At 40.7% G+C, this 144,179-nt stretch overlaps 3 protein-coding genes across 6 annotated transcripts; 2 read left to right on the forward strand and 1 right to left on the reverse strand.

Annotated features, from left to right (window-relative positions):
• Positions 1-10,104: 10,104 nt before the first annotated feature.
• Positions 10,105-44,872, forward strand: C3H8orf88 (chromosome 3 C8orf88 homolog). Of its 2 annotated transcripts, XM_055798276.1 has the most exons (6): positions 10,105-10,219; positions 12,539-12,631; positions 13,459-13,535; positions 16,811-16,895; positions 21,420-21,526; positions 26,152-26,503. In XM_055798276.1, the coding sequence occupies exons 2-6, from the start codon at positions 12,553-12,555 to the stop codon at positions 26,188-26,190; spliced, it is 387 nt and encodes a 128-aa protein (XP_055654251.1). In that variant the 5' UTR covers positions 10,105-10,219; positions 12,539-12,552; the 3' UTR covers positions 26,191-26,503. The 2 variants fall into 2 exon arrangements, with proteins under 2 accessions (XP_055654251.1, XP_027633554.1); XM_027777753.2 differs by lacking the exons at positions 10,105-10,219; positions 26,152-26,503 and adding an exon at positions 44,678-44,872 and having other exon boundaries at positions 12,453-12,631.
• NECAB1 (N-terminal EF-hand calcium binding protein 1) lies at positions 29,125-98,260 on the reverse strand. Of its 3 annotated transcripts, XM_055798268.1 has the most exons (13): positions 98,151-98,260; positions 93,593-93,617; positions 81,351-81,459; positions 65,275-65,300; positions 62,824-62,921; positions 50,073-50,209; positions 47,500-47,612; positions 44,398-44,474; positions 37,520-37,573; positions 35,779-35,891; positions 33,611-33,688; positions 32,516-32,607; positions 29,134-29,562 (listed from the first exon to the last, which is right to left on the reverse strand). In XM_055798268.1, the coding sequence occupies exons 1-13, from the start codon at positions 98,190-98,192 to the stop codon at positions 29,534-29,536; spliced, it is 993 nt and encodes a 330-aa protein (XP_055654243.1). In that variant the 5' UTR covers positions 98,193-98,260; the 3' UTR covers positions 29,134-29,533. The 3 variants fall into 3 exon arrangements, with proteins under 3 accessions (XP_027633553.1, XP_055654244.1, XP_055654243.1); XM_027777752.2 differs by lacking the exons at positions 93,593-93,617; positions 98,151-98,260 and adding an exon at positions 66,311-67,355 and having other exon boundaries at positions 29,125-29,562; positions 81,351-81,453; XM_055798269.1 differs by lacking the exon at positions 37,520-37,573 and having other exon boundaries at positions 29,127-29,562.
• A 30,828-nt stretch (positions 98,261-129,088) lies between these two features.
• On the forward strand, positions 129,089-141,687 carry TMEM64 (transmembrane protein 64). The gene is made up of 3 exons (XM_055798267.1): positions 129,089-129,992; positions 135,591-135,746; positions 139,113-141,687. Exons 1-3 carry the CDS (start codon positions 129,126-129,128, stop codon positions 139,305-139,307), a joined length of 1,218 nt encoding a protein of 405 aa, XP_055654242.1. The 5' UTR covers positions 129,089-129,125; the 3' UTR covers positions 139,308-141,687.
• The last annotated feature ends 2,492 nt before the right edge of the window (positions 141,688-144,179 follow it).

Consider the following 144,179-nt stretch of genomic DNA (forward strand, 5'->3'; position numbering starts at 1 on the left):
AGACTGATTTGAGTTAAACTGTGAGAAAGAAGTTGCTAGCAGGCTTATGGGTCCAGGCCAGATGACATACAGCATATTACTTTTACAGACTGAATTTCCAGAATTTCCAAAGGAACATCTTTAAGCTTTCACTGTTATTTAATTTCACCGTTTAAGTGTCTTGCCCATGTATAGTACAGCTTTCTTGTTATTTTGTATATGATATAAATTTATATATAAATTTAAATATAAATAAATTCATAAATATAAAAATAAAAAAATATATGTTATAAAATATAAATTCATTTTGTTTAAAAAATTAGCATAGTTACCTAGATTGGAAAAATTGGGAGAAAAATTTATTTATTATTATTTGCTTCCAGAATTTTGCCCATGTAATATTACTGGAGTATTTGGGGTCCTCTTTATCTTTGTAATGTAATTATCATATTTTTCTTAGGATACTTTTAATTTTATATCTGTAAGTGATACTGGTGCATGTAGTATCTGCCAGTTTCTCAAGTCAAACATCTGAAATACTTCAAATTCTTGCACATTTAAGGGATGCCTTTACGACATGCTGAACATAATTTCTAACCGTTTCAGAGAGAGAAAACATAAAGCACCTTGAAGAGATGAATCTTTAATACAGAATTTTTATTGAACACCAATTTGAAAGGTATAACACACCTCCCAGAAAGCTGTTCAGGCTTGGAGCCTCTCACCCTGAGCAGGCTGCATGGCAAGGAACCCCAAACATCCACCAGATGAGTTTTCACAAGAGTTCTCTGGCAATATTTCATTGAAAATGAAATCGCCCTACTAGTCTTCCCTTCAGAATGAGTTTGACAAACTGGCACTCTGATTATATTTTTTCCCTACCAAAAATTATTCGGCTAGCTCCAATTAGTGCTGAAGGATGCTGAGCCTAAAGTCTTATTTATAGTTTGTGTACCTTTCTTATTTAGGAGTAAGAAAACGGTACTTTACACTCATTTTAATATAAATGCACACTATTGTTCTTTTGATGGAAAGGTCAATGAACTAGAAAGCATGCTTAGAAAAATATTTTTGCCTAATTTTTCCATCTTCTGAGCTTTAATTGTCTCTCTATTTCTGTTTTCATGCTTATAATGTTAAACATTAACCTTTTAGATCAAAATTTTCCATCCTAGCTGTCTGGCATATTTTTTGTGCGGTTTCAGTTTAAGTAGTACTAGTTTTCCAGGAATGATTGCAGGGGAAAAACTGTTTATTTGTTTATGCTTAAATAAAACCACATAGCCAGAAAATTCCAGTTATCCCTGCCCCATGCTTTGGAGCAGTTCGGCAGGATCAGTTTGCATGACGTCAGACGTGTTTTCAACTCTCCTGCAAAAGTGAGCTGAAATACAGCTGAGTTATGAGACTTAAGAAAAAAATCACCTGTGTGCTCTCTGTAGAGGTTCGTTAGAAGTAGTCAGCTAGAACTCTCAGAACAGCTGTTTTGTACTGGGTATCTGTTTCCTCTGAACTGGTCAAACGGGCACCTTCATTCTGGAGATGCAGGAAACACACAGGGCTTTCCCGTAACTACTCCTTCTACCATACCTGAAAGAAGAAAAGGACTGCCTCCTCCAGTACTAACACTGGACAACACAGAGGAAGAAAAAAAAGTGACATGGAGAGTCAAGATGAAGAAGGAGCCTGGAAGGGGATAGTGATACAAAACAGAGGCAGAAAACACAATCTGTTTACAGAGGGAAGTCACGCTACAGAAAATGAGAAACACCTAATAATTTCTCAACAAAATTAAATTCCACTTAAACCAACCTTTATACAGACTGCGACTTTTTTTGTGTGTGGTGTAACGACTGTCATAATATAATATCCAACCCACAAAGTATTGCAGCATTTCTGAGAAGATGCTTTTAGTACTCCTGATCTTCATACACCTGACTTTCCAGCAAAAGGATGAGGATGGAGACAACCTGGGCTACAAGCTGGTCTTCTGAGATTTCTCTCTGATCCTGCCACAGTTGCATCAGTCAACCCTATCAGGTAACAGGAGCTGGAAAACCTGTAGAAGCAAGACATTCCCTTGCTTCTTAATTAAGAGATTAAGAGCACACTTCTGATCCTCACAGGTTCCCTTCATCAACACTCTCCTATGTGACCATGGGACCTCAAAGCTACTGACAGAAATGCTCTCAGCTTGACAGCATCCAGGGACATCCTGCATGTCCCAGGAAAACGGGGAGGCAATATAAAATTTAGAGTTAAATCCACCCTCAAGGGCCAAAACAACTAAGAAACAAGAAATCCCAGGGCAATCTTCATTTCTGCATTTTTTAAATTTTAAATGAGTACATGTCACTTACAAAGCTGTTGTATTTAACATTCTATCTAGATTGTCTAATAGGGATGTTAGGAAGCTAATGGAGTTAAGCAAAATGGTTAAAAATGCACGCACAGTACAAAGCAAAAAAAAAATCTCAGACTTATGAAACAGATTTTCCTCAGAGATCTGGCTCTCACACACACACAGAAAAGTTGCTCATCTTGTTATGCATTAATCCCTTTCTAAGTTGGTTTGCAGTCAGCCTGCGTTACTGGCCCCGACAAGGTTGATGAAATTTTTCCAATTTTGTTTAAAATGGCCTGTCACCAGTATCCGAGGTGATACCAACAGACCTCACCGACTGCTAAGCTCACAGCAAGTTTAACACCTTTTGCGACTGTTAACAGTGAAGAGACAACCTTAAAAAAGGGGTTCTCTTTCCAAATTTGAAAAACACAACGTAGCAACTATTATTGTTAATAAACCTTAGATGTACAGAAATACAGTAATTTACTTTGCGGAGGCAGAAATGGTGTAGTCATTAGACACTGTGTAGTTCTGGTATTACATTTGTGGCAGGAAGGTTAATAAGAATACTTTCCAGATTAACAAAGTAAAAATCAGTGAGAATAAACCTTTTTTCTTCATCTTTGTTTTAAAGTAAAAAGAAGAAAACATGATCTGTTAAATACAGTGACTTTAAACCAATGTCATTGAACCATAAGAAAAACACTCCATGTCCCTTGTTTCAATTTAGTTTAAACCAAAAATTTAGTGCAATTGGCTTAAATAAAAAAAAAAATAGTTATTTTTAGAAATCCCAACTGAAACCTTGGGATCTATCTCGTTTTGGGAGACAGTAAATGAAAGCTTTCTATAGTTTCCTACATTATGAATTATAGAAGGAATATTACTGTCTCCTCTAATTCAGGCTTTGTCAAACAAACTTGGATTTTCCTATGCTTTTAGCATTAAGACGACAGAGCAGGTCATGAGTGTGGAGAAAATGTCATGTTTCACTGCATGTGGGAAAAGCAATTGTTTCTGTCACGGACAGACAGTGTGGCACTGCACTGTCTGTGACACTGCCCTTCTCTACACCAGAGACGTAGCCTGGCTGTAGCTGGCCATTAGTACAGGCACAGGAGCAAAAACCTCCAGCACTGATGGAAAAGATGGTATTACCAAAGCACAATTTACAACTTTGTTATGCCCAAAACAGCTCATGTATTTTTAATATAGCATTAAGTGTATTGGACTGTTGCTAATACCGATTTGATTTCTGAGAGGAAGAAGAAAATGATAAAATTTACAATTTAAATGTTTATATTTGTGAAATTTAATTTACTTCCCTACCAGGATTATCTGCTTTTAGTTTCACACTTGTAAGCACCCAGGCCGGCTGAGCTAGAAAGCTTGAATGGAATTTTCAAGTAACAGCAGATCCTAATCTTGGCTTGAAGGAAAGCCTTGGTGTGAGCTGATTTAATGAGATATTTAAGTGAGCTGACTGAACCCTACGTTTCCTATTCCATTATTATTTGTGGAATTTCTGTCATTCTTCTAAGTCTATAATCTTTTCTAAATTGATGAGGAATATATGCTTTAATGAATAGAACCATTTCTTTCTCTATGATACTTTGACTAGAATGATACAGCATTTTCTGTTCAGTACAACTATCTGCAATATCGTTTCAATGATGGCTGTATTGCTAATTTTGCTTGGATTCAAAGACATCAAAAGTTAGGATTTACTTCTGCAAAAAATGGCATTGCTGATAAGAGACTGATACCACTAGAGTCCTTGGAAGTTGCTTTCCAAGAGAGCAGATCAGACTGAACAACAGATCCCTGACCAAGGGCAGCACGTGCTTTATGTTCAGAATGGGATACTGACATCCGTGTTTAACGTTCAAAACATGTATCTACCCCGGTTGTGGTGGGAGGGACAAAGAGAGGGTCACAGCAGCTCACATACAGATTTCCCATTGAAACGGATATCCTAGTGATACACCTGTGAAGAATGGCTGAGAAGACTCCCTTCAAAATCTCAGCTTCCTAAATGCTTTTGTGCTTGATTAAAAACTTCGGATTAAAAACTGGTATACTACTATATAAACTAAATAAATATGAAAACAGGTTATATTTGTTGATTAAACTGCAGTTAATAATTAAAAAGACTATTCCAGAAAAGTTCAGGTCTCTCATAAACCTTGGATATAGGTGGCAGTGGCAGTTAAAAACATGAAAGTTGAAATACTTGCTTAAAAATATTTTAAATTTACAATCTTTGAGGAAAAATGTCATTTTTTTGCTACATTTACTATAAACAGAGAAGCGCTTTTTTTCAGATTTCTTTCACTACACTTCCATGATAAACATTGAATCTAGATTAAAGCTCTTTGTAAAAATATTTATCCCAAAATATGTTTTTAAAAACTTGTAATATAAGATGTGGTAGAATAATATAAAATAGAGAGATACAATGCACTGATATAAACTTGTTCCAGACCAAGACAAGTTATTACTGTAATACTTCTAAAGCCCTAGAAAATAACATTTATAAATTTAAACAATGGAGTACTTGTAATTACCTTGTTGGACCAAACGTCTCTGCGAGCATATGCTCAGAGAATAGATAAGAACCTGAACTGATTTTTTTCTTGGTGTTTCCTTTCTGTTTTTAGTAAGAAGAACTGAAAACCCTTTAGATTTTGCTAGTTAGGGGGCCACATTTTGTGCTTATTCTCAGTAATATCAAAGACTTCAACTGTTCATTTTGCAGGCAGTGAACATCTTTTTCTAATTCATATACTGAAAAAGAGACTTTTGTGTATTCAGAAATTCAACTTAATATTGATTCCTGGGGTGCTTGTAGGACTTCAGTTCCAGAACAAGGTTTCTAGGTAGTATTTTTGCTTTTTTGTTTTTTGTAATTAATCCTATATTTGGTTAATAACAACAATTCTTTCGTTCTGGCCTGCTCTTGTTCCTTATTCTCATTTGCTGTTTGATGACCTTTGCTTTTTCCCTACCTTTGTCAGTGTTTGAGAGGCACAGTAAATTACAGGATAAAATCCAGACTATTCGGGTGAGAAAAACCACCTCCACCAGAAGAACCTGCCGTCCCGACTTAACAAAAACAGCTGAAATTTGATGGGTCCATTGCTACAATGAAGTGGCAAGCTTAGATAACTGAGAGTAAGTAAATGATGAGTGTATTGGAGCAGAAACAGTACAGTTTCTGGCTTCTTTTAGCAGGGTAATCTCCAGTAGGCAATTCCAAGCCAAGACCCACAATGCGTTAATTTTCCCCTAGTGCACCCCAGCGCAAGTCTTCATTTGCCAGAGCCTGCCTTCCTGCTCCGGGCAGTTAAGTTCCTATTGCAAGGAGTCCCTGCCCGGGCAGGAGTTATTCACTAACTCTATCAAACTGCTCTTTCTGGCAGAGAAAAGGCAGCTGCTATGTGGACATACAAAACTTCCAGTGCTAGGCTTCCTTCTGCAATCCCCTTAACTGCTATTTCTCAGATCAGTTCAATGCAATTCTCTCATGCTGGTTTGCATGGCAAGAGATTGCAATTCCCACAGTGAAGCACACAATTACATTCTTTCTTACATTTTTACTGTCTTCAACAACACACACAGCAGTCAAATTATCTCTGTACTGTAGGTAGGTGTATGCTCCAGATTGTTTCATGGCAAGACCGGCTCGTCCCCTGTCTCTTCCTTGTCCTGCTTCCAGAGGGAACGGGGAGTGTGAACCACAAAGAAGTGACAGCAGTTCTCCCTGTCCTTCTCCACAAGTTTAACATCTGCCGGATACTACATGAAGCATTTATCTGTCCTGCAGTATACATACAGGTGCAAAGACAGAAAGGGCTGGAAAGCAGATTTGTTGGACAGAGTTGTTAAAATCCTGATACACATGTACACAGAAGGACACAAACGGAGACGATGCACTACATCATGCAGAAAGATTAGTATGTGCTAAAGTTATACTGACTGCTCTCTTGATAGTTCTTTTTTAAAACCTATTAGATATACACTACCACCTAGAAGAACAGTGAACTAAGATAGTTACTTAAAAGCCATAGAAGCATTAATCTCTTACTCTTTTAAGTAAATTAAAATATAAATGGTAATAAGAAACTTTATTCTGATTCCTTATAGATCAGCCATACCTCACATCTAGAAAAAGCGAAAAGAGGTCAGAATTATTCCATTCCAATATTTGGTAATTTGCATTTAGTAATTTTACAATAATGTATTTCAAGGGGACAAAGCAAATCTGATTTCTCAGGGTACATGCCCATGGATTAATTTACAAAGGCTTAACTTTCACTTAGGTCATTCTTACCCTTATATGTATATACACACATCTGAACACATAAGAGTTTTCTTCTCTTGAATAACTATATTTATAAAATTTGTTTGATTTGCATTTAGGGAGTTTTTGGTCTTTGTGTGGTGCCTTTGATCCATGTTGTCAAGATCATTCTCCCCATTCACAGAAATCAGAAGTTTTGTAGAAAAATGTTGAGAATCTGTTGTAATTAATGATCCCAGGAAATTAATTATAAGGAAAAATACAAAATCCTAATCCAGGAGAAGCATGACAGTTGACATAAGTGAAAGAAGTTTTTTAGGTAAATAAAATCTTTTTGCATATATTAATGTACATAGTAGTATAAGCTGATCACAAACATTCAAACCTCTTTTTAGTTACACATGGTAAGCACTAAATAGAGCAATACTTCCCACTTCTAACTCAACTGTTTTTCTAGTCAAAACAAACAAGATTAATATTACTAATACTCTGAATGATCAAATCAATTGAAAAAATGGCATCAATATAGTAAATAGTTCAGGAACATGCAGGGGGTGAAAAAGCTTTTACACTCTTTCCCTCTGCAGCTGCTACAGAACAAGTCACTAGTTTAGCTGAAGTAGGTGCTTCACAAGCATATGACTAAAATACACTGTGTGCACACATACGCATTTACATGTCACTCTTGTCTCTCAGTGTTTGTTCTGTTGACTGAGTAATAAAGCATGTAACATTGGAAATAATTCTTTTTTAGCTTTGTGATTACTTTGAAAGTAGCTTTAGAAAAAAAAGTCTCCCCCCAAAAGTACTGCTAAATAAATCACAATATGCAAATAGGCTGATTACATTTGGCTGCACAACTGAATAACAAATTACACTAAAAACAGCTTTTCAAACTTGTAGCTACAAGTATGCCCCCAGGCTGACCCAAGGGTCCTTTCATTTCAGCACAAAGCCATTACTTTGCTATTAAGTGCCATCCCTTACAAAACTATTCATGTGCAATTACAATTACATGCTCATTTAGATGTGCAACTGCTCATTTTCACACGTGCTGTATTGATATTGTCTTTCATACATGCTTTACACTTTCCCAAACCATATCTAGTAAAGGGAGTAAGTGTGACTCTATGGCTTTCTGCAATCTACAGCCTTTAGGAGCAGAAGCAGCAAAAGCCAGTTGGTTTTGGCGTGGGTTTTCACTACATATATGCATTTTGTTCACACAGCAATAAAACCTTTAATAGCTATATTTTGCTCTATATAATAAATCTTTCTTGGCTAGGCCTGTCATTGGCTCTTTAAATTAATTATTGTATATATCAGGTATTTGAGAGAACACTAGATTATCATCATGAATTTCCAGTAGGGTAATCACCAGCATCAGGCAAACCGGCAGACAATTGATAAAGTGGAAATAACGTTAGCTTATGTTTTTGTTTGCTACAGTCAGAAGCAGGATTCTCTCTAGGCACAGAGAAAGTTGCTCAGGACGGCAGGTTGCTGGGATCTGTGAAATGGCTGCGGTCCAGTGCTCCCTCCACCTATGCCAGGCTGCTGGAAAGCTGGCTTCTGTGCTACTGCTAGTATTGCCAATTCATGGGTGGCAGTGTGTGAGGTGATAACTATTCCTGCTGGGATCGTCAGTGCCTCAGAAAACAGCCATTACCAGCCCTAATATTCCCATTTTCCCAGCAGGCCCAGGAGCAACAAGCTTTCAAAATATCTGGCACACTCCCTTTCTTTCCTCTTACCTAATTTCTGCTCCTGCTCCTTCTCCTTCCCTTATATATTAAAAGCAGCAGCCCAGTCTACAGCTTCTATGAAATACACAAGTGAGGTTTTTTACTAATTCATCCTTAGCATATTTAAATCTGCAAAAATATGAAGGATATGTAATTCTACATCACTGTATTTGATGCCGTTTAGGTATGCCAAACACAAAAAGGATTGTGTTGATCTTGTGCAAATCTGGTTTGTAGCACCCGACACACTTCTTGCAAAAACCACAACAGCCCAGGTAAAAAACGTACCTTTATCTCAGTTGCCCCATTGACTTTCCTGTCAGTAATGGTTCTGGAGTAGCAGCAGCCATTTAATGTTGATGTGCACTTACATATTAATAGTTGATAATTAGTTCTGATTTTGCTAAGGAAAATGGTTGACATGAGTAGTGGAGTAACTTTTACATGATGATCTTGTAAGAACAGACAATGGGTCAGAAGAAACATGTTACGTCTGAGTATAAACTAATTCACTTGGGAAAAATTACTTCAAACCAGACTTTGAACAGCAGCAAGTGGGTTAGCAAGCAGGCAGTCGTATTGCATCAATGTCTGCAAAAGCAATGTGATGATGCACCATGCACAAACAGCTCAGGAAACTAACTGGAAGATGATGTGTTATGAGAAAAGGCTATAGAAGCGTGACATCTGCAATAACCACGCTTTCAGGGACAGTATTCAACCCTGTGTACCTAACTTAAGAAAAATAAATTCAAGAGTCCACAGCAAAGAAGAACCAAAATGCTTGGTGGAACAAAATAAGTTTTTATTATGTAACAAACCAGGATTGTAAATTTTAACATTGGATATTAATAATTAAATACCTATTATTTTACTTGCTATTTATATAATGAAGTCACATAGTTGACGTTACCTACTTATGTTGAACCTCTGCAGTCAGGTAGTAGATGCTATGAAATATTAAACCAAAACCAAAACATTTTACAAAGAAGTTAAGCGCTTTTCATGAATACTTAAGTAATAAAGGAGACTATCTGGAACCTAACAAATTAACATCACGAATATCAGTCTGGCCCTTTGGGAGTTTGCAGGGTGTTTCCATTGTTATTGTTGATGTTTTTGAACAATTGATACTGTTGATTCCATGTTGATTGCATGTTCTAAGAAAAAAATAATCATTTCCAAAACATGCAGAATGCCCTTACTTACAGAAATGAAAAACCAGGGGCCATTCTCTGGTCCCTCATACCCGTGTCACCAGTTGGTGCAACTGGGCAGGTTGGCAAGGGCCATTTGCAGATTCTCAAATCACACCTAAGGGCTCCCCCAGGCCTGGGGACTTTCCTTTTTGTTGTGGATGAGCTTAGTTGCGGAGGGAGGCCTCACACTTGTGTTCCAAAGTCACTTATTTTGTTCTGTTTTCCACGTTAAGGCCCTGGTGAAACATGACTACACTGTGTGGGCCCGCAAGTGCCACCACCTTTATTTCCAGTCTCAGCCGTGGCACAAGAGGGAGGTGGCAGCAGCACCTCAGCTTGCCTCTCCTCCGCCTGGGCGGGCCGGCACCACGACCTCAAACCACAACGGAGAGTGGCAAGAAGTCACGACGGCCCCGCTACGGGACGCTACCGACCGCCATTCGGCTGCGACCGCCACCCCCTCAGAGGCGCGACCGTTAGGCGGCCCGAGCGCCCGCCCCCGCCCCGCACGCGGCTGCGGCTGGAGCCGCGCCAAGGCCGGTCCCGCCCGCCGCTGAGGGAGAGCGGCGCCCCCCTGCCCGGCGGGGGTCCCGCGGCGGAGGCGCTGCCCGCGGCTGGGGAAGGCTGCCCGGGGAGGCGGTCAGAGGTGGGCCGGGGCAGCCCTTGGCGTCCCACGGCCCGCAGCGGGGCGGGAGGGCTGCCGGCGGTGAGGTGGCCGGCGGGGGGGGGGGAGCTGCCAGGTCCTGCCCCGCGCGGGGAGGGGGCGGCTTCTGTCAGGCTGGGGGGAGCCGGTGTGTTTCCTTGTGGGTTGAGGTGTGCGCTCGGAGCTCCGAGTGCTGTGCCTCCTTTGGTAAGGGGAGGTGGTCAGTTTCGGGTTGCTCATGGGGAGATCTTTCACAAAATTTGTGTTACGTTCTCGGGGGGAAAAAATCTTCCAAAGAACGTTTCAGATGGGCCCTCATAAGCTGCTGCAAATGTCCAGTTTGTTAAGATGCCAGAAAAACCCCAAAAAGTCATAGAGAAATCCTGCTAGGCCTGTGAGCTACTGTGGAAGGCTCCTTTCTGGTGGGCAGGTCATCAGCTGGGGTAACTCCTGAGAAGCAATATGGCCTTTGTAGGGGGATGTCTTGGGGAGCAGGAGGTGCCCCTGCCGCTGTAATCTCTCATGGAAGCAGTGTATTTCTCAGCTGTTTAATCATTATCCGCTTTTCTTGATTCTAGTCAGATAGAACACTTAATTTAGAAGGTTGTGCTAGATAACTTGAGGCCTTTTCTAGGCTCTTCTGCTTAAAAGAGGAAATAGAGCTGTTACAGCGCTGTACTAGATTTCACCCCTGCTCAGACTCCCCCTCTCTCTCATACTCTTCTGTTTTGTTTGCTTTGGGAGTAAGTGGTTGCTTAGGCATCCTCCTAATGGAAATTCAGGGGGCAGCAGAAGGGAAAAAATATGTTGTTTTGCTGTCACCACAGGTCATTTTGTTTTCATTAGCAGGAGAATACCTTAAAGAAATACAGGTGTGCTACGTTCTAGAAAATAGCCAGCTGCTTAAAACACTTTTTCCTGGTTTTAAAAAGTGTGCATGTCATTTGCAATCAGGATATGGAGGAAAACACTTTTTTTAACCTTCTGATGCAAATGTTACTGCATTGCTTTATGCAGAAATCTAGTATCTAGTATAAATATGGTTTGAAGAAGCATTCCTAATCTGGATAAAATTAAGTATATTTTGCATGTCGGTAGTCTCAATGCATTCAGCTACAGGACTTTTCACAGTTGTTTTTGGCTACAGCTTTCAAGTCATTCTTTTTTAAGATGAGAAGGTAGGAAAACTAGGGAATCAAAACAGAAATTTATTCTGCCTTTATCTCAAGTGTTCTAATTCAGACTGTAACAATTTAATAGTTGGTTTCTAGACCTGCCTGAATGGGTCCAAACTGGCTATGTTGGAAAATTCTACTTGAGTATATTAAAAGTTCAGTGTTCAAGTTCAAAAGATTATAACATAGTAAATGGTCAGATGATTTTTTTTTTGTTTGCTATAATGCAAAGACCAGTTAAAGTGGGGAGTGATACTGGATCATATTTTAAATAGCTCAACCTCTCTTTTCCTGTTCCATAATGAGATCAGATAATAATCTCTATAGTTTCATCTCTAGAAGTCATGATAGTTTCCTTGGAATCTTTTTTGATGTAACAATTATTCCCTTGTCCTGTAAAGTGTCTTAGAGAAAACAGAATTTCAGTACCATTATTACTGTGTGGATTGTGGGTTTTGCTATTCTTTTTCTCTAAAAGAAGCTGAAGTTCCTTGAAATAATGAAATCTCCCAATTGGCAAAGGAGATAGGGCTGGGAAGGAGAATAATTAAGAAATGGATACTACAAATTAAGGTTTTACAAATGATGGTTTATTTATAGGAGGAGACTTGTTAGCCCAGCACCACTTTAGCAGTTTTTGGTGCTTCTATAGCAGCTAAATTGAGTGGGAAGATGCAAAACAATATAAATTTAATCAGATATTAAAAAAAATTATGCAAGTTTACGTGGATATATATAAAAGGAACCCCTGTGCAGCAAGCAGACTGTTAAGGGTACACTGATGTTAACTACCCCATGGAATTAAATGGTTAGAAAATATTCCATTATGTGTCCCCATCTCCTTTCTCCAAGCATACAGACATACATACAGGACAAAACCAACTTTTTGAGAAGAAGCTAGAGTAGCTAAATTGGAAGGAAAAATGAGATGTCTGATTCTGTCTTTATGCAGATTTTGTCCAGCATATTCTATCATCTAAGAAAATTTCTGTGTTAGGCCTTTCTTCTTTTTCATGCCCAGATACTAAAATACAGTATATCCTCTTGTTAAATGCAGCTAACGAGCGATAGATAGACTGCTCTCCTCACTTAACATCTGTATGTGAAACTGAATGCTCTGTATTGATTTCTGCTGCTTTTTTTAAAGTGCGATGCTTCAAAATGTTAGCAGAAACTAAAACGTTTATTGGTAAATCCCTTCAGCCAGCACGACCTGTGCGTCATCTGCCTTCTAAACAAGGTGAGTAGCATGGCTAAGATACAGTTCACTTTGCAAAGTTTCAGTTGCTTTTAAGAAGATAGCAAGGACGTGTAAGGTGACTTGGATTTTTTTTTTTTGGCAATGATTGTTCAAGCTACAGTGGTGTATATCTTGTTGTGTGTTGATCTTGCTAGGTCATCTCTTGTGATGAAATCTGAATTTAAACTACATTAAGTTTACGCAGAACTGTTTGAGGTGTTCTAGCTTGGCATGTGAAATTCTGGCTTCAGAAAGCTGGATCAGGCTTCTCTATATAATAAATTTGGATTTCTTGGGTTGGTTGACTCTTGCTATTGAAAACAAAATACACATCATTAAACAAATAGATTATTGTTTAGGTTTTATTGCAAGTACAATATACGGCACCATACAGTTCCTGTTTAGTGTTCAGACAAGTTTGAAACAAACAAAAAAATGCCTAAGGAAAAAAATCATGCATTGTTTATGTCAGGTATGTATATTTTGGTTTTGTTTTTAAATCTCTGTATACCTTCTCAATATTGCAATACTACAGCTATTATGACCATTAAGTTAGAAATTTTTGGTGGCCAGAGAAACAGTAGCAACTGTGCTGATGTCACCTAGATGACAGAAGGTGAGATGATAAATTTTTATGGTTTTTTTTTTTTTTAAATTCATGGAGGAAATGGAAAAGTGGTCCTATAGTGATCTAGAGCTTTTAAGTTGTGAGTAAATACCTGTATAATCTCGTTGCAGTTGGATTTCGGTGTTCTTACAGTGTCACAAAATAAAAACATGGAGTCTTTACAGTATTTTTTCTTAATGCTTTTTCTTATCTTCACCAGCATCAGCCATTGCTTTTAACATTCAGACTGAATTACCTAGCAACACTGAAGCATGTTTGCAGAGTAAGGTTGACAGGGTGAGTGTTGAGTAAATAGTAGATGGCAAAGTTGATGGAGTGTGTTCTAGAGTGCTATAAATTGGAGGTCAGCTGATCCCTTCTGTTACCAAATGAAAAGTAAACTGTATTTCCAGCTAGGAGTGTCCTTGAATCCACATGTTATAAACCAGAAGTGTTAAGTAAGAGTTTTGGGAATGCCCTTCCATGATATTACTAGCTGAAAAGTTTTATCTTGTGAGTTACTTAAGAGTCTTATGAAAATCTGTGTGGTGTCTCTTTAGCCTTCACTGAATTTAAAACAGCTATTTTAAACTTAAAATACACATATTCAGTCTTTGCTGATTATGTGTAAAGAATAACATTATAAATAACTATTTTTTTAGTTCTGCTAGCAAATGTCCAAATTCATTTTAGGCAGCAAACGTCACAAAACTAGACAATTAAACAGTTCCGGTGCATCCTGTAGTTCTGTTTCATTGGCTATGCTGGACCAGGCAATAAACAGATGTTAACATTCAGAAAACCAGAAGCACTAGTGCTTTATTGCCAGAAATACTTGGGTTTAGACATGGTACAATGTGTTCTTCAAACCTGAAATTGGTTGTAGCTATTTGATGCAAAATGAAGTTTGTAGTGTTCCAACTGGAATGCTTAATGTTTCATAGTCTGAATTTGATTTTCTGTTGATACTGATTTGAATATTCTTCAGAGCATATTGACAATTTTTGTTTGGGGTTTGTTGTTGTTTTTTTTTTGTTAGACCAAGTGTCTGTTTCTTCATTTTTTTATTTCAGAAGACGTCTACTAATCCTGTAGTCTTTCCTTTATTGTATGAACTGTGTGGGAGCAGCCTTTGAATTTAAAAAAAAATATAAATGTCAAAGGGTTGGTAGCTTATCCTTGATCACACACAGGGAAATTATCAGTTACACTTGTCTCTTGAGTGATACTTATTTAGGAGAGTAAACTATTCCCTTTTTGAATAGGCCTGTGGTCTTTGTAGTACTCTTGTGTCATCAATATGTGGCTACATATAGCTAAATACTGCATTTCTTTGAAGTTAATGTGTCCGTATTATTAATATTTTTAAAAACTTTGGCCGAGGATATTGAAAAGCTTTTTTAATACTTTTGGCTGTTGGCTATTTCATGAGTACCTCCAAATACCAGCTGATTAGTACCCTATGAACCCCTACTTGATGGGCAGCATTGGCCTGGAGGCTGGCATAGTAGCTTCACAGAATATTGTTCCAAGCAGGAACATTCAGTATCTAGTTCTGAAGATACTGGGACCTGAATTTGATAATATAGTGATGTATTATCACCCTTTAATTAATGTTGCTGAACATTCTCTAAGTTTCAGAAGGCATCAGGATTATCTGAGAAACTTGTATGTTGTTATCCATTTGCTCTTTGGCTCCTGATAGGGTGAATTAATGACCCTATTCCTAGAGTAATGGGGTTTTTTTTCCCCTTCAAGGATTTGCTTTTCAAAATTTTAATTGTATTTCAGGTACTTTAAATCTTTCTGCCTCTTCATCAAGACAGTAATAGTGCTTTGTATCTACAGACACAAAACTTATCTTCATTCCCTTTCCTTCCTCCTCCAGTATATTTCCTTTTACAGAAGATAAATGAGCATAACGCTAAACACGCTTTAAGGTGAAAAACAAGAACAACTGTTGGCATACAGTTAATACTGCTAAAGGAAAACCAGCTTGTTACAACTTTTTATACCAGTCATAGTCTTACATACCAGGTGTCTATTAAAGACAGAATAAACATTCAGGTTATATACAAGTTAGGATGCAGGTTACTTTTTGGAAAGTATGGTGAATGGTGAAGATATTAAAAAGTACAACAGATTGGTTTTGCCACTAATTTATAAATAGATTTTAAAAAATAAAGGAGGTTTTAGAAACAAAAGAAAAAAAAAAAGCCAACTGGCAAACTAGGTTCTTAAAGCAGTAAAAGAACTGAAGAAGAATCTGGCAACCTAATTCTCCAAACTGCTTTACTCTGTTATATTTAGTATGCAGGCTTAAAGCTGGTTAGACTTCTGCCAGGAAAAAAGAATCATCATTATGGCACATCAGGAGTGCTGGTCAGTGTTAGATTCAACTGTGAGTGTAAAGAACAGTGAATTACAGAATTAAAACTACTGTCCGATGAACTTGTAGTCTGAAGCTTGTAGTCTTAAGCCTTAGGGGAGGTGGAGAAGAGCTACAATAATAATGAGTACAGTGATTGTATTTAAGGTGTCAGCCTTGACTCTAGGGAATTTCCACCAAACTGGTGTTTAGAGTAAAAATGCCTGAATACTCACTGTGCCCTAAACTGGCTAATTTAAAGCAAAGAATAATTTTTATTCCTTCATGGTATGCAAAGACTTTTCAGAAGATCTGCAAAGTGTTGAGTCTACTACCTCAGATCTATTTGAGGTACAGAAAATGAGATTAAAATTCCTCAGTCAAACCTGTGGAGCCTTTTGGGAGCCAAGACAAAATGCTGAGGGTAAACTTATTTCCTGCTTTCCAAAATGCTAACTTCAAGGTTTTAGCAACCGAAAGGAACTTGGTGGTATATTGCGGGTGTTGGGTCTTGATCCTTACGAAACATTTTGCTAAGTTAGAGAATCCAAGTCTCTTTTGTCTTAAGGAACGTCTTTCCAGCTTTCATTACTCGCCAGTGTAGCAGCTTTTGGCTGTGTTCTGGGTGAGATAAAAGGAGGAGGTAATTGTGCTCTTTTTAAAAACTAGCAAAAGCACTGGTTGCTGTCTCAGTTGTGCTTACCTATACTGCTTTGTAGGTCATTGAACTATTCCTTATTGTAGGCAATCAAGAGTAACAAACATTCTACACGTTCAAATTAAGCTTCTCAAGCATTTAACATTATCAATATTCCTATTTGTAGGTGGTTTTGCAATTCTTTTGGAGGACCTTAATCTTTCATATTGGAGGTGCATCAGCTGTTATAAATAGCTAGAGGTCTGACTACAGTTTGGTTTGTGCAAGACTGTTTCTTTTCAGACTGCTCTTACACTATAAAGACAACAGTGATTCAGTTTCAAGGAGTAGAAAAAATGAACGGAATCCAGTTTTCTTCATGCACAGAAAGTATTATTTGTCCAAAATCTAAATTGATTACTGAAACTGTGCTACAGCTGTTATTTTTAACTAAGAAACCCAGAAACATGCATCCTTGTTTTAAAGGATGCTTAAAGAAAATGGACTTCATGACTTGATTTTGTGAAATATATCACAAAATGTTTAATTCTTTCCTCCCTATTTTAGTTATCGGAAATGACTGAAGTGAAGATCTTAACTCAAACTGTGATGCCCCATCAACCAAACCAGCATGAATCAGAAGCAAAGAAAGGTAAAACATTGGATGGAGATCTGTCTCAGAATTGTATTTTCTGGATGGGAGACAGTTGAACTTTGAAGTGATGTGGGGTGCATATTACTTTTCCAATTAGCCATTGCTTTGAGAGTTTGGCTTCCTTCTGTACCACAATTTGAGAGCAGTATGAAACCTTTCTGTTTTTCACATAACACTGTAGTGAAAATGTAAAACTTGGCCATAACTGAGGTGGGAAACCTCCACTGGTGGACTTGCTTACATAAAAGGGTGTACCTGTGTCTTTTGTTTTTTTCTTTGGTTTTGTTTGGTTGATTTAAAAAAAAAACACACCAAAAAACCAACAAACCAAAAACCTGAGCATAAAACTTCTTTTCACACAAAATCCTGGGTTTTGTGTAAATTACTTCTGTGTGTAGAAGTACATGTTTGAGTTGCATCCTTTAGCCTGTTGCAGGGATATGTTGTGGCATACAGACTAGTGTGTGCAACCAGTTGAAGAATTTAGTAGTTTGGCATCTTTTTCCTACTCTTACTACAATGCTTCTGCGATACTTATTTTCTGATGGTTAGAAATCACTTAATTTCTTTAATGTTTAGTCCTGGACAATTTTGTGTGTCAACGCTGGCTGTCCTTAAGATTTGTTCTTTATGCTTTTCTTTCTGTACTGCCTGTCATTCAGTACTCATTAAGCATAACTCTTCTTGTCTTGGTTTGGTAAGTTTAAACAAGCCAAACTTTTATGGTTTTTTTGTTTTTTTGTTTTTTAAATTAATAGATAATCTCAGATTCCAAATATATTCGCACAGTCTTCCTGTGCACTGCTTCCTGTCTAATTCTTCATTCTTAAAGATGTCAGTGGAACTGTGACAGTGATCCAGGGTAGCTCATCAGTTCATTGAGGCAATTTTTTCTGTTCATGTCTTCCTGTAATCAGGCATCTCAAATATCCATCTGTAATCTCCAGTCTTTAAGTAATCTCTGGAGACTTCATTTGTTCTGTTGGTCTTAGTAATCAAGAAATTAATGAATTCTGTTAAATTTTATCGAGCCTTTCCTGGTTTTCCTCAATCTGAGGTTACCGAGACCAAGGTTCTTGAGCAGTAATTCTATACTGTAGTGTGTTACAGACTTGAAAGTGAGTCTAACATGTATCCCCTTTCAAGCTTGAGTTTGTTTATTCTTGATCTTGGTAAACAGAATAATGTTCTGTTCTTTGGATCTAGTTTGGTGTCAGGCTTGTAAAGTTCTGTCTGTTTGGTTGTCACTTTCTGATCCTTTCTCATTTGTTGTACTTGTGGTATGTAGAGATTGTGTTCTACAAGATCTTAAATGGCTTCTCATCAGATCCTGGTCTCTTTTATAAGCCATCACTTTGGAACTTTTTTTAGTGGTTAATTGCTCTCTGATGCCTTCCTAAGTCTGTTGCACATTTGTCCATAATGTCAAACTTCCCAGCATTTTTCAAAGGGCTTTTATTTTTTTGATGGTTGTTGTAACACTTCCCTTCAGATTAACACAATTTTAAAGGTCCTGTTGTTCAGCTAATGCCTACAAAGAAGTCTCCCTGCCCCAGCCCCGCCACACACCCACCTTTTCTTTCTTTTTTTCTCTTCCCTCCTTTCTTCCATCACACTGTGAAATTTCCACTGGAACTCCGTTTTTATTTCCAGCTGTACCTTAAGTTCTATATAATAATTTCCATTTGATACCTGTTCAGTGGTAGTATGCCTTCAGTTATCTGTTGTGGTTTAACCCCAGCCAGCAACTAAGTACCACACAGCTGCTTGGTCACTTCTGCAGCTGCCCCAGCCCCCACTGGTGGGATGGGGAGGAGAATTGGGAAAAGGGGTTGAGATAAGAACAGTTTAATACTTGAAATCAAGTAAAAAAAAAAACCCCAAACAACAACAACCAAAACCTCAAACAAACACCACAACCCCCTCACCCCCCCCAGTAATAATTGTAATTATGAGGAGAGGGAGAGGGACGAATAAAAACCAAGGGGAAAAAAAAACCCCAAGTGATGCACATGACAGTTCTTCACCATTCTCTGACTGATGCCCAGCCAGTCCCAGAGCAAACTCGCCCCTAGTTTATATACTGTTCTTGACATTGTATGGTATGGAATATCCCTTTTGGCTAGTTCCGGTCAGCTGTCCTGGCTATGCTTCCTCCCAGCTTCTTGTGCACTTGTTCACTAGCAGAGCATGAGAAAGTCCCTTGGCCTAGAGTAAGCACTACTTAGTAACAACTGAAACATCAGTGCGTTATCAACATTATTGTCATAGTAAATCCAAATACAGTAAAGCACTGTACCAGCTACTAAGAAGAAAATCAACTCTTATGCCAGCTGAAACCAGGACACTGCCTCTGCAGTTCTTAAAAGCTTTTTACTGCTCTCTCAATCACTATGCTGCTTTCCTTTAGAATCATAGAATGGTATTGGTTGGAGGGGACCTTTAAAAGTCATCTAGTCCAAGCCCCCTTCAGTGATCAACTCGATCAGGTTGCTCAGAGCCCCATCCAACCTGACCTTGAATGTTTCCAGGGATTGGACATCAACCATCTCTCTAGGCAACCTGTTCCAGTGTTCTACCACCCTCACCATAAAAAAAAATTCTTCCATGTATCTAGTGTGAAACTACTCCTTTTTGGTTTAAAACCATTACCCCTTGTCCCATCACTACAGGCTTCACTGAAAAGTCCATCCCAATTTTTCTTATAGACCCCTTTAAGTACTGAAAGGCCACAATAAGGTCTCCCTGGAGACTTGACCTTTCCGTGCTGAGCAAACAACTCCAGCTCTCTTGTCTTTCCTCAAAGGAGAGGTGCTCCATCCCTCCATCATCTTTGCTTCAACAGGTCCATGTCTTTCTTGTGCTGAGGACTATAGAACTGAATGCAGGACTCCAGGTGGGGTCTCACCAGGGTGGAGTAGAGGGGCAGAATCACGTCCCTCAAGCTGCTGGTCGTGCTTCTTCTGATGCAGCCCAGGATGTGGTTGACTTTCTGGGCTGTGAGTGCACATTGCGGCTCATGTCAAGTTTTTCATCCATTAGTCCCCAAAAGTCCTTCCTTTTGTCTCCCAGCCTATATTGATACTGGGGGTTGCCCTGACGCAGGTGAAGGACCTTGCACTTGGCACTGTTGAACCTCATGAGGTTCACATGGGCCCACTTCTTAAGCTTTTTCAGGTCCCTCTGGATGGTATCCCATCCCTCAGGTGTGTCAGCTGCACCACTGAGCCTGGTGTCATCTGTGGAGTTGCTGAGGGTGCACTTGATCCCACTGTCTGTCGTTGATGAAGATGTTGAACAGTACTTGTCCCAGTACAGACCCCTGAGGGACACCACTTGTCACTGATCTCCATCTGAATGTTGAGTTGTTGACCACTACTCTCTGGGTGTAGCCATCCAACCAATTCCTCATCTGCTGAACAGTCTATCCATCAAATCCATATCTCTCCAATTTAGAGAGGAGGATGTTGTGAGGGACTGTGTCAAAGGCCTTACAGAAATCATCATCTTGATACATTTTTAAACAAGGGTCAAAATAGCAAGCCCTAAGTTTTCAGGTTTGCTTGTGTTTATTTTATTATTTTTATAATTATCCTTTTGCCCTCACATAGATTCAGCATTTTTTACAATCATTTGTAGTTGAAGGCAGGAAAAAATCCAATTCATAGTTGACTTTGTGGCATCTCTCTGCAGCGGCCTACAGCCTGAGAAGCAAAAACTGTAGTCAGTGTCTGTGTAACGATATTAAAGGAATAAACTTTGTCACTAAGAACCAGAGATAAATTTTGTTCCTTCTTTGCCTAATTTCTTTCCTCTTATTTCAGCTCTTGTTTAAGAATATCAGTTTAAAATACAGACTTTATTTGGGTATGGGTACTTATATGGGTAGAATTACATCTGAGGCTATGCTAGAGGAGAGATGGTGTTAAAACTTCAGCATGTGTGTTCTAAGCAAAGCCCCTCACTGTTGTTGATTCAGTGTAAAACACCCAAAATTATTTCATTTGTATTAATCCATTTGTATGCAGCAGATCTCATAATTACTTTTAGCTGTTGAAAGTCATCAACCTAATAGCACCACGAAAATAGACACTCAGGATTTGTTCTCTTGTCCCATGGAAACATGTGCCACTTTGGGTGTGAGTTATAAACAGATTTTCTATAGGGTTTCAAGACCAGGTTTTGGTGTTTCTGTTAGGGAGTCTGTCTGTATTGTAAGGCTGGATTTACCCTTTTTTGTTCTTTTGCATTAAAACAACTTGGAATAAAAACAATTAATAGCTTGGAATAGTCCTCCATATTTACTAAGTCAATTTGATAGAGTTAAAGTGTGATGCTCTGTAATTTACTACATATTGTCCTGATGCAAGGTCAGACTTGAATTGCTGCTGGTTTTAATACAGATTTTTATATTCTACATGCAGCATTTCCACCCTTTTATAAGATAAATCACTACTCTGTGTTTCCCACCTTAATGCCTTAAAAGGCAATGTTGAATTTAGTAATTTTGTGTATTTACAGAAAGGATCAAATACAGCAGAGATTTCCTTCTGAAACTTTCAAGTGTTTCTCTCTCACTGAAGAAGCCAAAGTTTCTTCCTGATCATCCAATTGTACTTGAAAAGCCAGTAAGTGCATTTTTTTGTATTAAGTGAAGTTATAAAAACAGTTGTGGAGGTTTTGACTACCCACTTGATGGAAACATTTTTCTTCAGACTAGCCTGCCAAATTGACAAAACCTTCAGAAGACAGTTCAGCTCTGCTACTTTTGTACATAACTTCCCCAGTTTTGGTATTTGGCATCTCACCAGGGCAAGTACCATACAAAGGAAGAGGTTTTGTTGGGTTTTTGTTTGTTTTCAGGAACAAGATCGCATATGTTTCCAAATCTGAAGTCAATATGAAATCATATTAAAGCTTCCTACTGTGAAATTACAGTACATAGCTTTGGTATTATATGTGAATTCCATCTTTTTCTTTTCAAAATGAGAAAACAATCATGGTAGATTCCAGCTTGCTGAAAATCTGATTCCAGTGTTCAAGTTGTCCATACACCAGTGGCCACTACAAAACTATTAATGAGCTTAATGCAGTTGTGTTGTCATTGTCTGTGGTCTGTGTTGTTGGAGAGAAATGAATAGAAATAAATGATGAATGTGAAGGATATCTAAGTGCAACCTTAACCTTTGAGATGAAATAATCCTCAAATACTTTATATGCTAAGAGAAAAAAATCTCATGGTTTGCATTCCATACAGCAATTGTGGGAAAATGTTCTTGGGTATAAACATTATCGTATCAATTTAAGCTATGTACTACGCTGCTTTTGAGGCCGTTGGGGTGTAGTTCTTCTAGAAATAGGATTCCTGTCCTGAAGAAGTGTGTCCAGGTGACTACTGTGTTGGCCACAATTTTAGACAGTTTTAGACTTCTAAGATTTCTATTCTTTGGAAAAATTAGGTTAAACTAATACATTACAGTAATCAGCCTTCTGTGATCTATCTTTTTACATCTCTTATATTTTTCCCAAAGTTGAAAGCTTTACTTGCTGGAAAACCTGCCTACAGATGGGAAAGTTTGAGCTCTTGAATTTCCTTTTTTCCCCACTCTTCTTGTCACTTTTGTCAGATCTCTTGCATTTTCCCCCCTTAGTTTCTAAAGGGGGCAAATTTTGATAATATATACACTTTAACATTGTTATATTCCTGCAGAAATTGAATCAGTGGACAATTGAACTCCAAAATTGCTCATGGTAGCTAAATTGCAAACAGTTTGGGTAGAGGGAAAGAAACACAGTAGAAATGCTATTGCATGTATTTGAAGAAATTGTTTTGGGGCTAGGGGTTCTGTGTCTGTAGGATGATGTTGTAACTGTATCCAATCTATTTGTCTTTAGAAATAGGAGTATATCACTGTTTGTGAGCCCTGCTTTTAAAGTCTTTTCTCTGCTTTGTGTTAAGTCTATGTGTGTAAGCCCCCACCTGCGTATGCTAGTTTGTCATACAGATAAAAAAGCAGTGAGTTTTCCAATTCTGCTCAGCTAAAAAAGGGGATGGGTAAATTACGAACCTTTATTAGTCAGGATGTTGTGTTAGAGTAACGCGCAGTGTATCACAGCCATCATTATCAGTGTCTTAAGCGCAAAGTATGGATGGTTGAATAGGAAGCTAAAGGAAAGAAAACCTGTTATTAAAAGAAAGTAAAAGCTGGTGAATTTGCTGTGTGATCTTGGAGGCAGTGTTGAAGGGGGTATTGCAAGTATACTGATCTCATTAGTACATGAAGGTGATATTACTAGCTTGCCAGTCATACTTCAGAAGGTAGTTCCCCATTGTAAGTATGAAACATGGTTGGTGATAGTCTGTATTTTTTTCTGAATTGACTAGAATAAATGTTTTGCTGTTAATATAGATAAAACTATGCACTGAGGTATTTTAGTGTTGAATTTTAGTGTAGACATTGAATTTTTACTAATTTGGAGCTTGTTTGGAGGCATATTAACACAAATTAAACTAAGTTCCTTGGATGTAGATTGTCTTAAGATGTATTTTGTAAGTCTATGTGGATATATACCTGCTTGCTTTTCACTAAGCAGTTTTCGTATCGGCAAGGAAGAGGAAAAAATTAACATCGTTACTAAGAACATTGTAAGATCTCAGTTAAAATATATGAACCTTGTTAGAAATCCCATTGCCATACACCAGGGGTCCTCAAACTACGGTCCGCGGGCCAGATACGGACCCCAGGGTCCTCAATCTGGCCCCCGGTATTTACAGAACCCCCCACCCCCCCCTGCCAGGGGATGGGGGGGAAAACCAAGCAGCCGCAGATGACTGCCTGCCACTGCATCCGTGCGCTAGCTGCCTGTTTAAAAAGTTTGAGGACCCCTGGTATACACTGAAATAAAAATGCTGTATGTGGCATACATGAACCCTACCCAGCTAGTTATTTTCTATAAAAAGATTGAAGCACTTGGACATGTTAAGTTTTTCTGTATGGGAATCCAAATATAAGAATCTGCAAATAGAATAGAAGCTGAATCTTACCCAAGAATGCCTTAGATTTGACTTGGTCTGTCAGCAAATAGTTCTTACTTTCAGGTCTCATGTATTAGTGTGAAAAGATACGTGATGAATTTCAAGAATGAAGATGATAAAACACATTTCAAAATTAAAAGATAAAACTCCAATAACTATCAACATTTTGTGGGACAAAGACCTGCGTTACTAACTCTTCTGAGATAGCTGCATCTTTTGGAAATCATTACTAGTGAGACTTTCATGAAATACAGGACTGATTAGTCAGCATCAGAATAGGAGAGGCCTCTTGAGAATGCAGGGTTCCTTGGTGTACAGTTCCTCCTAAATCCTCTCCTGGCAAGAAAAAAATTGCTTACTCAGTGACACTGTTTTATCTCAAATGAGAATAGTCTGAGTCCAATATCCCATAAAAGGATTGAGCCTGTTACGGATTTTCCTTAATACTACTTATAATGTGTAGATTGGAGGAAAAGCACTCAATAACTCTTGACCATGTAATCTGAGAAGGCACCTGGAATCAAGGAAAAAGTGAAGATAAATTCAGAACTAATTTATCCAGAAAAGGCAGTGATTTCAAGCTCCTTCTGGTACAGTACAGTGACATCAACCTGTCGTGTTAAATTGCCTGCTTTGTGTGGCACCTTGCTTACTGAGACTGGATGTCAAGCGTTTGAGCATTCCGCACTGAGGTAGAGAACAGGTTGATTAAAATTTGCAATCCTATAGGGCAAGTACAAACAGCTTTAGTTTTGATGCAAACAGTGTTTTCTGGGTGCTGTTTCTTTCTACTCTGTTTAGTGATGAGACAGAGTTATAATCTACAGCTTTGGTTTAGGGTTTTTTTGCTTGTTTGTTTTTCTTTCCTAAGTATGTTTTTGGTAGTGTTTAATGAATTTTTCCAGAATCATTTAGTTTGGAAGGGACCTCTTGAGATCACCTAGTCCAACCCCTCTACTCAAGCAGAGTCACCTAGAGCAGGTTGCTCAGGATTGTGTTTGGTCAGGTTTTGAGTATGTCCACAGGCAGAGACTTCCCAGCCTCTCCGTGAAGAGATTGCATAACCTGTTGCAGTGCTTGGTCACCCTCACAGTGATGAAACAGTTGGTTTGGGGAGGCTATGAAAGCTGTGTGTCTTTCATCAGATCGTACTGGATGTTCCCATTAGTTAAAAAGAAAAAATAAATCTAAAATCTTCCTCATAGCCTTTGTGGCTTCTAGAAGGTGAGAGAGATACAGGCTCACTTTAAGGACATCCTGTGGCAGAGCTGACATGATAGTGAGAAATTACCTGAATACTGCTGTTCTTGAGATCTCTAAGGTAAGTGCTGAGGTGGATTTTTGTGCAGTTTTGCTTGTGGCATACTGGTAACAAGCCACCTAAAGACAGTACTCCTTTGGTAGAGCAGTACCAGATATGACAGTAGAATGTTTGTGTCGTGATGATACTGTTATTCAGGATTTGTTTTCAGCGGAGTGTGCAAACCCACTTGATTTACTGACATTGAACATTGTTTGGTTGTTCCATTATCCGTCATCTTTCCTCTGCACTTCAGTTTCCTTCATGCAGCGGGTTCTACATGGGAAAATTCCAGTGTGTTGACTGATCCCATGTCACCCATTTTTCTACACAGAAATCAGAGGGATCAAAGAAATGCATGTATGAATTGAATGATTCTTAAAAGTGGCAGGAGGCCCTCCAAGTAAATGTCTAATGATGACCAGACAATCCTACAACATGTCAGTATATGTGTATTTTATTAGTGGCAGTTTGCCACTGAACTGAGTATTTGGGCAGTTCTTAAGACTTCCCTAGTTTTTGAAGTCATTACTGAAGTATATACCCATCTATGAGTGAAAGCTGTATTTTCAGATCGGGAAAGCTTCCTAGAGTGACTCGTACAAGGGAGATGCTGTTGTTAGAATTAGTCGGCTGTGGGTTGCATTTGTCCCAAAAGACAGGTTTTTTTGAGATGTGGGAATCAGGCCTACCTATACATAGCGCTTATTTGAACTGAACTGATGTTACTGTGTTGACAAAGTCTTCCAGGAAGATTTCAGGTTAAGTCTTTATGATTAATGAAAGTAAACTGTTTGCCAAAATATCAAATTGTTAAATGTATGTGGAATACAAAAGGGTTATAAGCAAACACATGAAAACTTCATTTAAATGACCTCTTACAACTGAAGTAATTTGAGGGTTTGTTTGTTTTACAGGAAAAAAGCAACCCTTTTACTGACATGTGCAAGAAGTGACAGGTTGTTTGGAAAATGAGAAATCCGTTAGTGAAGGAGCTACATATGCAGATCTTTTAAGATTTTTGAAGGTACTTGGGTGCCTACAGATGAAAGTAGGACCCTATGAAACTTATGGAAATGCCTGTTTCTTCCTGTAATTGCCTGAAAGCTTTAAAAGACAAACTTTTAATTTGTAATGCCTGAGATGGTAATACAATTAAAGTGAAAATAAATAATTTTGCATTTTGCCTGACAGAATTTTGTCCTTGAATTGTCTGTGTTATGTAGCCATATAGTTTCTCTGACCATAAATTCTAAACCAATACTTGACTGGGGCTTTTTGCTTGTTTCTACCTCCCTTCCTTAGCTTTAATAACAGAATAACAAATACTGGCTGTGTCAAATCTCAGATGTCTTAGGGTATGTACTCTTCTAGCTTAATTTCCCCCCCTCCCCCAACAAATTTAATTTGTTTTCTTTCATAATTTGAAATCTCTGTCTTGACACAAGAGATTCCTTAATATTTTGTGGATACATACCTTCTTTCAAGGTACAAAGTTTCTTGTTACTAATAGTTTCACTAAAATGAGAAATCTTCTCTCATCACGGATCAAAATGTGTTGCATTCCATGAAGTTCTTTGTAAATAACTGACCAGTATTTTTGACTTTGAAAAGTGGAAGTAATGAGCAAAACTGAGGAACAAGAGAGATTTTAATCATATGTCTTATATGGGTAAGTAGGTATACCAATGCATAGTTAATTCTGTAATTTTTTTTCTTAATATAATGTAGTATTTTATAGTTAAGTGGAAAACAGTAACATGGATATTTCCTGGAAGTATTCTTCCATTGACACACATCGCTAATAGTTATTTTGTATGAATATAATTACCTTCAGAACCTGTATTCAGACTTACAATAACATCATTTGGGCACTGAAGGCAATTTTTTAACCTCTGTCACAAATGATAATGGAAGCTAAATGATAATGTGTTGAATGGTAATTGCAATATTGCAGAAAACTTTCAAGTTGCATTTGATAGACACTAGGTTTCTTTCCCTGAACTATGCAAATAAACTTGTTTGAAACCAGGTTTTTTTTATGTTTAGCAGCAGTTAGTCAATTAAAACAAGCTTGCAAGTATGTTCTATTTGTATGTTGTTTACAAGTAATGGTACAAAGAACTGAAATATTTTTTTTTATTCGTTTGATTGGTTTTTAATCACTGGAAGTTCTTCAGAGTGAGTTCTGCAGATCTTTTCCCCTGGTGTGTTGAAGGCAATTTCTGTGTGTAGCTCTTAAAACTCTTCAGTGAAACTTCTCAAACTTGTTCTTGTGTATGATTCATCAAAGTGTTTAAGTATACAAAGGAGAACAACTGTTAGAAGGACATAGGACCTACTAGAATGTTCTTTTCCCCCTTCTAGCACCTAGTTGACATGAAGTTCTAAAGCAGGTTATTTTAAGAGTAATTTTAATACTTTTTTCCAGTGAAAAGGAAAAATGTTATAAACCTCAGTGTAGTGTCTCAGCTTCACTTAAGGATTTACCCTGCAGCAGTGTCACATGTCACTATATTTCCTTTGTTGGTAGATCAGTAGTGACAAAAGAGAACATGCCGTACACTAGACCGACATCTTGGCATAGGAGGAAAGCCAGCCAGATCTTCAGGAGTTTGAGTAGCTTTACTCAGCTAAAGACAAGAAATCTTTAAACTTTCACTGATACGTCATTTGTGAACATAATACTGCTGTTCGGGTGCTTTTTTAAGAATGAACGGATCTGTAGTTGGATTATGTCAATATGGGAAAGCTTGGACTTCAGTATTAAAAACATTCACGTTTGCCAAGTTACTGTAAGAATATTTAAAGATGAAACTTGCCTTTAACGTAGGCACCTAAATTTAGGTGTGTAAGTTACCGCTTTCTGACATTGCCTTTTGCGTAGAGAATTTAGGCTCCATTGACTTCATTGACAAGGGGTTTGATTCACTTGCCTAAGGGCAGGCATCTGGCGTCACCTGAGCCATGTAGGATATCTGAAGCAACTGCATGGGGCTGGCATAAATGTCACACAACCTATAGGTAACTCATGTCCTTCTCAGCTGGGAGCTGGAGACCAGTTGGGATACCCTAGAGCATCTCACATGTACTAGATGCTTTTGTTTAGGCAACTAATTTGCTTCAGAACTCCATTGATTCAGTAGGAGCTAAGATGTCTTGGTTACATGCAGGTACCTAAATCTGATGCGTTTCTTAATCTTGAGCTGAATCCTGCTCATGGTTTCTGGAATACGGAACCTTACTGCAATGAAGATTGCTCGTTTGTTATCTAAAGTCCCCACTTTTAATCACATATGTTATGTTTTGGTTGAGTTGAAATAAAAATAGATAAGAAGATATTTTATGAAATATGACTGTTAAGTTACTTTTGGGTACTGTTTGTCCCTGTGGACTGCTAGATGAGCGGAGAGACAGGTCATTAAGCATGTAGAGCTTGTCAGCCTGTTGTGGAGGTGTGAGGTTACAAGCCTTTCATTCTTGGGCTGGAGGACACACCTGCTGCTCATGCAGTGGACAACAGCAAGACTTGTTAGTGTATGAAGTATTTCTGCTTCTAGGTTTATAGCTATTTACACTTTAACAGAAGTTTCTCTAATGAGTTTTTAGTGAGCTACTAACGATCCAATGAAGACATTTTCTGAGCGGTCAGGACATAGGGTTCAAAGCAAACTGGCAGTGAAGTGTTAAGTCTGTGGATCTACATTGGCTTGACGGACAGGCAGATGTGTTTCCTCCTGTGACGGTAGGGGCTAGAAGAGAAAAAGGTACTGCCTGGTTTTGTTATGGGCAGAAAACAGCCTGTATGAGTGAGATTCTCTATTAACACAAAAAGTTGTCCCTATTATTTATTTTCCTAATTAATGCCTTACAGCTTCTCCAAAGTATAAGATGTATGAAAATGTGTGTTGATGTTCATAACCAATTCTTCTGTAAAAGGAGAAAACAGCAGCATTAAGTAACAATTGTTTATTAATGTAAGACTAAAACTTTTCACAAATACTTAAGTCATACCAGTCAAGTTGTGATTTTCTGTGACAGTTCGGACTGAATATACACAATAAACAGTTTAGCATAGTTGTCTGTTTTTCAGCTTTTAGAATGCATCTTTTCACAGAACTAGTCATGAGAAGGTAATAAATATGCAATTTCCCATATTTTAAAATGGAAAAGATCACATCCATAATAACAAACAATACCACATCATAAATTCATAACCTAGCATACCTGTACACTGCTATATGAATGGTACCATAATGAAAAACAATGCAACATTAACGCTACTTGGAACCATAGCTTCTAGTTGTTTTTGAGGACCCACCATGATGCTGAAAGAGAGGAGAATTTATTCATTAACATAAACAGTATTTCTTTTTCCACCTTTTGTAAAAATAAAACACTAAATTTTTAATCCAAATTAAAAGCTATTTTATATATAGAAAAAATATAAAGAAACATGAATTTATATATGCAGCTAATACTACTCTTATTTGAAAGCAGCATACTTTCAAGGACAAAACCTCTCCAGGCAGGGGAAGAATAACTAAAGTATTAGGAGAGCTGAGTATAACTGGTGGGGGGATGGCTTTAGCACAAGATTTTATAGCTCCTTTTGATGACATCCAAAGAAGCATTAACATGTCATAGGTGCAGTTGCACAGAATTAAGTGCCCAGATCCCAGAGAGCAAATCACATAAATTCTTACTCCTGTTCTGCTGCATCTGTCAGCATTTAACCTGAGCACTGTCCCCTGGGTGGTTGTGCTGCCTTTAGTGACTTTCGTTCCTTGTAATATTATTCAAACCCTGGTGTTCTTTTTACACAGTTCCAGGAATTAAGAGCATTTTGCCCCCAAAATAAGGTAATTGATGGACTTGTAAAATGTCATTCCGGTAAAAGAAAATCTGTAATCGCCAGGTTATACAAAGGGCTGGAGTGATACACATTTGTACTTCTGCACAGTTCCTACCTACAAGGTTTATAGAGAGAAACCCAAAAGAAGGAAAGGAATCGTGACTATCTGAGATACCAAGTCCCCTTAGCAGAGTGGTGTTCTAGGCTCACTAGGTTTCGCATTACACAGTTTGGGGATTAAATTCGTTAACACAACTTGTTTCTGTGAATGTGTCCATAAATCCTTCAATTTATGGTATTTTTATGAAAAATGTTATCTTTTAAGAAGAATGTTGAGAATATACTTAAGAATCTTACCTGAATTTGAGCTATGAAAGCCTAGTAGTCTCTGACTCATCAGTGGATTCATGAATTTTGGCAAAAAAAATTTCCAATTTAACGGTTTATTTAATGGATTATAGTGTAAGTGTTCAACAGTTTTCCCCATGCTTTTGGTTTTTTCATCAAAAGGTTCTCTAGTGCCCTTAAATCCAGATCTTATATAAACATTAGGTATTCATTAAAGAGTAACAGTGATTGATGCCACCCTGGTAGATTGGCCTGAAGCAGCTTGGTCGGTTAAGAGGTGTGCAAGTGATTGTAATAGGTTGTGGTTCCTGTTAACTGATGGTAAATGTATTTACTTCAGGATAATATTGGATCTAACAGTCTTGAAAACTCCTGTCTTCCTGAGTCATTCCTGGACACATAATAAGTGTGTCCTTCTCAGTTTTAATTAATTGGCAGAGTAAGGACTCATGGGTTGTAATCTTTGATTGAATCAGATTCAGATTACAATTTAGAATTAAGTTCTTGTGTTACCCAGATGTGTAAAAAAGTGTGAATGTGCCTGAGCTAGGGTAGATTTGTTTTTAAGACAGAGCCTATCTATGTGCTAGTTGCAGGCAGCTTGTTTTTGTTTGGTTGGTTTTTTTCCTGATTTTACAGTGGTGTCTAAAACTTCATAAAGTATACTGGTAGGACTGCAGCCATGATTTTTTTTTTTCAAGAAAATTTTCTGTCTTTCAAATACCAGTATGATTTGTATAGGTCAGACATGGGAAGTACTTCCCTTGAAACAAACGTGCAAATCTCTGCACAGATTTCTAAATTGTAGATAATATATAATATTGTAAAAATAACTGTGAATGCATTATTTCCCATTGCCCCACCACACCACCTCCCCGCAAGGAGAGCACAGTGAGAAATGTCTGCCACAATGGAGTGCTGCAGACTGAAACCCTTGTTAGCAAGCAGAGCTGATGCTTTAACAAGTGTTTTGAATCCAATTTCAGACACTTGTATATTTAGGCATTTTAAAGTTATGATTATATTTTATGTTATGTTAATTGTACATTAGCTGTGAGTAAACCACCCCGGAATGCTCCTGGGGCATACACAGTCTAGCTTTTGGACACAAGCTGGGGAAAAGGCTGCATTGTTTCCTACAGCCAAGTTTATCTTAATTCCAGAAATTTCCCAATAAGAGGCAAGATTTGAGCAGATTCTTGGTTCATTAAGTGCAGTCTCCTGGTACTGCAGGAAACCCTGGCATGTAATTGTGTGTCCAAATCAGGCTCAAGAGGTCTGAAAATGTCTTGGCTGTTTTCTTTTAAATAGAAACCCCAGGTACGGGATTATGTAGGGTTTTTTACTACTAGGTGGGGTTTAATCATTCTAAATTTAGTCTGTACTCAGACATAGGGGAAACCCGGGTTTCATTGCAATAGATCTGTGTTCCCTAAGACAAAAAATTTGCCATCCTGCTGCTGCAGATATGGGACTGATGCTTGCTTTGCTTCATCCTGCACTGTCTCTTTCAACTATCATTTCTAGGAGAAAGATGTTGCATGCTCATTTGTTTGTATTAGAAATAATAATTTGGAATCTTTAAGACCTTGCTTTTTCAAAGTAGGTTGTTTTTTTGTTTTTTTTTTAACATAGCAGGAAGTATGTACAATAAATTGGTTAGTAAATATAATTTATTAATAATTAAGGCTCCCTTTGGTCAATGTAAGTATGATTAAGTTGAAGCCTTCATCAGAAAGCAGGTTTTTTGCCTGAAAATCTTAAATGGGGTCTATTTTTACTAATCACAAGTAGTATTGTTTATTCTAGATATTTTATTAAATAGTATATGCTAGCATAACTTTACACCATATAAAATAAAGTATTGTGAGTCTTACTCTTGCTGATGCATTTTACATTTCTGTGTTTGAAATAAAACCACTTGGAGTTCCTTTCTACTTTCTAGTTTTGGAGATCTACTTTACCAAAGAAGATCTGACTAAGGGTGATATTATGCAGTGGTCTTGCATGTGGAACACACTAATATAGCAGAACTCTTCACATGGACAAACAAAATAATGTGAAAAATAGATATTTACCAGGGACTAGCATTGTTGTGATGAGCTCTGGGGTTTCCAAGAAGTCCACGTTACTTCTTTGGAATGTCTTGCTGTAACTCATTTGGAGGTGGCTAAATAATTGTGAAAAATAAGAACATACCAAGTTTTTTAAAGGGCCTATTTTTTTTCCCATGAGCATTAGAATTTTTAAAATTAATGCTGTAACAAAGATTTTGTGCTTCAAAAATCAGGTGATGATAGTGGGGGAGGGGACCAGATAATCTGTGAAGTGCTTGCATGTTATATTAAACACAGGTTTTCTTCTGTATAGTTAACTGTTACTCTGATGCTCATTTCTTGGTTGTGACCCAGTATAGTGTTGATGTGTGTTACTTCTGTCAGTCTTTGCGAAAGTAACCTTTCAACTGGGGTTTTGTTCAAAAAGAAAGCAACTAAGCTTCAAGGGACTTAATCTTCCTTCAGAATGGTTTCTGTCTTTTCTGTCTACAGATTTGGGATCATAGGGTTGGTTTGTTTTTTTAACAGTAAATGTAGTTAAGGAAAATCTTTTTGTCTCTGCTCAAGTTTTTTAGTCGTCTGCCTGCTGCAGGCTAGAATTCAGCTAGTAGGACTTAATCATTATAACTTCTATTTTGGGCCCAAAAGAGAGATTCTGGAAATCTGTCAGATGGATTTTTGTGATGTGGATTTGGGAAGCTTTGGGAGAGCTACCCATGACTGCTTGCATGCTTAAGCGTGTTGCTCGATGGCACACCTCCTGTCTCACTCGTTGGCTCCTTTTGTTTCTTTCATTATTAAAGTGATATTTCATTATTAAACTGATGAACTAATACCCATCTGATGCCATACCTTTGTCTATCCACTTTCAGACTTACTCTATTCTGTTCAAATTAGCTTTGTCTTTCTGACGTTTTTATTTATATGTTTCAGTATATTTTAGGCTTTAGCAATTGAAGTATTGCTCTGAAGTATTAATTGTGATATATTTAGTAAGAGATTGGTTAGCAGTATTTAAAGTGTTTTGTATTCAGTCTTTCTACTACTGCTTTCTAACCTTCAAAACTTTCTGTATTACAAAGAGAACCCCAAACAAACCAGAACCGCAAAACTTACCTATTCCAGGCATTGCTGTTCTCCCAGAACTCATAAATAATGAACCGGGAATCACTTGGAAGCTTCTGTATGGAAACACTAAGAATTGTAGGATAGAACTAATTTAATAGAAGACGACAATGTTATTGGACATACACATCTTATTCCAAAGTGCTTATGAGTAGGACCAAATGCAGTGATTTTTGAAAAAGAACCAAACTAAAACCAAAAACCAACCCAAGTAATAAATTTAACAAACATGTGATCACATACTGCAAATTATCTGAAGCTGTTTTTTTTAAAAAAAACCAACCTCTTGTATATTTTAATGTTTTTTTTAAAATTTAAATTACTACACTTATGATGGACTCATTTATGAAACTTCCCATTTTTCTCCAATGCTATAGTTTATCTAAATAAATGCTAATCAGTAATACAGAAAATTAATCAAACAACTGTGATTCAGGGAAAATCAGCTAATACAGCATACTGCGCATAGAGAACAGTTCAAGTAAGTTTATAGAGTAACTTGCGCTGTTTCAGTGAAGAATTACACTGAGAATTCATCCTTTTTTATTAGAGATCAATCAAAGTGGCAATTTAGGTGCTTTGAAAGCAAATATATAATGGACTGTAAAGCCAGATAGGCTGATGTGTGCAGGCACACTTTTAAAATAATACTTTCGGGTACGATTTACTTGTTCTTATGATATTCAGGTAATGATTTATCATGGGTGAAAAAAGACCCACAGAATATCTACTGATCTTCTACACTGAGTCATCCTGCTTATTATCCTAAGCATAAAAGCTTTACAGCATGTAGGGTACTTATGCATTTGGGTACTTAAATTGGTGTTTAGATGTACATATAGCACAAAAGGTATATATAGGTCTCTCTCAAGTGCCCAAGTGTGAGACTGCTGATCTTACTACTGATGTGCTCGCAAACTGGTCTCAGATTATGTTTCACACTCGAATAAGCAGTAAGTTATATTATTTATTGGTTTTCTCCTGCTGTATGTGAAAGTACATTGTAAAATTGCAGCAATATCAAGAACTGTTGGAAAAAACATCAATGTCATAAACAGCTACAGTAAAAACCAACCGGTAGGTGGCATTACAGACTTACCAAAGCCCTGTAAACTTGGGAACGAGTAATTTTTTCCCATCATTTGTTAAACTCCATTCCGGTGTCATGTAAGCTCTCCCCCCTGACAAGTTTGCAGCCACTAAAGTGTTCTGCCGGATGTTCCGTTTTGGAAGGGGGCTGGGGGAATTCTTTTTGTTTTTTCCAGCTCTTGGCCCACAATAAGATTTTATTTTCCTCATCAGTCTGCCTCTACAAGTGAACCGCTGCTAAAAGGTCACTTTCATCGTCCAGCTTAACTTACTTTTTCTGGTCGGTGTGAACTGATACCATCCTAAATGTGATGATCTCATAGCAGCAAGGCAAATAAATTAGGGATGCAATAGGCAGCCTTTGAATGTATAGAAGTTCCTTGATTGTGTAGCCACTATAAAAATATCTATTTCATAGTGGTCTGTAGTGTGTGTGGTGGTAGCTGTCTCCAATATGTTAAATTAAGAAATTCAGTACAGTGGTGAGTCACTAAAATTTATTCTTAATTCCATTCTAATATTTTATTTAATTCTAAAAGGAGCAAAGGAGAAATAGAACATTTCATTGAAAATTTCCCATTTTATTATGAAAGAAAATTCTGAAATTACAACCTAAAGGGAAGATTCTGAAAGTAGAGAAGTAGCAAACAAGTTGGTAAGTTTCTCACTTGCCAGGTGAGCACAAATGAAGGATGGCAAATGAGTTTTCCCTAGGAGCTTCTGGAAACTGTGAACTGATGACCTGCAGAGCTGAGAAGCCTTGAAGGATTGTTTAGCATCTTTGGGATGGCCTGTATTGTCATTTTGTGGTACTACTTAGAAGGCTGCATGGATACTTTGACATCTCTTTCTGGTTTTCAAAGAATCAGAGAATGGTTTGGGTTGTGAGGGACCTTAAAGACCATCTAGTTCCAACCCCCAAAGCTCTGTCTTGAACACATGCATAACCAGCCAGGAAAAAAGATATTACAGGTTCTCCCTTCATAAATAATTCAGCTCCACTGAACAGTTGTTCAAGAAATCTGACCATGTTCCTTCCTTCAGCCCAATGACAGTTACATTGTACTTACTGCAAGCAGCCACCCTGAGTAGAAGCAGATTCCACATACTGCTTCAGAGCAAGCTGGAATTCCTCAATTTCTTCTTCTATCACAGACATTTGACGTTGAACAATCATTATGTGCTGATAAAAAACATGACCGTTACTACCGCATTATTCTCTGAATTCCTTGTACTTTAAACTCAGAAAAGTCTATCATAAAAAAATAAGAAACACAGTCATCAAAGAAAACCCACAGAAGTTCCTCTGAAGTTTGCAGTCCCTGGTTTAGTGCTCTGGAGTGGAGAAGTGGAAGTGCTCAAGTGTGGCTTTTATGTTAGGCAGGCTGAGGCACAGAATGAAACACCCAGAGTGAGTGCCCACCCTAAGGTGAGAAAGTGAGAGTTGTCTGAAGCCTGTGTGACAGAGTCTTTTCAGAAGAGTGTGGTCAGATGTTCATCTTTGAAATGTTCAATAATAAAGTCAGTGTGTTTCCTTGGACGGATCTGTATGCAAGCAGGTATGAGGTCTGAGGTAAGATTGCACTGGATGCTCCGTTACTTTTATTGAGGTGCTCTCATAGCTTTGACTTTTCAAAGCTCTGACTTAACACCTGAATGAGATGCCTAAGGTAGCCCATGTTAAATGTTGAACAGAGAGGGGTATTTTTCCTCCACCTTTCTGCAAAAAATGAACAATCTTTATAAGCAGGACTATGGAAACACTCAGAAGTACAGAAGATGTATTATCATCAATTATTATGATTAAAAATTAGCTATTTTAAGTAATTTACATATTGATTCATCTATTGAAGCTTGTCAGTTTACTAATGCAGTATTTAAAGTAACACCATGTGCTTCTTTATTAATACAACTTAATCTCTTATACAGGTTTTTGACTTGTTTCTGCCTTGATTATTGATGCTGTTATCTCATGGATTATCCCTCTTGTCATAAGCAGCCTGTCTAGCAATATTGTATAAACTCATCGAAAACAAGAAGAAATCTAATTCAACTCCTGTGATGAAATAAGGAATTTGATGGATCATCTATTTTGTTTATTTTTTCATGTTTATTTGATTTGCATTTTTGCTAGGTGCAAAGCCCCAAATTTAGGAGTGCTATGGTATTTGAAAAACATAGCTTGATCTTGGGACATAAACTTACTTAACAATTTATTTCTGGTTATGATTTTGGTTTTGTAAGTTGTAATATTGATGATTGCTTAGTACTAGATGCGGGACATAAACTTACTTAACAATTTATTTCTGGTTATGATTTTGGTTTTGTAAGTTGTAATATTGATGATTGCTTAGTACTAGATGCTCTCCCATCTTTCCTGATCAGGTTTCCAGTAGCAGTTTGGGAGGAATGCAGGCAGGCAGGAAGGCTGTACAACTGATTTAAAGCATACACACAGCGTTAGATGATCAGGAGCAAGAAGCTACCACCCCATAAACACTTCTGCCAAATTTGGTAAATCTTATGAATGACACCTTTTCCTCCTTATGTGAGTTGAGGTTTTGGCTCATTGTATCCTTAGAAAACAATGCAAAAATTAATATAAAAGTTTTGCCTACACATTCTAAGTTTTATTTTGTTGCCTCTTGCACAATGTATGCTGCTAACTAAAATGGATTCTTATCACTGGAAAAAGTGAGGATGGTGGTTTTTTAACTAATTTTTTTAACAAAAGAGGCCACGTGAGATTGCTGTCTCAATACTTGGCATTCAGAATCAAATGTCAAAATCATTATCTTGAAAAGCACTTACAGATTTTGCATTTTCTTCCAAAACTTCCTCTTCGAATGGCTCAAGCTTTAGGTCCTTTGAGGCAGTTGAAAAGAAAATAGAAATATAAGAGGCAATACTACAGCTCTTACCTCTTAAAAGAACTATTCCTATAGCTAGATTCCATTTTATCTCCAGAAGTTGTGATTAAATCCCTTCTTTATTAGCTATGTCAAACACAAGCATTGTTTGCAAAATCTTGTATGCTTCAGTGGGTTAAATCCAACCCAGGCTGTTAGATAAAGTTTGATTTAGAATGCTGAGCAGCGTTTTCATTTCTAACACATCTGCTTGTTCTAAAGTGTATATTGGACTTAATTGAGAAAAGACAGATACTTTCTCAAATTGTCACATGGACTATGGACATAAGCAAGAATGGTAATTTGAAATGAACTGTCAGCTACTATTCTGCAATCATAAAACGATGCAGAAGAAACTTCTCTACAGGGGGCGTCGTGTGAGTGGGTATGGTTGCAAGAGTTTTCTAGCATTGCAAAAGATGTGCATCATGCTCTGAGTCAGGTTTCTCAGCTGTTGCACTTTCTTCTGAGGACAGGCTGGGCAGCAGCAAACAGAGGCATCTGTGAGGCAGCAGTATGCTTGTTTGGCACACAGTCTGGATGCGCACTTCGTGAATCAGTGATTCATGCAAGTGCCATCTAGTAATGCACAAGAAACTATCCTTTACATGCTAGGCACATGCAGTACCTTCTAACCCACTGCCATATGGACGTTCTGAAAAATGTCTGTATATTCTGAAAAATACCCATGTGCCTGAAAAAAGGCAGACTGATTCGCAATAAGCAGCTGGAGCAAAATGCACCCTTTGTTAGTGGTGCTTCACTTCTTACTGCATGCAACTCTTGTGTAACAAAGATAAAACATTTTCTTCTGCTTCCAGCTGGGTGAGGATTGATTAACCTCAGGTAGCAGCACAAATACTGTACTTGCTGAAAAGCCAACACAGAGGTGTGCAGGTAGAATTCAAATGAAGGAGGGGACCTCCACCAGCGGCAAGGGGCACAGAAAGGCAGGAGGGAAGCAGCAGTCACACAGTAATGACTGTGTCGCTGTACCTCTCCTGCTGAATGTGCATAGAAAGGCATGAATGTGTGTGTGGAGGGAAAAATGCCCAGCTTTAATAGCTCATTGGTCAGTGCAGGCACTGCAGATAAAAACCCTGAGGGAAAACGTGTGTTCCTGCGATTCTTCTATACTTTCAGTGTAATTTTTTTCTAGGGAAATGAATGGAAAAAAAGAGGAAAGGAATGACTCATGTTGTACTGCAAACTTTCTCTTAAGGTAGCAAGAAAAAAATTCTATTTTCCCCAGTATATATAAATTTAGAACTTGAGAGGAAAAAAAAAAGGATGACTTGGGAGACTGATTTATGGCTAAATTCACCTTTGACAGAAGGTGGCAGACAAGTTAGACAACACTAAATCAACCCTTCAGCGGGTAGTTTTCCAGTAGGAACCACTGGTGGATAACTTGTTGGCCTCCTCCAGAAGTTAAAAATAATCTACAGTAGTTCTTCAGCAATGTTATGTTATTAGACAGGGCATGACTACACAGATGTCGTAAATCTACACAGCCAGCCTGCTATGACCTTGGAGCATGTGACCACTAGCACATAGTTCTTATCAGTGCAGAAAGAGTCTTGTGCATCGGCTGACTCAACGTTGAGCATGAGTGAAGTCCCCAGTGTGGAGAACAGAGGTCCTGCCATCCTGCCAGACAGTTATCGTGAAGCCTGGCAATAACAACCGATGCAGCTCAGAGCTGGGGCTTTAAAATGCCTCTGCAGTCCTGCCTCACTGCAGCTGAGAGTGGTAGCTTCTGAACTTGCCTTTTGGCATGACTGCTTGATCCTTTCTATTCTGTTTCAGGGCAAAGTCAAAAAGAGGAGTTTTAGTAGCTGCCGAAAGACGGCTGATATTTAACAGCTCTTACAGTTAGGCCTGGCCATGAGATAACAAAGTTAAGCAGATGCAAAGATAGGCAAAGGTGGATATAGGCTGTCTACTGGCAAAACTAGGTTTATCTAATTGCTATGTTTTATTAATCAAGTTTTACATCAATAAGGAGATAATTACAGGTCTGTGTCCTGCCACTGTTTCCCTTTGGCACAGCTCTTTTTCACACTGAGGTTCTCCATCTCTCTGTAGCAGATTTGATCATTTTATAAATCCCTGCTGTAAGTTTTATTTACTACAAAATGGTTGGCTACTCTCTGTAACGTTTGTGTTGCATTATTGCTGCATGCCAGGTTCCTTCTTTCAGTAACATTCTTTTAAATATTGTTTCCTTGAACTCCTTTTGGCATCAGTCCATGTCAGGAGGCAACTGTGGCAGGGCAGAGAGCTGCTGTTTCCAGAGCAGAGCTGGGAATAAAGCTGGACCAAAGAGGACAGTTACATTTCTTGATGGACTTTGACATTTCAAAATCCTATTTATATCTATTTGGAAAAAATCAAGTTGCTACTAAAATGTCATTAATGTGGCAACTGCTGTTTAATTGCTTTTCTTATGCAGAAATGACCTCTGGGAGGAAGCTGTTGTGTGCAGGCAGATGGGGTATACCCTGGCCAGAGGCTTAATGGACAGAGCAGACCATAAGGAACTGCTGAGCATAGGAAGGAGCAGAGAAGCTGACAGAAGTTACAGACAGTGCCACAAGAAATGGCCGAATTTCACAGCTGGTTAAGGAGAAGTGATGAAAGAGACAATCAGACCTCAGGGATAACCAAAGGGAGTACTGAGCTTCTTTTGGAGAACAGTCTTGAAGGCCAGCAGTGCTGCAACTAATTGGTAATAAGGCTGAGATAACAGAAATACCAAATTTTGGTTCCAAACTGGGGCCAAAGGGGAAAAGTAATTAAGGGTCGTTTGTTCATTTGGGAGGGAGCAATGGCAAAGAAAGGTCAGTATGCTTGTCATGCTCAGCCCTGTGCTGGGTCACCACCATTTATTCTGTTTTCTTGTTAAATCCCTTACATATTTTCTGTGTGTATAATTTGCTGCTGAACTCAAGTTAAACTAGTGGGCAAGTAGGAGGGGATGCTTGTCTTCCGGGGCCCAAGGTCTAAGACAGAGCCTGGGTAAGGGACATGAGTCCTGCCACAAATACTAGGTAGACCTAAAGCCCATGATAATATTCACAGGGAAGCATCCATCCTCGTCAGCTGGAAAGAAGGAATAGTGTCGGGGCTCTTGCTGTATTGAATGATTATACTGAACTCTGAAGCAAGTGGAAAAATACTGAAGAAATAAGACGAGGTTACGGCCAGAACAGTGGGATGAAGAAAAAGGAGCAAATTGCAGATGTTTGCTCAAAACCAAGGCCAACGGGACGTGATAAGAGGAGCTGGGAAACCGCAGAAAGGAGCCTACATGCCAGAACAAGCAGAAACAGAAATCTTCCCAGTAAACAATTGTTAACCAATCATATTATTATACGCTTGTAAAATAGCCAACCACATTATTGCACGCTTATAGAATGCCTTATAAAAGTCTACCTGGTTTGTACAATAAATGGATCAGATCTTGAACTCTGTGAGTATTTGAATCTGACTCCCGCTCGCCCGAAATGCCCGCAGCATCTGGTGACCCCGACGTGATCCGATGAGGGTCGACAGGATCGGTTAAAAGGTCAGGAGGATTCATTAAGGATCGTGTTACGAGCTGCGGAGCCGGCGAGGATCCTGCTGCCAGCGGAGAGAGAGCTGGGCGCCCGAAGAAAGGCGGAACGTGCACGGCTGACCGGTGAGTCAGGAAATTTAAGCAGGATGGGAATCACTGCATCAGTGGTGGAAAAAGCAACCGTAGACAGTTTGATGAAACTGGCAGAAAAAACTGAAACGCCAGTCTCACGGCAGGCAGTAGTTGATCTGCTATGTTGGAGTCGCCGCCGTGGTTACCTTGCTTCTACGCAAGATGTATATAATAATGAAACATGGAAGAAAGTAGGAGAGGACTTACGGGAATCTGTGCAAGTTGGGACTAAGGGGGTAAAGACTTTGGCTCGCACGTATCGAGCTGTACGGGGTATGGTCGCGCAATTACCACCCTGGTGTCCTGAAAAGGAACAAGCGGCGAGCGGCGGCGTGCGGCCCGGCAGGCCCCGTCCCGGCCGCGGTTTCTCTCCAAGGCGGCACCCCCCCCCTCCGATCGGCGCCATGGCGATGCAAGCGGCCAAGCGAGCTAACATCTGGCTGCCCCCAGAGGTCAATCGGATCCTTTATATTCGGAACCTGCCGTATGAAATCACAGCGGAGGAAATGTATGATATATTTGGGAAATACGGACCTATTCGACAAATCAGAGTTGGAAACTCTCCTGAAACTAGAGGAACAGCTTAAGCTTTTCAAGGAAAAATACGGACTTGATTCCAACCCCCCCCCCCCCCCCCAAAAAAAAAAAAAAAAAAAAAAAAAAAAAAAAAAGAGAGAGAAAAAAAAAAAAAAGAAAGAAAAAAAAAGAAAGGGAAAAAAAAAGGAAAAAAAAAAAAAAGAAAAAAGAAAAAAAAAAGAAAAAAAAAAAAGAAAGAAAAAAAAAAAGAAAGAAAAAAAAAAGAATAAAAAAAAAAAGAAAGAAAAAAAAAAAGAAAAAAAAAAGAAAAAAGAAAAAAGAAAAAAGAAAAAAAAAAAGAAAGAAAAAAAAAGGAAAAAAAAAAGAGAGAGAAAAAAAAAAAAGAAAGAAAAAAAAAAGAAAGAAAAAAAAAGGAAAAAAAAAAAAAAAGAAAAAAGAAAAAAAAAAAGAAAAAAAAAAAGAAAAAAAAAAGAAAAAAAAAAGAAAAAAGAAAAAAAAGAAAAAAGAAAAAAAAAAGAAAGAAAAAAAAAGAAAAAAAAAAAGGAAAAAAAAAAGAAAAAAAAAGGAAAAAAAAAAGAAAAAAGAAAAAAAAAAGAAAGAAAAAAAAAAAAAAGGAAAAAAAGGTGCTTCAGATGTCACCTACAAGAAATGCGTTTCTGCTTTGAACTAGCTTTTGAGCCTTTGGGAGTAAACTATACGGCTATAAATCAATCATATTGGGGTTGGTTAGATAAGAAGTATAATGACACGAATTTTGGCTTTAGTGATAACTGTACCTGGTGGAATACTACACTTGTTAAAAATATGTACAGTTGATTTACCGTTTAAATGTATCAATTTATTTACCTCAACAAGAATTGAGGGTGGTTGAGGGATTTATTGAAACAAGGTCTGTCTATATTGTTGTTTGTTATTCTTTTGTTACTTTTAGTGCCTTGCCTTTTACAATGTTTTCAGAGCTGTGTGGAACGCAGTATTAATGCTGTATTTAAAAAGAAAGGGGGAGGTGTCGGGGCTCTTGCTGTATTGAATGATTATACTGAACTCTGAAGCAAGTGGAAAAATACTGAAGAAATAAGACGAGGTTACGGCCAGAACAGTGGGATGAAGAAAAAGGAGCAAATTGCAGATGTTTGCTCAAAACCAAGGCCAACGGGACGTGATAAGAGGAGCTGGGAAACCGCAGAAAGGAGCCTACATGCCAGAACAAGCAGAAACAGAAATCTTCCCAGTAAACAATTGTTAACCAATCATATTATTATACGCTTGTAAAATAGCCAACCACATTATTGCACGCTTATAGAATGCCTTATAAAAGTCTACCTGGTTTGTACAATAAATGGATCAGATCTTGAACTCTGTGAGTATTTGAATCTGACTCCCGCTCGCCCGAAATGCCCGCAGCAGAATAGGATCAGGTTGTTGTATGTTCATGGTTCTGCAAGTCCTGCCTGTCTGTTTGCAGGTGCTGGTGAAAGCACTTGTGCTGGTGTGTGTGGGCCCATGTCCTTGCAGTATGTGCACAGCCTCAATACTGGTGAGCAGTGACCTGCAGGGAGGAGCAGCATCAGCCGCACTGGGACTGGAGCAACTCCTGGGTCCGAGAGCACTTCAGCCTAAAACCTCACCACTAGTGGACCAGGAGGAAGAAATATCCTGGGTCCCAAAGTCCACTGAATTCAGCCACTGCCTCAGCACCTCTCTGAAATTGTTTGTCTGTCCTTCAATAGGGACACTTTATGTAGAGAGCAACAAAGGAATTTATAACCTTACTTTTTCCTCTGCTATTCTTAAAAAAAAAAAAAAATAAGATAAATCAGACACAGACATAAACCAATTTTTAAAACCTAGGGTAGCAATCAATCTGATTGAAAAAAAAAATATATATTTTCTGTACAGACAGATGTTACTCAGGTTTTTACAAGCCCTGAGAAACCTTGGTATCATTGGATCAGATGAGTCATTGGTCGGACTCCCGGAGGGCTCTGCTTTGGCGTGGGAACTGCAGGCGGTCTCAGGGCTCTGGGAGCTGGTGCAGCTGGCTCCCAGGCAGGATGGTGGGGTTTGCATCAGCTTTTGGTTGAACTGTACTTATTAGGAAAATGTTTTAACCTTTATACATTAGTATTTCCTGATGGCAAAGGAGAAAACAAGACTTTCGGTCAAGCTTTAGTGGGAAAGTTTGGAGGAGAGAAAAAAATTAGATCCTAAAAAGGGAGGCTTGTCCCATGCTTCCCAAAACAAGCATAACTAAATACCGTAACATCCTTCAGTAATTGAGTAATGTGACTTTTCAGATCTTTATGAAAAGTTGGATCTGTGGTGATGGGAAGGGGAAAGGGAAGTGTGGAAAAAACATGATGCTCATGAAATAGGAAAGAAGGTGGAAGGAAACTGTAGGCATTTAATGAGTGTTAGCTGTCTTAGGTGATGCTGAAGTTTCACTCATTACTGTTTGGAAAGACTGTGACTGGACATTGAAAGCATTTGTGATTTAAGGATTGCTTTACTGAAAGTGAGAGAACAAACAGGTGAAAAGATATGCACACCTTCTTTTCCAGCCTGTCAATCAGCTTTTGAAGTCTGTTTATCTGGGTCATCCACTGGCTATCTTCCTCAATCCAACCTTTGGAAAATATAAATAATGAACGTTTATGCAATGTTACTAAATACTGGAAAATGGTGTATTCATTTGTTTTATAAAAATTTTAGCTTAGCTTGTCGTTTATTTTGCTTCTTGAAGATTGTGCTGCAACTAGTTCAATGTTCATTTAGGTGTAACTAAAGGAAAGCTTGATTCTGACTATGATTTTTTTCTTTCCTTTTAAGATTCAATAGAAACCCAATACAGAATGAAAACCACATTCTAGATTAATGCCAGTACTTTTGAAATCATGCTGATACCTGAAGAAAGGAATGCTTTCCTGTGCAGATGGAACTGTCTCATAACCTGAGCACCTTCTGCTCAAAATGCAGAATCATCTTGGGGGCAGGTATGTTAAAGCTTTCCGTGTCTTAGTATTTTTCTTAGTTTGCCCTTTCTTTATCTTCTTTATGTGAACATTTCTATAAGTCAGCTGTTGTACTGCATAGCAAGCCTGTCTTTCAAATTCCTTTCAAATGCATCCCATGGAGGGACCACGTACTGTGTCTTGTCTGCAGTTCCTCTTTCCTCCGAGAGCAAGGTGAAAGAAAGGCAGCCAAGACTGTCTTAAAATCTCCTGGCATGGCCAATACAGCTTAAGTGATAGGATCTTACTTCCTCCTGCAGAGGCAGCAGACCTGCTGTAGGGCCCTGGCTGCAAGGACATTGCTCTGGTCAGCCTGCTGCTGTTCTTTGGGCCCTGACAGGATGCTTCCAGCAGGATTCCAGGGTTATTGAAAGGTTGAGTATGTATGTTCCTTCCCAATAAAAAAAATACATTCTTATGAACAGCAGAAAAGAATTGGATGTATACGCACAGCTAAATGATCTAGGTTTCTGGCATGGCATGTTGAGAAATCCCAATATTGAGGGATTCCTGAAGGAGTCTCCTAGCATAATCATAGAATGTCTCATATGCATTGGGAATAAGGGGCCTTCTCTTCCTCCAGAAAAGGTTCATTTAGCTGCAACAACTGTTTTTATACTTGCACTGTGAGGGGTTTTCAGCTTTTTTACAGTCATCTGCAATATGCTGTTTTAGGGGGTTTTATGTGTTCCTCCACTAATTACAGATATAATCTTGCAGTAAACTCTATAGCTGATTTAATAGCAATAACTGGATGTCCCTTGCAGCTAAAGATCCTTCTTTACCTTTCCAACAGAACAGTGTTATTAGGTGCTTGATGAATTGCCGCAATATGATTATTAGGATTGATTCTTCCTACACTAGGTTTTTCTAGAATAAGATTTTCATTTTGAGATGTGTAATTTCTGCCTGTGGTGACTGCAAAATTTTGACCAACTCAAGACTGATTATGTTTCATCATAATACCCTTCCTACGTTTACTTTTCTCCCAAGCTATGCAATCCAGCAGCAGAGGAAAGACTAAAGACACTGTGTCTCATCTCCCTGTATGGATAGGACATGCCCCTTTTCAGAAGACTTCTAGCTCTCTCCATCTCTACTGCAGTCATATTCATGACTGTATAATGACTTGATGTCATATAGCAAAGGTGAAGCTAGAAAATGTTCTACAAAGGCACAAGCATTTCTGAGCCTCTCTGAAGTCTCCTGAAAATTTTGCTTTTCTAAACTCTCAAGAAAATTGTCTATCAATCAGATGGAAAGGACAGTACTCAAGGAAACGAGTACGTACATTATGAGAGTAGTTCCTGGCATCACCCACAGTGTGAATGTAAGTAAGTAACTGCTCTATGGAGAGAGGAAGAAACTGAAGATTTTTCAACACATGCTTTTGATATATGTGTTCATTAATCTGCTCATTTTCCAGCTGAGAGTTCTTGTGACACTTGGACTATGTTGTCACCAAAGAAATCCTAATGCTGGGGATGTACCACAGGTGTCATATGCAGAGGAGGAAGAGTGCGGCTTTACCTGAACAAGTACAAAGGCTAAGGAAACGCGGGCTTGAGTGCTGGGTGTGTATACACACCTACAGTGTCACTGTGCATGTGGGTAGCAGGCAGTAAGGAGGAAGACCATGTGCCGAGAAACACAAATCTTGTCTAGGTAAGTAAGCAGCTCTTAGAATAGCGGTGGAAGAAGATGTTCACTCTTTAGAATTACTTTAATACAATAAATGGATTTGGTACTACTCGCCCATGACTGGGTTCCTTCTGAACTCTGTGCATTAGGAGCGCAGCAACAAGGCTGTGTGACCTTGTTATGAACACTGGCAACTCACAGCAAGGGATAAGGCATTATCCTGCATCATTGCATTGAATGAACGGCATCATCTGGTGAGTCAACAAGTCATGAATGTGTGTGACAGAAGGGTCTTCAAAACAGGGTTAAAAAAGAAGAGCTAAGCACATGGCTGCAAGCAGTGAGATCTGCATGGCTGGTCAAGAAGTGAGATTGACTCATCATGTACTTTGGTGCTTTGGTCATCTTCATGCCTTGGTTCTGGGAGACATCACTAAGCCTGGAGATGTCTTCATTGCGGCCTCATGCTTAATTTTGCTGCCTCAGAGAATCCTATTTACCAAAGTACCCTCTCATGTTTTCCAAAGCAGAAATGCTGTTTCAACTTTTTTTTTGTATCATCTTAAATATTTTTTTCTTTCAGGTTTTATATTTTCCCTCTCTGTTTCTTGTTTATTCCCCTCAGCTGGGCTGTAGGTCATGACAGAGAACTTGGTTCTGTAAAAGTTATAGCCTTCACCTTTTCATGCTTACCTGCAGACTACAAATACTACCTAAGAAATGCTGAATCAACACAGAGCCCCAAGACAATATCACAGCTTGGCCCATAATTATGTATGTATTTTTTATCAGTTCATATCTATGGGTACATGTTTATTTTCCTTATAGTGTGAGATAATAACTTCTATATTAAATTGAAGATTGATTGCTGTCAGTAAAGTATCTGAGTTAGTTACCATGTCTAAATTAAATTTTTGAGAGGAAGATACATGTATTTTTTTCTGTATGTGTGTATGTATGCATGTATTTTAAATACCTTTAAAATGTGAAATACCATACCTGTGCTAAAATGAGGGCTATTTGGCGACAAGCTGTTGTTCCTCTGAAGCCTTCGAGCTGAGCGTTTTCCCGGCCATTGAATTGAGAGCACTTCTGGTTTTGTTGGATCTTGTCTGCAGAGAAACACAGGAGACTTCATAAGGTAAAACATGGGAGGGAGCTCTCCTCTCTGTTCTTAAAAAATGTTCTTCAGTGTTCCCTTTTGAATTAAAAAAGGAGAAATACCTATAGAGACCACTGAATTCTTTTCCACATTTTCACTATTACTAATTAGTTGCGTTTAGGTTGCTAGTTAGTAGAGAAGTAAAAAAAAAAAAATAAATAGGAGGGTTAAACTGGTGTAAATGTATCTTTTAGGGAGACAAAGCTCGAGGTCAGTGTCTGTCTGTGATGTGGTTCAGACCTGACCTAAGGAACCATTCACACCGTTTCTTTATTCACAGGAGTTTCGTAGCACCTCTGCAGAGGAACTGGAGTCACAAGAACAGCTAGAAGTGAGATATGAACCTTAAACATTGGCCCCTTCAGCTTAAAGATTGAAAAGATAAACAGCAACATACATATGTTAATAAAGAAGGAAAACTGATGAGAATTAGTTAATATTGAATGGCAGGCAGGTATGTTTCTGGGACTAGTATTGAAACACAGCAGATACAGAAATGACGAATTTGTACTATGATGACAGTCATTGAAGCTTGATAGTTTGTGTGAGGACCGAAGGCTGTCTCTATATGGTTCTCCTTCATCATCCAGCTGGAGAGCAGTGAAGGACCAGGACTATGGTTACTTTTAAACAGTTAGTTCTATGAGTGGTTGCAAAGAATATTAGACAGTAGCCTAAACAGTTCGGTAAATAATTCCCAGGTCACTGCTTTGGAAAGCTATCAGGTCTCTTGAAGCACAGAATGAAGGGTCACCAAAAGCTCAAACAATATGTTAAGGGGATGTTTTAAGATGGTATTTTCTGCAGCATAAGATCCCTTCACAGTAAGCCAAATCATGGCAGTTCCCCACTGTGAGCACTCTTAAATTACTTTAGGAGTGTCTTGATGGTATTTTGATTCGGACAGTTTGCCCCTGAGTTGTTAAACATAACTGAAGATGATTTTACATAGGAACTGGGGCATCTGCACTAGGAACTATTTTCTCAAAAATAGCTGTAGTTAAAGTACTAAGTTTGCTTGGCTTTTCCATTGCTACCTCAAAAAATGGGGAAGATGGTATTTGGCATAACAGCGTCACAACTCTCTCTCATTTTCTTAGCCATAAACCAGATTCCCATCCAAGAGGATACTTCTGGACAACTGTACTGATATCACCAGAGAAGGAAGTCTCCACAATACCCTACCAGTCAACGCAGACGGGAAAGCTGGCAGCAAAAGGGATGTTCATATTACCCCATTCTATACACCCAACCATGTAGTCTGAGGCATTCAGATGGTCTTTCAAGATTGCATTTCTAGAGTCTGTCCTAAAAGGCAAGTCAGAGAAGAAGTCAGTGATTACTCCAGAGCACGTAAGAGCATCTAAGTTAGGCTCCAGCTCTGAACAGGCCATTCAGTACTTCTTTCTCTCCGATCAGTTGTCTGGTGAGCCTGGAAAGACGTAGGCATGAATGAAGGTAGGGGTGTGCGGGTGTGTGTATAAATAAATAATAGATAGATAGATAGATACTGTGCACACTCAGTGCACACTCAGCCTTTCAAAACCTGCTTGATTCCTGTGGTCAAGCTGCTGGCGCAAACCCCCAGTGTATTATTCATGAACTTCAGAGAGCTCAAAACCAACAGCAAAACAAACAAGAAAATAACATTTCCAAAAGAAAGAATGAAAAAGCAATGCATTTTAAAACATATGAAATGTTAAGATCTTATTTGTTCATGAAACACTAGAGTTTGTATTTCACTTTCCCCATCATCTTTAACGATACCATACTAAGGAAAACAAATCCATAAAGCCAAGTACCTTTCAAAAATGTTTTGATCCTTGATCCTACAAACCCTCACCTATGACATCATGGTATTAAATTCAGCTAAACCCTTGATGGATATAAGTTACCCAGGTGACTGAGAGTGGATAGAGTTAGATGTTAGCCAAGATTATGACCCTGTGTTCTAGGAAGAAGCTGTAACAAGCAAGAGCCTGAGTATTTCTCCTCTTAACATTCAGACAGTTGTGCAACCAGAAATGAAAAAAAAAAAAAAAATAAAGCTGGAAGAAATAGACAAGGAGACAGTCAGTCATCTTAGTAATTTCAGAGCTCTTCACATTGCAGTGGTCTGGGTTTTGCATTTGATATTAGTCAATGGATTTAAAAAGAAGTCAAAGGAGCAAAGCCTAGGATGTGACAAAAAGGTCCTTCTACATGCAGTGACCACAGGATCAGATTGGAACCTGTCTGTATTCAATTTCAGGAAAACTGTTAGTAAGTTCCTATATGGAACAAAAAGTGTATCCTTGTTTCTGCTGTTACTCCCTACAACAGGTTGCTGAGTGAAATGTAGAATGGCCTTGGAGGTTCACAGTGACCTGACTCTTCACCCCCTTCACTGCAGCTGGACAGGTTTTCTCACCTCTCCTGCCGAGACTGCTCCTCCGTGGTTTCCATGGCACACTCCAGGGAGTTCTGGAGGGACTGAAGCTGGTTCAGTGTTTCCTTCAAAAGAAAGCGAGTCACAAACTGCTCCAAATTAGAAGCTTCCTGATAGCCCTGAAAATCACGAGGGGAAAAAAAAACAACCAAACACCAAAAAACAAACGGTAAGGATTTGCCTACTAAGTTAGAAATATGCCAGGAGAGATTTAGACTTAATTCAGAAAGGAAGCAGTTTGGATGTTCTCATGTTTATACATGCAAACTGAGTAAGCAACCTTCATGTTTCTGGACAAAAAGTCCTCTGAATTTCCAGGTGTAGACACTGATCCCACCCAAGCTGAGAGAGGCCCAGGTACACAGTGGCACAGCATAGATTCTACTCAAAAAAACATCTTTTTCTTAGATTTCTTAACTCCAGTTGATGGCAGTACCACATTACTTCTTAAGTGTGGAAAAGCCAGCGCGTATTGACAAATGCAGAAATCAATTTAAAGTTTTTATTCCCATCCACTCTTGTGAAAAGACGTCTGCCCTGTCTCTTGACGGTGATTACGGGAACAGCCTTTGAGCAGAGCACGTGCTTAGTGATACTCCCCCTGGAAAACTCCACCAGCAGTTTGACTGACGGACTGCCTGTGCCACAGAGACTGCCTCCTGAATTTTACAGTCTTTGACTGATGCTTGTTCCTTTAACTTGTTTAATTATTTTTGAAACCATGTATCTGTATATTTCACAATTACATGAAATGCATGTCTAAATGTTCTTTGAGTTGGAGCTTGGTTATTACAAAAGTTTGCACCTATATTTAGCAGTCTGTAATGGTTCTTTGTGTAACAACATTTCCAATATATTTTATGTGTTCGAAAATATTTATGCCTATTTTGTGTAGATAATTTCAGAAAAATTCTTATACCTGCTCTCTCCCTGGCCCAATGATTCATATTTCCATGGATCGAGTCAACTTGTAACTTTTCTGGCAATCCCAGATCTACAAACCCCAGTGACATGCAGGTAATGCTGTATGAGGGGGGTCACCTACACAATAATATAAACTTCCTCTTTGCTTTTTTCTCGTTAATAAATTTAATAAAGAGGATAGAGCAGACCCCTAGAGCCTCTGCTTACTGTGTATAGCTCCCATCAGGAACAGAGAAGGAAAATGCACTTCCGTCTCAAAGTCTGAATTAATTTGTTGCCTCCTACTTGGATGAAAGTATGCTGGTATCCATTTTTCATATGCTCTAGAGTGTTTATGTGTGCAGAAAACCCACTAAGCTGATCTTGGAAGCCTTTGGGTACCATTCCATCTAAAACGGTTTCATAAAATATGAGGTGCATTGAATAAGATTTCTCTGGTCACTGCATCTGAAGATAGATGGTCTGTTATCTCCAAGCTTTAAAGAAAATTTGTCATTTGAATGGTGTTGCTGCCTCCTCTAGCCGAGAACCCATTTGAGTATTTTTGGCAATGCATATGGGTATTTTTAAGCTCTTCCCTGTTCTTCCCAGTGTGAATTACAGCTGAAATGCCTTTTTGACTTAGAATTCTTGCAAGTATGTGTTTGCAATCAGAACATAAATATGGGATGTTTTGAAATCTAAACATAAAATAGAAGATCTAAGATAATAACTTTAAAAGCATTTTGCTCTCTAATAAGAGCAATTTATTCACAATGTATGCATGTTATTGTTAGTTCTTCTTGGAAGACTTCTGCTACAGAAACCTCAGATGTTAAACGACCCATAAATCACCAGAAATTAATTACATAGGAGCTTTATGGTCATCTATATTTACTTCTTCTGTCTTCAGATTAATCAGGTGAGAGCCACTCTCTGACAAATAATTTCTTATTTACACATTTTTAAAATAGGTACTCATGGGAGGTTGGCTGTCTACCTTTTGAGTAGCTCACCTTTTGAGAGACTCACATCAGTCCTATAAATAACATTTATGGCAACCTTTATGATTACTAAATCTTAGTATGCAATAGGAAAGCTGGTTTTTTTCCTTCTAAATTGTCTCCATTGTAACTGATTTGAAACTTTGGTGCACCTAAAAAGATCAATTAATTTCCAAAAATTTTGATTCTCTGTGGCATGTTAGAACAATGTGTGTGAATCTGTGTAGCATGGGCAGCTAAGTAAAACCCTGGAGTAGAAATCCAGGTTATATTTTAATTTTTCAGCTTTTGCCAGTGGTCTTGGAAGTAAGTGAACAAAACGGTACAGAACTGACCATTTCTTGTAAGTTTTTGAATACCAAAGCAACCTCACAAGAGGAAAATAATCAAAGTGTTTTAAAATTCTGGGCATCCAAAAAGTTAATGCTATAGATACCTCCATATAGCTTCCTGCTCATAATCATGGTAAATCTGATACTGGCATGCTGAATTACAACTTAAACAGTACATCAATGCTGTTTCATTTTGCAAACCGTTCAGGTGGGTCCTTGCTAATGGGGGGTATCATATAAACGTTAGCTGTGTAATACTTGCTACTGTCTGAGGCTTGCTGCTTTTTGGCTTCTTCAGAAATGCTTTCCTGCATCTGAAAGTTATTGAGGTGGGGTTTTTTTTCATCAGAGCTACTTCAGGTTTGTGCACTGCACCAGGATTTAGTCTTTTTCTCTTCCCGCCCTGTTCTCCCATAAGTTCTACATTTAAAGGCTTCCCTGTGGAACAGGTCCTTGTGATCTTTAAATATGGCTTGGAGTTACCTTATCAGGTACACAGAGCTTTTTTGTAATGATGGGCTAGGCAGGCAGCATGCTAACAATCTGTGGGAGTCTGGAATTATCAAAGATTTTTTCCTTATGTATATTTTACCCAAATGTTGGTGTTTACAACTCTTCTATGCAGAATTACTTAACCTTCTTAATGCAGCCAGCTGGGCAAATGACTACTCAGTATTTTTCTTTTAGTAATGGCTCTGAGGCCAGCAGTCCTGAGCTTACAGCAATGTTGGGCAACTTTGACTCCTGCCCACTGAAAGATAACTACTCCTACCAGTCCTTCTAAAATTATTCAAAGATCCTAGAGGAAGGTATTCAACATATACAATTGTCAGCATTATTATAATTTAAGTTATGGAGGAAAAAAGATTGTCTGTTACAATTCAACTTAAACCTCAACTCCATCTCTCAGCAATGAGGAATTACAGCCATGCTTTGTTATTGTTTCACCACGCTACTTCCTACAGAAAAGTGCCTTCATTTGCATTTTACTAAAGGCACACTGGTACAAGATCACACTAGAAGAAAGAAAATGTTAATTATGAATTAAAAAAAGTATATAAATTTATTAAATATATACTATGGTAGAATCAGCTTAACTGGCATGCCTAGCATTTGTATTGTCAGTATACTGACACCAATTAATAATGACACCCGCTGATAGCATCTGTGTGTAAACTAGAAAAATGGTCCGTTTCTTTAATTTCATTAGCTGTAAATTACCATTCATTAGCATATACATTATACTGCACAGCAGTTTGGGCAGTCCAGATGAAGTAAGTCTGTGTTAACATATTACGTTTGTTAGTTTTACTGAGTGTGAGTGAACGAGGGTAATTTTCCACATCTTCCTCATCAAGAGATGACTGTGACCTTTGTGAGCAGCTAAGATAGGAGTTTCCATTAATGCAACTGAAAATACACAATTAGCAATTTCCCTGCAGAAAAGGTCACCATGGCCTTTAAAACTGGCTTACGGCTATCTTAAAAGCTGCAGAAGAGGTTCTCCTTTTATAAAGGCTGAGGAGGCAGACCTTAGGTACCTCCTAAGGGAATCCACATTTCAGGGCTACCACAGGTTCAGCAACTCTCTTGACCCTCTCGAGCCCTGGGGCCAGCCCTGATGATCTCCCCTGGGGTGACGGGACACCATGCTGATCCACTGAACAGAAAACTAGCTCCTTCAGATGGGGAAGGAGGGAGATACCTGTGTTTGCTTACTTGGGGCAAGCAAACTAATCTTGGTTGGGACAAAAAATAACTCTGAAATCTCTCAGAATGGGTGGAGCTCGGGCAAGAGCTCCACAGACTTAGTGGGAAAGGATGTCTGGCTGTCATCTAGTCCAGCCTCCTGTTTAGAGCAGGGCCAACTTCAAAACTTGTTCAGGCTGCACGGGGACTGTGCTGAGTTTGGAATAACTCCAAGGATGGAGATTACGCTCTCTCTCTGGTCCACTGTTGCACTCTCTGTGCTCGAAGTTATTTTCCAAATGTCTAGTCAGCATTTTCCCTTCCACAAACTGTACCTGTTGCCTCCTGTGCTTTTGCTATGTGCCCCTGAAAAAGACAGTGTTGTTTTGTCTTCTGTATAACCCTTCTTTAGATAATACATTTACATATTCCCTCACTCAGCCTTTTCTCCAGGTTGAACAAATCTAGTCCCCTTGCCCCCCTCTCTATATTGCTATTTCGCTATCTAGTAGTTTGTTATATAACACTTTATAACTTTATTGTACTTTATTTGTAACATTATAGTAGTTAGTTATTAGTGTTATATTACTCTGCCAATTTCTTTTTCCTGTTTTATATCTCATATGAAAATGATTTTATAAAAATTATTTATGCTTATCCTTACAGAAAATACCCTCAAGACAAATGAAAAGTAGTTATCATCGAGTAAAACTCAGCAAGGAATAATCTATTTAAATTTCCCTTGATTATGGAATGTCTCCTGCCCTGTGTGTTTAGGTCCTACATTAGTGGAACAACACTCTGGTTTACAACTTTAAATTGAGGATAAAAAATAAGTCAGAATAACTACTAAAATGAAAAAGAAATCAAGGCTTTTCAATTTCAATCCGTAAGATCTAATTCTGCAGACTGTAGGACAGAATCAGAACAGGGTCAGAATAAAATCATAATTTCATCAGAAGCCAGATCCAGAGATGCGCACTGTGTTGACTTCACACAAATGCAACTTTTACAGCACCCTCACTGTAAGACTGAGTAAAGGTACTACCTGCTAAGCTATTAAATAGATTCAACTTCAGTTTTAGAGTGTGGCACAAGCTTTACAAGTTTATTGAAGTATTATATTTGGAATAAATTACATGTTTAAATTCCGCCTAGGGAATTGGAACAGCGACAATCCTACTAAACACTTGCAGTGCTGACATAAAGAGCAATGAAATAAAATGGGCACCCATGGGCGATTATAGGAGAATATTGACGCACACTTGTAACAGCGTGTATCAGAACAGAAGAGTCTATCACTTTTCTTTTACTGGCATTATTGAAGGAGTCATAGACTCTTATTGCAGTAATATTATGTACAAAATTCATGCATAGATAAAAAGTAACTCCTATTTAATTGCTATTAAGTGCACCACATAGCTTAGAGACAAGAAACTGTTTTATCTCAGCAGGTAGCAAGGATATGTGTAATGCCATTGCTCCTGGGAGAAGGCTGTAAGGATACAAGGAAAACATCAAAGCTGTTGGTGGGTTTCACAGGTATTTGCAGGAGCATGGCTAGGTTAAATGATTTTATTTTTTCTGCTGTGAAGTTATTTCTACACATTTTTATGTTTAAAGGTATGGATATTAACTTAATTAAGGGTTGGTTGTTTGGTTTTTTAAATTCTATTTAACACATCATCTCTGCTACCAGCAAAATTTTGAACATTGCCTCTTTCTGACCCAGTAGGTACAAGACTTCCACAAAAAAGATCAAAGAAGTTCCCAAGAGTTTTCATTACTCTGATAAGGATCTAGGAAGAGAGGGAAGGGGTGAATCTCTGGAATTGCACAACTGCTCAAAATTCATCACTTGCAGCTTTTTGAATTTATCTGTGTTTGACTTCATTTGCACTAAGTCACAATCTTTAATAAATTTTATAGATAGAAAATCCTATGAAATGAAATTCTAAAACTTCATTTAATAATGTCCCTAGATAAAAATAGCTGTTTATTCATAGTGTCCTCTCTGCCTTGTAGTAGGGTACAACTCATGATACATTTCACACTATCACCAGCATTCCTCTCTTCAGCTGCATTTACAGCAAGGAGCTGCTGAACAGTTGATTACATGGATTTATACAAAAAGGATCCAGACTCCAATTCAAACCACCCGCTGGCCTGTCTCATAAAAAATTAGGGAATTGTAAAAAAAGCCCAAACCCCCAAGGAATTTAGGTCAAGTCATCCATGGCCAAAAGAAAAAATGTACTGAATGGTACCACTGCAGCTCAAGCACTTTATGTGCTCTTCATCCTGAACAGATTTCTATTTCTTTATAATGAATAATAAAATTAGTAACTCTTTACTCTGGCCTTTCATTTCCAATGGAATTTGGATATTTTATCCACTTAAAAACATCAAGATGGGAGATGGCTATGGTATTTTGACGAACCTAATCTTCTATGACAAGATGACCTGCTTCGTGGATGAGGAAGGGGCTTTGGATATTGCCTACCTGGACTTTAGTAAAGACTTTGACAGACTTTCCCACAGCATCTCCTGGAGAAACTGGCTGCTCATGGCTTGGATGAGCGTACTCTTTGCTGAGTGAAAAACTACCTGGACAGCTGAGCCCAAAGGGTGGTGGTGAATGGAGCTATATCCAGTTGGTGACCAGTCACAGTGATGTCCCCCAGGGCTCAGTACTGGGGCCAGTCCTGTTTAATACCTTTATCAGTGATCTGGATGAGGGGATCGAGTGCACCCTCAGTGAGTTGGCAGACAACACCAAGTTGAGGGTGGGGGTTGCTCTGCTGGAGGGCAGGAGGCTCTGCAGAGGGATCTGGGCAGGCTGGACCGATGGGCCGAGCCCAGTTGTAGGAGGTTCAACCAGGCTCAGTGCCGGGCCCTGCCCTTGGGTCACAGCAGCCCCAGGCAGCGCTGCAGGCTGGGGCAGAGCGGCTGGGAAGCTGCCTGGGGGAAAAGGGCCTGGGGGAGCTGGCTGACGGCCGGCTGGGCACGAGCCAGCAGTGTGCCCGGGGGGGCAAGGGGGCCCACAGCATCCTGGCCTGTATCAGAAACTGTGTGGCCAGCAGGACCAGGGCGGTGATCGTCCCCCTGTACTCGGCACTTGTGAGGCCGCACCTCGAATCCTGGGTTCAGGTCTGGGCCCCTCGCTGCAAGAGGGACATTGAGGTGCTGGAGCGTGTCCAGAGAAGGGCAACGGAGCTGGTGAAGGGTCTGGAGCACAGGTCTTGTGAGAAGCAGCTGAGGGAGCTGGGGGTGTTCAGCCTGGACAAGAGGAGGAGTCTCAGGGGGGACCTTATTGGTCTCTGCAACTCACTGAAGGAGGCTGTAGGCAGCCAGGTGATGGTCTCTTTGCCCATGTAACAAGTGACAGGACAAGAGGAAATGGCCTCAAGTTACACCATGGGAGGTTTAAGCTGGATATAAGGAAAGAATTCTTCACTGAGAGCATTGTCAAACATTAGAACAGGCTGCCCAGGGAGTGCTGACACACCATCCCTGGAGGTATTGAAAAAATATGTAGATGTGGCACTTAGGGACATGATTCAGTTGTGGACTTGGGAGTGTTAAGATTTACAGTTGGATTTGATCTTGAGAAGTCTTTTCCAACCTGAATATTTCTGTGATTCTATGATTTTTGTTTGACACTGAACTGAAAAAAACGTAGTGATAAACATAAAGGAACAAATTAAGTAAATTCAAAGCCAATGCATGAAAATTAATAATCAGGATAAACTGAGTAATACCTGCCTTACGTTACTCCTACACACAAGCTACTCATTACGTTCATACTGTGAAAGGTGCATTTGTAAAAATCGCTATTTCAAAGAGAACAAGACTTGATTCTGTGAAAAATGTTAATAAATTCTAATCACATGCAAAAACTGGTGTCAGAAAATTTAACATGGATTTTGTGAAAACAAAAAAAAATCTTGAAACTTCTTTTTTGCTCAAACACATGTTAGTTGTGGAACTCTATTGTTGACATATGCTTATCTAGCTTTTCCCCAGTTATTTTGTTTTGCAATATAATTTGCATAATCGCTGCTGTTACTACTACTCAAATGGGCTATTAAAAAGATCTAGGTATTCTGGTTTATAATGGGTATCTACCTCACAGAGTGCATTAATTTACATAATTATTGTAAATGCACCATCAGTAACTAAATTGCATGTCCCTGTGTTACTCTTTCAGCTCCTATAATCTTTTTAATTTGACCAGCTCCTATTTTTAGACTATTCAAGAGGTTTCCCAGTAATAAGAAGCTGCATTAATTTCACTTAGCTTTGGGTGTTTTTGAGCAAAGCACAGAAATGAATGATTTCATAGGAGCAAAGAACTGACTGACACATGCTGTCCCAGTCACTGAATCCAGCATCTTGCTGTTGCGTGTTACACATTCCCCTTTCTAGGTTTTTGCAAGCAACATGTAAAAAGCAGTTCGCCCCCAAATGCTTGGAAGACTATTCCAGAACTTGATTGCTCTGTTGAGTAAAAACTATCTTTCATTTTCATCCTAAACTTAGGCTTTTCATTTCCATCCTAAGCCTGGCTTTTATCTATGGAAAAAAGGGTTTGCTGTACTTGTGAGGAATAAGAGATGTAAAGAAATGGAATGAGAACAATGAAATAAGGATGATGAGACAGAAAAACACATTGAGGGGAGAATCTTCGAGATTTGTTTAAACAATTTTCTACTGTGCTGACAGTCCTTGGTTATTTTGATGTTCCCTTTACTTTAGATTTTAATATTTCATTTTGCTGTTCATAAATGCTTTCTAGTAGCTGTACAATAGTCCTGCCCGAATCCATCCAGGAGGTTGCTGTTGCTTTATAGTTACAGGATTTCCACGTCAGATATAAAATTATACAGGGTGAAGCTCTAGTCTTACTCACTGGATCAAAATTTTGTCTTATAAGCACTCTTAGCTATAAAAGACAGTTTCAGTTTACTTAAAAAATCTATTATTATTTATATAAAATTAAAATGTACGATCTAATACATATAAACAATATAACCTAAGAAACAGCGTAGATACGAAGCTTTTTGCTGCTGGAGGTTGGATTACTTTTACAACAGGTATAGTGGCCTTAAGTCACTTCTGAGGCAGCTGACAGGGTGGCCTCCATGGGTGCCACACAAACTCTGCATCTGCAGTGAAAAAGAAACCACACTGAGGAAGCATCTCTGCTGGGCTCAGGTGCTCGCTCAGGGATTCCCAGTTCCCACCACTTCATCATTGTGCCAGTGCAGACAGTCTGAACTTTAGCTGTCACTCCAGTGACTGAAGAGCTTGTGCTCTGTATGTCAAGACTATTGTCAGATCCATGACAGACTTAACAGGTCAGGTGAGGCTCAAGCCAGCAGTCACTGAAATCACGGAGCAGGGAGCATGTCCCACCCTGAAATCCCCCTGGCATGGTCGCTTGGCCACCAGCCAGCTGTGGTTAGACTGTCACCAACACTGCAGTATAAACTGCCCTCTGGAGCAGGGGGGGGTTAAAACAATCCAAAATGGTCCCTGCTTCCCTGCAAGCCTCTGCTGCCAGCCTTCACGGTGCAGGTGACAGTGACAGTGGGGACACATGAGGGTACATCCTGGCTGTAAAATGACGCCATGCAGTTGGCAAAAGGGAAGGCAGGAGACAGGAGGAGAGGGGAGTGCTCTTCAGCTGGTGAAAGAAAGAAAATGGAACTTCAAATGGGTGTTATGGCTTTGATAAAAAAGGCACTGTCAGGTCAGGGTAAGCCATCATCAGTTCTTCCTCTGTGAGACAGCTCCTCTGGGAAAAACCCTTCAGAGACCTCAGAGTTATTCAAGTACCTAAACTGGAGTCTGGTGCTCTACAGAAACCCAGCTGGTTTCCAGCTGCTGCCCTAGAAGGAGGTCTCATCCTGCTCCCGGGTCTCCTAAAGGTCCTGCGTGCTATTTGTCAGGCCCGTGCAGACGTCTTGGACATCCTCAAATACCCCAGGTTTTCTAAAATACCACTAGATGCCTGTTTAAACCCCTGAATACTTCTATATTTTCAGCTTTGCTTCACATGAAAATTACATGTTTGGTGATTAAACAACCTTTGCTAGTTTACTGAGTACAGAATAGTTCACCACCAGCAGCAGGTTGTTTTATACCAGAAATAAAAATGATAGAGCAAAACTTTTTCTTACTGAATAGCTGACAAATTGCAGCTTTATGGCCTGATAACTTCAGACGTGTTCTTTAGTCTGTAAGTTTCTGATTTCCAGTATTCACACATCAATAGAATGGAAATGTCAAGCACCTTAAAAAAACTAGTCTATTTTTATCTATGTCATTATTCAATGACAGAATTTATTACTGTGCTCTGGGTTGCAAAGTTTAAATGTATTTATATGTGACTGCAAGCTACTTATAATATAATAAAAATGCAGCTCGCTGAAAATATTGTCTATTTGGGTAATAAAAAAGATTAAATATTTATTTAAATACACTTCTGCGTTTTAATATAAAAAAAAAAGTCAGAAAAAAATAGGCTTAAACAAACAAGCCTTCCAATGCATTTGTAAAGTTTTGCTGTGTCTTTAATTGTTAATGCTTCCTGCATATAAAGATGAAGTAGAAACAAGATAAACAGAACTATCCCAGCTTGTACTTTGATCAGGAAAATATCAGCCTGGCAGGTACAGTAACAACAACTGACGCCAATGATTAATCTGTCCTTACACTACTGTGTAAGTAACTCATGCAGACTCTCTCCATCCCAAGGAGAGAAATGATCAAATATCAAATGCCACAAATCCCTCTAAAAATCTTCAGATATGCGTTCCCCTTCCTTGTTTAAGGTTAAAACACAAAAGGCCAGTAACAAAAGACCAAAACAGAAGGACTGTAGCTCCCCTAGCATCCTCCAGTAAGATGCTTTTTGTATTAAGGTGTTGCTTGCAAATGCAGCTCAGCCTTTTACCTGCTGAAAGATGCTCCTTGCTGTATCTGTCTCTCTGCATTTTTAGCTCAGCACCTTCCCGTAAAGCAACAGGGCATGAACCGCTCCTACACCCTTAAGGGCTTCCTGTCTTTCCAGGTGCTATTTAGTTTGGTTAGGCTGCTGGGATCCGGCCCCAGAATGGTCCAAGGAAGTCTGGTTTCAAAGTTTCTTGAACCTGCTGAGGCACCGGAATGTTTTCTCCCATAGACGTCTCAGTATTTTCACTTTCAGATAGCGCAGGGCTGGCAGACTACAGAAAAGCTTAGTTCAAGAAAGCTGGGGTGGACAGCCCTTTCAGACCACAGAGGGCAACAAAGTACGCAGAAATTATGCTGCAATTACCTCGCAGGAGTCAGTTATCTGCCAGTCTGTTGGGTTAAAAATATCTAGACATGGAGATATTTTGGAGTGATGGGGACAATATGGTTGACCTTCATTTAAGTCTAGGAGTCCATAGCCCAGCCAAACTCTAGTTGCTCTTGGTGGGGAATTGTGTTGGGTTTGCGTGGCAAGGCTTTGGTAGCAGGGGGCTACAGGGGTGGCTTCTGTGAGGCACTACCAGAAGCTCCTCCGATGTCCAACAGAGCCAATGCCAGCCAGCTCCAAGATGGATCCACCACTGGCCAAGGCTGAGCCCATCAGTGATAGCGGTAGTCCCTCTGGGACAATGTATTTAAGAAGGGGGAAAAGTTGCTGTGCAACAGCCCTTGCAGCCAGAGAGAGGAGTGAGATTGAGAGCAACAGCCCTGCAGACACCCAGGTCAGTGCAGGAGGGCAGGGGGTGCTCCAGGAGCCAGAGCAGAGGTTCCCCTGCAGCCCATGGTGAAGCCCACGGTGAGGCAGGCTGTCCCCTGCAGCCCATGAAGGTCCATGGTGGAGCAGATATCCACCTGCAGCCTGTGGAGGACCCCACGCCAGAGCAGGTGGGTGCCCAAAGGAGGCTGTGGCCCCCTGGGCAGCCCACGCTGGAGCAGCTCCTGGCAGGGCCTGTGGCCCCGTGGAGAGGAGCCCAGGCTGGGGCAGGGCTGCTGGCCGGGCTGTGACCCCGCGGGGGACCCACGCTGGAGCCGGCTGTGCCTGAAGGACAGCACCCAGCAGGAGGGACCCCAGGCTGGAGCAGGGCAGTGTGAGGAGCCTCCCCCTGAGGGTGGGAGCAGCAGGGCCAGCGTGTGAGGGACTGACCCCAGCCCCATTCCCTGTCGCCTGCGCTGCTGGAGGGAGGAGGGAGAGAAATCGGGAGTGAAGCTAAGCCTGGGAAGAAGGGAGGGGTGGGGGTTAAGTGCTTTTATGATTTGGCTTTATTTCTTACTATCCTACTTTGATTTGATTGGTAATAAATTAAATTAATTTTCCCCAAGTTGAATCTGTGTTGCCTGTGACTGTAATTGCTGAGTGATCTCCCTGTCCTTATCACAATGTACGAGCCTTTATCATATTTTCTGTCCCCTGTCTGGTGGAGGAGGGGAGTGATCATCCAGCCAGGGTCAACCCACCACAATTATTTTTTCAAATTCAGACTATTTCCACATGTTGATATGCTGATAATACCCACATTTGGCACCACAATACCTCTTGGTACCACAATTGGAAGAACATTTTTCAGATCATTTACTAAGACAATATTGATTATATCCAAACTGTAATACTTTGCAGACAGAGCTTTCCAGCTTTGAGACTGAACCATTCTGGCAAGCCTTGTCCTACTGGACTTTTGATACAAACATGTCTATTTGCAAGAACTTCTACTTAGATACAAAAAATACTGGATACATGTTCAAATAAACAAAATATACAATGTAAAGAAAATTTCAGTTTTTACTTACTTTCTTCGTTTTGTCCATTGCCTTCAGTATGGTTAAGTTTAAGTCTTCCAAGACAGACAGAACATTTTCATACTCTCCCAAGTGCTGGGAAAAATATTCTAAAAGAAGAAGAAAACCCACATCACTTGTTAATGACCTGAAAAACCAGTATTTCATTAAATAATTTTATAAAGTCTGAATTCAGTTATGGTATTAACTATCTAAATATATAAAATGAATGAGAACTAAAATGAAAAGATTTTTTTATTATTTTTGTATTATTTCCCCTGAAAATCATTCCTGGAGTAGTTAAAATATCAAAATCAGTGTTTCAAAACATTTTCTTTCAATAAATGAGTTGCCAAATTGACAAAAATTTAAAATACCAGTTTGAATGCTGAAACAGACTTTTTCCCAAAGTATCTGCAGTTTTATTCTAAACTAGGTTTTCAGTCTAATAGTTTACTTTAGGGTTAGTAGCAGGAGATGAAGTTTTCATGTGTATGTACTAAATCTGATTATATTGCTACAAAAATGAGTAATTCTAGTAAAGCCATTAGAGGAGGTAAGATCAAGTGGGAGCTGTTGTGAGTTGAGGTCAGCTGAGAATAGTTGCTTCTCTCTGAGAAATGGAGACCATGAGCTGCCAGATAAGCTCTAGTCCCAGGTGCTATGATTATATTTTCAACAAATACGGTGCATGCAAAATACTTCTAACAAAAATAATGGAAATAACGTAAGACGCAGGATGTCCTTGCATAGCTGCTCAAAGCAAAGTGTGTTTTAACAGAAAGAGCTGATGTTAAATCTGAGGGCATAACTCAGCCATACAACAGGTGCTGGAGGCAAACTTGGGAAATCATGACCCAAGTTCCCATTCGGTTGATGCAGCAAAATCCAATAGAGGGAGACACAGGAAGAAAAAAGTGTGAAAAAGAAAGAAAATTATGTGGAAAGCCAGACACTGTGTTAGACAATGCATTTAGACACCAGATCACCTGAACAAGGATGAAAAACAACATCTAAATGGCAGACAGGAAGAACAAGATTAGATGGGTGCTTTTTGAAATAATAAATAGCAATACTTTGAGGCTTTTAAGAGATCAGCATGAGCTTCTCAGGGCAGTCATGAAAGCATAAGGCTTCAGGAACACTGCGATATAACTTGATATTGCTGAGAGATTGAATAAACTGATTTAGAATGAAAATGTGTTATGAATTAGTACCCTGGAAGCAAAGCTTCATTTCTGAGGTGCGCTGAGATAGCTTAGCAAGAGCTGCCTCAGCTCAGTACCAGACTCACAGATGAGAAACACCCCAGCAGCAACCTATGAAAGGTTCAAAAGGCCACTGAAGCAAGCCATGCTTAGTCAAAGCAGACAGTAAACAGAGCCAGTGCAGGGCAGACAGCCCCCTCAGCCCTCTCTCTGGCCAGCCTAAGGTGCCTGGTGGGGTCAAGTACCAAGCAAACCTGTGAGCCTCCAGCGCAGCATCAAAGCAGCAAGTCCATTGTGGAACTAAACCATCTGCCTTCCTTGGCCAGTTTGATATAGTTTTGGCCAGATGCTCAATCAGCAGAAATCATCACAGCCCAATTCACTTCAGCTGAGTCTTATATGTTTATAAGCCACAGGCTGAGGTGCTTCTTAGTGGGGTTCTGGTCATAGGTGGAGTTACTCTGTGGGTGGATAAATGAGCTGGTAGTATTTTCAACCTTTGCGGGTCTTCAGAGTTACTGACTATTGGAAAATTTATCAGCCTATTATCTTTCCCTCAGAAATAGGATAGTTCTGACAAGTATAATAGGGTTTCTTTGTCACTTTGTGGGAGGACTTGCAGAAATGTTCTGTGACTTGTTTTTTTGCTGTAAGCAGCACACTTAAATCAGGTGCTGTAAGATCAGCAAACAGGGCTGTGGGGAAATGACTCACAGCCCAGAACAGGGTACAGAAATGGGTAACTGAGCCAAATTCTAGGTCTTACAGGAGTTTTTGTGATGAAGGATAATAGAGCTTTACTGTTTTCACTGACTCAAGTTGGAGGGAAGTAATGAATTTTCTTCCAGTGTACTGGATGAATTTACTCTAGGAGTACTAATGTGACCGTTGCTTTTGAAATTGCCAAAAGCACTCATACCTCTGGAAGTGACAAACTAACTAGAAAAAAAAATATCTTGCATAAAAGAGAAGTCAGGTAAAAGTTATGTCTATTTTTATATCAGAACATATCTTGAAAATCAGAGAACACAAGTATTAGGAAAAATATTTTCTAAGTAATTTCTTAATGGAATCGTTGACAGTCTGAAAAGATTGTAAGTCATCTGTGTTTTCCCGGGATTTCTTTCAATTGAAGTTATTTTCTGTTGGAGCTACAAAGATTAAACAGAAAAAAAAAAATCTTATCACATGATATGTTTACTTGCACAAGTCTGCCACAGGCATAGATACTGTTCTTGCCCAAGAAGGAACTTACCGCAGAGCTCTTCTGTGTCCAGATTGCTGGGAAGATAAGAGTAAGAAGGTTAGTGAGCTTAGTAATAGTTTTTTGTTGGATTGGTACATAGCAGGACTCAAAGATTAGCCTGATTGTGGTATGAAGCCTCCCCACCTGGGCTGTAGCAGGAGATGTGAGTGCCTGGCACTTGCTGGCCTTGCTCTGCTGCCTTAGGGAGGCTTGTCCGAAGCTGAAGGCTGTAGCTGTGCTGCAGCCTCTCTTCCCAATCACATTCCCACTGGCACCATCCTACTCACCAACAACCCTCTTTGAAGTTCCTCACCCAACCTTTGTGCATCGTGGTGCAGAGTTGCTGCTCAGGCTTTACACATTTGGTCCCAGTCCTGGCAGAAATCCATCTAAGCACTAGAAATTGTTCCCCACCACCACCACCTTTTCTGCTGGTGCTCCTCTTTTGTGGCTGTCATGCTGGGCAGTGTGGCTCAGAGAGCTCAGCCCTCCATGCTAAATGAAGGAAAACCCAGTAACCTCTTTGTAATCCTCACTGTGCAATAGTGTTCCATGGGAGGGATAACCAGTAGAATAAAACCAGACATAGCTCATCAGCACACATAGTTTCTAAGACTTTCTGGCCATACAAAACCATCTCACCAGTACTAACTTCAGAAAATCAGTGATGTGAAAAGTATAGCTGTATTGCTATATTCCCATGCCAGTATTACATAAATATAGAAATGTATGCAAGTATTCTATACAATTCAAAACTGTTCACTTGAAACAGATTTCCTCTTGATCAACTCTTAAGTGATATTTTCCCTCTTCATTAGCAATATTTCCTCTCTGAGGCTTTAACAGTCAAAAAAAACCACTTTTGACCTACAGCTCAATTCTGAGTTAGCATATTGACTTTCTTCCAAGGAGGAGAAGAAACTGATTATTAAAGAAACTTAAAAGCATGAATATCCTTTTTAATCTTGCTGAGGGGTGAATATTGAACAGCTGATTGCACTTAGCATTTTTTCACTTATCTTTTTAATGGTATTTTTTAACTGACCTTTTAATAAAATGATGACACAGTATTATCTTAAATTCACTTTCACCAATGCTAACTTCCATACATGACCTTTATTTCATGAGGGAGAGAAACAGACAGAAATTGCAGGATCCTGGGTTGTCACAGAGTTTCATACTCAGGGCTGTAAAAACTTCTGAATGCTTTTAATTGATGATGTAAACGAGATTCTCCCACAACTTTTATTAACTGAAGGTGACCTTATCTGCATTTGAACTGGCCAAGTTGGATGGCTGCAATGGAGTCTTCCATCTGATTTTTCCAGTGGCTTTTGTAGCAGGTGTAAGGGAATCCATAGTCTGTAAGAATTGGTGCTGAAGCTGAGAAACTTAACTCTTACAACAACAAACGTGATGAGAAAAAGTGGCTGCGACCCCTTAATGCTGTCCACCATGGACCACTATGGCATGAATGATCAAAAGTGCTTGACCAATCACTTCTGCAGTCCAGCAGTTCTTTTTTGAACAGTCCAGATGTTCACTCCTTGGATGCAAACTGAAAACCTGAAAGCTGGAAGACTGTCTGAGTCAAAAAGCAGTGACAGAACAGGATGATGTTAAATGTCAGGAGTTTGCTTTTATGATGCCCTCTCTTTGTTCATTGTCCCTGCATTTCCTGCCCCATCACATCATCTGCCCTAACACCTTCTGTTTGTAAAAGGCATTTCTGCATTTCTTAAAGTACAGCTTGATATCTGTGTTTAAAATGGCCTCTCACATTGTTAGCCAGTCACATTCATGCTCTCTTTTCAAATTTCATATTAAAATCCATTCTGGTCCTTGTTCTTCTGCAGTATCCTCAGCACTGTGGTAGCAACACAGCAAGGGAGTGGCTCGGAGGCTTTCAGCATTGCTGTCAGCAGAACATCACTGTTAGTCCTATTGACAGGAGCAACACAGCTGCAAATGGACTAAAAGTAAAAATGGAAAAGTATTTAGGTGCTGAATTTATCTTCAGTTAGAATGGGGAACTTGAATAATGAGAAAGTTATTGTCCAAAGTGATTTGCGCAGCAGCTTTCAGGAAGCCTGTATCAGAACATAGAAGTGACACAAAAAGCACAGACTTCAGTCTCGCATACTCATAGTGTTTCCTTCTCTGTTATAAATACCCTCTGAGGCTCCATTGTTCTCTGTACCCTCTTTGAAGGGAATGCTATTCCAAGAAGGCAAACTATAATTTTGTGTCACTGATTAGTTCATTCTCTCAGAAATAATAACATACTGCTTCAAACACAGTCGTGAACAAGCCTAGAAATTCTTTTTCTGTATACAAACAATTTTGAGCTCCCTGCAGGACGCTACAGAAACAATTAATGAATTCTGGAATATAGTTAACAGTACAGGAGTGAGCTGCACACCAAAGGGCTGTTTCTGCAACTCAGTACTCGGGTTTATAGTGGACACCTGCTCATCATTTCAGTGGGTACATATGGCAAGGATGCTTATGCTTAGACCTATAATCTAGCAACGTTGAACATGTTATTTGCAATATTTGCTGGATGCCTACATACAAGTGCCAGCACTCCACCCATGATAAGCACCCAAAGAATAACCCTATTCTGTGAGCAGCCAAATGCACTCACATCATGTCAACATGATCATTTTTTGAACTGCTCTCAATTTGCTTTCTGACTACTAAATGCAGTCCTTCTATATGTCTGACCTTGTGTCTAAAATGTTGTCTACCTAATAACGTGAACGATTCTTAAAGGACTATTGCAAATATTCCATTAAGCAGTCCTGATCACCGCAAAGCTGATCATGCCTATCGCTCAGCGACAGAAACATAAGCAAATCCACTTGAACGAACTGTGGCAAAAGTGCCTGTTTGTGGTACCTCTGGAACTGGTCCAAAGTGTAGGAGCGCATGGCAGCTACGACCTCGCTTTTGTTGTGCCCACCACAGTCAGCTGTGGGCTGGGGCCAGCCGGGGAGGAAGGAAGGTTATTCCATCCATCCACTGGTATGAATCCACTGATCCACAGCCCCATCCACTGTCCTCACCCACACCATTCTCTGGTATGAAAGGCACCTCTAGGTAGCAGCAGAAGAGCTGCATGTTTTTGCTGGACCACAAGAAGAGGCAGTGACACCTCTTCAGTACAGGAATTACATACAAAATCTCTGGCATTTAAAGCAGTTATTTTATTGAAGAATCTGATACCATACGAAAGACTTTATGAACTAAATTTAGGAAATTCATTGTCATGACTGTCATAGCTGGAGGAAGATAACTCTTCTTCGGATCCTTCTTCATTCTCAGATATGAGAAGGATTTATTTCAGAGACTTGAACCAGCTCTTTTTTTTTTGGCCCATTTGCATGTCTCATTGCTAAATTTGGTTTTAGGGAGGAAAGTCTGAGGCTGGTATCTCCTATTGTTAAGCAGAAGCATATAATTTGTGACTGAAAGGAATTAAGTGTTACTTAGATTGTGCAAGAGTAACTGAATAGTCATCTATGGACAATCTCAGGCAAAAAGCTGTAAGCTCTTCGCAACAAGAAAGCCTGCACACCATCCCACTTCAAGTCAGCAAAATGAGGTAAGTGCTCCAACACTACAGAAGGCGTTGTGCAAAGCAGTCTTTATGTGTGCATTTCCATTTTAAAGAACGTTCTGCTTCTCTGCTCTTTTGCAACAGCAAAGACCTTTTTGTTCAGGTTTGGTCAAAGTTTCTTACCAGTGGAGGCAAAACCGCCTTTTTGCCACCAGTAGGATGTGGTGCTGGGACGAGCCCAAGCAGTGGCCCCTTGCCACAGAAAAGGGAGAGGAGGAAGAAGAGGCAAAATTGGGACAGAGCTCCTGGGGCTGGTCCCTGGGGAGCCAAACTTCCCGCTGCCCCAGGGACACTGCTGCCCGTCAGCCCCACAGCTAGATGGACTGTGCACCCTCTGGCCTTCCAAAGGCAGCACCCAGCTTGGTGTTCTGGGCTCTGACATGGGCACGGCTCTTTTAACGTCCCACATTTTGCTGCACTAAATAATTGCCTAGTTCGCTTATGCTTAGCTCCAGGCCAAGTGACAGCTTCAGAATCGCCACTTACTGCTTTGCATGTGGCAGGCCTACAGAAGAGAATAAAGGTTTTTTCCTAACAACTTGTCTGAAAAAAGACCCCCTGCTAGTCCTTTGCATTAGGCAATGATTCACAGGGATGCAATGACTACATAGCTGGCTAGCCACCTTAATCATCCTAGCTGTAACAGTCTCTGTGTTGCTAAATGAGCCTTAATAATATTATTAAAAGTTGTGGTACGTGCTACAATCTGTAGAGAACAGTACAAGGGCTGCAGAGCTATGATTTTTTTAGCAGTCTGAGTGACAGCAACCTAAACAAGGAGATGAGAGGCAACATCATGGTAGCTCTGTTGCCACAAGGAGCAAATTTCAGAGTTTTGACCCCAAAGAAGATGCTATTCTTTCAACTTCTATTTTTGTCCCAAACTATATTTTTTAAAAAACTGAGATTAAATTATTTGTTGTTACACAACATAAAATGGTGGGGTTTTTTTTCTGTTTACTGAATTCCTTGGAAATGCACATGCTGATAAGACACCCAAACTGCTGTCATTCTCTGAGAAACATGGATTATAGAAGGACTAGGCCCTTGAACTACACCTACCCTTAAGCAATGAGCTCACTGCTAGGAAGCCAACACCGTCTTCTGAAGAACTGAACTGAAATGAAACATTCTAGGTCAGCTCCATTTAGGTCAATGCAACTGAGACTACTCATTACCATTTGATTTTCCCAGTGTGGGTGATTCTCATTTTTCTTGCAGAAAGCTGAATTTCCCATTAAAAATAACCATTCATATGGAAAACTTCCAAGCATCTCTTGCAGTTTGTCTGTCTGACTGGACTATCTGTTAGCATCAGGACCGTGTAAATCATTCTCTGTGAACTTTTTTTTCAATCATGAAATACTAAACTGTATCATCAGCTCAATTCTGAGCAGTATCTTGCCTTTGTATTTAATTTCCAAACTGATTTCTGTAGTTACTGACTTGAAAAATCTAAGAGTTAAAGCCAATAGCTGAAATTATGTCTCTTAAACAGTAGCAAACACACCTTTCTGTTGTCAGTGCTGCATCACCTGCCTGAAACTCTTATCTAAAACATCTAGTTTTTAAAAAATGGTCAAAACCCAATGTATTATTTTCCTTCGTACAATATTTTGCATTCAGTAATTCCTTCTTAGAGAACGTACTTTTCACTCACCTACAGTTCACCTAATTAAAGACCCTGTCTGTATCTCATGCTGTTTTAATAGATCATTTTTTTTCCCCTCGTTGTACTTAGACGTTCATTATTATTTTCTGTGTACATTTATTGAACCATGGTAAATCAGCAATAGCATGAGACTGAAGCATGCCTTCCAAATGAAACAGAAGAAAACAACCCAAGCCACAGGTAATTACTATCCTTAGACTAGTAGTAGTTAAACTGCTGAGGGTTTGTCATTATTGTCTTTACAACAGAATCTTGAAGGAAGCACTGTGGTCTCATACAACATACATTTCATTTTAGTTTCAGTGTATGGTACTGGGGTGCAGGCTAATGCAGTTGGATGGGCTCCCATCATTGCAAGGATAATGCTAACCAGCCTCTTGCTCTCAGATATGAAATTGGCATCCTTTTGGAGTTTGCTGTTAGGGCAGATGATCTCAGCATTTCTCTTTTGATCCAAGGAAGGAGCCAGGGCTCTGCTAATGAAGACCTGGGCAGCTGGGAGGGAGGTGGATTCACTTGGGGGCTGAGTCCTAAATGTCCTAGACAGCCAGATGTGGATGGTGTCCAACCTCCCCTGCCAGGCAAAGGAGCTCCAGTGCATTCAGTGGAATTGGGGGTGTGTGTGGGGGTGTGTGTGGGGGGGTGGGGTGGGGGGGTGCGGGGGTGTGTGGGTGTGTGTGTGGGGGGTGTGTGTGGGGTGTGGGTGTGTGTGTGGGGGGGTGGGGTGTGTGTGTGTGGGGGGGGTGTGAGTACACCAGCTAGCATGAGTGTGAGTAATTGGATATAACACAGGCATCTAGTGTTGTTCCAGATGCTCTAGCATTTCTCCCGCCACCCACATCCCAGCTGCTTCTCCTTCATCATCCTGTCCACCTTGGGATGCTGTCTCAGGTGGGAGCATTTTAAATGCCTTATTCCTGGGCAATGGTGCTGAAGCCCATGTCAGCAGAATTACTTCTTAGGTGCCACTGACTTCATTATGAGGGAGCCTTAGACACCCTGCTGACATACACACACATGCCTCCATAGTGCCAGGTCCCACCCCTACATGTGCAGTACATACAGCATGACAGACTCTCCCAAATGCCCAGCATATGCTCAGCTCTGCAGGTGGCCAAAGCTCTCAGGTCCTCACCAAACTCATCTCTGCCTCATGCATAGTTTAACTTGTGCCACACACAAAGGCTTAATGCGACCTCCCTACCTTTGGGAGGTTGCCTGTGCCCTAGCTCTGCGCCAATACTTCTAGCATCCCTCCTACCTTGTAACTAAGGTTCCTGGCTGAGGACTTCAATTTATCGACAAGAAGAGTGAGAAAAACAAGTCTGATTCCCCACTGACTCATAGAAGTCAGTAATCAGTGAAGCATTTATCGCACTATCTCTCTGGCAGTGCTGCAGACTAAATCCCCTTGAGATCTTCTACATATCTCTTAGTTTGTAACTTTGCCAAATCTTCTCATTATTTTCTGACACCTTTTCCCTGAGGATGCCATTATGCAAAAATGATTTCCATGAAAGTTATGAGTGAGGGGAGGGAAGGAAGAAGGATAAAAGGGAGGTTTACATTTGCAATGACTGCTAAAACCTATTCTCTAAACTATTAACCATGCCAAGGATTCTTGCTTTGCTGAAACATGGGCTCATCAGAGTTGACACTAAAATTGAGCAGGGGCAGATTTACCATGGAAATGAGCTGTAAAAGCATGCACCCCACAAGCCACAAATTTCAAACTTTTCCTGCATACCTCTCTCCATGTATAAAAAGACCAGTGCTGATGATACTTTTCTCTAGTTTCAGTACAATTATTCAGGCAGTAACACATGTAAAAACACCCGTACTTCTGCAGAACTACCTCCTCTGAAGCTGAACTGTGCTGCAATACTCTCTTACATACAAGCTGTTTAGCACTCAGTAAAGACAGATGTGAAGTCCAGGTAATACAATCTATTAATTGTTTAGAGCATGCTAACCCCACAAGTTAGGGTTTTCTGAGCTGGCGTAACAGGGAGCTTAAATAGCTTCTTCAGGAGTATTACAACTGCCAGGCAGCTTCAATGAACATACACACACATTGGATCTGGAAACCAGATGAAAGCTTGCAGAAATGTTAAGATACAAACTAGCTAGTAGGAATGATGCACACATTATAAAGTACTTAAAATGTGAAGCTTATAGTAAAAATATGACTTTTGTTCCTGAATAGATGCAAATATGGGAGGGAGAAGATCTTCAGATTTGAATTTGATGCATACATTATGATTTAGTCATTCAAAAGGGCCAAGAAATGAAATAGCAACAGAAACAACACCAAAAAAAACTTCAGTATTTTTCAAGTGGAAAGTCAGCAAAGCCAGTCACATTCCATGATTATTATTCTTATTTAAGATGTAAAATATTCTTGCGCTCCAACCTGCTCCTAAAAATAGTGCTTAACAGAATATATTAAGAAACACAATGCTTAAGGTTGTGAGACAATGCCACTCTTCGCAGCCTTTGTAAAAGTTGGCAATTTTGGAAAACATTAACATTTCTTGTAGCTAACATCACCAGATCACTTCTATCTTCAGGTGGCTTTCAGCATCAGTCCTTGATAGCCTTTGCCTTGAGCTCTGTATATTGATTTACACTTGTGCCATGGCAGTACAAAGTACTATGCAACCAAAATTAGTGTTTCACATTCATTTGATAGAGGAGTTAATAATCAGGATTCTCTAAAACAGAAGAGCATGTGGGTGTTCAGCTTCAAAATTACTCCAGCTATGACCTGCAGACCATGTCCTCCATGAGCTGCGTGTTGTCACCCTTCTTGTCAGTCAGCCCCAGGAAATATTTCTGGTGCCTTTGCAGCAGCTGCATTTGCTCCAACACCCTTCTCATTGCTCCCACCAGCCCTGCAGAGTCTTGCCGAGTGGTGTGTAGCTTGGAGCTGAGGTTGTGGGGGGAGAGAGGGGTGAGGAACCACGCTGGATTTCCTTCACTCTCAAAAAACTCCTCCGAAAAGGTTAACTCAGCTTTCAAGTAGAGTACATTGAGGGTTTTTGAGGTCTCAGGACAAGCTCTGACAACCTCCCAACTGACATTACAGATGTACAACATAGATGTCACATCAAAGATGTGTCAAATCTGGAGGCAAAGCTAAGCTCTTCCTCTTGCTCCTTCCCTGCTCACAGCCACACCCTCATGTTGGTCTAACGCACGCTGTGGGGGTTTGGCTCCTACTCCACACACTGTGGGGATCTACCCTGGCCTCCTGATACCTTCAACACAGCTTAAGATGTTGCCCAGATGCTTATAGTGTGCCTATTTCTGGGTCATCTGCAAACCGCTTAAACCGCTATGAATAAGGGGAGAAGGATCATTGCACAACTATAGGTTGAAGCAAGTCTTTAATAATCACTGCTCTTGATTACTTGCCTATACTTTCATATTTTTTTTTAGGAGTCTTTAAATACAAGACACTGCTTTGCAGCAGATGCAAGTGCTAAGTGCATGCTAGTGAACGAAAACCTGGAGACCTGGCTTTTTTTTAATATATACTCGGTATGGTATAGATTAATAATAATGCTATCACTATCTGGACAACCAAATTAGGTGAAGTAGTGTGTCCATGCAAAAAGAAAGTTATTTTTTTCCTATATTTCAGTATGCTACAATGCTTTACCTTTCTTGAAGATGTTTTAATGCAAGAATTGTAAGAATAATCTTATACCTAATCACTGCTGCATCAACATGAAGCCTTTCCTTACACTGACAGTGACAGCATCTGAGTAGGGACCCTCCATAACAGCTTCTTTATGCTATTGAATGGTATGTGATTGAATAGGGATTGCCCAAAGGTTTCATGACATCCTGGAAAACACAAATAGAAGTGACTTTCAGTGGAAGTCAAATGCCTAACTGGCTTTCAGCTTCAGTTTGAAGTAATGATAATACTGAAAACTGCATTTAAGAAAGGATAGTTAACTGCTACCCCCCTAAGGCAGTCACCTTGTGATAATTACATGTCAGGAATGCTAGTTGTATCTCCTAATCAAAGCATTCTACTCTCTCTTTACATAGCGTTTGAATCATGGTATCTCTGAATAATCAGGATTTGCTTGTTTTACTGAAGAATGCTAAAATTAATTTAATGTATTAATTAATTCTTGGTATTATCTCCCTGCCTTCACTACCAACCAGGAGACTGGCATTCCCCGGCTGACCACAGTGGCCCATTGGTCCAAAGTCCTCTTTGTTTCTTTGTGGTCATAGGAGGCTGTAAAAAAACCCCAACGCACTGTCTTAAGGCCTTGTGAACAGGTATGAGCTAGTCTGCCCATGATGGGAATTTCTGTGTAACTTTGTGTATCTAGTAGCTGCCCTATAAACTAATTATTATATTGGCTTATGATTCAGTGGACAGAAGAACCTGCCTCAGCTTTCATTGTTTGCAACATATCTTTTTGATTGCCAGTTCTTACAATTCTTGCATTAAAACATCTTCCAGAAAGGTAAAGCATTGTAGCAGTACTGAAATATATGAAAAAAAACCACCTTTCTTTTTGTACGGACACACTACTTCACCTAATTTGGTTGTCCAGATAGTGATAGCATTATTATTAATCTATGACATACGCAGTATATATTAACTTATACATTTGTTTCTAGCTGTATCAAAAGGGAAAAGGAATGGAAGTTAAAAAAATCAGGCAATTAATTTGTACGGCGCATCTTTACTGGCATTTGTTTAGTATTTAAAACCTTATAAAAAGGTAATGTAGATTTTATGAAATAGAAAGGCAAAAATAGCCAGTCTAAACATAAGTACATTCATAAATCACAAAATATATATCAAAGTGATGTAATGAGGAATGATTGTAGCTCATGCAAATCTTCAGTAAAAGCAGTGATCTGTCCTGTATGAATAACCTGTACTTCAGGGTCTAGACAAATTGTAAATATAAATTCATCCTGGCATAATGAACTCGGAAACATTATGTGGTGTTCACTAATTCCTACTCATCTTTTTTCCTGGTGATTATGGTCCCTGCAGTACCAACTGATTCTTCTTTTGCTTTGTGAAAATGTAACACCTGCCTGCACCAAACAGCAAGGTCCAGAGATCATAGTCAGTTAGGCAGACACAACCTTAATTACTAGGAAGTTAAACCCTCTTTTATTTGCCCTGCTATCACTTTGAAAATGGTAATTGCTCATTTTAGCAGTCTTCCACAGCCTATCTGCTCCATAACAGCTATGTTACATTAGCTTGTCTTAGTCTTTTTGAAAGTTAATAATCCAAATCTCTCTTCAACAAGACTGACATTAGGATCTGTGTACCGGGGTTTGAGTACCTGGTTACTTTAGTTCCCTTAAAAAGTGTTAAGCTACTGTAAGTCTCATATGCTTTGAATGTTTTTTTGAAAGATTGCTGCAGCAGGACTGTGACAGGAATTCAGATTTCCTGAGCTTGTGGCCCATGGGTATCACCCTGAGTCCACATCTTTTTTATCTTCAGGCTTTGAAGTACAAAGACTCATGCACATGGACAGTGAGGGTTTGAATGCCGGTGATACCCTAAAAGATTTAAAGCAGGTGGAAACAACCCCAAGTCTGCTCTTGTGGCAAGCTGAGTACAAAATCTTGAGATACTCCAAGAAATGATCCAGCAGATCATGACATGCTTCCCTAGCCATCTGTCTTAGGCATTTACATGTGGTGTAAATCACTGCATAATCTCCATGCTTACGAAATATTTCTGGCATAGGGAAGTACAGTCTGCATTTTGTAAATAGTGAAATGAAGCAGCGCGAAGATAAATGATTTGCCCAGAGTTTGATAGAGTCCGTATTTTAACTGGATAAGAGAGACAAAATAATCTGTGCAAACCTTCTCCAACTAGATATATGAGCAAGTAGAATTTCTCACCCTCCCTACTAAAAACCAGCCATAAACTACTTGGGACTCATAGACACAAACCATGATCTTAATTTCATTCCCTTGGGTAATTTGCAAGTGAAAACATTGCAAAACAGGTGGTTTGGGGATTGTTTGATATGTATGTGATTCTTCTATATGCTTACATTACAAAACTTCCCAAGGTTCGATGAACATTTTGCTACTTTTCTTAGCCAGTTGGTTAATTTGAAGCATTTTTACATAATCTGCCCTTTTCAGCAAATGCCAGTGAGTAAAGTTTTTGCCTTCTTATTATATCTCCTTCATGTGATTTTTGCTGGAAAGCTATACTACAAAGGAATTTGCATTACAGTGTCTGAACTGTCTCACTTTGCTATACCCATCTGATATTCGGCATGCTCCATCTTGCTGCCTGCATGATGACAGGGTTCCCAAAAGCTTTCAAAGGTGATAAGGGAAAGCCTTTAAAATTTATTTGCCTCCGTTAAAGAGAAAGATCAAGTGATATGGAACACTCTTCAGCTGAAAAGTCAGGCACTAAGCCTTTTATCAGTTAAAGACTTTATTTAAAAACTACTCAAAAAGCTGCTTCTTGCTGTTTTAAATCTAAACTTTAAGCATGTTTTCTTATTAGCTATATCTAGGTTCTACTCTATAACAAATGTTAACCAGACAACAGAAAGCACCCTTTCTTCTGGTTCTAAAAGGCAGTTTAGTAGGTTTTCTTAGTCTTCCACCTGTTCACTTCCCTGAAATACATGACAATACCATCCTTCACAGTACATATTCTCTGCGACTTTTGTACCCTGCTTTTTGCCAGGCTTTTCCCAGACAGTGAGAATGATCCCTCTCTCAGATGGCTGCTGTGCCAGTGTCATTACCTGTTCTCAGCTAAAAAACTATAGCATTTGGCAGTCACACCTATTCTTCAGGTATGCCTGTCTCCCAGGAGGAAAAACATAATGTTATTCTCACTTTTCTACATATTTTTCAGGTCCAGATATTCTCTGTTAAAGAGAAAAAGGTTTAAAAATAATAAAAAAATTACTAATAAAAGCAAGCTTCACAAATAAAAAGAATGAAAAATAGACACAGAACATCTGTGTTTTTTTCTTAGAAATCTTACATAGTCATCAAGGAAATCTGCAGTAATCAGGATGATCCCTGAAAAATGCAGACAAATGGAATCACGGTAAAATAAAACGGCTCTTAATCAGATATGTGGTACACCAGGAAGTCCAAAGCTGTATGAATGCATCTTTGGCTTTGAAATGAGTCTTTGATTCTGGGTTAAAAATCTGCATGAAGACTCTTAATCTGCTAAGCAAATTCCCATGGTGTTCTAAGAGGCATGTGATTCATTTTGCTCGGATTAAGTAGACTGCAAGCATTGTATTTTTTGAATATCATATTTGTGTCTTAGTTTTTGCCACTGATTTTAAGAAACCTGAGGAAATTAAAATGTTACACTACTTCTGCACACAATACCTATTTATATAGCAGTATTTCTACAACTTCTGCTTTGAATTTATAGCACGGAAGTACTTCTGACAAAATTTGGGAAATATGGCAAATTAGGGAAATGACAGCCTCCTCTTCTTTTCCTATGACAAGACCTGTTTTTATTGCTCCTTCTCCTGTACTGTTTGTTAAGGAGAATGACACATCTGTTTCTCTGTCTCTGTTGCATCCTAGTACCAAAAGTCTTCAACCCAGGATGGTTTACTGGATGTTTTAGGATGGCGTTGGGATTAAAAGACCAATTCCATATTTCCATTTTGTTCTGGCTTAAATCCAATGATTCTGGGGAGCTTATGCCTGATTTATAGCAACATAAAGGAGATCAGAGCTAAAAAGCAAATCCACAGAGTTATTTAGGCAATTACTTCTAGGGGATATATTACTCTGATTATATGAATCAGGTGCCTGTGTGAATGCTTTTAGGACTGTGGAGAACAGATCTAAAAGAGGATTCCTAACTGTAGGCATTTCATGGCTCCCTGTAATCACAAAGACAATACTGCTCATGAACAGTACTTCATTCATGTTTATAAAAAAGCAGCCAAGAAATATGGTTCTGCATATAGACTGTATATTTAAATGGCTTGAAATAAGCATCATTTTGAATAGTTAATATCTGAATTCATATAACTATTGATTCTTTACAAAAAAAGATTTGTATATTGGCTAACAAAAACACAGAAACTTTTAAAAAATTTGACATTTATATTCTGGAAGCTGTTCATAAAAGATGATACATAGATTGAGATACACATTCCCTAGCACAGGGGTCCTCAAACTACGGCCCGTGGGCCAGATACAGCCCCCCAGGGTCCTCAATCCGGCCACTGGTATTTACAGACACCCCCACCCCCACCCACCCCCCCGCCCCCGCCGGGGGTGGGTGGGGGAAACCAAGCAGCCGCAGATGACTGCCTGCCACTGCATCCGCGCGCCGGCCCCCTGGTTAAAAAGTTTGAGGGCCCCTGATCTAGCATATACTTTTACAATATCAATCAGATTTCAGAGTTCAATTGATTTCTTTCTTTATACTTTCAAAAAAGATGAAGTGGTTTAGTAATTCCATCTAGACCGGAGGAGGCAAAATTTGAAAGCAGAGAGAATATGTTCAATTGGACTAGCTGATAATGGTAGAAAACATGGACAAGCTTCCAAGCACACAGGGCTTTCAGTAAGGCTTCTTCAGAAGAATGAGCTTTGAGATGGTTCCCCAAAAAGCCCTTGACTGGACTTCTAGGCTTTCTGCTGCAAGGGTAATTGTCATGTCAATGGTCATTGACGTGCTTGGTCATTGACAGGCCACCAGGGTGATGGGCCTGGGCTTGGGTCAGCATTTGGGGCTAATGACACACAACTGTCATGACAATTGGGTGTTTGCAGAGGAGGACTAGCAGAAGCTGAGAATGAGAGGAACAAGGAGGGGTGTGAGGCTGTGGCATAGACATTCAAAGGTGAAAAAGACATACCAGAGTCACCGTCAGGAAGAACTGGCCAAAGGAAAATACTTGTCTGGAACTATCTGGGGTAATGTGCAAGTCCTGAAGTATTAAGGTGACTGCCAAATTCCTGTGTCTAAGGAGCAAGGCTACTAATATTTCACTTTCACTGTGACTTAGTGTCTGGACATTTACAAAGTAGATGAATTACAAAATCACAGCCTATTGGTTTTGTTTCCCTGTGGAAGGTAAAAATCCCAGACACTGGAGTTTGGCCTTGGATGAGGCAAGGTCCTGTTACACCGCTCCTACCTTTTCTGACAGTAACTGTAGGAACAGGGCAGTGACAGCATCTTAATACTTGCTGCTCCACTGTACACAGCCGAGAAAAGCAATACTGACTCACTGTCTGCTTGGTCCTTGTAAACAGGACCACGACCCACACCATGATTGCTACACGGTATCTTCATAACCTCTTAGCAAAAGCAATAAACGGCCTCTCCTCAGGACCTTCTTTACCACAGGAATAGTTCGATTTAAAAAACACTAGCTTAGTAACATCCATCTAATTAACAGTAAACGGGAGACTTGTTGTGAGTAACTGCTGACGGCCAGAAAGCAAATTAGAAGGAAATGAATTCTCTTCTTCAGCCATAAAATCTTAGGATGGATGAGGTTGGAAGGGGCCTCTAGAGGTCATCTGGTCTAACATCCCTGCTCAAGCTGGGCCACCTAGAGACAGCTGTCCAGGACCATGTCCAGCTGGCTTTTGAATAGCTCCAAAAATGGAGGCTCCACAACCTCCCTGGGCAGGCTGTGCCCATGCTTGGTCACCCTCACAGTAAAAAAGTGTTTCCTGATGTTCAGAGAGAACCTCCTGAGTTTCACTTTGTGCCCACTGCCTCTGGTCTTGTCACTGGGCACCACTGAAAAAAGCCTGGCTCTGTCCTCTTTGCACCCTCCCTTGAGGTATTTCTAGACACTGGTGAGGTCCCCCTGAGCCTTCTCTTCTTCAGGCTAAACAGTCCCAGCTCTCTCAGCCTTTCCTCATGGGTGAGGTCCCTTAATCATCTTTGTGGCCCTTCGTTGCACTCCTTCCAGCATGTCATTCCTCTCTTGTACTGATGAGCCCAGAACTGGACACAGCACACCAGATGTGGCCTCACCAGTGCTGAACAGAGGGGAAGGACCAGCTCCCTTGACCTGCTGACAATACCTTGTCTAATGCAGCCCAGAATTCCATTTGCCTTCTTTGCTGCAAGGACGCACTGTCAGCTCATGTTCAGCTTGCTGTCCACCCCATGCCCTTTTCTGTGAAGCTGCTTTCCAGCCGGGTGCTCCACAACATATTGGTGCATGGGGTTGTTCCTCCCCAGGTGCAGGACTCTGCGCCTTGTTGAACTTCATTAAGTTCCTGTTAGCTCATTTCCCTGTGGCCTTGTTGAGCCCGACCGTAATGGGGATATCCAAACAACCTAAGTGACAGCACCAACACAATTACCATGCCAGCACCAGACAGGATGGCTTTTTCTGCTCTTTACTACGTATGATTGCTTCATTTATTTTTAACCCTGCTCAGCATCTGGTTCAAGTATTCACCTCATGTAATGAATCACAGAAGTGGGATCAAGAATTGAGGAACTCAGTATTTAAGGCCACAGACCCTTTTCCTTATTATCATGGATGGGGAACACAGAAGGAATCCAGTTTCCACCCTGTGTTGTCAGTACCTAAATCACATTTATGGGAACGTGCAGGTATTTCTACAAGGTTTAGAAACACTTCTCTTGTACAGTTTAGAGCCCATATGACACAGCCTAGCTTTCCTGAAGCAGCTTTCTCCTTAGACTTGCTTACTAAAATCATCCTGATGTCTTTTTTCCATTCTCAGCTACAGAAAGTAGCACTGTAATTTTAACAAGGAGGCACTTACTCAGTATTGTGTGTATCAATGGTGTGAAAAAGTTCATGCAGTTCTTCTCCACTCAGAACTCCATCAGCAAAGTAAGCTTTGAATTCATCAAAGGACAGTTTTCCATCATCTGAAACAATGAAGAAGTGGAAAGTGCCTTAGTTTCATTTATAGTTTTACTTGTTTACTTCATGCAGTAGAAGACTAAAGTATTAAAAACTAGCTCTTTGGATTAGATGTAGAAACTTTACATATTTGATCAAGACACATTAAGAACATAATGCTAAAAGCACTGACTGTTGTATCAGAGTTCTCAGTTTGCCTGATAACTCTGTTATTCTTCTTTCTTATCTTTCAAGAAAAGATAGTTTGGTTTTGGTAAGTCCCTACTGACAAACACATGAATACAGTCCTGTCTTTGCTCTGATCCCATTTACTGTGGCTTCTCCCTGTACTGCCCCGTGTTTCTCCTACTTCCTCCCTGCCATGTCCTCACCTCTGCATAGAAGATCAGTGACCTGAGACTGAGTGGGACAGAGCAAATCCAGGCAAATGCAAAAGCAAACAGTTGCTGAAGGAACATGTTCAATTAAAATCTCTTCAGCTGCCTAGGGCTATCAATTTCCCTTTCCTTTTCCTCCTCTTTCTTTCCTCTGCTCCCTGCCTCCCACATGGGAGACTGAGACTCAAGTGCACAATTCGATAGCAGTAGGGATCTCACCTCGACTCTCCTCTCTAGGGAAGGATGCTAATCAATACAACGCACTGGCCTGCAGCATTTTGATTCTCTCTCTCCTCATAAAATGCATCTTTCTCAAAAAGCTCTATGCTTGGTATGTAATTAACGAAATAAATTTAAAGAGAAGTTTGATTTCTATGGAATAGGAAGCCAGCTTTCTGTCCTCTTCCATTGGAAAGAATTTCAGCTAATTTTCTGGTCAGCACAGAAAATAATAAATTTCTGTTTGCCAGCATGTAATTCATCTGGAGATTACACCAAAATATAGGAATGAGAAAACTGGTTTAGACATAGAACCGAGGTCAGTCAAAATCCTCAGATGGATTTTCAGATGGAGTTTGAATCATCCATTTAATATACAGTAGCAGTTGGCTTTATTTCCTAAGTATCTGCTGTTCTCATTTCTTTGGGACAAAATCAATCATCACCACATGGGTCCTGATTATCATCAATAACCTGTTCATGTAGATAGGAAGTGTCTGCAGGACTGATGAGACTCAGAGGGAAGGGAAGTACCATATGATAATATTTAGAAGAACAGTAATGGGATGTACATTAATTCAAGAGGAGAAAGTCCTTATTGCAATCCCTACTACGTTATTTAGTGGAGTCTGTTTCATATGTTTCTTAAGTTAGCTTTAATTATAGCAAGCCCTTGACTACATGAGGCAAAATTCTTGAGATGAGATGTGTCAAGCAGATCAGTTCATCTGGTATTTTCAGGACGTTACCACTGCACATTGAGGGTCTACCCTCTTTTTGTCAGATCAAACTGCACAACCATCAATGCTTTCTAAGGCGTACTCAAATAACTCCTACAGTATTTCATTGAAGAAGGGATCACACTTGTATTTCACCTCACTTACACGTCTGATAATCCCAGAGAAGGTGCTATACTGCAGATTTCCCATGGTTGGTTTTGGGATTTTTTTAAATTAGTGATGTCAAAAATGGATAAAATGTGCCATGGCCGCAGTGACAGAAGTGGCAGACTTAGGTTATTGTCTGTTTTGGAAAATAGGAATCTGGGGTGCAAGGAGCATTAGCCTTTTTTAACTCTGGCCTCTAATCATATCACAATGACTATTTAAACAACATATGACAGGCAGCACAAGTAATATTTTTCCTGAGTATATGATTCAAGGCTGAGGAAAAGGAATCAATTAAAGGATGATACATAAAACAATTCTGCATGCTGAAATTACCTAGAGCCTGGATGGGGCTTTGAATGACATTGTACAGGAGGTGATGCAAGAAACCAATCAATGCTTGTCAGCAGGATGTTTAAAAAAATGAAAGAAGTTTGCAATTGGAAAGCTGACCCCACAGAAGTCCACAAGATTTCATTAGGGATCCTTCAGCAACAGCTGACATTTGCTTCTGTCCTGAAAAACAATGGCCCCATTTTATTTTCTGTACCGGCATGACTTCAGAAGAAGTGCACGGGTCAGGACACGGCAAATTCACACCTTTTAATTAAAACAATTAGGGCAGTTTGTTCCTCATTGACTAGCACAGTTAAGTTTTATATGCAAGACTGATAATCAGGAAACAAAAGGCAAAGATCCACCTTTTGCTTTTACTTAGAAGAACTCTAAATGGTTAAACAGTAGTTAAGTAATAATTTATCTGAATTGATTGACCCTTTGCATGAAGCATAAAGAATATTTCAAAGCCTTCATAGCCTTTTGGGTAGCACTACGTTTAAATTCACCTGCCTCTTAGTAGCATACTGAGCCATTCACAGGACACTAAACAACAGTACAGGGTAAGATTAAGATGTCCTAAGAACCAGACTAATCTACAACATATTGTGGCCTAATTTCATAGTGGTGAAGAATCTATTATAAAGTCAGTGTATGAATCCTGTAACTACATGCTGTACTACAGCATGCAAATTTGAAGATCAGAATTGAGAACTTTTCTTACTCTTTTATTTGCTATTATTTCATAATCTCTTTGACTCAAATATATGGCTTCAAATATGTAATCTTCAAGAAGTTTCAAAATTGTACAAATTAAGTGTCTGCTTCAATAAAATCATATTGAAATGTTTGATATGAAAAGACAGATTGTAGCTGGAGATAATCATCATTACGATCAAAATAAAATGTCGAGATCCACAAGAGCTAAAAACCAAGATGGCAGAATACTGTGTTGAAGGTAGGCAATTTTCTTTGACAGAGCTGCCATGATTACCTAATTGAAAATCTAAATACATCTGCTGTTTGGCACTGGCTACAGAGACGGAATATCAAACAGCAAGCGTGCTGAAACGAGCATCTTTTCACAGCTACGCTTCCTTTGGCTCATACAGATAATATCCATTGTTTAACCAAACTGCCGCTGCAGCTTTAGCCTTTGCTGGGAAGGGTATTTACATGCAGGTTATACACATACTCAAGAAAGTAGTGATTTTTGGCAACTTTCCTGAGATACACATAGTATGAGTTCACTCATAGAACAGTCTGAGTGTGACACAAAACCTGAAACATCTGTATACCTCTGTTCTTCAGGATCACTGGCTTTACATCAATCCAGAAAATCAATGATCTGCCAACAGCCAGACTGGGCACTTTAGCTATTTTCTTTAAATTTTATCATCCAAGAGCAGACATTGCCTTTGCTTCATTGCTATTTATTCTCAGTAGCATTTTGAATGTTATTGACATTGAATGACACATCACTGAGCTTGTTGCTGGCAAAACTCAAGGAGGTTTGAACTTACTCGGTTACTTACAGACATCATACAGTTACATTTACTGAAAAAAGCTCTGATTCCCCAGGGCATTTCTCTGATTTTGTATGAGTGTAAATGTTTTGCTTGTGCAGCAGGGGACTCAGCTGCCAGTGGTCCAGGCCACCCCTGTGCTCCCTCAGTGCTCAGACGAAGCTCAAACCCAATCCCTAACAAGTGCTCCTTGTGCTGATTAACTGAAGACATATTTGCCTAGCCAGGTGTCTTTTTTCAAGTGTCAAGAACAGCTTTTATTTTAAAGGCTGTGTTATGTATCCTCAGCACTGCCTCCCTACGGCACACCTCGCTGCCCTCGGGGCACCCAGATAAATACTGTCTGGTTTAAGTGCTTCAGAGCAGCTGAGCAGAAACCTCTACTACAGATGCTTCAGTCCTTGCCACTGGCAAAGCAACAGGAGATGGATGATTCATGAAAGACAAACTCCTCTGAAGCCATGCATTCCTCAGACAAATCAACCTTCAGCAGTGTTTGCCTTGGCAACATTATCTCAAAGAAGCTGTTCTGCAAGCCTTGCTTGCTAGACATTTCTGTAATGTCTTTCAAAAGCAGGGTTTCTTCAAAAACAGGCACAGGTGCTCATCCTCCTTGGAGCCAAAACTCTCTGGAATGGCAGACAAAAATACAAGTAATAAAAGTAATCTCCCCATGTAGCACTTGCAAGTTTAGAAATCTATTTACATGGTGTTTGAGGGGAGCCTTCCCTTGGGTTACATTTGCATTCTCACATTTATTTAGGTAAAATTCACCTCTCTATTGCACAGATGTTTTTAGGTGTAAAATAGGCCCAAGTGATACCCCCACCCAGGCTGCTCCAGAAACACTAGTCATCTCCAGGACATATTCTGGATAGCTTATGACTTTAACAGACAACAGCAAAAGTGACAAAGGAAAGTCACAGCCATACTCTCTTTTTAGTTGAAAGATGACTTCAGTGAGTGAGAAGATATTGAGCAAATAATGAGCAAGGCCACATATATATTTGGAGTCTACGTGCCTGAAGACGATGGCACATGATGAGTCTACAGGCACTGAAGGAAGTCATGGTGATGCAGAGGAGCCGGATGTCTCACAGAGATGCCACCAAATGCTGGAAGGCCACAAAACAGCTTCTTGTTAGGACTGTGAGCCTTTCCTAGCAGTTAGACACGCCTGTGGGCTCCACAGAGGACTATCAAAGCAGTGTTTCCATAGCAGGAGCCACATCAGATGAAGCTCATATGGCTGAAAGGCAGCCCTAGGGCTTACAGCAACTGGAGGAGTCACATGGAAGAGCTCATGGCAGTCGGAGGGAAAAATCCCACTGGGCTAAAGCTCATCCTGGGGTTCACCTCTGCAGGATGGGATTTGGACAGCAGAGCCCACGGCACTGTCCCTGCCCAACCAGACAGTGCCCAGCCTGCCTCCAGGCTGGCGACGTGCGCCCTGCCAGGGCAGTCCGGTTCTTTAGGGCCGGGGCTCTACAGGCACAGCCCTTTGCCCTTGTAGGGCAGAAAATAGCAGAGGGAGAAGAGATAACAAGTGAAACCAAAATCCACTGCGGCAGAAAGTATCTCATTCCAGGAACATACAACAGAGGCTAGGAAATGACAGCGCTCAAAATGAAGCCGTCCCTTCTGCCATGGGAAAGGCCAGGGCCAAAACCACAGCCCCAGCCAGGCCCTCACAGCTCTCAATGGGAACTGACTCCCTAAACCCCTCGTGGGAGTTGTGAAAGCCCTTTTATAGCTTTTTGAAATACGGCTGCTTTGAAGAACTTAAAGCCTTAAAGCACCTCACTCGGGCCACAGTCCCCTGCAGGGCTGAAGCAACCACAGCGGGAAGGCAATATATACGGGGGTCCTCCCTCCAGCTCACCTGCGCCTGGGGACCTGCTGCGTGACTTGCCTTTTTAGAAGGAACCGATAGTCCATACCTGCTGTAAAAGGTTTGGATCAGAGCACTTGAGTGCTGAAATGTATTTCCCTATATACAGAGAGAATGAGGCAGTGGGAGGGGACACAAGACAACAGGCATGGATGGACCGAAACGTACGGAAAAAGTTGAAAAACACCTGATTAGTGGCATATGGGTTGGAATCAGACCAAGGAAGAGCTGCCAAAATAATAATTTTCAGTGTGCCAAAGAGTATGCTGGTAATATCCACTAGGGTCTAGGCATAAGGGATTGCATAAAAAAAAGCACAGATATAGGCTGAATCTTTAAAGATTCCGGGCAAATGCACTAAGCTTTCATTGCCTCTGATCTGTATTATGTGTTGATCTAACCAGAAATAATTATTCTGAGCTATTATTCCAGCTGTTATGCTGGAAAAGCTTAGCAAATGGTCCCAAGGGGACTAGGCTAACAGGGAGAGGGTTCAGATTTAAAGTAGGCATTTTCTCTTTACAGAAATAATGTTTGGAATCTGGAGCACAGACTCCAGCCCTGCAGCACCTGAAGAGCCCAGGGAGGTGGGATGGGGAATCCACCCAGGCAGTGCCTGGGGCTTTGAAACAGGAGCCAGGGTGGTGTCTGCAGTCTGTCCAGGTGGTCAGGAAGCAAACAGTAGCATGGCAAGGGTCCCTGGAGGCTGTCCTACATGGGCTTTGCCTTACTCATCCATTTTACCAGTACTGACTGAATAATTTGGGAGCTCATACCAGTGATGCTGCAGTTGAGAGAATTTCTGTGCTCTGGCTCCCATCCAAAATACATAGTCTGTAGTCATCCAGTAAATGTATAGCTCAAACGTGGCTACTATGGGCTGCTCATACCTTCTGGGTATCATGGTGCATAGAGCTGCCCTGAGGGATTCCTGCACATGGCTGTTTTTCCTCAAGGAATGGCACACAAAAGGTGGGTCACCCTCTTATACTGTGACATATCTGACCAGGTCCACGAGCATGGAGGGAAGAGCCCATGCACTGCTGGAGCTGCCACCGAGCAGCCTGGCTGTGGGCAGTCCATGGGCTAGCCAAAGACCTCATGAGATGTCAGGATGCTGTGGCCCCAGATTAGGAGATGCTGACTGATGAAAAAATACTGAAATCAGGAACTCGGCATGCCTTGCTTTGGTGCAACTCTAAAATTTTCCTTAAGAAACAGTTTAATCCCCTAAGTGACAATCTTCAGAGAGCCTCCAGCCCAATTCTGACAGTTCAGGTTGAGGTGATTCAAGAGATCCCCTTCCTGAGGTGCATCCCCTGCCTCTCACAGGCATTCACTCAGTCCTCTGGAATGGCATAAATTAGCACTCTGAGATACAAGCTAGAGCCACTGAGAAGTCACTGTCTGAGGATTGCTGTAGTGAGGCAGCTATCATCCTGCCACAGCTCACCTGGAGACACGAGCAGATGCAGCTGGTAGAAGACTCACCTGCAAAGTCAGTGCTTGTCCTGCCAATAAATAATGAATATGAAAACATTTGGTCTCTGCAAAACTGACTCTTGCGTTACAAGATTTGCCCTTGATCATCATACAGGTGCAGCTCAGTGGCTTTGTGGTTGTTCTGTGGACATCTTGTCAGATAACTCAAATACTTAGGCTCTGTGAACCAATCTCTCTGGTCACTGACACCAGTGGAAGCAATAGGATGCTACTGCCGCACTTGCTTTTTCATAAAGAATCTTTTATTTATGACCCACAGGGTTTTGCCAGGTTAATGTTTGCATAGTTTTAGAGCTGGGATGGAATTCCCAGACCACTGTGATGAACAACAATTTTGGTAGTGTGTATATTATCGTGCTATTTTATACTGGTTTAGAATACTACATTTGAAAGTGTGATGTTCCTGCTCTGTATGGACATCTGGGGGTGCTGAATGAAGATGTATGACAGAACAAGATTAGTCTCATCTGACTGTATTTTTAATTTTACAGATTCTAGTTCAATGACATTATAAAAGATATATTTTCGGGGGGGGGGGGGAAGCTTTCAATGAGTGCTTGTTTGAAATGTCAGAGAAAAAATGAAATCAGACATAAATGCGCTGGTTCTGGCATTAATAACATTTTGTTGCTGACCTGTGCTGGGTGTTTGATATTCTGGTTAAGCCATCTCTAGAGTTTTAGTTTTCTTTTGTTTAATCAGTTTTTAAATTTCCCCTCATTTGGTTGCAGTCATTCCTGACTGCCTGCAGCATACTGTTTGTTTACTGTGTTCCTTACGGTTAAGGCTTGTTTTTCTGGAAAGTCTCTGCTTCTCTAGCAGATATTACTTACTATGTTTTCAAATACCGTCCTCTTATGAGCTTTAAGGATGTTTGAGATATAGCTTATACTCAATGCTTTCTCATTAACAGCTGGCTTTTATTTGCAAGTCAATAACAGCATCTCTACACAAACCATCTTTTCTAAACCTGTCATCTTAGAGCTGCCCTTTTTGGGGCTCCTGCTTGGAGCTGATCTGAGAGTAGGGAGTGGCAGCTGGAGGTCTGCAGCAAGGCCATAATCAAACACCAGTTCTAAACTTGTGGAGGAGAGAGACAGCTACGAGGTCCTCCTTCTGAAGGACATGGCTGGGGGTCACTCCCTCCTCCCTCCAGGTTTGACTGGATGGCTGTTTTCACACGGAAAAGTGTTAAAGGGAGTTTTAAACACCAGGTTCCCAGAGCAGGATAAGAGGCTCATGGCCTTAAAGGGTGGCTGTTGCGCTGGCGCATACACTCCACAGCCAGGTAAGCCCACAGCCCGGCCACTGGGCGCAGAGTTATTTCTTTCCACTGTTAGAAGAGAACAGATCTGCGGCAGCCAGGCTCCCCTCAACAAAAGAAAGCAGGAGACGATAAAGCAGAAAGACTCTGCTAAAAGCAAAGAGCAGCCCCCTTCTTCCCCAGGAGGGTGGGAACAGAAATGATCCCCACCTTGACGCAGGCAAAGGCAGGGCTCTGCTCTCCCGTTATTCTGTGGTACTCCTTACCTCTGGTCAGTGTTGAACCATCAGAGTCGATGCTTCAACTTCCCTCAGCTGAAGGAAGACTGTTAATCTTGCATGACCAAGAGTTGCGTTCTCAGTAGATTATTACCTTTTATATTCTCCATTTTGACCATCGGACTGTTTGTGACTGGATTTCTGCAACATAGTCTATATTTGAATTTCTATTCCTGTGCTAACAGGAGGGAATAACAGCATGAGGCGATACCAGCAGGGCGTATCTCAAAGCTGCATGGTCGGGAGAGGCCCCTGGCTGACCTTTACCAACAGCTGATACCATTTCACTTGATTGCAAATCACTGCAAGGCTAATGAGGTGCCTCATGTCCCTCTTAGCATACCAGAACAGAAACACCACCACAGACAAGAGCATACAGGTGCTGCAGTCACACATGTGGGGCAACTGTGGTTGCCTGTGAGATGAGGGAGATAAATTATTTTTTTTTTATTAGGAAGGACTACGTTTGGCAGTTCTAGTTTCTCATATTTCTTTACTCCCTCCCTTACAGGCTACGGACAAGATTTTACTTTTTGAGAGGAATTTAATGAGTTTAAGTTTGTTTTAAATAGCAAAAGGAATGAAATAAATGGAAGAACTTTCCCTTTAGCTGGAATTTTTCCAAATTAGTTCTGTGTGCAATCCACATGCTTTCCTTCAAATGCATGGAGTTTTGCAAAGTAAACCTGACCAAAATTTCATTTTGATATGCAAACCTGGAACTTCTCCTTTCCAAAAGGTCAACGTGCAACGTCTCACCTTTATGAAATTGCTTTTTCTCCCCTCAGGGTTTTCTGTTGCTTTTGACAATATTAAGAACCATATATTTCTTAGTAATGCAATATTCTTTCCCTTGCTGCCCTGTTTTCCCTCTAAGAAAACCACATGACCTTTTCAGTTAAGGGAGGAGTATGGATCTGCTCCATACAGAGCAGAGCTGCTCAGCCATGAAATAAGAACTACAGGTAAGAGTTTATGAATCTGATCCTCTTGTGGAAGCAGTGTACAGCAAGTATTTGAAGAAATGGGAAGAAACAGAATGATATATGTACCTAGGCTGGCAATGAAAGAAGCCACCACCCTAAAAGAAACAATATTTGTATAGCTTCTTTCAAACAGGGGAATAACTGTTTCATAAAGGACTTTATCAATTAAACCCAGCTGTCAGAAACCACATTTTTGTGGTTTGTATTTGTTTAGTATTTTTGACTTAACAGCAATTCAGCAGGATTTCTTGGCTCTCTTGATCTCTTACTTTATATTGTCTTTGCAAGAACAACCGCCTTTCCTGGTTGTGGATGGCTAACCTGAAGTTCCACAGTTCCTAAATTCATAGCAAGAACACTGTCTCCTGTAATATTCCTATTTATCGGCTTGATCCACTGTTTTGGATGGGTTTTTTTCTTGCTGACAGGCAAGTATCTAGTAAGGTTTGTGATGATAAATTTCTCGGAGGTATTTCAATCTCACAGACAGAAGGAATATGGCAGCTCTGAGAGGGTCCTATTAAAAGCATATGAGAGAACTTACCAGGGCTGTGTCATGGACAGTAACACAGTATTTGTTACTGTAGAGCTAATACTTGGTTTCCTGTAGCACAGAAGGGTGACACTGGAAGTGTAAGTATCCTTGTCATTAACAAAAGCTAATAATCTGTGTTAACAACAGTGTAAACGTGCTCGCATATCCAGTAACCTTTCTGAGAAGGTACTTAACTTCCCAGCCTTAAAACAAATCATCTCCTCCCTATTAATACAGCATGAGCCTGTGCAGTGCTAGATTAGAAGTCCGAAGGGCAAATGATGGTTGAGCAAACAAAGTTAAGCACGTAAGAGCTGAAACCATTTCAAGTGCATGGACTTAAATTAATAGAACTAAAGTGACTGAACTTAGCCACTGCTGTCCCAATAATAAGTTGTAAAGCATCCATATACAGGTAGGAATGCCAGTGACCAAAGCCTCTGGGGCTGATGTGGTTTCATGTTGTTCTGGACCAAGCAAGTTTGTCACTGATCATGTGAGCTGTTTCCTGTTTTTTAATAGCAACACATAAATAATAAGCTGCGGGGTAACCCCAATGAGCACTGTAAGTCCTCCTGACCACCAAAGTGTTGTAGGATCCATCAGGACTGGGACAGAGCATAAGCTCAAAGTCCAGAGCAGGGACACGGAGCTGTAGGGGCTCTTTGTGATTTCAGGGGGGTGACGACTGCTGCTCTGTGCCATGCGCTCTGACTCTCATCAGTCTTCAGGGCAGACACATAAACATCTATTGCAAACACCACAAAGAGGTCTGTGGAGGATGCCAGCCGAGCTTGGCTGTGGTTGGTATGTAGCTAAGCTGGAAAGGCACTGGTGAAGGGAAAGGTCCTTCTTCTCCCCACCCCAGCCCTCACCTTAGTATTCAACTTGCACCATCATTGCCCTTGCAAGCCACGGGCAAGCTGACTGAGGGAGGTAACAAAAACACTACCAAAAAACTCTTACAGTGATGGATTTTGTGGCTTCTGAGCTCTAAAGGAGCCTGCTGTGGTGTTGTGGGAAGTGCCGGCTGCTGCATGAGTTGGGGCTGGAGTAACAACCAGAGGTGGGCTGTGGGGGTGGGACTGCCCTCTCAGCAACAGTAAATGGTTGCTCAACAGGCACAGTTGGCCCCTTACTGTCCAAGAGTTCTTCCTTGAAAGTTATTCTCTCTGATTTTCTCAATGGTATTCCTCTGCCTTCAGACACCTGAGAGTACACTTTACCAAACCCACACAATACCTGTTTTCTGAGGCCTGGGAATTACTTGTCAGGGCTAAACCTGTCTGAGCTGTGGGTTTGACACTGTTCAGTGCTTGCAGGAAAAGACCAAAGTCTGGCCCATGCTTCCGCAAGAATTTGCATCTCCCTTCATCCAGTACTTTGGTATTACAGTGCTAAATAATTGCAAGCTTATGTTTCCTTCTCATCCTGTAAGATCTAACTGGTTATCTGAGTTCAGTATAAATACTATTATGGTAACTGCAGAGCTACAGAAGCTCTTTATAGTCTCAAACATACAGAATCTCACACTCTGTTGATACAGGGACATGGTAGTGGCTTCTTTTCTCTGCTAGGGTACGTGGCACAAAACCAACAACGTAACTTGTCCAGAATTGTGCAGCAATTCTGAGAGGGGAAAAGGAGTTCAAGTCAGGTTAAAGACCATGACTATGTATATCAGCAAAAAAATCCAGTGGTTACATTTGTAGTCCTTATAGCAAGGACCTTCCCCTGCTGTGGCCAAAAGGGAGCACTTGTGAAGCCTACAGTATTATGCTCCAATTTACTGAATTCAAAAAAGGGAAAAAATAGACAGGGAAGGAAAATCACTTAGTAGCATGAGGGCAAAACTTTCGATTAAGAACATAATAAAGAACTCATGACTTTTGTGTTATAAATACGTGAGTTGAATTCAAGACTTTATTCTTCCTACTGACGTGCCGAACAAATATATAACTGCAAAATGTAGGGAACAAATCTGATTGCTAGATATAGCTTATGGTGTTTTTAAAATGTAATAAGATGAAGCTAATACTAACAAGTATTTCAAACCTTCTTGTGAACACAGTGTCATTAAGAAAACAGCTACATGCACCCAAAGTGCAAATCAAGCACACACGCCAAATTGTGAAACCACAAGACCTGCCCTTAAAGAACCCATAGAAAGGATCACTGCACAACAAAATACATTGCATTGAACCTGTAGAAAACATAAAATGACATGAGGGATGGTTGGTTTTCCTGTTAAGATGTTAAAAGCATGACTTAAAATGCTGAATCAATGATGGATTTTTTTTCCAAGGGGCGGGGGAAAGACATGTGGCTGGTCTTACCATTCTTGTCTGCTCTTCTTAATATCTAAACAAAAAGAGAAAGAGAACAGTATCACTTTTTTTTTTTTTTCATGAGTTAATCACACACAATGCTATATTTAGTGGGCATTTATAGTTTGAGCTCTGCATGATATTTTCACAGGGCTACATAAAACTGAAAAGCCCTTAGTGTGTCTCCATCCTTCCATCATAGCATTGCTTTCTTTAACTCCTCTTGTACCATATGCACTGAAAAACAAGACCATAACAAGAGCCATCTTTATTTTCTAGTTTGTGCATGGCTTTTAAGGATGATATTTGGGCACAAAACCTGATACCATATGGTACCACGATACTGGATTCAGGGTTGAGAGAAGTGGTTTAAAGAAACAGAGCAAGGATGATAGCTGGGAGGATGTGCTGAGCATCTGAGATGGTGAGAAAGACTCAGGGTTTGTGTGGGTGGAAGAAGCAAAGGGATAAGTCAGGTGAGGAGCTGGGTGGCATGAAGGGATCAGACTAGGCGTGGGAGGCAGCCAGATCAGATGTGTGGGAGCAAATCTGAGGACTGCTCTGCCAGCAAGTAGAAACCTGATACAGAAGAAAGGGGAGAAGGAAAGCATAGAGGTTTATAAGCTGGGAAGGCAAGGGCAGCACAAGAGTGCCTGCTGCAGATCCTTCCCTGCAATACTTCTGCCACAAAAACTGTGTGTGACCCCAGCTTACCCTCACGGTGTGCAGGTCTGCCTTTTCTCACCAATGTAAATGGCACCTGCTGGAGAAGCTATTTAAATATGTAGGCAATAGTCTGCAACTCACTGCGCAAAGTCTGAGAAGACAATACTGGGAGATGCATCCTACAAGGAGACATGGCAGAGCCTTTCAGGCACAGCCCTACTATCAGTGAGGGGACACAGCACCAACCCATCCAGGACTGTATGCAGGTGCACTGGCCCTCTCTGACTGCTGGTGACATGCCAGCGTGCCCATCTGTCCCTGCTGGAGTCCCACCGCTGGTACCACCATGTTATTCCACACTTTGGAGAAGGGGTCAGGGATAGGGAATGAAAGTGACGGAGGGGGTCTCCTCCAGTTTCTTTGCTCCCTACTCTCCAGATGAGGTGGTTCTGCTGTGGCATGGGTCACCACGTGACACTTCAGATATGTGCAATTGCCATCCGTTGTCATCCTACTATGTTGCCATATGTAGTCCCCATTGCTCCTTCAGCCTGAACCGCAATGGGGAGTCATCCAGGCAGCGCTATAACAAATTTTGGCAAGGGAAGGAAGCAAATCTTCAGAATGTATTTTCTATTGCTGCTCTGAATATCAGTAAAGAGCTTCAAAATGGGCACATATTTTTGAGAGCTGATGGCAATGGAAATGAGTATTTAAACAGCTTCTCAAGCACATGCCATAACTGCTCTGCTCCTAGAGGTGAAACCAAATGAGAAATCCAAGGATCCAGGTACCAAGCTCTGTCAGAGCATCTTTGTGACTGTACTCTGTAGGGTGGGGTTGGCGAGGAACTAACGGAATTGTGACCCACATCCAGGACTTCACCGATGGTCTCTAAGCTGAACTTTGCATTGGACCAAGTTCACAGCACAGAGTATGAAATAAACTCAGTCAAGATGACATCTTTGCTCCCTATGCATCCAAATAAATTACATTTGCAACTCAATTTTCAGTATGAGGGTTGGACTATTTAGGTGTTTAAAATTTATACTCTTAAACTGGAAATTTTCTCCTAATGAGAACTAAAGACTAAATGCAGAGCAAAGGAAAGATCATTAAAGGCATTAGTAGAACAAAATGAAAACTTTTTCTACAATCCCTAACAGGTAGAATACAGTCCTAGATTCCTGGCAGGTTTGGCTGGAATTTTTGGGGAAATGTTCGTCTTTCTCCTATCTCACTGGCAAGCAGCCTCGTTTCCTTTTTGTGTCACCTGAAGGAAAAAATCAGCCTGCTTGTCAAGCACCGTGCTGCCCGTAGGACTTGGTCCTGCTCTGCAGTTAGTAACTACGTGTTAACAGATAGCAAAGCCAGCGTGCCGCAAAGTTTTGCAGATTTTCAGCTGGAAGTGGAGAGATTTGTGAAATTTGGGGAGGGTGGAGAAACACAGTGCTCTGAGATCTAATGGCTTTCTTCTGCCCAGTTACACCTGATAAAAGGGAACGGTGGGTGCCCCCAGGTAGATGCACACCAAAGGGGCCAGTGCTGAAACCCCACTGCTCACCTTGCAGGTGCCTGGGCTGAGCTGACTGCTGCGGGCACGCTGCACAAGCACGTCTGATGGGAAAGAGCAAGACGTCCTTCAGCAAAGGGATAAATACGCCCGGCGTGAACCCAAGCAATATTAACAGATGTTGTATTATATTATATTAACTAGTGACTTGGGCCGCAAGTAGCAAGGGCCCAAGCAGAGCCACACAGGTGTTACAGCCACACCAGGTGACGCAGCCCACACCTGTTCAAGACTTCTCTGTGAGCAAGAGCGCTAGGTTCTCACGCTTGGCTTATGGATGTACAGGACTAGGACAGCTGCAGCAACGGAGTTTCAATCAACTAGAAATGCCCCACAAATATGGGTCAAGGGTGGCAGAAGTTTCTGCGTAAGTAATTTTTCCTTTTTTTAATTAATAAATTAATTAATGAATTTTATGTCTTTATTAATTATTACTTAAAAGTGTGGGATAATTAATTTTAAATAATTTTTTTAAAGCACCAACCCTTAAGGAAATGTTAATGTTCTTTGGACACCTGATAGGGACTTTGATACAAAACTAGGGAGGAGGTTGCAGGAGAAATCAGGTCTCTGCCTGTCCCCCAGTGGGACCAGGACCTCACCACCTGCCCTTTCTGTGCAGCCTTATCGCCTGTCTCTTGCTGCCTGGTCTAATCTACAGTTAAGTGTGCATGCAGGTGGAGGTGCTTCACTGAGTGGTAATCACAGGGCTGCACACCCCCAAATACCTATGACATGGGTGTACTCTCACAGGAAGGGCCCCCCGGGTCCTGTCCCTGCTTTGAAGCAGGCAGAGACTAGGTTTGAATTTAAGGTTTTCCTCCAGATGTAAGTGCAGAAGTACGGCAGCAGCCCCCTCCCTCCTCTTCACCAGTTTTGCGAAAGGCACCTGCTTTTCTATAAATATGAACCTGACACTGGTTTAAGAAATTGCTGAAAATTAAACAAGAGATTTTCATTTGATTTTCTTTTCCTTTTTTTTTTTTTTTTAAACCTTTGGGTGAAATTAAATGTTTTCAGTTTATCAGATATTCTGACCATGTACAGTTTCCCAACCCAGTGTGCTGAGCTGAACTGGAGAGTTGGCTCCATTCCATGTTTTTTAACTCTTTCCTAGCAACTTAGGTTTCTCTCCTGTCTTTGTGACGTGTGCCTGTAATTGTCCTGTTTCTCTTACAAGTGGTATTTACAAGACAAAAAAGCCGCACTTGCATTACACACTTGAACAATAATAATAAAAGTAAACAAAGAGTCTAATTTAAATGATTTCTCATGGAGGCTAGAGAAATCAGGAGAGAAGTGGATGAGGGCTGCTTGAAATCATTTGAGGAAAAGGTTAGGGAAGTTAATCTGGGCACATACAAGGAAACATCTAGATGAAGGATCCTTTAATACAGAACATGTCATTTCCAGCTGATACTGTGGACTAACCCCAGTATTTGGCCTGAAGTAGATCAGAGTTGGGAGCAGCATTGGTCTAAAGTTTCGTAGGTCTCACCAAGGACAGGGGATACTTTGGACATCTTTGGGTGGGAGCCTGCCTTTCATCAGGACTTGCCATGGGCCAAAGAAACACTCTGTACTGGGCAAATTTAGACAAAAATCTTCCCAGCTGCATGTTGTGAGATGCTGAGACCTTGGTGATGCTCTAGCACAGCACCCCTGAAGGGCAGGCCGGCCGGGTGCACAGGGCAGCACCTCGCTGGCCTCTATCTCGAAGGGCAGAGGGTCTCAGGGTTGCTCTGCACATCAACCCTGGGAACCTCAAAGCCGTCAGGGTCTAATGGGATGGGAGGGAGCCTGCACAGTTTGGGAAAAAACTTTTGCAGGGTGAGAAACTCTTCAGTGAAAAGCCCGGAAAAAAGTTAAAAGTAATAAAAATCCAAACAGTGTTTTCACCCAGCACCTCTCCTAACCACCCCCAACTGCTAACCTGCTCTCCTCATGCATGCATGCCATCAGAAGCAAACTCATTCCCCTCATTAACATTTTAAATGGTAAAAACATTTTTTGGGGGAAAAAAAAAAAAAAGGAAGGGGGAAGGGAACAGGGAAAGGGAAATGAAAAGGAAAGGGGAAAGACCCACAGTCTCGCGGGGCTTACACCCCCTTACACCCCACGGAGGTAATCGTGGCTCCAGAAGAAAAAAAAAGGGGGGGGGGGGGGGGGGGGGGAGGCAAAGGAAAAAAAAAAAAAAAGCAGCGGAGAGACAAGGAAAAAAGGCAAAACATTAAAAAAAGACGCCCCCACCCCCACCCCCTCCCCCCGGCTTGCAGTTGCTGCCTGTGCTGAAGGGAGGGGGTCGTACCAAGGGCGCCGCGTACTCACATCGCGGAAGATGCGCAGCCCCGCTCCCAGCTCCGCCGCCATCCGCCCGCCGCCGCGCCAGCGCCCGCAGCGGCAGCGCAGCCGGGGGGCGGCGGCGGGGCCGGGGGGTCGGACCGCCCCCCGCCCCCGGGGGCCGAGCCGCTCGCCCCGCCTCGCCTGCGGCTCGGGCAGCGCCCCGACTGCGGCCGGGGGGGAGCGCTGGGCGCTGCGCGCCCCTGAGGGCACGGGGCCGGTTGCCCCTGCTGCCCTGCAGCCACCTTGCTGCATCTTCAGAGTGTGTCCGTGGCTGCACCTGCTTTCTGTCCATGAAAGACACTCGGCTCTTGCAGCCTGGCGGGTCAAGCGTTCATCTGTTTCTGCCGCCTGCCCCTTGCAGCGCAGTCACTTGGGGGACATCTTTCTGGAGCCACAGGACCCCAGGCTGAACGTCCCGCGAAGTCTCCGCGCTGCGGGGGGTGATGGGGGAGTGACGGGGATGGGGGAGCAAAACCGTGCTTGCACGCGGCTGGTGCTGACGCCACGATAAGCTGCGCTCTGCAGAAGCGCTCGAGCTTGAAAGTAAGGCCCTTGAGTACAGCATACCCCTCAGAGTGGCCTGGCCAAAAAGCTTGGGGGGCTTGGGAGTGCTGGTGGTTGTGGAGGGGTGGGAGTAGGGAGCTGAGGGATGGGGCAGGAGCAGGCTCTGCAGGTGAGGCCAGGCGAGGAGGAGGGTGCTGAGGCGAGGCAGAGAGCAGTGCTGAGGACATCCCCCCATGTTATCTCAGACACGTGCGGAGAGGTTTTTATGTGGACATCACGTAATGGGGCTTTGTCTTGGTTCTCCCACCACACACCACCAGTGGATGCCATTGCATCATATATTACCCTAATATTATACGCTATACACTATACATTATATATTAGATTATTATATATTATTATAGATGATATTATGCTCCATAATAAATGTTAGAGTGAAGTTTTTACGGTAACACACCTTCCTGTATAAAAAGCCTCAGCTGTGGTGTGACTTGCTGTCCATGGGTGCTCCTAGTTCTTCCACCTCCCTTTCCTGATTTCGAGAGAAGACCTGGGAGAGGGAAGAAAGCACCAACAGGAAAGACTAGGCATTTCACAGGATGACAAATTTTTATCTCACTTCCTAAAGATGGCTTGAAAAAGAGATGGAAAAATGATCTCAGGCTATTTTTGCTTTTTAGTAATACTGAAAGGCTTTTATTTAATCTGATTGTTATGATGGAAGTATGGGGATCTATTTCTTTCCAGAGAAAAAAAAGAAAAAAAAGTCCAAAGGTTGTCTTAAGAGCCAGGAGGGTGAGTGGAGACGAGGAAAAGCTTCTTTAGGCTGTAGGACTTGGTTTTGTTAACTGTTACAACAACAACAACGATAATAATTTACATGTTTAACTTTATTGGTTAATTACTATCTTGGAGTGAAAAGACTTTTGTTGAAGGACTGGTATCTTTCCCCTTTGATCTTAACATTCGCTTCGAATATTTAAAGTTTGTCTAGAGAAATGTTCCTTAAAAACAGTAAGAAAAAGATTGCATAATCCCGACATTTTTAGGGCAAAAATTAAAACTTAAGAAGCAAAACCAACTCATAGGCCTTTTACTATATTAGGAAGCATTATTTACAGTATTAAAAAGATTATTTGCAAATTACCTTGGCATTAACATGGGAACATGAAAGTACTGTTTAGGTAGCCATTTTCAGAGACTTTAGTTTTCAGGTTCAGGTGAGCAAGCAAATCTGTGGGTAGGGTATATGAGTAACTTACTGGTAATAATTTTTTATACCACTTCAAAATTATCTGAAGTAGTATTTCAATTTTAACAACATAAGCAGGATGAAAGCTCTGAATTTTACCAGCTTCCTAATGATTTCCCTCCATCTCTGAGCAAGAGGCTGTGAGACAGGGGAGAGGGAAATGCGGCCGCATGGTTCCCCGTGATGTGGGAGTACAGGTATGGTACTTGCTGCCTTGATGATGATGGCTTTGTGAAATAGCCAGGTGAGGTTAGCAGAGGTCAGCACTCAGGGGTACGCTCGCTTTGGCAGCCACAGACCCATGCTGCTCATCATCTATTACGAGAAATAAAGTTGTTTCTTGTGTGTACGAGTATATAACCTAAAAGTGCCTGCTCTTTTTCTTGCCAATTGTCAAATCATTAAACTTTTATTTAGAAACCAGCATCCTGTGACATCATCTTTGCTCATGTGAAACGAAATGGCCAGCCAGTGTTTAATGATTTTGTCCTTTTATCTGGGAAAAACATAGAAATGGAAACTAGCAGCAAGAGCTACCTTACACTCATCATGCAGTGGGCTGTGCAACAAGAGCCAGTGATGCTGGACAGATAGACAGCAAACCTTCCTTTTTACTGAGGAAATGCAAGCTGCCTGATTGTCTGATCAAGTTTCTAAATCAATCCACGATGGTCAGCTATGTGTGTTATCTCTAAATGACAAGAAAAACACTATGTAATGCTTACATCAAAATACAACCTTGCCAGCAACGGAACAGCTTGCATGCTCGGGTACCCCACAGGTCTGCAGTGAAAAGTACTATTTGCCCTTGGCTAAGGAAATGGATCTGCTTTATGGTCCTTTTTTGACTGCAGAAGTTGATTGGTACTTACCTAAAGAGTTGAGTTAGCATAATATGATGTCTCCCGTCAGCTCTCAAAACATGTTTTGTCATGGTTTGACCACCTGGTCTGGTGCTCTGTAGGCTAAATGAGCCTCTGGTTTGAGTTCTCAAATGCTGCCCCCTGTGACAGCTCCCGCATGGCTTTTCTTGATCATCAGCTGTAAAAACAGAGAAATTTCAGAGTTAGTATGCGTGTGGCCATGGCTTGTTATATGAGCAGTAACAGAGGATGCTAGAAGCCACCTTTCTTTTCCATCACCTTGTGTTGTGCACGTGGGCTAATCTGACCCAAGTGAACAGCCAGTATCTTTACAACTCCATGTTTCCATAAATAGGATTGTGAAGGTGGAAAAGTGCCCTTCCATACGGTATCTGTGCCAGTGACAGCAAGGATAGATGTATTCAATTCCCAAAGGAGTGATGGTGTGCCTGGAAAAACATTGGGTCAACTACCTCTACAGGGAGTGTGTGGCTACCTACATCTAGTTCATCAGATGAAAATTACCTCAAAGTCCTCAGCTCCAGGAGTGCACTTTACCTGCATCCTGACACCTACTGGAGCAAGACCTGAGCCTACGTCCATACCCTTCTGGCCCTTCTCCTCTGCTCCCATACCCACCCTTTGGTGGAAAAGAAACCCAAACCGGACTGGAGCCACATCACGTTCCAATGGCAATCCAGTATAGACAACTGGGATGTGGGATGTACCTCAGCAAGTGAAATTGGATGCAGTCTGTGTGTATTGGAGCTCATTCCTAAATCATCAGGAAAACAAATGTAATGTGAAGCCATAATTATGCAAGAGGAATTCAGGGAGATGCTGGCTTTCATGTTGGTAAGAGCTCCTGCAGGAGGAAACCACACAGCTTGCACTAGAACATTATTTTGTTCTATTTATTTGCACGCTCTTCCTAGAAATGTTCGGGAAGATCGTTGGAGACCTGCTCATTCAACTCAGTTTTCATGTAGATTCCCAAGCTTAACTTTTCTTAATAATTTGATGCCTTTGACAGACTCTTCCCAGCCAGTGGGAAATGCCAAGCCTGGGATCTCCCAGCATCTAAAGGCAGTCTTTAGACCAGCAGCTATGAACTTCAGTCTCTCTTTACTGGCCCCCTTCCTATCTGTAGGGGACACATAATACTCCCAGGATAGAAAAGTGTCATTATAAAGATAAACGTAGCAAAGATGGAATAGTTCTGGGTCAGTAGTGCACAGTGGTGCATTGGAAGTGCCTAAGTGAACTATATGCACATCCCTGTACATGGAATATTGACTGCTCCTTGCAAGATGTAACCGACATTTTTTTACACCCTCTTTCAGGTAGATTCAGACAATTTTGTTGAGTTTAGAGCAACTTTTTAGAGACATGTGAAATGCATAAGATGTGTGATGAGAATTAATATACCGTGTAGACTCTCCTACACACATTCTGTTTATGACCAGCCCTGCAAGAGTTTTTTGGAAGCAAGCAGTGTAATAAAAATGACTTTAATGGGGTATCCAGCAGAGACTATGGCTCATGTGGAGAAAAAGCCTACTGTGTGGCTGGATGGCTAAGTCAGATATTTACTTAAAAGATCTAAGCAAAGGAACAAAGGAAAAGATCAAAACATGACAGAGAGTCAGAAGCATAACAACACAACAGCACAATAAAAAAGATGCTTTTTTTGTTATTTGCAACATTCCCAGGAAAAAAAAGTAGAAGGAAACTGCTACTGTTAGCCTGCAACTAAAAATATTTCGTATTTAATTGAAAGCCAAAGAGGTCCAGTTCACAATACCTATCAGACTTGGATATGAGCAACGGTCCTGAGCAGTCCATTTGCCCCAGCTCCCTCCTCCTTCAGAAAGGGGATCGTAAGGTTATTTGTATTGCAAAACTCTAGTCACTAATTATTTGTCAAACCTGGGAAGACAGTTTCCCATACAGCTGAAGAAAAGAGTGAGGCTCCACCAAAGGGTTAAGTCCAGTCTTAAGGGTCCTGGTCTATATTGGCTCTGAAGCAGCCATTGACCACAGAGTAATTTTAGGAGCCTGGTTAATTTATTCAAGTTCTTGAGTCTTGTTGGGCTGTGTAAATAATTAGTGTTTCTTCTTCCTTACCTATGTACCCTTCCACCAATGCCAACCTCTGAGTAACATGTTTTGAATTAAGAAGTGTTTGAGGATCACCACTGTGACAAATGCCAGAGGCTTTCTGCTTCCCAAAAGGGCCAGAAGGAAATGCACATGTACACAGAATGGCACAGCAATCTGAGAGCGTGTCTGAGACCAGTGACGTGGCTTCATGGTGTAGGGGGTTGGCAAAGCTTCAGTGCCTAAGCTCTGCTTTAGGTGCCCAAATATTTTTCTAGGTGCAGGCCATCACCCTTCATATGCAACAGGGATCTGATTACATGAATCCAATAACAAGATCGTGGATCTGAGAAGAAGAGTATTTCAAATTCATTTCTATAGCTGGATTTGAGAAAAACTGTATTGTTCCAACAGCTTTGTGAAATAAAGAATTTCATGTACCCTTCCCAGGCTGCCGCTGCTTCAAAGACACACACTTCTCTCACAAAATAGTATCTGATGTGATGATGCTAGTTTTGCTCTTTGCTTTTCAGTTTGAAAGAGCCTGGCAGTTGTTGAAATTCTGCTGTCAGAAACGGCTACCTGGCTTATTCCAGTTCAGTGATTTCATCACTGAGAGCCACACAGACAGCTCAGAATCTGTGGGCAACCCGCTCTGCCCGAGACAGGTGATGCTGACAGCCTGGTGGCACATCTGGTACTTCTCACCTCAAGGAAAGCCAAGGGCTCTCTTCAAGGTCTTTTTGACTGATGTGTGTGATCATATTGTTACAACAGGAGCTGATACTCTCTTTTGCTTTCAGGGAATTTTTTTCAGGAACTGAATTCTTGCAGAAAAAGTGGATACGGAACCATCTTATTAAAAAAAAGAATAAAATCTCTAGCAGTTTATATTGCCAGAGCACTCAGTGGCAAGCACTCTGCTCCCCAGCTGTTACTGGGGCTCCTAGGCTAAGGAGAATAATGTAGCAAAATGCAAAAAAAAGGAGGAGGGGAGTTAGGATGTGATTTTCTCTGTTATCAATTTTAACAATAATTAATACAACATATAGGTCAATAATTGATATAATTAATAGGCATCTACTTGAAACAATAATAAAAAAATACCCCAGTCTAAATGGCAGAACCAAACCCCTTAATTCAAACAGAGTGCAGTTTTGGGGAAATTCCTATCCAAATGCAAAACTGTATTAGAAATTGAGATAATTTCCAGTAATGCATGTCAAAGTTCTGGCCTGCTTCTGAATTTTGTGCTTTTTTGGAGAAATTCTGCATAAAATATTCCCAGACAAGTTCTACTTACAGATGGGACTTGAGATTGAGAATAGCAGTAAGTGATTTGGACAAACACTTCCCACTAATGCTGTCGTTATCCTGGAGCCAGGCCTCTGAAGGCTGGTTCAATGCCACGATGCTAGCCCAATGCCAAGACAACTAGGGTAAGTTCCTGGCTGTATTTCAGACTTTCTGTAGGGTCCTAGATGAATAATTTAGTAGCACTGGTGAGCCTGGGAGCCCATAGAGCCATGGATTATCTGCAAAGCTGCTGAGGGTGCACCCTTGTCTCATCATCCTTGTCATTAATGAAGGTGTTGTATAGTAGTGGTCCCAGTATCAGCCCCTGTGGTGCACGTATCACTAGTGACTGGCCTCCAGCTGGCCTGGAGAGGCTGAGAGAGCCGGGTCTGCAGCCTGGAGAAGAGAAGACTCAGGGGGGAGATCTCATCGGTGCAAATAACTATACAGATAGGGGCAGGAAAACAAAATCTACAGATTTGCATATGATCTTAAAATGTGGTCAGTCACTGTAATACTAACAGGGAACTGTAAACAAGATTTTAGGATGTGTATTGTCTACAAAGGGCAAAATACACAAACTTGATCATCAAAGGATGCAATAAAACAACAGGGTCATGTATGTGTTTCACTGTGAGAGGTATTTTTGGCGTTCACGAACTGACTGTACAAATCACATTAAAATTAATGGGAACTGCAAGACTGAGTTTTCTACGTGGGATACGTACCCTTCTCTGTGAAATTTTAAAGACTCTTTATTATCCTGACTTAAAAAATAAACAGACAGTTTATACTTTTTTTTGATTTGTTTCTGTGCCGAGTTATATTAACATAAGAAAAGAATAATTGTAATATTTGGTGTCCATCTGTTGAGATCCAGAGAGCCCCCTGAAGCAATGCTGCTGATGTGGGTAGAGGATCTAACAGCATAAGATAAGAAGTTGACTCATTTCAGTTAGCGTAAGAGCTGTAGGAATCAATCACCATTTCTTCTCTGCTTTTCCTTTCCCTTCTTTTTGTTTGCTGACAGAGCTCTGTGTGTGCATTCCTTCCCCGGGAAAGATTTTACTCTGAAGACACAGCACCCCACCCCCCCTCCATCATTATTGGCTTCCTGGAACTGCGACTGCGTTATGCGTTTGGAGGAGTGAGCCCTGAAGTAGGTACGACACTGCAGTGGATGATAAAGACAGACGTATGGTAAGGGTTAGAGGTGGAAGAACATTGTGTATTCAAATCCCTCAGGTTGTTTTGAAAATTGTATGCATGATTATTAGTGAATTTCAGTGTCTTAAATTCTTACTTACTAGGACATTCTTTATAAATATTATACGAGGCATAGCAAGAGCAGTCACAGCCATTTCCCAGTTAAAATAAGGAAGACTGCAAACCCAAATGAAAAAAAATTGTGAATTAAAATTTCAGATCTCATTTAAAAAACTGCAGGCTTTTGTGAATCTCCCCACTGTCCAAGTCAGAGAACAGTTTGCCTGGATGAAATGTAGCAGATTTGGAAAGGCCAGTTGTACATTTGGATGCTAATCAGGAATTCTGGTTTACTACAAGAGGACCTGACTCATAAAATTATTATTTCCCTTCCCTTCAGATATAGATTAGATGACTAGATATAAGTATTTCTGATGGACATATGTCAGTATTTAGATGAGTTTATATTTAGATTTTGATTATTCTGCTATAATGGGACCTCTCCAAATCCCTGGCATTTGTGACAATTATTGACAAACATGGCAGTACATAAATGGATAGAAAGTTAATATTTTTATTGCAGACACTCCTAGAAGTCTTAAGCATGGGTTATCACCCTGTTATGCTAGATGCTGAACAGCTGCAGGACAAATGGCAGAACTCACTGGTGAATGATACAAATCACATCATTTTTGTTAAAAAAACCCACAACATAAACATAATGAAATTCCACTCCTTGCATAGTCCTCAATATATGTCTGCTTCTCTTCACCTCAGATCATCTCCTTAGTAGTTAGGGGGTAATAAAAGCAAATATCCCAGAGGCAATAAACCTATACTGTTCAGTTCCTTGCGATATGCTGCCAGAGTGATGATTGGGTTAAACTTCCATAATATTTTCTGGGTCATTCGGCACAGGGAATCTGAATCCCATAAATCCATATTACTAAAATTATTGTCTCGTAGAATGCATTCATTGCCTTGTGGATTGTATCATACAAAGACTATTTTCAAAAGGTCATTGGTATCTGACATCTAATTAGGGATTTTTCTCAGACTCTTGCTATTAAAAAATTGAAAGTCATTGCAAATGAAATTGTCTGTAGGATAGAGACAGTTTGTTGGTATTAAAGAATTTTCCAGCTTAAAACCCGAAATCTCTACAAAGCTATTCCGTAGTCATTGCAACATTTGGCTGAAAAGAATCTAAAGTCATAGGATTCTGTTACATCTCAGACAAAACTGGTTTCCTTGATCAAAAGTCCTTTCTGCATTGAAATGTTAATTTTTTTGGTAAATATATAAGCAGATGATTATTGAAAATAAAAGATTTTAGCATTGTCTGTTGTTTATAGGTTCAGAGAGCACTGCCCCTCCATTAGCAATAACAGCTTTTCCAGCAGAATAGGATATTTTTTGCTCTACCCCATCGCTAACTGATGTTAAATAGTATGTTCATTTTTATTATTAATCTATTCATGCTGGGATGCCTTATGTGGTTCTATACAGCTACTACAGCTGTGCCATCTTGTGGTCTGCACAAAGCTTATAATGTTTTGTAGCTTGGAAATGATTTGATCATTGAAAATTGATCAGAACTGTAACAACTTGTCATCTGCCACAGCCAAGGTGGCACAAATCCCATGGCACCCCCCTAAGAAATGGCCCAACCACTCTGTTAAGCGGAGGATGCTTCACAGACAGATTCGTGCACAAACCAAAGTTTCAAATCTCCAGGCTCCTGGCTTGGCAGGCAGAGAGAGCAAGGGCTGTCATTGTGGTAATGTCCAGAGGTCTTTTAGTCTTCCAGCTGCATGCATGTCGTACCTGGGGTCTCAATAATTCATAGAAAAAGTGTATGTAAGCTTTTCTATAAGGTTCTGCATTTTTAACAAAGCAGGGGATTTATAACTAACCCTTTGCTATTGCAGTTCAGCTTCTGCTATGGATCTGAATGTTGTCTGAAATTACTTATTGTGGGATTGTTGCTCTTCTTGTTGTCATTCTTTTTGCTCCTTGTTTTTAGGAGCAGCAGTAGATGCGTCTACAGGGTCTGGATAGATTTGATTCCTGTTTCACTTATAACTCCAGAACAAAGAAACTACTTGTTCTCATGTAGGTTTGGCCTTTTAATCCTAGCGTCAATAACCTGTGCTTACAGAGTAGTCTCTCCCATTGAGTGAAGAGGTGGGTTTACTTACTGCCATGTAATCTGGTATACCTTGGGCTTCTGTATGTCCAGGTGCAAATTAGAAATTACTTATGGCTTCTTATGGTTTCTTTTCCCTGCTGCAGGATGGCAGTGTTCAAGGTGGTCCTTCCATATGCTGATTAGCTGCTGTCCTAAAATTGCATGTGCTTTTATTGGCCTCTGCTAGGAGACAACCCTGCTCCCTGATAGTTCATTTTTTCCCCCATTTTTCCAGCCTAAACATATTCATGGCCAGTTTATTCCCACGTCTTGTTCTGCTCAGCTACAAAGTCCTTTTCCTCCCCTGAAGTTTGGTCTTGACAGCTTTACAGAAAATAATTACTTCTTCTTTCAGCCTTGATTTTGCTAGACTAAGTTAAACTCTTTAGTGTTGCTCTCATTAAGAGAAGCTTCCAGTTGCCTCATCATGTCTGCCTTCTCTGGTTCATGTTTGCTTCTCTTTTTCAAAGCGAGGGACAAGAGTTTTATGCCACCTTCCAGCAAGAGCTCACAAGAAAAATGCCATTATATGTTTCCTGCTTTTTGCTAGAAGTAATTCAGACAATACTTTCTAGGTGTCTTTGCTTCTGTGAAAATACGTCCCTGGTCCATCATCTTCCCAAATGAGGAACTTCCAGTCTGTAACACAAATCTCATTGTAGGTCCAAAGGGCACAGTCTTACAACATATTTGATGGAAGCTCATCACACTGCTGTGACTTCATGCCCTAAGGTCCTCTAGTTACTTCTGAATAATATTGCAGTCTTCTGCTTTGGCACATCTGCAATTTCAATTGAAAATAATGTTTTAAGGTTATGGACAAAAGTCATTTTTCTGTGTTCATTATTTGCTTCCACCCAACACTGGAACATATTTTCTTTACCAGCTGAAAGATGATCTGGCAGTGCTATCCATTAATTGGACTTGAGTCCAGAAGGTTTTGTGGTGTTTGTGTGGCCCTGTGGGACTCTTCTGAAAGTGTCCGTGCTCAGGGAAGGTGGGAGGCATCATCATCCCCACACCTGCTGGGTCCTGAAGCCCTCCTTGGAGCAAACGGGTGCAGATGGGGTGAGGATTTCCCCAGGAGGAAGGGAAGGGGCTTGAACATGGGCTCTCACTGGCTGTGTCCAGGGCAGCGTTGCATTCCTTCGCTGAGCAGCCCTGGAGTAGCTGGTAAAAAAACCCCAACCCTCAGGAACCTATAGGGCTGGGGGAGGAGGAACAGTGTAAGTGCTGTTACGGAAGATGACTAAACCCACCACAAACCCACAAGGATCTCCACTACTAACCTCCTTCCAGCATAGTCATTTCCTTTCCATAGAATCAGATTGTCATCTGCCCTGTTCCAAACTTCATGCACTTTTATAGTTCTTTTATGAGTTCCTTTATCATTCATCTAACAGATATGGTCCCAAGCGGCAGCACATTAAAAGTTTTCCTGAAGTTCAGATAGATGAGATCTGCATTTCCTCTTCAGATCTCATAGAACATCAAAGCAGCTTAGTCTGGCATGATCTACCATTGGTAAACACATGCTGCCCTTGATCTCATTTTTTATTAAACTCTGTGAGCAAAAATGATAATAGACGTACAGTGTTTCTAATTAGAAATCAGACTTCCCACGAGTCTCATTTTTATTTCCGCTTTAATGGTATCCTTTTGTCCCCTTCATATTTGCTTATACATTCATGAGTATCAGTGCGATTATAAACAAATATACATAATATGTTACTGAAAAGCAGGAGATTAACGACTGGGCTTGCTGGACTCCATTAATCTACAGATCAGGTACAGCACAGGCTACAGCCGTAGGGGATGCTACGCTCACATCTGCCGCAGGCTGCACTGGAGAGGTCGGGACAGAGATGACAGGCTTTAAAGGGTCTCGATCTAGGGCTCTGCGTGCCCCAGCTGGGCACCACCACGGGCTCTCCTCCGGCCACAGGAGCAAATGCTCTGTCGCCAGCGGGCCCCGCCATCGAGTCTCTGAGTAGCATATGGCTCTCAGATTTTTATTTTAGTCTATTCTTGTCTTAACTCTCAGAAATCTGGTATTTTTCTCTTCTCATCTGTTGTGATTTTGCTGTAAAAAGCATACAAACCCCAAGCTGTTTTCACCTTTTGACCAAAATGACCCAGGCTGCAGGCACGCTCTGGTCTTCCATCTGAACTCTAATCTGCTATGAAAGAAGTCCTCCTCCTTTAATTTAGATTTTATTTTATACAACGCAGCCTAATACTGTCTAGCCAAAACCTTTAGGGAATTTTCTCTAGTCTCTTTTAATTAAAGTGCTAGAACAGCATATTTTCAGCAAATGTGCCTTCTTCTGTCTCTCCAAAGAGTAGGCTGAATAGAATAATAATATTTGAATAAACTTTCCAACTTTCCACATTGAAGTGTTTGCTCAGAACTAAAAAAGTAAATCATCAACCATGCTTGTGAATAATGCATTTGACAAAAGTTGTAAAGCATTAAAATGACATTGACAAATACTCAGCTCACTGTCCCTTAAAATGTAAAAGGAACAGGAAATTTATGTCAACTTTTTAGAAAATAAAGTTTATAAATCTCCAATTTATATTTTGAAGTATAAACCTGGTGCCTATATTCACTCTAACTCATTTTGAGCTTATTATATGTAAATAAAAATCAGAATTGTAATCTGATGAAACAGCACAAAGGTGGTTTGAACAACGTAACTTTGTTCTGTTGGCTTTGTCATTCCCAGTGAGTTTCTGAAATGGAACACTTCCGAAATTCAGAATCTTACCGACCAAGTCCTTAAAATGAGAAATTTAAAGCTATGAGAAGCTAGTCTCCTATTCCCCTCTGCCTGACATTCAGCAATTTTGTTTAGTCTTTAGAAAGCTGTGGTTCATGCAAAGAGGTTATTCAGTCATATCTGGTTCCCATGTTATATTTTTTCCTGCACCATTTTGCATTTAAATTTCTACAACTGAAAGTGTATGCCCAGGTTAACTGAGAGCAGTGGAACTGAAATGCATACATGTACAAACTCCATCTGCACAAAGAGCACTGCCCACACTAAGCCTTCCTCACAAATAAGAATCTGGGAGTTAGCAAGGGTGAGTCGTGTTTGTTGTGTATTTGATTAAACCATGAAAGCAGATAACAGGATGATGACCTAAGATACTTACTAATGGGCTATCAGTTTCTACAAACCACAAATTAAAGCAGGGGAAGTGCTTACGCAGAGGGCACCCTCCGCATTGGCCATATGAAGACCAAGCATGTGCACTGTTCGCAGGAGCTGGCACAGCCTGTTGGATGCTGCTCTCTCCTTAGTAGCCCTGTGTGTTTAACTGGATCATCTTTAATAACTCAAAGCTGTCAGCTCCTGTTTCTGTTTCTCAAGGCAGAAAGCGACTGGATTATCAGAAAAGATTACAATCAGGGAGCTTTAATTCTGATGAGTATAAGAAGAAAATCTGTGATAGATACAATGCACAAAAAGTTATAAAAGTGCCAGATTTAATCCTTTCCCCCATCTGCCTTTATGTAGCACTTGTTTTGTCAATGTGAATATTCTTAGACAATTCCAGTTTCTTGACTGAGAGGGAACTTAAATGGCTGAAACCCTTGTATATATTAGAAATTTTATGGAGATGTGTGGCAGCTGTATTTTTGCCCTTTTGTATTTTTTTTGATAAACGTTTGCAGGATCCCAGCTGATGCCTCTTTTGTCTATAACAGACAGGATCCTTATAGCCCCAGGTCCTTGATCCAGAAGAACTTCTCCTTTCAGCTACCTCTGCAGCTGTGTTATCCCCATGCCAGCTTCCTTCCCATAAACTTTTTTGCACTCTGCAAAGCATTGCACGGACCACCCTGGTCCTGACCATCCTGCCTGCCTGCTTAGTAGACATATGTGGAAGACAGGAGTCTGCCTGGGAGGCAGCATGCACCAGAGGAACATCTACACATTTAAGGACAGCTGCAGATGAGTTATGTAAACTATCCTTTCACATTTTGTAGCTCACACTAAGATGCTCGGCCCTGTGCTCCGTGGGTCCTGCAAGTGGCAACAAAATGGCCATTTATGGCACAGTCCTTAACTCTCAGCACAGCCTTAATTAACAGCTACAATTTACCATACCTTCTTGCTTTGTTTTCAACAATGAGGAATGTGCAGGCAGTTGAACAAAAACAGAAGTACTTATCAGGTGGATCTCACTTGAAAAGGAAGCAACTTATATCTAAGAGATTTTTAAGCAACTAAAGCACCCCTTAGTAAAAGAACATCCCCGCTGTCTCTGGGAGCCTGGGAATAACTCCTTTGCTAACTCTGGACTATCTAAAGTAAGGGCAAAGATGCATCTGCAGAAGATGAAGACCCTGGGTTTGCTGGAGGAGCTGTACCCAGATCTTATGCATCTCATTGGCTTGGTGGGGTGCCAGAGCTGCAAAAAGGGTGTGCACCCTCTACTCCTCCCAAGGACCACGTACATTGTTTGCTAGGAGGGTGACATGCACAGAACGCATTGGTCTCCACTTTATAACCCCAGAGTACTTCAGCCGCTGCTTCTTCTAGCATCTTCCTCCAGTGGGAAAGCTGTGCTCTGCAGTGTGCATGCTCCTCTGTCTAATCGTATCTTCTTGCCAAAGGTCAGTTTTCCATATGTGTGCTCAGTCATAAATTTCTGTAATCTCTGGCAAATAAGCCTTGATTCTTGTGTTGGTATTTTTTTTACACTGTTTTCTTCCTGTCATTCAGAGCAGACGTTGAATTTGAATCTACTGAAACCAGCCTGGCAAATATTTGCCCGTGGTCACCCCTGACAGCTTCCCAGCTACAAATCTTTTGCTTCAGCTCACTTTGGCCCTGCTGCGTCCTGCCTGTACATGTAGCTGAGCATTATTTCTTAGTTCTTTTCCCTGTCTTTGGGAAAATGGACATCCAGCTAAAGCAAATCACCACCCACTTCATTTGTAAGAGCAGACAGGGAAATTACACAACAGGTCTGCAATGTGACTCCATCCTCTGTCTAATTCCCTATTAACCTCAAGGAACCAATTAATTTTTTTTACCATGCTCCAAGTACAACCGTTCTTTGGAAAGCTTTTCCCTGTTTATTGAGATACTGTCTGTGTATTTTGCAACTTCAATCCTTATTCCTCCCTCCTAATTTTTTTAATCTTCTTTTCCTAATCTACCCATTTCTCTCTGATCACCTCTTAAAAGGCAGAAGGGCCTCATTTAGCTAGCATTCACTTCCAATATGCAAAACTAGATTTAAAGCTGGGGTGTACTGTAGATTTACAGCATTTACTAGTATAGTTTTCTATCAATATTTAACCGTTAGACAATCTTCATACTATAAAATCCCATATACATACAGCTGTAAAGTCTGTCTTGTAATACATTTTTGTACTGGCAGATGGAGTAAGAGACTCATACCTAGAAAAAGTGGCAGTGGTGCTGGTACAAGTGTCTGTCTGTCTTCAGTACTTGTATAACTGCGTGTCAGATGAACAGAGTATAGAAAACAAAGGATAAAATTAAAAAGGTAATAAATTTGCTGTAGGAAAGTTTCTCATTTGGGAAATGAAGCTTCATTAACAGCTGAATCATCTGAAAAATGTATTGCTTTTCATGAAATTCTGTAATGAAAAGCATTGAAAAGCATTTTAACAATGTCAGTGTGATTAATTTAGAACCTTTTCAGAATAAATTGTCATGTCTGAAACTCAAAGCTCTTTACAAGTTAATTATCTTAGAGTAACACATTTCGAAATTCCTGAAACAGCATCTCCTCCAGAAACTTGTGTTCTAAAAAACTACAAAAAGTTGATTTTGTTCCCATTCAGAACGAGCACAGCTTTCAAAGAGTCAGAACTTTCCTACAAATTCTGGTTGCTGAGCAGCTGAAAATAATTGGAATGATGTTATAGCAAAAGTAATTTGAGAGTCTCAGTGGAGACTACAATGAAGTTCAGAAATTAATTCTGTGGTGGTGAATTAGTTGCCACATTCTTCATCACTTCTGCCAATGTAAAATCTTGTGGGCCATATGAACATTTTTTGTTCTGGGTCTTTCCTGAAAAGGCCAAATGCTCTTGGTCTCACATTCTCTTGCTGATGTACATTTAATACTCATGTTAATGTAGATCTGCACTGTTGTAAGTGACAACTATGTTGTCTTAATTTTAATGCCTGGGACCTTCAGGTCATCTCACAAAAACGTGCTGGTCTAAAATGGTAAATATCTACCAGTGGAATACAGCACTGGGACATACATCAGAGCTAGTTATTTCTTTGTAAATCTCACAATGCACAAATCACTCCTGTCCCTTGTATTGTCACCAGTTAAAACTTCTGCACCTGGAAATTGCTGATTCTGGGAACTTTACTAATAGGTCATGAGGCAGAGTAAAATACCAGCTAATTCTGCTGCCTATCCAGTTTTAACAAATGAGGTTAGAGCTTTGCTTTGTTTCCAAAACAAGCAAATTCAAGCAAACCTATAGAGAAGAAGGGTATGCTAAATTTCAGTTGGGTTAGAACATCTCCATTTACTTTGCACCCATAGGTTTGGAAATTACCTTTTGATTATCCAGATGGTAACTTATTATTCATTATCATATATTTTATAGCAGTTATTAGTATTAGTGGCAACTGCGTTCTCCCTTTTGTTGGAGACTTTCTCATCTCTTCACACCAGGAACCTTTCCTTCTGCAAACAGTATAATGGAGAGCACTGCTTAGTGAAAGAGTTTCCCAAGATGGCCTAATTATTTGGCAGCTGTGCTGGTTTCAGCCGGGCTTATGGGTCTAAATGCAAATTTTTGCTTTGGTTTTGTACTTCAGAAATAGCATCCGGAGGTATCCTTGGTGCTTATGAAGTGGTTTCCACAAATAAACCCCTTTCTTCCCTTTCCTCCTCTTCCTTCCCTCTTCCTTCCCCAGGTTCCACTGGCAAGTCTTTTGTGTAACTAACTATAACATCTATAATAATCTAATTAGTACAAATTAACATCTCCAGCTTTAATTTGAAGGATGAAAGTAGTTCTTGATCAGATAAAGAAGAGAATATGAGGAAGGATCATTAAATGCAGGAGATGGCGTCTGAGACTGGGGCTGGGAGAACCTCTATACCCAGATACAAAATGTATCTGTGTACACTGGTTTGGAAAAGACAGCTTCATAACTAGAGGCATGGGACTCCAATTCATGGGCAAAATCCCTTGCAGTTAGGTCATTCTGGTTTTGAAATACTGGAGTTTAGAAGAAGATGAATTTGGCAGCTGTTGAAACCTAAAAGAAAATAATAAAAGAATTTATACCTTCTTGTTGTACAGACAATTTTGCCATCAAAGCAGGCAAGATATTTTTTATGCCTCTCTTTCCTTTGTTTTTGTGTGTACGTTGCAGAAAGTACAGTTTATAGACTCACAAACTGTCTGCAAACACTGAAAAAAAAATTGATTGTATGGGTTGGCAGAGGTTCTGAGGAAAAAGCAGCAGTGGAAAGGCATTTGATGCACATTTGTTGGTATAGCATTAAATATGAACCGAACTATGCATGGAAGCATCTCCTGTGAGCAGGGAAATAGCATAAAGACACTCGATTTCACTTAGAATTTCATACTTAATCGGTGGGAAAATTACAGAATTACTCATTTTCTCCCTTACTAAGGATACAACAAGGGTTCAGGTGTCCTCACCATTTGGCATTCCCGTGAGACGTGTTCCTCCAGCTGAGCAGCTCCTGAAGTCTCTCATGCTTGTGGTCCAGACCTGGACCAGAAATCCTGGTCTCTCATAGGCTTCAGGTGTACTTAGAAATGTTTACAAACCCATTGCTGAGTATTCTGAGTGTTTCTCAAAGCCTGCTCTCCCCTCTTTTTCTCCATGGATTCCTTTTCCAGTGTACTTTATCACAAAGAATAAGGCTTAATAATTTACTTTTGGCAAGCAGTAAAGAAAACATTCCAGGTACTGAATAACTGGAACTAATCAGATTATTTTAAACAAATGGCAACAGAATCTTAAGTGAAATACAAGCATATCTTTTCTTGGATGGGCTGTATTTGCACTGCTCTATTTCTCAGGCTCTACAGCTCCAGGTCTTCCTATTTCCTTTTTCTTCAGTCCCCAGCACTGAGGCTAGCTGTACAAAGCTATAATTATGCTAAATTACATCTACTTAGAATGGGTAAACTTTCTAAAAAGTGTCTGGAGATGGGCAAGATACTAAAGGTTTGTATCAAGGTCTCATTCATGGCTGTCCCTACTCACTATGGCCAAAATCTAGCTAGAGAGCAATTAGAGCTGCTAATTCCTGGGGCTTTTCCCAAGAGGGAACCTGGCCTAATTCAGGGAGTAATTGGGGTCCATCCACAGAGAAGTGCGAGTGTGTCTCCACCTGCTGCAATGTATGCATCCCACTGCACACCTGAAACTGCTGCAGAGATGGTCACACGCAGGGCACTAATCTCTGCGAGTTACACTCCTTTTTGTACAGTTACTAGCATTTTTCCTCTCCTCCTTCTCATATGCTAAAGTAAATCACAAAGGATGTTTTTTCAGTCTCAGAGGACCCCAAGTTGCTAAGCTGTGGGAGATTCATAGAGGATAAGTCCTTAACAGGATCCTGGGCTCATGTTGTATACAATACAGCTAAACCCAAGACTTTATTATAAAGGGCAAAGATTAATAATATGCTCTGGGAAAATCTGATTGGCATGTTGATATTCTGAATATTAGATGAGGACAGACAGCATAAATTGGTGCGGGGTCACGATGGCTCTAAGCAGATTAGTTTCACTTTGAACCTCTCCTAAACAGTACATGGCATCTTTGGATTGACTGACTTTAAACATTTTTGTAGGAGTCTTACTGCACGCTGAAGAGAGCCTGCCATGAGCACTGCCAAGGAGATGGCCTTCAAATTTATCTTTTGATTTTTGTCCAATTGTTAAACAAGTGCTTTTTTGGGAGCTGGCCTGCGTCACTGAGCTAATAAAACTCGGGAAGTGAAAACAAAGAATAATTTCCTGTTCTATTTTTAGCCTGTCTCATTTCTTAATTAACATCTTAATGATGATACAGTGCTTGTTTTCTTTATTTTTGGTTATAGTTAGGCTGAAAAGTGATGTCTGAAGTAAACACTGGGAATAATCCCTTTACAACTGCTCCCCTTTTCCAGAGCTGTGCAGTACATGCTGACTTGCATGGCTGCTAAAGTAGCCTTGCAGCCTCCAGCCAAGTTTTACAATCTTTGTATCTCAGGATGTATATTTCAGCATTGGATTCTGCTGTCATATGAGGGTTTTTTGTGTGCAACATCAGGTGATTTTGTGTGTTTGTTGACAGTGGTGTGGCCAAGGGATGTGCCACATCCAAGACATGGGGCTTCTGAAAAACCCTTCAAGAAAGCTCCCATGGGGCAGTCCCTTGAGAAAGCATAAGGCTCAACTTTAAGTTGAAGTCACCTTGGTGGAGTAGCAATTGTGGTCTGCTCTGCACTGAAACAGGACTATTAGTTCAGTTCAGAAGGCTGATGAGGTTATTTCCTTTGCAGGAGGCTCTTCTATCTTAAAATCAGGTTCATTCTTTTGATTTTTAATCGTACTGTTGCAGAAATATAGGAAATAAAGCATAATTGCTTTAAATTAACTGCTAAAAAACCCCTCAGCGGTAGTAACACTAGTTGTGCTAGTACAGTGTTTATTTAAATTTAATTAAAATAAAATGAAAAAGGAGAATTGCGGTTTTGTGGTAATCTATACATTAAAGGGTAGGACTTAATGCGGTACCACCTGTATACGTCAGTGGTGAGGAAGAACCAGAAAGTTTGCCTGTTTCCTGAGTTCCCCTGAAAGCAAAGGTTTGCTGGAGACAGGGTGGTTGGCTTCCCTCCATCATGGCTTTGTTCTAACACTCACGCATGCTTGTCCTCTCCTCCCTGGGATCTTGGTATGAAGAGTCTTCATCCCTTGCCATGTTTTTGTCTCGCTTGAACTCTGAGAAAGAAGAAATCCCTTGGCTTTGTAGTTTGCCCCCCCAGTTGACCAGATTTTCCCTCTTTTCCCCTCGCGGCAAAGCAGAGATGCTCTTCCAGACCACAAAGTCTGATCTTTGCCACAGATATGCTCCATCTGCAAGTGTCCCACAGTGGCAGGGCAATGTTTTCGCTCCTCCACAGGACAGCAGGCACCGCAGACCCCGTTGCCACACCAAACGTCTCCCTCACGTTGTGCTGCTTTGAAATCACAGCTTCCCTCTTCAGTCTTGCGTCCCCACCACAGAGACTGTTACAGCCTGTGCAAGGGCAGGAAACAGGTGGAGAAATATTCTGGGGCTTTTAACATGCGCTGTGCTCTGATCTGGATGCTGGCGTGGGGAGGAGCAGTTTGTTGTCCAATCGTATGTGGCATATGTCCACTTCCCCCAGTCACAGGTGGCCTACTTGAGACTCTTGACAAATAGCTGAAAGACAGCTGTGATTACATTGCCAGAAAGAAAGAAATACACACTAGGTATGTCAATCTACTGTCTTAGGAGCTCTGGGTGAACTGTGAATCCCACAGCTGTTTCCAGGGGTGGCAAGCACAGCCTTTTCACTTTCACGCAGGGAAAAGGGCCTTCTGCACCTGAAAATAACTGCATATAACAGATTAGTTTCACTTTGAACCTCTCCTAAACAGTATGTGGCATCTTTGGATTAACTGACTTTATACATTTTTTTATAAATGTTTATATATATATATATATAACTGTCCAAATTGTGCAGATCAAAGTGTATCATGAAGATGCTGGGTGCTTTTGTTAAAAAAAAATAAAAATAAAACAGGTAAAAAAAAAAGGAAAAATAGAACACCTCTTTGTAAAACTCTCCTTTTGCTAAAGTTTCTCTCTGCTATGTGCTCCCCTGGGACTTCTCATTATTTCCCCACCATCAATCAATCATACTCCCCAGTGAATCAGCTCATCCACTCATCTTCAGCTTCCTGCAATTTCCCAATGAGTTTAGCAAAAGCAAATTGCTGTGATGTTGAGTAATAAAAACCAACCTTTTTATGACTTGGCCGTTGCTTATTTTTCTCTAGTGGATACCAATAAAATAGAAAGAGCTCCCCTGAGCAGCACATCTGAGGAGCTGGAATGCTTTTAAGTGTGACAGGTTAGAAGAGGTCTTTAGAGATCATCTCCAGTACTCTTTAAAATTAACTCCTTGGAGGAAATCCTAAATAATTCTCCATAATCAGAAACTTTGTAATTCATTGCAGCAGTTACAGCTACTTTACTGCCTCTGTTGTTGAAGCAGCCTCCTGTTACACTGAAGGCTAGGTAAGCCTGACTGCTTCTCTGCTTCCCTGCTTTTCTGCTCACGTAAAACCTCTGACGTCAAGGAGGATAACTTGTCCTAGAGCTATCGTAATGCTCTGTTGAAGCAGATCACGTCTTCAGCTATGTAGCTACATGTTGTGTTGGATTTTTATTAATCTCCCTCCTCCAGAAATAGTTCCTAATGAGAGGACAGTACCCTGCAGGTAGGGCTTACTAGAAGAGGTAGGGTGACCGGGAGGGAGACCAGATAGGTAACATGTCCCTTAACCTTCTCCTTCTCCCTGTCCGCCCTTCTTTAGCCTCTTCCAGTGTGGCACATGGATTTGGACACACGGTGTGAATGCTCACACACAGCACAGTCCCCAGATGTGGATGAGGGTTGGATCCAGGCCCTGCTTGTGTTTGCTATCCATTGGTGACATGTTACAGAAAAAGTCTATAACTTCATCGGTCAAGAAAAAAGACACCACTGCCTCTTTCTTATGACTGCAATAAGCTATTGTGGAATGGAAAGGCTCATAATAGAGCATGCTGAGGTCTTATACCAGCCATAATTAGCACATAGCATATTAGTTCCTACACACCATGTAATGTGTTTAAGAATATCAAACCATGTTGGATGGGGCTTTGAGCAACCTGGTCTGGTGGAAGGTGTCCCTGTCCACAGCAGGGTCGTTGGAACCAGATGGTCTTTGAGGTCCCTTCCAACCCAAACCATTCTAAGATTCTATGAAAGTACATATATTGGGTTTAGCAGTGTAATTTCATCTGTTTTTTGTACTGAAGGATAACGTTGGCATCACACACTGTAACTATTTGTTCAAGTTATTAAATATCAAAGTCACCTCCAAATGTTTTTTGTCATTTTTTTCCTTGTCAACTAATTATTTTATGGAAATTTTTGTGCACTTCATAGGAAATAAGGTAGATGTTACTCATTAAAATGTATCTATTTCATAGAAAAACTTTTCAATATTTTTGCATGTCTTGCTAGATGTGAGACTAATCTGGAAGGCCTTGAGACATAAAGAGGAAAATTAGGAATACTACAGATTAAGGCAAATTCTGTGCTGGAGTGGTGTGGAGTTGCATTCAGAACTCATTATAAAAGTCATACATATATGTCTACATAATAGCTCTTCAGTATTTCCTTTGGTATAAAATTATTGACAAATATTAATAACACACATGAAGAATAAACCTAGGTTTTAATGAAAAAAACATAGCTGATCAGGTTATTCAGTTTTTAGTAAGGAACTGAACGGCAGTGCTGCTGTAAAGATGGAATGGCATCTCGACTGGTGCTGCCTCAGGACTGGTGCTTGCTGCCCAGCTGGCAGTAACGTGATAAAGCAGCAACAGATGCTAAGGGGCATGGTGAAGTTAATTTGATGGGATATGCATGCCTGAAGTAACTGGTGCAACTGCTTGAGGAAATAATATATGCCGGCTACACCATGGCCATAGGCAGAATGCCAGAAAGGAGATGGAGGAGGAAGGAAAAGAGGTGAACCTCCCACTGTTATCGACATTAAACAGGGAATAAAGGACGATGTTAAGTGTTACCACTGGGACTGTATATTAACGATGAAAGCTAACGTTTTCCTACAGATGGAAAAGTATGAAGTGTCTGTATATTAATAAAATGTTATTTCTGGAAGGAATACAAACTACATTGAAAGAGTGATTTCAGAACATGTTAAAGAAATTGTGAAAAACATGAAAAAAAAAATTGGGAACTTTTACTGTTGCACAAGCTTTCTTCTAAAAAAATATGATCCTCTTTAAATTTTTTAAGAAAAAAAAATCACAAAAATCTGAATTTGTATAATGGGAGCAAAGAACTGATTTCAAATCCCAGATTTGGTACTGCTTCCCTTTGTGCCTAACTTTACCCTTCTGCCTTATTTCTGATCCCGAGAAGTAAGCAAGCAGACATTGCATGGAGGTTTTATAAAGATAGCCAGGTCAATGTCAGAGAAAGCTTTCAAGGTCCTCTTTCAATGAAGAAGAAATTCTCTACCTAAATTAAGACTTGCTACAACAGTTCACATAATCATTTCTGTTACTTGGAGGAATAATGTGGAAAGACTGTACTTTAGGCTGTGAACATCTTCCCGGGATATCTTTGATGTGCTGCTGGTGTGTTTATTTTCCAAGGGAATAGCTGGGTTTGCAGACTGCCTGTTTTGCCTGATGACTTGGAAAGCACTTTAGAGCAGATTCATTCAAATGTACAGCGTGTTTGATTTAATGTATTCCTATTTTATAAAGGTAATTTGAAGTGCTTCGGGGGACAGATGGAGGCAACAAATCCAACACAAAATTCTTATATAGTGTTTTGAGCATGCAAAGTACAGGAGAGCCAGACAGTTGAAAAAATTATTGTAGCCCAGTGAAAAATGTTGAAATTGAAACTGTTATAATAAAAGCTGAGCAGCAATGGTACAGATGGCTCAAAACCCCAAACAACCATGCTCACAAATAAACTCTAAATCCAGGCAAAGACATGAGCTAAAGGAGAGATGAGCTGTAGAGCATATCAACCAAAATCTCTGGATGCTTTCAGGTTTTGTGGATGTCTTTACCTCAACTCATTTACCAGTGACATGTATAATTTTTCTGTGTGTTTAATAATGTTGTATGCAACTGTTTACAATATTCCTTTGGGGTTTATTGGCTACAGAAAGCACAATTTTGCCCAGGATACAGTCAAAAGAGGGCAGACAAAAGTATCTACTAATATGACAAAAACCCATGTACTGCTATGTCTTTGCAAGATAAGGTTTGGAAAACGTTTTCTGATTTTATCTAACAATATCATTTGAATGAGGTTTACTAAATAACTTCAGTTTAAACATATGCTTTTGGGTATCGCTGTATGAGCAGTTTAAGTCAGTCTCAAAGTCAATAAATAGTTTCAACATGTCTAAATATTTTTAAACATAGCTATTGTGGCTCTGTTGAACCTCATAAGAGGGGTGATTTGGGGATGTTTGTTTTCAAAAGTCCAAATTGCCATGCACCTGGACTCCTAATTGCCTAACTGTGTGCCCTGTAGAGATCTGCTCTGTACACAGGCTTCATATTTAGCAAACACACTGATCTTAATTACTATGTGCAATGTTGTTTCTTATGATTTTAAAGGTTCCTCCTTCTCGTTACAGAAAAGCTGCCCTCAAGTGCAGAAAGGGAGCACAGAGGTTGCCTTAGAGTGGTTTTGGGGCCGTAGTGAGCAGGCTCTTTCATGAACCGACCCTGTCCCTCTACCCTGTCTTGTACCTTACCTTCTCCTGTAGAACTCCATTTAAGTAGTACTAAAAGGCATTTTTTACAGCACCTCTTGTGGCTGGGGGAGAGGGGGAACAGGACTGAAAAGAACACACAGCCCTTTTTCATGTATTTCCTATAAACACTAACATTTTTTAAATCTTGAGAGCCCTCACTATCTAATCTGACCATTCATTTATTTGTGTTCTGTGTCTATCTCCTAAGCTGCTTGATGTGGAGCACCTCTTGTGAGTTCCTGAGTGGCTGCTAAGCCTGCTGAGGACTACTGAATGCTTCAGAGGAAAGAGAAGACATTCCGAGACTTTGGCAAAATCTTTATCACAAACCTAATGGATTGCTCTCATTGTGTCCCCGATCTTAGCTGCTGGAGTAGTGGTGCAGACATCAGAGCCTAGAAAAAGCAGGCAAGAAGTGGAGTTTCCATTTTGCAGTCTTAGCACATAAGAGTGAGACCATTAAGAAGAGACTGGGAACTGTTTTCCAAACTCATTCATAATCTGACTGTCCTTTAATCTACACAGAGCAGAGAGCCAGGCTGCCTGCTGAACTCTGACTTTTGAGGCTTCTAATCAAGATGCTTTTTTGCCTGGGACTAGGGCCATAACAATTAGAAGGGGAGGCAAATTAGGCTTCAGATCCTGTTTTCACTGATGTTTAATGTAAAATGCGAATGTTCCCTCAGAGGAGGTTTGTAACTCATCGGTTAACCTAGCTGGAAACTAAGAAAAATAAATAATTTAGTAGATATACTACAACAAGGATTGTAAACATGTAGACTGATATAATTGTGCTTTGTTGCAGCAAGAGTGCGTGATACGCTGTAACACGCAGACAAGGGTTCTGCCATTGATTTTAGAAGCTAGGATTTTTTCAATCCTCATCCTTCTACAGAGGCATAAAACCCTGCTATATTCAATGCCTGCCAGCGGTTACAACATTGCGGTTTCTCACACAAAGCAAGAAAAACAAAGATGGGAAAGGGCTATTAAAACTTTGCTAAGTAAAAGCTAATAATAAATCAAGGCAACATGAAAAAGATAAATCCATGAGCTTCTTCCTGATCTTATATTGCCATAACTGATATCAGTGGTTTGCTTTATACCATCAAATTTAAATACCTGTTTGTTTATCCAACCCAACTCAAATATGATGTTCTGCTTCAGTGTTGACTTGAAGCTAACCTTAAAGCTGCTTGATAAAGCTTAATAGTAAAACTCAGTCAAATATTACTGTGCTGCTAAACCAGAATCTTTGTATTTGGAGTTAAACTTTGATGTTAACTACTTTTACAAAAATCACTGATTGATCCAAAAATATTAGGAGGAACTGACCTCCAATCCATAACCTACTAGAACTACATCCTTGCCATGGAGATAATGAAAATGCAGTCTTATTTGCTTTGCAACTTAGTCTAGTATACTTTAAAAGTATATATATATATATATATATATATTATATATATACACTTGTAAATATACTTTAAAATATTTTAATTTTATATATATATATATATAAAGAAGATAAATATAGCTTTTACATATGGGATTGTATAAGAAGTGTTGCAGATGTAACCAAAAGGAATGTGATAGCTTGTTGAAGAATATCAAAGTGTATTGCTAGAAAGACAGAGATATGTGGGAACTGATGAAAACAGGACACTAAGGATATGCTAACATTTCCATTTTCCTAAACCCCTCCCATTAAAAGTGCCCTGAGCATGGCATACGTTTAGATACACTTCTTTTGGTTACTTTTGAGTGGAGAATAATCTGTGTGTAAACAACCTCAATAAATTATTTGACTGAGTTTCCTATTCCTCACATATGCTTTGCTCACGGTACCTTATTTCATGATACCCAAAATTCATTTTGAAAGCATACCTTCTAAATGTTAGCGCTCTCAAGAACTGCCTCGAGTATTCTGTTGCATGAAAATGCAGATTCCTAGTTTGTGGTCCTGGTATGGTAGAAGTAAGTAATTACATGGTTAACATTTTATGGTGCATAAGATGTTTACACTGTGCAATTCAGGAGGGCACTACAAATGCAATAAACTTCATCTTTCTTCTATGGTTTACCATTTCCTAGGGCTGCCAGTGCTAGTCTAGTCCTCATAAGCAATTTTATGACTACCAAACTGTAGGCTACTTTTGGCAACAAAGCAGTCATTTCATGGAATGAAAAAACAGTGGAAGTTTCTTCTTTTAACCTCAGGATATCCTTTTACAAGGAGGAATCCCGTGTGAGTCTTTAAGATGAATTAGCTTAAGTTTTCCATTACTGTGACAATTGAAAGCAGCTATAAATGTATGAAGTATATAGCCATATTTTGCCTTTAGTTATAAGGATGCTTAAGGTTTCCCATTTGCTGTTTCTGGGCTAGGACACTCTAAGGAATACTATACAAGTCGTCATAAATACTCAGTTCTACTGAAATGGACTTGTTTTAGGTGTGTCACTATTTATACAATAACTAATACCAGAGTGATGTCTCAGAATCTTCCCCTCAGTGTAAATATTTCAGCACACTGCCTACTGTAATTAATTTTTGTTTATGCCTTACATATAAATTGTTTTGTAATAAAATCTGCTTGAAACGTTTCTTGTAAAATCATTGTATTAACCATATCTTTTATGTATAAACTCATTTGAAACTAAACACGTTAATTTTCTGAATTATATGAGTTTTTGACAGTATATCAAATCATTCAATGTTTTTAACATGATTGTATAGCACTTATTCGGGACGCTGGTACTATAAATAAAGCAATAAAGTTTCCAGTCCTACATGTAGACACCTAATCAATCAAGCTGCAAAATAACACAGTCTGGATTCCCAACCTAAGACTTTAAAAGTTGCACTCTTTAATGGGTGCATTTATTGAGTTTCACAGGCATTTAACTTTTTATGTTTGTATCCTTTATTTAAAGATTTTTTCTGAACTAGACATCTCCAGGTGAAAGCAATGCAAACTTTGTCACATCTTGATTGATATTTGTCCAAAAAATTAAAACACTGGATTGTTTTAGCAACATTCAGTTGCTAATAATGCCAGTTCTTCTCTTACACCCCCTGTTACTGATGCAGCAACTTCAGAACTATCACCTTTCACTGGGAATTTAATCAATCTCATATAAAGCTACTCGATAGCTTGTTTCAGCATATTCCTAATTTGCTTTGACAAAACTGTCAATGCACATGTATTTAAAATATAACAACCCAATCATTGGTGCCCAGGCTGTAGCTTGCACACCTAAATTGGTCTGCCAGAATAATTTCTCTGGTCATGGCTTGCTCCTTGCTAGTATCTTCCCCTAAATCCTTGCAACTCATCCTCTGTTAAACAACAAAAAGTGTATTCCCTGCATGAGCAAAGTGTATGCAGTTTCCTTCATGTGGATGTAAAGGAAAGTATGACAAGGAAGACTGCAGATAAGATGGAGGCACCTCTAGTAACAGCTTGCTGTGCCCAAGGAATGGTTACTCCCGACATAAATTAGTCGGTGTTGCAGTTCCCACCAAAGGACCTTCACATTAAAAAGGACAAAATTAAACAGAACAGGCATTTAGCAATACACTGGAGTTATGGTTCTTAATATCACCTTCTCAGAAAAGTCGTGCTTCTCTCTCTCCCAAAGAACAATTCAGAAATAACTATGGCAAGTTTTCAGGAGCTTGCAACTCAGAATTATTTTGTCTTCTGGTTCATGGCGTAGTATATCCTATTCTCCGGCTTCAGGACCACTGTTCAGTGCAGACCAGTTACATGGGCCTAAATGAGTCATGTCTTTCATTTCAATGAGATAACTCACATGCTTAGTTGGGTGTGTTTGCATGCTAATATTCCACGCAAAATAGCATTTCTCAGTTGCTCATGCCAGATCAGGGAAATATCCTGGATTTACAACATAGGCCTGGAAAAAACACCTGCATGGGCAAAAATTCTTCAATATCCAATTACTATCTATGTCATCATGAGAGCATCTTTAGAAACACCTTTTCGTGAAGCAGAAGTCCTCTGGCTGTTACCCTGTGCCTCTCAGGTTTTACATTGCTTCGCTGACAAATACCAAAATTAAATATAAAGACAGCTAAGAAAGCAGCTCAGATGACAGACAAGTTTAATGAGAATCTAAGTAACTCAGCCTGACAAGTATAAAAGCAGTTTTAATTAATTTAATGTAATCATTTAAATGCATATATAGTAAACCTGTAATTGTTACTCCTATTACTTCAAACAATTTCTGAAGCTAACCAGGCCACCAGTGCTTTTTTAAAGAACAGGTTAGACAACATCTGTTGGAAATTATTCACTAAATCAACTAATCTAACGGGGGTGGGGGGTGGGGGGTAAGTGCAATCTTTTGCAGCACAGATTGTTTGCCCAGCAGCTGTGTGCTCAAGAGCTTGTCTGTTTTTCTAAGTGTAGTGATTAGTCTATGAAAAGATAACTGCTTTTCCTTACAGATCTTGCCTTGCTTATATCATCAGACCATTGGAATTGCATCATCCATACTATGGGAATATCCTATGATTCACCGACTAGTAAGTCTGAAAGGCGGATCATTTAGTCCAGCATTTTGTCCAGCAATGGGCCAATTTGGTGCATTTTCAAGGGTGTGTGAGGTTGTTTTTTTCCCCCTTCAAACAGTGAGAGTGCTGGGAAGACTTGCAGGAGCCAGCTGACACTGCCTCTTAGCTCTGTAGCTGTATCCGCTCTGCGTGCAGGAGAGGATCCCAGCTCTGCCCAAGTCTTGCTGAATTCCTGCGGTCTCGCTTGGATTTTATCCAAAAATTCTTCAGCTTGTGCTCCACGACTATGCACTGTGTCACTCAAAATTTGACTGCGTGTTGCCTGTTGCCTTTCCTTTCTGAGCTGTGGCTCCAAGGATCTGTACAATGCCAGGATTAGCTATTTTAGGGGGGGCAGGCTTCAGCCTGTACATTCCCAGGGACTGGAGAAGCATCTCTGCTCACTAACCAGTTACAATATTTTTATAGGTTGGAGTGTAATGTCAGGACTGTCACTTAGATAGACCATTATGTTTCTCATACCCTTTCATGGTCCCTTTTCAAGTACATTTTCTGTAATTATAAATACAGAACCCTGTAGCTTTTAGGAGTGGCAGTAGGAGATTTATTCCAGCTCTGAGCACAAGGTTATGCACTTTCAATGCAGAAATGTAGTGGCAGCATAAAGCGTGTAACTCTGATGGACATTTCCACTCAGGCTTTTTCATATTCTGTGAAAGCAACTGTACTGAACATAAATATACACAAGCTGAATCCACATACATGCTCATAGCATAAACCCAGAAATTAATATTCTGTTGTCTTTTTTTTTTTTTTTTTCTTTCTACAGAACTTCCAGCCATCCCCAGTTTGCTGAAATGCCTTCCTGAATGTACAGGTATGCCCACGATCCTTGTAACGCAGGGCTTTCTTGCCATTATCATTACGATGATGGATGCATTTGCATTGTAAGTAAGGAGCACACACAAAATCAAGTGCTCACATTCGCCTACAGGTAAAGGCAAGAAAGCAGATTATGCTGGAGGTATTTATCCACAGCTTTCCCCGTTGTACAGTCTCCCAGGATCGTTTTATTCTGCTGTGGTGCTCAAAGACATCTGTCATTTTTTTAGGCGGGTGTGTTGATTGCCCAGGTTGTATCATTTCTAATGGTGCATTTTGCAAGTGAACATTTTTGCAACACATTCTTCAAGATACGCTCTTCGTTATGCAGCTCAGGGTCGCTTTTTTCAAATCACCCCTTAACCTTTACAACTCCCACGCGCATTCTCATTTTGTATAGGCTTGCAAATTTCCCAGCAGAGGAATATAGCTCCACCGGAGCACGCTGTACGCTTAAGCACTGTGAAGAACACAAACCCCTCTCCGCCCTACGCGGCTCCTCTCATTAGTAACGCCAGAGCAACAGCGACCTACGAAGCTGTCAGGCCTCAGCGAGGCTCATGAGGAAACACCCCTCGGAACGGAGCCCTCGCTGCGCGTTCCGGCTCTTTCTTTCTGTCTAGCATCGGCTCAGGAGTCGAGCTCAAACCACCCAAAAGCGCGTCCGGGCCAGCCGGGGTGCGAGCGGCTGCTGCCGGGGGGGCTCGTCCCGCTTGTGAGGCGGAGGACGCGGGGCGCCGGTGCCGCGGAGCCCGCCCGTGAGGCAGGACGAGCGGCCGGCACGCCGCGGGAGCCCAGGCGTAACCCCCCGCTCAGAGGGGTCCCCACCGCGCGTCCCCCGGCAGCGTTTCGGCGCAGCCCCCCGGCTCCCGCCCGTTAAGGCTCCGCCGCGGGTGCGGGCTGCTGAGAACGGGGCGGGACCGCGGCGGCGTGCGGCGCCCCGAGGCGAGGGCGAGGCGGGCGAGGCGGCCCCACCGCCGCACACCCCGGCCGGCCCCACGCCCCGCGGCGGGCGGAGTGGCGCGGCGCGGGGCGGAGCGGGGCGGGGCGGGGGCGGGCCGCAGCGCTACCGCCGAGTCCCGCAGCGGGGCCGGGCGCTGCCGCTGCCGCCGCCGCCGCTGCCGGAGCCCAGCCCCCGCCCCCTGCGCTGCGAGCGGCGCCCGGGCTGCCACATCGGCACCGCCGCTCCGAGAAGGCGCTTCGCGGAGCGGATCGGGAGCCCAGCGTGCCGGGAGATGGAGCCCCGCTTCTGCTGCCGCCGCTGCCGCCCCCCGGGACTCGCGCTCCGCCAGGGCCGCCGCTGCCACCGCCGGGACGGAGAGCGCGGCGCCGCCGTCTAACGCCGCAGCCCCGGCGGCGCGGCCGAGGGGGGAGGCGGCGCGGAGACCGCCGCGTCCCCGTCGCCCGCCGGGCCCGCGCGGCGCCGAAGCGCGGCCCCCTGCTCCCCGCCCTCCCCGCAGCCGCTTCTCCGCCCCCGCCCGGCCCTCGGCTGGGCTCCGCCGCCGGCAGCCGGGCCATGGCGGGGCGATGAGGGAGCGGCCGCCGCTGCCCGCAGGCTGCGTGGGGAGGCGGGGAGCGACGGGGCTGGGCGGCTCGGCGGCGCTAGAGCCGGCCGGCGGGCCGGGGGGATGTGGGGCGCGGGGGGCCGCGGCGTTGCAGCTCCTCTCCCGGGCCGTGAAGCAGGCGGCGGCGCAGGGGGCCCGGCAGGACCTGGGCCGCTGGCTGTCCCGAGCCGCCGGGACGGCGGCGGGAGGCGGCGGCGGGGACGCCGTCGGCTTCGTCCCGGCGGAGGCGGCGGGGGCCGGCGGGCTGCTGCTGGGGCCCTACGCGGAGCAGGGCGGGCTGCCGCCGGCCGAGCTGCTGCTCTGCCAGCTGCCCGAGGCGGGCGGCGGCGGGCCCGGGCTGGCCGAGGCCCGGGGCTGGCGCTGCTCCTGCTGCCTGCTGGGCACCTGCTGGTGCAAGAGCTGCCTCAGCGTGTGCGTCCTGGCGGCCCTCTGCTTCGCCTCGCTCGCCCTGGTGCGCCAGTACCTGCGGGACCTGCTGCTCTGGGCCGAGAGCCTGGACAGCCTGGCCGGCGTGCTGCTCTTCACCGTGGGCTTCATCGTCGTGTCCTTCCCCTGCGGCTGGGGCTACATCCTGCTCAACGTGGCAGCCGGCTATCTCTACGGCTTCGTGCTGGGCATGGGGCTGATGGTGCTCGGCGTCCTCGTCGGCACCTTTGTCGCCCACGTGGCCTGCAAGCGGCTGTTGGCCCGCTGGGCGCGGGCCCGGATCCAGGGCAGCGACACGCTCAGCGCCGTCGTCCGCGTCGTGGAGGGCGGCAGCGGCCTCAAGGTGGTGGCCCTGGCGCGGCTGACGCCGATCCCCTTCGGGCTGCAGAACGCCGTCTTCGCGGTGAGTCCCGGCCCGGGCCCTGCAGCCAGGAAGAAGCTCTGGCTGGAAGGATAGCTCGCAGTGTAGTGGCCGCTGTCGCTGGTGGAGGTTGCCTCCTTTCCCAGGAGGAAACCTGGGTTTCTTTTAACAACAGCAGAAGCACCCCCCCCCCCCCCCCCCCCCCGCCTGCTTGCACTAGTCCGTGCTTGCAGGGGGACGGCGGGCAGGTTTTCGAGGCGCCTTGCTTGGTGACATTGCGTTACGAGTTGCTCTCGGGCTTTCAAGACTGTGTGCCAGTGTTAGAACGAAGCACCAGGGTGCTGTGTAGCAAAGTCTGCGGAGAACTCGACTGTTTTGAAGTGCCTGGTTTTTTAAAGTCATCCAAGCGGGAGGAAAAGTTGTATTTGTAAGCAGTCTTGCCAGATCTCCCTAAACTACTTTGTATAAACAATCATATTGGAAAGAAAGAAGCGGACAGATTAAAATTCTTACTCTGGTTGGTTGGTGTTTGTAGCATACGTCTGGCAAATCCATACAGCATGTTAAGTCCGTGCACGTGAGAGAGGACGCGTATCTTGGGCAGAGCAGTGAGATGCAGTGGCAGAGCTGAAAAAGGGACTGTGCAGCAGAATGGAACTGAAAGCAAGTTTAAATTTGAGTTTGGAAAGGGATTAGTCTTGCTTTTCTTTCTACTTCTGGATGCAGATTGGTATGTTCTTTAGTTATTTAAAATTTATAATCTTGCTGTCCCCTTTGATCATCTTAAAAGAGAAAGTAGAGAAGAACATGGAGGGTGCGCTTTTGAGTACCATCATGCTGATGATGACAATTTCAGACCCTCATCTCTTCCTGAGTGCTTTGTCTGAAGGATCTGGTTTTGGCTGTGTGTTATGCCTCAGTTGTGTCTGCTAACTTGGTGATACTAAAGCAAACCAGATCCTGAAATATTTTAAATGTTTTACAGTAACTTAAATTCTTTACTGTAAAAGACTCTCCAAAAAAGTGTTTTGGTCTGCCACTTTCTTATAGCACACTTTCCTTCTCCTGTCTGCAGTCCTGATCCTGTTCCCTTCTGAAGCACTTGCTTAATTTTGACAGGTCTATCTGGTTGAAATCAGTAGGTTACTGAAAACCAAATTTGACATTTCAGAAAAAAATTAATCCACACCATCTTTAGAGGTGATCAAATTAGAGAGCATCAAATATTTAAAATTGCTATGTGTAAGACTGGGTGTGCTGGGACATTTGTCTCAAGAGCTGCAATCTCTGTCTGTAAAAGCTGTAACAGGTTATGTTTTCTTTATAAGCAAGTATTTTGGTATGAATGAGAAGAACCTCAGCTGTTCCATTTATTTACTTTTACATTTATTTAGTTACTGCTGGACTGAGGAAGCTTAAACCCATGCAGCTGGGATCAGAGTCCCCCCCAGAGCCCAGGGTCCCAGTGTAGCAGATGCTGTAGTGTGATGTTCCTGAAGTGGGGAGAGCTGTTGTGCTTTGGTTGTTCACTGTTTCTGGGTGTCACCTGAAGTATTCAGCAGATGTTGTAGTATTGGATCTGAAGAACTGACCAGACAATTACAGAGTTAAAATGATTTCTGTTGGAAACATGATTCAGCAGACCAGTGCAGTATTAAAATGATGCTGTAAATCAGTGGTTTATATTCTCTTAAGTACTGCAAGATAAATCTTTTCCTTTCCAAGTGGAAGGTTTCAGTGTTAAAATAACAGATAGGAAATGAGATGAAAGCAGGTTCTTGATTATGCCAAGTAGCTTGGATGTTGCCTGCTAAAATTAGTTTGGGTTGCATTTATTACTCCAGATTTACTACTTTGCAGTGTAGTCAAATAAAGCATGGCGCGTTACATTTTTAACAGAGAACATTTAATATGAACTACAAGATTACTGAAAAATAAAAACGTTGCATGCAAATCAGGGAAGTCAAGGCGGTTTCTCGCTGTGAGTCAAGTTTAAGCTACATATAGAGTACAAAATGCTACCCACACAGACTGAGCTGTCATTTCTTTGAGATCTGACCTATTTGAAAACTTAATGTTTTACTGAAGTTTGAAATGCAAGGGGGTTTGGGGTGCCCTAACCATCTATCCATTCCCTGAGCTAGCAACTTCAGTAATGAATTTGAAAAGGATTGTTCTTAATAGTAGAGGAAAGAACAGTAAACTTGAGGAAACCTACGCGTCTTTAATTTTCCAGCAGTCTGGTCTAGGTGTGTCTTCTATGTGCATATTTATAAGTAAACTGGAGACACTGAGAATACATAAATGAGAAGGAAGGGAGGAAGTGACACATGAGGTCTGGGGCAAGGCATAACCTTGATGTGGGAGGGGTCATCTGCAGGGCTGGGATTAATGGGTTTCGACAAGCACTTGTTCAGTGGTGTATACCATCTGCTCAGGGTTTTGGGGAGGCTGAATTACAGGAGGAGTGTAGAGAAGGAAGAGCTTCCTAACATTTGATTAGTGATGGGATCACATTATTTGAAATGCACAAGAAGAAAATTAGCACAAATTTCTTAGTTTCTCACCAGCCAGATGTGAACATGCTTCTTAGAGTCATTCTGCTGCTCTGGGAAGGCGCTGATATTGGGAGCAGTGGGGTAGTGCATTTACTTGCCTTTCTGGAAGACCTAGAAAACAGTCAACTGAAAGCATGTTTGTATTTCTCTTTGGGTGTGTTTTGCCTAATTGTCACTCCTTGTGATGCCAGTGTGGCCGTGGCTCTGGGGAGGGGTGATAGCTCTTCCTGAAGTGTTTGCCCACGCACAGCGCTCTCGGCAGCTCCGAGTGTTTTGGAGGCAGGCCTGTAAGGACGCCTGGTATGCAGGTTATTACTGCCTTCCCACCAGTGAGTCCCTGGAGTGAGATTTGTGCAAACACATTATTTGTAGTGCTAGGTGTAGGTTAGATCGGAATTCATATTTCTTTTTTTTTTTTTTTTCCTTCCCTCTTTGAGAGGAATATCACATGGAAGAAATTGACTAAAAAAAAATATCTGAGTGTCTAAGAGTGCTCCTCTGGTTCCCGAAATGCACACAGTGAAATTAAGAGTTGAAGAAATGGTACCTGCTTTGCAGGAACATGCAGGCTGCTTACTCTGCTTGTTGGAAAGTTGATAGCGATTTTTTTAGTTTGTTTTGGTTTTATTTGCTACATGGGTTTTTTGAGGACAACAAAAGCATCAGAATTGTCCTTTGCTCTTGTTGCTAAGCCTATCTGATCCAAAACATGGGGATTCATAAGCTGAGGGGAGTAGAATCTGCTGCAATCCCCAAAGGCATGTGAGTTCTCAACAAAGTCCTGACACAAGCGTTTATTCTTTGGCAATACTGAACCAAAGGTGTCAGCTTCAAAGAATACACAAAAGTTTTACCAGACAAAGTCTGTTCAAGGCTTAGTGAGAGAGTTTCTGCCTAATGCTCTTGTCACCAGAGCAATTAGGTAGTTCTTAACTTCATTTAAATACATAGGTATGGCCCGTAACACAACTGCATCCATGCTTGCTTTGAGACTTCTGTTAATTTTTTGCTGTCTCGAGCTTTCACTAGAAACAAGTCTTGGTAGCCTCTGGCAGCTTGGCCATGCAGACCCCAGTCTGGCAGGTTTATAGAACAAGTAAAGTTCATAGAAGGCAAAATATGGAAAGCTGTAAGTTTTATTAAAAATTCCTCAGGTTTCTTAGGTGGGAACGCAATCTGCTTCCTGTGCCTTCTGGGTGAAGGGATACCACTGCAGGCCTAAACCAGGAGTTAAAAGGGCACCTGCAAAATTTCCTCTCCCTCTCCTTGGGCTTCCCACTAAAATGAAAGCTCAGTTGCAGTCCAGCATATCCATTGGCAGCCTCCACTTTGTTTGGAAAGAGTCCCTCTCATGACTCAGGAGGTCCAGTTGCTTCAGGACAGATCCAGATGTGCAGATGTGTTGCTCTGCAACCACAATGTCCTTAATATATATACAGAAATGAGAGGTGCCTGGGAGTGTTAAAACAATCTTTGGGAAATTTCCCAGCTCCTTTAGATTTAATAACAGTGTCCTACTTAGCAGATCTTCCCTCAGCATTAGTATTTCAGGGACTTTTAATAGCAGCTCCTTCATTCCCTTGGCAATATGGGAAGTTTCGCTTGTGCATTCTTATTACATGGCCCAGATTACTAATGCTTTTTTTTTTTTTTTTTTTAAAAAAAAAGAAGTCTTTTTGAAGCATCGGTCAAATGTGAAGTTCTGACATAATTATGTATTGTTTTTTTATTATAAATCTAAATCAATCTTGTATAGAGAGGGAAATGTATTATTTGGATGCTACTATATATTTCAGTCTGTGGGAAGTATAATTTGCAGTGTGAAGTTTGGAATTGGCTTACTGGGTCTTGTTCCAGTGAATTAATCGTTATGCTTCATTGCATTCTCTTCCTCCATTGCCCTTCCCAAAAACTTTCCACTGATACTACTTAGAGCTCCAAGAATTCAGCACTGTGACTTTGGTAGTAACCAAAGTTTAAGAATAGCATGATGAAATGAGTAATTTCTTGCTCTTCTCTTGTCTTTGACACTGTGCAAAACTGTCAAGGTCAATAATTTCCACGTAGACTTCCAGTGTTAGGGGCTGTTCTTAGTTAGAACTTGTTTCATTACAATGTGATCAACTGAATTGTCTGGAAAATTCCTTAGACTGCTTGTTTCAAAATTGCCCTTTTCATACTAATTTTTAACCTATGGTTTTCTCCTGTTTTCATTTTGCTTGCATAAATACCTTTTGACCTCTGGGCTTTTGCATTTAGTATTTCCCAATGGCTGCTGATACTAATTTAGCTAGTACTGTGTACTTTGTTCCCAGATAAACTGTCCACATATTGACTCAACAGAAATTTCACACCAGAGAGGAAAACACCTTCAAGTATTATTAGTGGTTTTTCCAGAGAAACTAACACAAGCTATAGCCACATGTACTGTTTTGTTCACTAATTAAAATGTGATGCTAAAATACCTTTGGTAGGAAATCTTAATGATACCCATGTATATCAGTATATAGATAGATATTGCTCATAGAGATCACTGATAGATATATGTATCTTAACCAGCTATATAACTTCCCTTGTAGAGGCAAATTGTATCTACTATTCTGTTTAACTAGATTGTATTTAGTACAGTGACGTTTTGAACAGTTGCCTTTTATTAGTTGCCATACATGTAAAATGCAAAGCAAATAGATTTTTGCTTTAGATCTTCACATTTGATAAAGTAATTTCTTCCCGCAAGCAAATTCTCATAAATTGTAGGGCTCCATTCACCATGAAGAAATAAACATTTTCAATGAACAGTATAATTGCATCTTTAGTTAATGACTTTTACACAGAGATGTTCCATAATGTAAGATTGAATGAAATAAAACCTAGTAACTTTAAAAAGGCCAGATGAAAACTAGCCACATACTGTTTTGTTGTATTATCTTAAGATTCATGCACAGTGGAAAGTTTTGGTGAAGGAACGTAAGAAATTCCTTCATTATTTTGCACAGATGGTTGTGGGAGTGGCAGTCTGGTTGTTTGTGCATGTAGATTGTGTTGAAGCTGTGCTTGATTTCTTACGTTGTCTTTTACTCAGATTACAGATCTGTCATTACCCAACTACCTGATGGCTTCCTCAGTTGGGCTGCTTCCTACTCAGCTCCTGAACTCATACTTGGGCACTACCTTGCGTACCATGGAGGATGTGATTGCAGAACAAAGTGTTAGTGGCTATTTTATATTCAGTTTACAGGTAAGTTAAAATAATTGCTTTCACAGACCTTGGTGACAGTAACGTCAGTCTATTTATGACTGCTTGGGTAAGCAATTACTCTTGGCGGTCATCTTCTTGTGGTTGAATTTATTTCTATAGCCCCCCAATATCTTGCTCATCTTCTGTATCAGCCGGATTCAAGACAGAATTTTTCTTCTGGAGGCAGTAGACAAGTTTCCTTCCTGTCTCTTCAAGTCATTGAGTCTTTGCTTTGGAAACTGCATGCCCATAGAAATGGGTGGGAGACAGATTCAGTATTGCTGGTTTGTCTTTTAGGTTGTACAGCCTGAAGTGTAAAAGGGGTGGGCTGCAGGAGGTTTGGGGGAATGCATGTCTCGGGGGTTAAGAGCTGCTTTCTGTTGGTGTGACAGCTCCTAGTCTGAGGCAGCCAACCTCTTACAGACTGAGTCAAGCAGGTATGGCATGTGGTATTCAAAGGCAGCAGGTTTATAAAGTGTTTAATTTATAACTGTTACTGGTATTTTCAGTAGATTGTGTAAAGCTGAGCTGCTGTTTCTGTTTCATAGTCTTATTGACTCCCAGATACCCAGAGAAATGGGTTTTGAGGGTGCTGTTTTCTTTTGATTTTGTTTTCTTCTGTTAGAAAAGTTTAGTTCTCTCGTACTGTGCTTGACACAAAGCAGAACTTACTCAGTGCTCTCTTTTTTTTCCTTTCTGCCACAGTTTTGTCGAGTTTTCTTCTCCTGCCCTCTGTGGTAAATCTCCTGCTGATTTTTAGACTTGTCAGACCACCCCTATGCAAAAGCCTGTGTGCCACCAGCTGTGAAATAGTGTGTTCAGGGTGCATAGACCCAGCACCTGTGCAATGTTCAGTGTTAGCACTGAACACTCCAGATTTTGCATAGATATTGAGGATGAAAAGTGCTGTAAAAATACAATTTTGCTAATGCCTAAATCTGAATATCCTAGTTTTGCAAGTAAGTAAATTTCTGAGGAGTATCTAGTACCCGTACATGAGCTTAGCCGATGAAGTGATTTGTCAGTAAATCTTGGGGGTAAGCCTTAAGTCTGAGACTATTACGAGCATAGAGGTCATGAGTATTTCAGAAGCAGATGATATATTAAAATTTCCTGACAGTGCCAGTACTTAAGGCTGTGTTTGACCAGCAGTGACCATGGTTTGCAGACTTTCAGTTGGTACTGCAGTCATTTATCTTCCTCAGTTTTTACAATCATAAAGTTGATGTTTAACAATGTTAAGATATAAAACTAAGTCTAGGACCAGTTTAAGCCATTCCCCCCTGCTCCTAAAACTAGTGTGCTCTTAAATGGACCATATAATTTATAGGCTTCATAGAACAGGGTTATGAGTATTAAAAATGCTTTTGTAAATAACCTTGTAGATCAAAGAGAAAAGAAACGGTTAAGTGATCAGCTTTCATTTTAATTGTGAACTGTTATTTCCAGTATAGTATTTAGCGGTCTTTTCCCTTTTTTTTTTTTTTTTTTAATGACATTGACTCTCCTTTGAAGATTATATAGGTTGTAACGTAACTGTTGCTCAGATGAGCACTAGCTAGAGAGGGTTGAATATTTGAATAGGAATGCTCACCTCCTTGAGCAGTCCTTGGGACCTGACTGAATAAGTGAAGGGGAGCCTGTTAGTGGAGGAATTATTTAAGTTCTCCCACTTTCTCTCGGGCGTATGCCTGGTGCTTTGCTTGACTGGGCTTTGATGTGACTTTAATTTAGTGAATAGCTGTAAAAATCCTTCACATTTCATTGTTGTCTGTGGGTATATATTTTTTTAATTTATTTATTCATGTAGGGTACCAGGCTACTGGTAGTAATATTTCTCAAACCAGTCAAATTTAAATATGTGGGCAAGCTTTTAGAATAGGATTTTTCCTGTATATTCAGAACTTGGTGTCCATAGTCTCTTTTTGACTCTTACATTGGCCAGCTTTTGAAATGTATAACTTGAATTAGTGAGGAACATCTTTTCCACCACAGGGATAGTCAAGCAATGGAGCATGTTGCCCAGAGAGGTGGTGAAATCTCTATCCTTGGAAATTTTCAAGACCTGACTGACAAAAGTCCTGAGCAACCTGGTGTGATCTTGCAGCCAGCCCTGCCGTGAGCAGCAGGTTGGGCTAGACTGCTAGGATGCCTTCCAGCTGCAATTATCCTGTGACAATACTTGTCAATCATCTTACTCGGTGATAGTCTAATATTTTGTATGTCATGCTGACAGGTGTTTTAAGTGATAGTTCTTAAAGTTAAAGAAAACATAGCCCTACCAATTAATAATGAAGTTCAGATTTTGGACTCAAAACTTTAGGTTCTGTTGTAAACAATATAACCTTTCTGTTTTTTTGAAAGGAAGTCACAGATTCCAGCTAGTTTCATAAAACATTCTTAGAAAAGGTAGAGGAATTTACTTCTTTTGAAAGGACTCTCGCTATAAGACAGCTTGATTTTTATTTGAAGATTAATTTTTTTTTTTTAAGGAGGATCTCAGCTGAAAACTTAACTGGTGTTCTATTGAAAGCAAAGGCCATCTCTGGGGAGTGCAGTGCATGCCAATGTCATTGAATGAGTAATTTCAAAACAAAAATGGTTGTTTAATTGTGATAACTTATGTGGTGAAAGTTTAAAAATTCTTAGCAATAAAATTCAGAGCAAAAACCTGAACTAAACCCCTAGTTATGGACAATATTTCTTCCTTAAACAAATGAAAGAACTCCCCACCACCAACATCCTATCACTTCCCTGAGCCATCCTCCAGAAACCAAGTTCTTCCCATACAGACTACTATAAGTAGCTCAGAAGCTCTGATTCTGTCCTGTTTAGTTTTGATATCCAAGAAGCAGCGTGACACGTCTGCTCTCTCTCTTCCACACCCCGGGGGAACAAACAAGAAGTCTTATTTCCTTTGGTCTGCAGCATCCTGTCTCTGCTGTTTTGCTAGTTGCAGATGCCCAGTACAATTTCAACCTATTATTCCCTTGGTTTGCGGCCAACAGCCCTTTTGATTTACAGAAGTGCACCATGTTGTTTCTTTGTGGATGCATTTTTGCCGAGAGAGAAGGTGAAGGGATTACTTTCTAACAAATAGTGGATATCAATGGAAGAAAGAATCTTTCCTAAGTAGTAGGTAATGTCTGTGTTCTGATATGCTGTTTATGTTTGTAGCATATGTAGGATTAGAGCCACTCATTGGTTAAGTTCATCTCCCTTCTGATGCCTTGCCTGTGAAGCATTGAGTCATCAGATGCCTCCATGAATCTTTGCACTGATGACTTTTGTTTTATTCAGAACAGTTGCTTTGTATTCATGCTTACAGTTTATATAGCCTACAGCACTCTTTTGTTTTATTTGCAGATTGTCATAAGCATAGGACTCATGTTTTATGTTGTTCACCGAGCTCAAGTGGAACTGAATGCAGCTATTGTAGCGTGTGAAATAGAAATGAAGACATCGCTTGTTAAAGACAGTCAACCAAGCATCAGTGGTTCAACAACATACTGTAACAAAAGGACAGTAGCATTCTCTGGAGGAGGTGTCAATATTGTGTGATATCAAGTATTAATAAAGTAAGGTGTTGGGAACCTAAGCTATTGCCTAGAAATATCTATGGACAATTAAACAAGTTTTTAAAAAAAAAAATAATTACAAGTGGTTACAGGTTGTACTGTGGCACAAACCAACCGACCAGCTCTTCAATTGCACACGGGGTGACTTCTAGCAAGAAAAGAGAGATGGCGAAGTAACTTAAGATGTAAATGCAAATTTGGTTGCACCTTTGGTCGTTTATATGCCTGTCAGGCCTGTAGTCTGCACTTTAGGTTTTTTCCTTTGCTCCTATAAACTGAGAAATGCTTCTATAAACTGAGAAGAGTAGCACAGAGGGAAATATTTTTCTCCTTAGCATTATTTATAAGGCTGAATAATTATATGCAGTAGAATTTTATTACTGATAAAGATGAATGAGAAGGTATGCAATTCAATGTATGTTATTCTTGAATGTGCTGTTGCTTTAGAATTGCTTCCAGAACTTGGAGTGTATTATTTAGCTAGTGATGGGACCATTTGGCTTCATTTTTTGATTTTTTTTTTAAAAAAAGAGCCCTATATAAAATTTTGGTTGAATGTATTTTTGTAAGTCATTAAAAATGTTGCAGAGCCATGTGTATGTATTCACACAAGCTTAAATCCTACATTGTGGGACTGAAGTGCTCTTAAATAACATTTTAAGTTACACTGTGTAATATGCAAAGTAAAAGGAAAAATACAGAAGTTATAATAGATTGCAGTGACTATTTGAAGGAGACTTCATGATCTAACTGTTGCATTGGTTTTGCCACCTTGGTGATTGTAACAAAGGGCTGTTCAACGTTAGTCCTATTTATAGTATTTTTAATTGTTAAAAGGATGGAGTTTTTAAACTCGTGTGAGCGCATGTAATAAGGCTTCCAGAACAGGGAGCTAAATATCTCCTTTAAACAGAATGATGGGATACTGACAGTGCTAATTTTACATGAAGGTGGCCTTTATTTTGTAAGTGAATCCCCCTCCCTTTAAAAAGCTTTAAAAATTCACTTTGGTTGGCATGTTTTTCTCTAAATTTTTACATTTTTTACAAGACGCAATCTATTATAAAGTTTGTGAGAGTGAAGAAATGAAAACTAGATGTTTTCCTTGGAAAATTAAATAATCCAGTAATGGAGGAGGACAGTAATGTCTGAGACTCAGGAATTCTGACTCCATTTTTGCAAGATAACACTGTATTGGATAATTCTCCTTTTACGTGTGCTGTGGACTGTTTTTCACTGCGTTTGAATAGACTGGATAACCTGAAAGTATCGTGTGTGTGTGTGTGCAAAAAGGAAAACAATAATGCCTGAACATGATGTCCTGTATGTGTGAGTTTTGTGTAGATATACATACCATTGTTCAACTGCTCGAACATGCGCAAGTCATCTGATACAAAAATAATGTAATGTATTGCTTATTTTATAGTTATTTTGTGTAAGTTTTTAAGGATGCTTTCAGTCTTCAAGATTTTGTGTTATTTTCTAACAATATGACTGTGCCTCCTTTTTGTAAGGCTGCAGGGCCCAAGCATTTTTGTCTTGTTGAGAATAGCAGGTCTTCGAGGTCATTGGGAAGCAGAGATTTGATAGCCTCTAACAGTCTTACTGGGAGGATGTACGCTACTCGCATAACTTGACATCTGCGCATTCCTTGGTAGTGGAAGTTCAGTTTTTTCCCTTTAAATACATATCCTTTGCAGACTGCTGTTCTTGGGTCTTGTGACCTAAGGAACTGAACTAGTTAAATGAAACAACAAAGTTCAGATTGTCTCCTTTTTGTTGGTTTGGGTTTGGGGTGGGTTTATTTTTGTTTGTTTGGTTGGTTGGTTTTTGAAAAGGCAATCTGTATATACCTGGAAGTGTTCATTTACACATACCTGCCTCTGACAGCTCCTGTGTGAAAACAAGAGAGCCAGATAACTTTCTGATGGCGTTATTTGTCATCATCGTATAATTGAGCCCTTTCTTAACTAAAGGTTTTTTATTTTTTTTTGTTCCTTGGAAAGAACAGTCCTTCAATAAATGAACTGATCTGAACTTTGCTCCATCTTGCGAAATGAACAACAGTGTTTTGAAGAGGGTATCTCTTTCTTTGCATTTTTAAACTAACTTAAGGTTGTGTTGATTATTTGAGAACATTTCCCAAATATGTATTTTGAAGTGCTTTTATTTCCATGACATTTTGTAACCAGAGTAACTTCACTATGTGAACACTTTTGTAGTATGGAATTAGTTCTTAAGATTTTTGCATTTTGCTTGATACTTGTAATATTTGTGTACAAGTTAATGGGAAATGTGCATCAAAAGGAACTTTTCTGTACCATGCCAATCATAATTTTATACAATAAATTCACTTAAATTTCTTTAAAGGAATATGTATTAAATGATTTAAGTTGCTATGAGGTAGTTGGAAAGAAGGTGCAGTGGAGCTTTGTCTTTATGTGTGCGTGCCAAGTTAGTTGTCTATGTTGAAGGAGTAATAAGTTAGGATTTAAGGATGACTTCCATGGGTTGGGGATTTACTGACAAAGGAAAACCACTTGGTTTATATTTTTTAAAATAAATACATGCTTAATTCTTTTAAATACTTTGAAGGTGAGGTATTTATAGCTGCCTTTTTGATAGAAGAATGAGCAGAAGTGTGCCTATAAGAAATGTGCTACTGAAGTGAAAAAGGATGATTTTTTTTTGAATGTAGAAGTAGTAAAAGTGATGTGATTTTTTTTGTTTTTTTTAATACTTTCCCTACCTAGTGCAATTAAAAAAGAAAAGGCTATGAATCTAGTTTAAATAATAGGTGGCAAGTCACTTCAATGAATGCTTTCTGAGTTGCCATGAAATGTACATAAATTGCAGGTCATGCAGAAGAAGGAATCTCTCTCAGCTGCATAACACCAGTTTTCCTTCCTCCTTGTGGTAAGTGCAACTGTGTAATAAATTTGTCAAAATTTAGCTTTCTACTAAGCACCTGTGAGGAAAACCCTTTCGTGTCCAAGAGCTTTATATACTATTTTCACATTGATTTTTGCACGGTAACTCCAGCAAACATTGCCAAGGTCAAGTTTGAAGAATGGAAGAACTGGTTTCTTGCATGGTGTGTGGCTGGTGTCACGTTTGCGTTTAATTTTCAGTTTCCCACCCAAAGCTGCTATGATTTGGATTTTGACTGACCAAGATTTCTGGAGTCATCAGTGGCCTTGCAAATAATCTAGGATAAAATAGTTAAGATGAAATACTATAAATGTATTTCCATTGACTATGTGGTCATTTTTAACGACAGAAGCAAATAGCTCAAGTAGCTCTGTGACAGGCTTCCACTATGATTAATTCATACCAGTCCCATGTACATAAGACAATGGTTTGAGCATGAGGGAATATGAAAAGGGAGTGCAGAGGGGGAGCTGATGCAAATTCTGCCTCTGCTGGGGAAAGGAGCTTGGTCCCGTCCTCTCCAGTCCTGCAGAATTAGCAATGTGCCTGGCAGCACAGGGGTGATGGGTCTACTGCATCCTCTCTTCATGGTCGTTAGTGTTTGTCTTGCAGTATCCTGTTGTATTGATTTTTAATTTATTAGTGATATGTAACAAGAACTAATTGAGTGGGCACTTGCAATCCTGTGCCTTTCCTCCTTCAATACATTATTGTGGTTTATTACTAAACTTAAATCTACATTTTAATAAAGACTTGTGTTTGTTAATGTAGTTAAGTCCTCCTTGCTAGCCAAGTGACTAATGTGTAGTTGATTGGATTCAGAGTCTCAATTCATTTGGAAAATTATTTGGGCAAGAGTTACTGTTTTGAGTGTCTAATTATTTAGGACTTTAGATACATTGCAAAATAAATTAGCAGAATAGATTTATTGTACAAAGTTTTCTGGTTTTGTTTGGGGTTTTTTGTTGTTGTTGTTGTATTTTGTTGTTGTTTTGTTGTTGTTGTTTTGCTTTAGAAAAAAGATTGTTAGCAACATAGCAGAGAGAGGATGTGTTCTGTCCTGATCCTGAGACTTGAATACTGGGTGTCATCCTTTTTGGGAGATTAGAATGTTGCCAAGATGTAGCACGTGTAAGCTTGGGTGCATCAAGGTAATTAGGTGCCCATTTTGGTGAAAAGGATGTAAACCCTGTATCTTCAGGCCAGCATGGAAAGTTTTTTTTGTCATACAATCTACAGAGCTGCACAGCTTGGCATTGGTGAGTGCAGTGCATTGCTTCCCATCGGAATCTAGAGAGCTACAAGATTTCAAGCTGCAGGGGAGGAAATAATAGCCAGCACAGCAAACAGTTTGGGTAGGTTAAACTAACAATGTTGCCAGAACTGTGAATACATGAGAGTGCCTTGTTTTCATAATTGCCAGGTACTTTCACAGCTTCTGCTTCCTTCCACTGGAGGGTAGCTGGGTGGCATCACCTAGAGGTAGGTCAGCGTTTTGTCTTCTGGAGAATTTTAGCATGCTTTGACTTTCAGACTTCTTTACTTTTGAAATAGTATTTTGCCAAATTTTGCTGTAATTTCTCTAAATAGAAAATTTTAGTTTGTTCCAGTAACAGAGCAAGATCAGCTGGGGTGCAAACATGTATGGACCAAGTGATGTTCATGTATGTGCACCTGGCCTAAGAAGGAACTTCTGTAGGGCAATGTGCATGAGCTCAGTTTGCTGAATGAGAGGTGTTTCCCTCTCTTCCACTGAGCTATAACTGTTTCCCTTACAGGCTGTGGGTGGGAGGAAGGAAGGAAGGAAAGGCCTGTGGTGATGGACTATTTTAATAGCAAATTTTCACTCTCTGCCTTAGAAACTTGGTTGCTTAAGATCACAAATATTCTGCGTTTAATGTGAGAAGCAGTAGGTGGTGAGGGA

Source organism: Falco peregrinus, chromosome 3 (assembly GCF_023634155.1).
Source record: "Falco peregrinus isolate bFalPer1 chromosome 3, bFalPer1.pri, whole genome shotgun sequence".
In the NCBI taxonomy this organism is placed as follows: domain Eukaryota; kingdom Metazoa; phylum Chordata; class Aves; order Falconiformes; family Falconidae; genus Falco; species Falco peregrinus.

Bases quoted from the DNA above. Each gene is read 5' to 3' on its own strand.
- C3H8orf88 (XM_055798276.1), top strand. From the start codon at position 12,553: ATGTTAGCAGAAACTAAAACGTTTATTGGTAAATCCCTTCAGCCAGCA. The intron at 12,632-13,458 runs GTGAGTAGCATG...TATCTTCACCAG, and splicing joins TCATCTGCCTTCTAAACAAG to CATCAGCCATTGCTTTTAAC. The intron at 16,896-21,419 runs GTAAAACATTGG...GTGTATTTACAG, and splicing joins TGAATCAGAAGCAAAGAAAG to AAAGGATCAAATACAGCAGA.
- NECAB1 (XM_055798268.1), bottom strand. From the start codon at position 98,192: ATGGCGGCGGAGCTGGGAGCGGGGCTGCGCATCTTCCGCGAT. The intron at 50,210-62,823 runs GTAAGTAAAAAC...CGTGATTTTCAG, and splicing joins CAATGGACAAAACGAAGAAA to GGCTATCAGGAAGCTTCTAA. The intron at 44,475-47,499 runs GTATGGTATTTC...TATTTTCCAAAG, and splicing joins TAGCCCTCATTTTAGCACAG to GTTGGATTGAGGAAGATAGC.
- TMEM64 (XM_055798267.1), top strand. From the start codon at position 129,126: ATGAGGGAGCGGCCGCCGCTGCCCGCAGGCTGCGTGGGGAGGCGGGGA. The intron at 129,993-135,590 runs GTGAGTCCCGGC...TCTTTTACTCAG, and splicing joins TGCAGAACGCCGTCTTCGCG to ATTACAGATCTGTCATTACC. The intron at 135,747-139,112 runs GTAAGTTAAAAT...TTTTATTTGCAG, and splicing joins ATTTTATATTCAGTTTACAG to ATTGTCATAAGCATAGGACT.